Source organism: Sminthopsis crassicaudata, chromosome 6 (genome assembly GCF_048593235.1).
Source record: "Sminthopsis crassicaudata isolate SCR6 chromosome 6, ASM4859323v1, whole genome shotgun sequence".
Taxonomy (NCBI): Eukaryota; Metazoa; Chordata; class Mammalia; order Dasyuromorphia; family Dasyuridae; genus Sminthopsis; species Sminthopsis crassicaudata.
The window spans coordinates 104,150,474-104,294,652 of NC_133622.1; the positions used below are offsets into that span (position 1 = coordinate 104,150,474).

General features: G+C 34.1%; 2 protein-coding genes and 1 pseudogene across 3 annotated transcripts; 1 reads left to right on the plus strand and 2 right to left on the minus strand.

Moving 5' to 3' along the window:
* Positions 1 to 32,492: 32,492 nt before the first annotated feature.
* RWDD4 (RWD domain containing 4) lies at positions 32,493 to 46,356 on the minus strand. 2 transcript variants are annotated; one of them, XM_074272531.1, is made up of 7 exons: positions 45,922 to 46,356; positions 42,615 to 42,695; positions 39,383 to 39,492; positions 39,145 to 39,292; positions 37,806 to 37,923; positions 36,112 to 36,161; positions 32,493 to 33,393 (listed from the first exon to the last, which is right to left on the minus strand). In XM_074272531.1, the coding sequence occupies exons 1-7, from the start codon at positions 45,943 to 45,945 to the stop codon at positions 33,361 to 33,363; spliced, it is 564 nt and encodes a 187-aa protein (XP_074128632.1). In that variant the 5' UTR covers positions 45,946 to 46,356; the 3' UTR covers positions 32,493 to 33,360. The 2 variants fall into 2 exon arrangements, with proteins under 2 accessions (XP_074128632.1, XP_074128631.1); XM_074272530.1 differs by having other exon boundaries at positions 32,493 to 33,426; positions 36,072 to 36,161.
* Positions 46,357 to 46,455: 99 nt separating this feature from the next.
* TRAPPC11 (trafficking protein particle complex subunit 11) lies at positions 46,456 to 116,402 on the plus strand. The gene is made up of 30 exons (XM_074272529.1): positions 46,456 to 46,623; positions 54,943 to 55,156; positions 57,402 to 57,571; positions 58,097 to 58,167; positions 60,420 to 60,534; positions 66,442 to 66,541; positions 66,911 to 66,984; positions 70,197 to 70,293; positions 71,405 to 71,538; positions 72,194 to 72,341; positions 74,473 to 74,566; positions 75,914 to 75,993; positions 76,084 to 76,162; positions 76,280 to 76,334; positions 76,770 to 76,915; positions 77,949 to 78,010; positions 79,316 to 79,448; positions 81,425 to 81,555; positions 86,863 to 87,018; positions 87,491 to 87,678; positions 87,777 to 87,925; positions 91,421 to 91,542; positions 93,672 to 93,791; positions 96,175 to 96,240; positions 96,342 to 96,498; positions 100,059 to 100,170; positions 101,178 to 101,269; positions 103,213 to 103,346; positions 104,426 to 104,593; positions 115,379 to 116,402. The coding sequence occupies exons 2-30, from the start codon at positions 54,953 to 54,955 to the stop codon at positions 115,421 to 115,423; spliced, it is 3,402 nt and encodes a 1,133-aa protein (XP_074128630.1). The 5' UTR covers positions 46,456 to 46,623; positions 54,943 to 54,952; the 3' UTR covers positions 115,424 to 116,402.
* On the minus strand, positions 108,536 to 111,222 carry LOC141545468 (glucosamine-6-phosphate deaminase 1-like; annotated as a pseudogene).
* Positions 116,403 to 144,179: the final 27,777 nt, after the last annotated feature.

Below are 144,179 nucleotides of genomic sequence, written 5' to 3' on the forward strand. Positions count from 1 at the left end.
AGGCCCCAGAAAACAACATGGGGTCAATAAGAACCATATCATCCCTAGGTAGGTTTTCTAAAAAGACTGTCTGTTGAACTCTCCCACCTCTCTTTTAGCACCCCTTTTTTATATCTCTTGGTTCTCCTGGGGCTTCCAGTAATTTCTAGTTGTTTAAGTCCTTCTACTGACCTGTTCATACATCTCTATATAGCTGCCCTCTATGCTCCTATCTTTTAAAAAATTAATTAATTAAATTAATTTTTATAAAAATTTTACGCATAGGTAATTTTCCAGCATTGACAATTGCAAAACCTTTTGTTTCAACTTTCCCCCTCCTTCTCCCCACCCCCTCCCCCAGATGGCAGGTTGACCAATACACATTAAATATGTTAAATAAGTTAAATACAATATATGTATACATGTCCATACAGTTATTTCGCTGTACAAGAAGAATCGGACTTTGAAATAGTGTACCATTAGCCTGTGAAGGAAATAAAAAATGCAGGCGGACAAAAATAGGCAAGTCACTCAATTTCTCTAAGCCTTAGCTTCCTATCAATAAAATGGACATAATACCTAAAGTATTTACCTCTCAGAATCATTAAGAAGTTGAAAGAAATAATATAAAGTTCTGTATAAATGTCAACTATTATTATTCTTGCTAGAAGAAGCAATGAAATTCCCTCATCATTGTTTTATTTTTATTTTAAAAAGTGATATGATTCTCCAAAAATGCATGTTTGAAATTAAAGAAGAAAAGTTCACACTTTAAAGTTATGCTCTAAAATCTGAGCTTAAAAATAACAACCTCCTCCATCCATTTACAACGCACACACCCTTGTATGTACATGGTTATTTGCATGTTGTCTGCCCCATTAGAATATGAACTCCTTGAGAGTGGGGAGTGACAGACTCCAATTTTTCTATATATTAATTTAACTTCAGAGTTTTTCTGTTCTTTCATGGACTTTCCCCTAAAGAGAATCTGTAAGCTCATGTCTTTTCATCAAGCTGACACTTAAGATCTCTTTTTTCTCCCCCATTCCTCTCATGCAGGCAGCAAGCACTGAATAACCACTTTTCCACCAAAGAGAACATGATGAGCTTTGAGTTCCTGGATACATTTGTATCTTTAGTGCTTAGTACAGCATCTGACATATAAAAGTGTTTTATAGATGTTTGTTAACTGACTGATGCACATCCGTGCTTCACTTCCTCTTCCTCCTTTTCTTCCTGTTCCTGATCCTCTTCCTCCTGTTCCTGCCCCTCCGCCTGCTCCTCCTCTTCCTTCTTTTCTTCCTCCTCCTCCTCTTTTTCTTTCATGTATCTTCTTGTTCTTGTTCTTCTTGTTCTTGTTCTTGTTCTTCTTGTTCTTCTTGTTCTTGTTCTTGTTCTTCTTCTTCTTGTTCTTCTTCTTCTTGTTCTTGTTCTTGTTGTTCTTCTTCTTTCTTCTCACCTATAGTTTACTATAGTTTATAGATGGTAGAGCATTGAATTTGAACCTAAAAGCCTTAGATATTAGATGTTATTTTCTAATTGTGTGGCATAATATCATGACAGATAAAGAAAGATGCAGAATTATTGCTTCTGACCACAATAAAGATGAAAAAATTCTTCCCAAATCAGAAATTGATGAGAGATTTGGAGCCAAAAGACATAAATAAATAATATCCCTGGCTTCTGGCAGAATGACAGCATTTCCATTACAAAAGCAATTTTCTGATTCAAATTCAGATTGTTTGGGGTGGGGAGGTAGGGGGAGAGAATAGGACTCCATTTAAATCATTAAATCGACAGATTCATCATGCTGGTCTCCCCATTTAGTATACTCTTGTTGATAAAATTAGCTACATTGTTACATGCAAGTGTGAAATAATTTCAAAGCCCATATGAAAGTTTTCTATGATTTCCATTCACGATTTCATGATCTCATCAAGGTGCCTTTCCCTCCCATCATACAGATTACAATCCATTCATGCCTATCCTTTGTGACTCTTGTTCATGTCTTCCCATAAATCTGCCACGAGGGTTCAACTTATATTAAGTGGATGTCTTCAAATTTCTAGACACTATATGGATACCATTGGTAGGCCACCCAAAATTATGCATCCTTTGTTCAAACTCTGAATTGCCCATCCTTTTTTTCTAGTCCTGCATCTCTCAGATACTCTTATATGGCACCCTACCCACAATTCCTCACACCTCCATTACTCTTTGGGAGACATTCAGTGTATTTGGATTAAAGTGTCATAAATCTGGAACTAGAAGGGATCTAAGAGACTATTTAACAATTCTCTAACTTTATAAATGATAAACTGAGGCACAGAGGGATTAAATCTTGTGCCTAAGAAGTATTAGTTAAATATAGTGTTAGTTAAGTGGTGTGTTCCCAATGCTATAGGTATTAAATGACAGAGATAGGATTTGAACTCTAATCTTCTGACTTTAGAACCAGAGCTCTCCGCTACCTTCCAGTTTTCATATTTCTTTACTCACACACATATAATATCACTGGAAAAATATTGCTTTAAAATATAAGCCTTTGTTTCAGGGAGAAGCTTGGGGGTCATTAAGAGCATTACATAATTTCTATAAGTCAGTCTATACTTTTTACACTCATGTTCAACTCTGGGTCCAGCTCATTATTCATTTGTTCTGTGTGTTCAAAACATACCAGTGGTCCTCACTTTTTAAATAGGGGGCCAGTTCACTGTCCCTCAGACTGTGGGAGGGCCGGACTATAGTAAAAACAAAAGCTCACACTCTGTCTCCATCCCTCAGCCCATTTGCCATAACCTGGCGGGCCACATAAACATCCTCAGCGGGCCGCATGTGGCCTTCGGGCCCTAGTTTGAGAACCCCATAATATATACCAAGGTGTTGTGATATGGGAGCCACTTGTATCATGGCAGCTGGAGCCCTAACTCAGACCTATAGAATGGCTCTCTTCATATGAGTGGATGATGATGATACAAGGAAACTGAGAGGCAGTTGCATTCTCTGACCTCCCTCCTGGGAGGCAGTTGTGTTGTCTGACCCCTCTCTTCCCTCTTCCTATAACCAGATGTTGTAAAACTATTATTTGACTATATGTGGTGTCTGCCACTGATGTCTGTGTCCATTCTTGCACAAGCCCTATATGTATTTATGAGAAAGTGAGCCAGACTTCGGAGAGATGTTTTGTACCAATGCTTCTTTCTGTACCCTCTGAATGCATACTATTGCTAAAAAGTTGAGTTTATTAGTTCATTATCAATGGAATTCAAATATATGCGAGCCAGTGATCAAATGTACTAGAAACTCCAGCTCCTCAATATTATCTCAAAAATCATGAAGAAAGCAGTAGCAGCTGTCACTGGCAATGAGAATAGAAGGGGGAGATGGGTGGAGCTTCAGCAGGATAACAATTTCTGTTGTAGTTTAACTTCTTCAATAATTCAATAATTCAATAACCTTAAAGAAGGGAAAGGGACCTGTATGTGCAAGAATGTTTGTGGCAGCCCTCTTTGTAGTGGCCAGAAACTGGAAACTGAGTGGATGCCCATCAATTGGAGAATGGCTGAATAAATTGTGGTATATGAATTTTATGGAATATTATTGTTCTATAAGAAATGACCAGCAGGATGATTTCAGAAAGGCCTGGAGAGACTTACATGAACTGATGCTGAGTGAAATGAGCAGGACCAGGAGATGATTATATACTTCAACAACAATACTATAAGATGATCAATTCTGATGGACTTGGCCATCTTCAACAATGAGATGATCCAAATCAGTTCCAACAGAGCAGTAATGAACTGAACCAGCTACACCCAGCGAAAGAATCTGGGAGATGACTATGAACCACTACATAGAATTCCCAATCCCTCTAATTTTGTCCGCCTGCATTTCTGATTTCCTTCACAGGCTAATTGTACACTATTTCAAAGTCCAATTCTTCTTGTGCAGCAAAACAACTGTTTGGACAGACATGTATACATATATTGTATTCAACTTATATTTTAGCATATTTAACATGTATTGGTCAACCTGCCATCTGGGGGGAAGGAGAGGAAAAATTAGAACAAAAGGTGTAGCAATTGTCAATGTTATAAAATTACTCATGCATAATCTGGTAAATAACTATTAAATAAAAAAAATTAAAAAATAATAATTGTTTAAAAAAAAAAACTGGAGTTTTCATTCATCATTTTTGTCCTGTTAGCATTCTTCCAGTTGGTAGACTGTACTTTCAGAGTTCTTGCTTTTGAAAAGTAGAAGGATCTCGATTTCGGATGTTGTCATGTTTTCACAATTTTATTTTATTTTGTGTTTTGTTTTGTTTGTTTTTGAAAATAAAGCTATATAAAGCTTGTAGATTAAATAGAATAAAAGTCTAAATCTAAAAAAAAAAAAATCTGGGTTTTTTTTTTTGAGGATTTTATAGATTTTTTTTCTTAAAGTACTTACATATCTCATTTAAACCTAATGACAGAATTGTTAAGGAAGATATTATCATCAATCTCCAAATCCAGTAATGAGTCCCCAAAGCGGAAACTTTGTTAAAGATTAAGTGAGCATGCTAATAGATAAATAAGGAACTTAAGGGCTAAACCAGCAATTTCTTATAGTGAAATGGGGCAAACGCCTTCTGTTCAAGGAAAATGTTTGAAGAGCATTATCAAGGTTATGAAAAGCCAAGGATTGATTATAATTTTGGAGGATATTACTGAACTTTTCAAAACTGTGAAGGTCATATGTCCTTGTTTTTCTCTGGAAAAAGAATTGGATCCAAATGAATGGGAATTAGTAGGAAAGCAATTAGGTGAACACTACAATTGCCCTTATGACATTTTACCCTTTGGTTCCAGACTAAACTCAATTTCCAAAGATATAATTCATACCTACAATTTAATCCAAATGGCTTTAAAAAATGCTATTCTAAAGGAAGAGAAGAAGGAGCAAAATGGGGAAGTGTCAACTAAACTAGGTGAAAAGGATGAATCAGATAACAATGAAGTTAAGTACAATTCTGAGCAACAGGAGCACCTCCCATTTCCTCCCTCAATTAACCCTTCAGGGGTGGAGCAAGAAGGAGGAGGGGAAGAGGCAGAAACACAAACAGAATTGCCTGTGAAGCAGCCTAAGCCTATGACAAGATTAGAAAAAGCTTGTCCAACATGACCCAGCTAATTAATGGCAGAACCAAGATCTTCTGATTCCCAATCCAAAGCTCTTTCCATTGTATTATGATGCCCTTGTTCTCCAATTAGATATGAAAGAAAATGCCTTGTAGATAATGATATTCTTCCTACAGAAATTTTATGACTATAATTTGTTTCTATTGGCAGTCTCACAATTAGCTCCTGCAGGTTATACAAATGCATTTCTCTCTCCTAAAAGCACACCATCCCATACAAAGGAAATGTAGATACTCAGATGGCCTTGGGAGAAATCAATCTGATTACCCAGAAAGCTGATTCTGAAAATGATTTCATGCATAGTTGTTCTATAATAAAAATGAATAATGGAAATAGGACCTTTTTGGTAAGAATTTCAAAGTACATAGACTATAAAGCTAAAGAATTTTGAAATAATTTGTATATTCCATTTGATCTTTGCAACAAATTTGCCATGCAAGAAAAACAGGCACAGGGAGAATAAATGAGTTGTCCTATGATAAGAATCAAGAGGCCATTGCATCTGTTCTTAGAGGCCTGAAAAAAATTCTCTTCAATTGTACCTGTGATCACTTTTGGTGTCTAGTTACTTTTTCCTGTTGGTCTATCCCTATGATTCCCTAAATCCCAAGGCTATCATGATTGACTAACTCTACACCCAGAGATTCCAGGCCCCAAAGACTCTGATATGAAGTTCAAGTTTCAAAGACTGAGATGGAAGGGATTAAAGGAATGTAAACATTTTGAGGGCAAGATTTGTTTTTAGTTCTATTCCCATGTACTTATCCCAATGCCTGACACTTTGTAAGCACTTAATAAATGCCTGATGAATGAATAAATGATTCTTGAGTCATCTAGTCTAATCTGTACCTGAACAAGAATCCCTTCTACAATATACCAATCAGCACTTCCCAATTCTGTATTTGAAAACTTCCAGTCATAAGGAATTTATTACATTGTAAATCGGTTTATCCCAGCTTTGGATAACTATTTGGAAGTTTGCTTTTATTTTAAATTTTCTTCATTAAAATATAATTTCATTGTTGCAATGAACAAAAATCTATTTTCTCTCCTTCCCATGCTTTTGCTCCAAATTGAAAGAACATAGGAAAACAAAGTTCTTGAAATAAATGTTCACAGGCAAGTAAAACAAATTCCCACATTGGCCATATCCAAAAAAAACCCCGTCTTAATCTGCACTCTGAGTCAGGAGGTTAGTAGCATGTTTCATCACTGGTCCTCAGATTTATGGTTAGTTATTGCCTCAATCAACATTCTTAAGTTTTTCAAAGTTGTTTGTCTTTATAGTATTATTATATCAGTTGATTTGGTTCTGTTTACTTCACTCTACATCTTTACATATAATGTTTTTCTAAAAGTATCTTCTTTTTTTTTTGCTGAGGCAATTGGGATTAAGTGACTTGCCCAGGGTCATACAGCTAAGAAGTGTTAAGTGTCTGAGGCTAGATCTGAACTCAGGTGCTCCTGACTTCAAGACTGGTGCTCTATCCACTGCACCACCTAGCTGCCCCTAAAACTCATTTCTTACAGCACAAAAGTATTAAGGAACTGAAACCTCCTTCTTCATATCTTCCATTCTTCTGTAGTCCTCATAGAACAAGTTTAATTTCCTTCAAATACCTGAATATAGTGCTTATATCTTAAGTTTTTTTCTTCCCCAGCTATCCATCTCCAGTTCCTTTACAGATTCTTTCATGCTGTAATCTCTAATCCTCTGACTATGCTGATTGCTTTTCTCAGGACACACGCCAGTGTGCCAATGGCTTGTCCAAAATTTGACACCCAGAACCGAGCACAGCATTTTAGATGTATTTGTAGGTCAATGAATAATTATGATAATAATCAAAGTAAAAGAACAAAGAGGACTATTCTGTTAGGAAAGCAATTTGATGATTAAAAATAATCTTTGAAGAAAGTAGAACTAAAATATTTACATTCATCTCTATATATTTAAGTAGATAATTATCACATTTATATTCATCTGTATGTATTGATATAAATAATTATTATATTTATATAGTCAAAACATAGGAAATATACATTAGAAAAATTATTTAATTTTATTCAACTATTTTAAAATAATTTCCTACTTAGGTTCAACTCTTTTTTCCTTCATGTCAGGGAATGTATTCTTTCTCTCACTGTTCCATGACATTTCTCATTCACAGGATCAAAACAAAAACTTTCAACCCATCCTTGAGTCTCCAGATAGGAAGCAGTGTGATATGTTATGGTAGAAAAGATCAATGGAAGTCAGGAGATCTGAATTCAAATCTTGCCTCTGTTGCTTGCCATCTTTTATCTTGAATGAGTCACTTAATTTTTCTGGGCCCCAATTTCCTCATATGTATTGGGGTTGGTCGCTTCTGGTTCAGCACTATTTTAGTATTAGTTGTAAATTTCCTAAACTTCCTAGTGAAACTCATGGAAATTTCAAGCTTTCAGGAAACTTGAATATAAATTAATCAAACTTCATCATTTTATTTTATTTTTGTGTATACATATGTGTGTGCATATGTGTATTTTTTTCCAGTTATGTGTATAATAATTTTTAAACATTTGTTTTTAAAACTTTGAGTTCTAGATCTTCTTCCTCCCTCCTTCCCTTCCATCCCCTATTGGGAAGACATATGTGAAATTAAGCAAACCATTTCTCTTAAAGTCATGATATGAAAGAAAATATAGATCTTCATCTGCCCTCCAAAAAAAACCTCAAGAAAAATAAAAATTTTTAAAAGTATGCTTCAATCTGTGTTCAGATACAAGCAATTCTTTCTTTGGGATCCATCATTTTATAAGTGAGGAAATGGAGATCTTGAGAGAATTAGTACAAAGTGGGCAGCCACTGAACTTTATTTGGTTGAGGGATCAATAATACACAGAAATGGAAATAGAAAAACAATGTGTGTTTTAGCTTTGCCTCTAACAAGCCATGATATCATGGGCAAATTTCCTAAATTCTTTGGGTTTTACTTTCTTCAATTTATCTCAATGGTAAAATGAGAAGGCTGGACCATATGAGATCTAAGACTTCTAGATTTATGACTCAATAGCCCAGAGCAAGCATTCTAAGACAAATTTAGCTCAACAAGCAGCTCTTGTGGTATGAGTGTTGAACTCCAGCCTTCCTTCCATGACCAGACAGGATTGGGCTTCGACCACCACAAATCGATTGGTAGTTTTCTTATAGTCCAACATCTTTGAACGATAATGTCAGTGATTATTTTTAGATACTTATATGCTTATGGATCATCTTTAATTGCAAACAAATATCCAAGATACATAGGGAACCACACGGGGAAAAAGAAATTCTTTCTCAGAAAGAGTCAGCAAATTTACAAAGGCCCCATGGTATTGTGGAAGGGATAGAATACTGGATCTGGAATCAGGAATATCTGGGAATGAATCCTTCTTCCCACTCTTACTGGCTGTGTAACTCCTGAGCCAGTCACTTTCCTTCTCTCAGATTTGGTTTCCTTATCTGTAAAGTGAGGAGGTTAAACTTGGTGACCTTGACAACTCTTTTCCTCTAAATTGATGAATCTCTAAAGAAATGAATAATAATGTCCCAAACATGACCTTGATACTTGCCTTTCCAAACTTCAACCACAAATTGCAATGTGTTAGAGGTCTTATATTCATAGAGCTCAGGGGCCACCTTACAACTGGGGAAACTGAGTCATAGGAAGGTAATGTGATTAGTCCAAGGCCACTTGGGTAATTAGCATCAAAGGTGGGATTTCAGCTCAGATCTTCTGACTTCAGAGTCTATGCTCTTTCTACAGTCTTTGCTGCCTTCACCATTACTTGGAATAGGCCCAAATAATATTTCTTTGCTTTCAGTATCTAATATTAGACAAGATGATGAACATGGAAGAAAAAAAAGCAGCATCGGCTTGTTTTGATAGATTGCTCAAATAAAGGAATGTCAAAGGAAAACTGTCGTGTGCTTATTCTACTTGTGAATTTATGTTCAGAAATATCTGACACTGGAGAGGTGGTGGACTATTGGTACAAAGTAAGGGGTACATTGTCAGATTTATCCAATGTGTGCTTCTCTGGGTCTCTGACGCAAGAGAGGGCTCTACTGGGGTGGAAGCAAAGATTAGGGAATGAGAGCAATGCTAAAAAGGGCATGAAAATTTTCGAAATATTTATTTACCATGTCACATTTATTTACTTAATTTCTTTTTAAAAGAAACATCTGAAACTCCTGGAATTTTTCCACTAAGTTTCTTTGTCTTTCCCCTGGGAACAATTCCTGATTAGACCAGAGAAGTGAACGGTTGGTCTCTACATTCCCAGGCCCTTTCCTCACCTGTTTTGAGCTGTTTCTTGGCCAAGAGCAGCTGGAGCTGCTCCTCAAGTTCAGCAATGAGGCCATTGGCAGGAGCTCAATCATTTGTTCTTGGCATCTTGCTTGAATGCAGAGCCCTTACTGAACACAGCTCTGCCAAATGGTCCTGGGGAGACACAGAAGGGGGCTTTAGGGTAGGGGTGGGGAGTCAGGAATGAACCAGAGAAGGAAGCAAGAGCTCTAATATGATTCAACCAGCAGTTTTATCCATAGTCAATGTCATTTTAAGGATGAGGATGCTGTTTTCCTAAATGCTGCCTCACTGCTCATATTTTGGTCTGACAGCTACCTCCTCTATCACAGTATCTCCTTCCCCATGTCACCGCCTCTTCACAATTCCTTTTCTAAAAGGAGATACCAGGAATGGAGATTTTGGTTCATTTGTCATTTGGGATTTAGCGTCTTTTTAAATTCAGATAAGTAAATCTAGCCTGAACCAGTTTTCAGGGGAAGAATCTGTGGGTTGAGAGCAGAGGAAGGAAACAAGATGGGGAGTAGACCAAAGTATTCCAAATAATAAAAATTCTCATTTATATAGCATGGCAAGGCTCATATTATACTTTTCTTCACCCAATAGCTTAAGTTGGATTTTTATATTTTTAGGCCTGGATTAGTGATTTTTATAACTGTAGGGTATTCTCAGTGTGGAAAATCCCTCTGACTGTTGGATACTGGCACTTTATAATCTTACCCAGTTCCCTCAGGCATTGAGAGGTAAACAGTATTGTTCAGAGTATTTTTTTTTGGTGGGGGAGGTCAATTGGAGTTAAGTGACTTGTCCAAGGTCAGACAGCTAGTAAGTGTTGAGTGTCTGAGGCTGGATTTGAACTCAGGTCCTCTTGTCTTCAGGGTCAGCGCTCTATCCACTGCATCCTCTAGCTGCTCCTGTTCATGATCTTATAACTATTATGTGCAGAGACAGAATTTGTTCAAATCAGGTCTTTCTAATTCCAAGGGCATCTCTATTTTCTGCTGATTGAGTATGTGGTGCAAGTAATATAGTCTCCATTTTGTAGTTGTGGAAACTGTGATTCAATGAGATTAAATGATTTACCTGTTCTCCCAGGTAATAAGTTGAGGGATCAAGATTCAAACTCCTTTCCCTTTTTGAGAGGTAGTAGAAAGAGCACTGGATCTAGAACTAGAAGATTTGAATTTAAAACTCAGATCTGCTGCTTACTGTATGATTGATCATTTAACCTCTGCATCTCAGTTACTCATCTATAAAATAAGAGGATTGGAACAGAGGTCCTCAAAGACATCTGTGATGGTATAAGTCTATATTCATAGTGGGGACAAAACACTAAGAAAAAACTTTCCTAAGATGCTAATATCTGTAAATCCTTGTGCTAATTCTCATCCAATCTATATTATGATTAGAGTCCTATGTGTTTTTTTTTTTAATATAAATTCAGCAGTCCTTTTGAATGTACAGGTGAATAGGTGGTGATAAGAATTTTATTATGTGAATTCATCCCTTAGAGGAAATGATTAACTCTGGAATCCTTCTTTTTCTTTGGAAACCTTTTGGATCCCTTGGATCCCTTTCCCTTAAGTGATGATGAGTGCTTTGTGATTCAGTCCTTCTTCAATGACTCCTTGCTAAACGTATTCAGTACAATGTCTGATATATTCTGCCTCTGATTGACTACATTCACTGATAAGAACTCGACAACATTTGGCAGGGATGCAAATTTCTTTGCCTTGTTTTCTAGAATGATTGAAACTATATTACATTCTCTATTCACCTGATCACTATCCTCGGTCAGGTTCTTGTCATCACTTACCTGTAATATTGTAGTAATCTAATTGGTTTCATGCTTTCCTTCTTTGATCTGTACTTCATACAGCTGACAAAATCATTTCCTTAAAGTACAAGTCTGAAGCTAGCTTTCCATTGTTTAAAAACCTTCTGATGTTCCTTATGTCTCCAGGATAAGAGCTACTATTTAAAGAGGTTTTCATAGAATTTTACATAGATTATGTCCACACAATAACCTAATGTAGGTGCTAACATTATCCCCATTTTACAGATAATGTAACTGAAATTAAGTGACTTGCCCATGGTGACACAGGGTTATAACGAGGATCTACAGATCTTTCTCTCCAAGCCCAGCACTCAATACATTTTACAATGCTGTCTTGATAAAATACATGCTTCTTAAGTAGGCCTTTGTATTTCTTTATTATTGAACTCACATCTTTGTTCAGTGTTTTTCTGTCATGTCTGACTCTTTGTGACCCATTTGGGATTTTCTTGGCAAAAATATTGAACTGGTTCACCATTTCCTTCTCTCTCTAGCTCATTTTACAGATGAGAAAACTGAAACAAATGGAATTAAATTTAAAACTCAGATCTGCTACTTACTGTGTGATCTTGGATTGATCATTTAACCTCTCCGGTCTCAGTTTACTCACCTATGAAATGAGAGGATTGGAACAGAGGCCCTCAAAGATCATCTACGATGGTAGAGGTTTACATTCAACTTTCTTTCCATCATACCATAGTGGGGACAAACCTGAGACGCTAACATCTATAAATCAGCTTGTGTCTGAGGCTGTTTTTGAACTGAGGAAGATGAGTTGTACCACCAACCTGCCCAGCTCAAATCTATCAGATCCCTTCAGGTATTGGTCTTTTCATCTTCCTCAAATAACTTTGTGTTCCTTTTTATGTGCATATGGTGGACAAAAGTGCGTATTCCTAATTCCATATAAAATTCTTAAGGTAGGGACAAATCTACACATTGGCCATAACTAAAAATGTATAATATTTCTCATTCTGCATCTTGACTCCATCATCTCTCTGCCAAGAGGTGGGAAGCATAATTCATCAGCAATATTCTGAAGTAATAATTGGTCAATATATTTATCATAGGAAATATGCTCCTAAAGTTATTTAACTAAGCATACTCTGGTCCAAAGATACCACTGTTGGGTCTATACTCTAAAATATATCTAAATATATAAAGTATATCTAAAGCAGGGTTGGAGAAGCTTTTTTTCTGTCAAGAGTCATTTGACTATAACACCATTCAAGGGTCCTATAAAATTTTCAACTTATAGAAATCAAGTAATGGGAAGTTGTTGTACCTAGTTTTCAGCTTATCATTACCTGCAGTTGATTATGCAAATGATTTCACAGATCTTACATGAGGCCAGACATTTCTACTTCTGCTCTAAAGAGATGAAAAAAAGAGGAAAAGGACACACACACACACACACAGACACACACACACGTTATGGTATATGAAGGTGTAGGATTATTATGCTATGAGAAAGAATGAAAGGACTTGTTTCAGAGTATGGACTAATACAAAGTGAAATGAGTAGAATTAGGAAAACTATTTCTGCAGTAACTACAATAGTCCAAAGGAAAACAACTTTTGAAGCCCAGAAGAATTATGATGAATTATCCTATTCACTTCCAGATAGAAAAGAATGGAACACACACACATACACACACAGAGAAAATGGCTGGAATTTGTTTTGATTGATTCTACTTATTTTTAATGTGGGTTTACCTTTTCTTGCTTTCTCAATAGGGAGAAGGGGGAAGGAAAAGAAAGAATATCTTGAGGATAATATAATAAATTTATAACTTACAATTTAAATAAATTTAACTTACAGTTTCTTGACTCTTTTCACAGTTAAATTCATTTAGCATATTGTAGTTGATGTATATTCTTCTGGTTCTGTTTACTTTATTTCACATCAATTTATGTATCTCTAAATTCATTGCTTTTGTCATGTCTTATGGTGCTATCATATTCCATTATGTTTATAAACCATAATTTGTTCAGCCATTCCTTAGTTGATATTTACCCCTTTTGTTTCCAGTTCTTTGCTACAACAAAAATGCTGCTAAAAATAATTCTGTACATATGGGTGCTTTTATTATTTTGATCTCTTTGGGATATGCACGTAATAGTAGTTTGGGGTAAAAGGATATGCACAGCTTAGTGATTTTTGGGGGGAAGAATAGTATCCAATGTTTTCCAAAATAGTTGGATCACTTTACACTACTAATAGTGTGTCAGTGTGCATGTTCCTTCATAGCTGCTCTAGCAACCATCATTTTCCTTTGAGCTTAATATCACAGGCAAACCAGCTACTACCCTTTTTTTTTCTAGCCCCAATTTGGGAAATATGGGAAGTGATACACTTTCCTAGTTTTTCTCTTAGCCAATGCACAGGAGTAAATTTCCCTTTGTTAACACTTGTACTCCATCTTTTATCCAAGAGCTTGGAAATCTTTTAAATTGACTGGGAGAGAACAGTGAAAGGAAAAAAAAATTCTTGAAGCAAATTACCTCTGAAAGGATCGATTAGTTTTTGTTTTTATTTATCAAATCTCTTTCTGTTTATTCATTACTTGTCCAGAGGGGTAAGGCTCTGGATTCATAAGACTTACTCTTTCTCTGATATTTAATAGCTTACAAAATTATTAATAAAAATCAAAACCATAAGATTCTTTCTCATTTGGTTCAGCCTTCAAACAAGGGAAAAACCTGCTACTATGGACACAGACTCAAACCTTAATTTTTTTATTATATTTCTCTTTCCAATCACTGACTCCTTTGCAGTTCCTCTGTTTGCAAATAAAGGAACACACATATCAAAAGTAATAAAACTATTTTACCTAGCTGGTAAAAAAAAATCAAACTTCTTAAAATAAATTAAAACAGTAACTTTATAGAATAGAGTAAGCTGAAGCAGTATATGGTAGAGAGATTTGGAGTCAGGAAAATCTGGGTTCAAATCCAATGATGCTAGTTGTGATCCTGGACAAGTCATTTTATTCTGCTTCAGTTTCTTCATCTATAAAATGATGGAATTGGGCTTCATGGTTTCCAAGGATCCTTTCTGCTCTAACTCTATGATCCAGTTCATTATCTTCTGTTCTGTTCTTGGTGTCTCCAAGCTTCATACCTTTATATCCCTTTTCTCAGGTAGAAAGATGACAACCACCACTAGGTCAGATATCTCCTTAGATCTTTAGACTGTACGATTCTGGCTGAAATTAGAGACAGCTGCAGAGCCTGGGGCTCAGGCTGCACAATCTGCTGTACCTTAACATTCAGCTGTTCAGTCTCTTAATTCACATTGCTCAGTCTGCTCCTCTTCTTGGTGCTGAAGATAGCCGCAGTCCCTTCCCAAGTGGAAAGAAACAATATTGGGATACATTGCCAAAAATCCAGATTGAAGAATGTGATTTGGAATCTTGGAGTTGTTTTAATTTGTAGTTCTCTTATTATATGTAATTCAGACCATGTTTTCATACCTTGTTGCAAGTTTTCCTTCTCTCCTCTCTTTTCCGGAGTCTGATGAGTTTTTTAAAAAGTGAGAGTGTGATATAAGCCAAGATGCTCAGTAATGATTAAGAGAGATTAGTAGCCAGAAGAGAGGACTCAGAACTGCTCCTTAGTCTGGATAATTAGACTTACCCTTCCTTCCTCCACCCCACCTCTTCCCTTCCAGAAATGCTTTATTTGGCTATACTCAACTCTGAACTGATGCTAAATGAAGTAAAAGAACCATGAGAACACTATATCTTAACAACAAGATTATGTAAGGATCAACTGTGATGGGCTTGGCTCCTCTCAGCTTTTCTCAGTGATTCCAGACAGTTCCAATAGACTTCTGATGGAAAGTGCCATTTGCACGCAGAGAAAGAACTATGGAGACTGAATGTGGATTAATTAAAGCATAGTATTTTTACCTTTTTTTGTTTGTTTGCTTTTTCTTTATTGCAGATTGTGCTTCTCATTAAATGTGTCAGATTAACTTTGTAAATTTTGATTATTTATTTATTAGTAAAGCTTTTTATTTTCAAAACATATGCATAATTTTCAGCATTCACCCTTGCAAATCTTTGTGTTCCAAAAAAATTTTCCCTCTCTTTCCCTCAGACCCTCCCTTACAGGGCAAGTAATCTAATATATATTAAACATGTGCAATTCTTCTATACATATTTCCACAATCATGCTGTATAAGAAAAATCAAATCAGAAAGGAAAAATGAGAAAGAAAACAAAAAGCAAACAAACAATTAAAAAGTGAAAATATTATGTTGTGATTCACACTCAATTCCCACAGAGCTGTTTCTTCATCACAAGACCATTGGAACTGGCCTGAATCACTTTGATGTTGAAAAGAGCCACATCCATCAGAACTGATCATCACATAATCTTGCTATTGCTGTGTACAATGTTCTCCTGGTTCTACTCACTTCACTTAGTATCAGTTCATGTAAGTCTCTCCAGGCCTTTCTGAAATCATCCTGCTGATCATTTCTTATAGAACTGTATTATGATTTTAAAGAAAAGTTCGGATTCGCTCCTATAAATGACGCTCTCAAGCTCAATTAAAAAAAAAAAAAGTAAAAAGTTTTAATCAAATAAGACAAGGTACAGACAATTTAGATTTACACAAAAAAACACATAGAAATAAGAACAATTAACAATATGACATAACAGATAAAGGAAGAGATACATCACCAATTCAAGGGAACCTCAAAAACTCAAATGGCTGGGATCCCCGTTTCAGTCTCAATCAAGTTGAATTGTGTAAAGATTTTCCCAGGCGAAGCGTCCTCCCCACGGGTGAAGCTCAACTATGGCTTACAACACGGGCTTTTTATATGTTTTCAGACAAAGAAGGCTCCTGGCCAAAACTTATCTATATATTCATGTTGACTCACTCCAAACCCTTGAAGCTTGACATGTTTCCTTATCAATTGCATATGCACCCTAAGCATAAGCATGTCCAAGAATGGCTAGTTCCTGGTATCTATTGTCAAGGACATACAGAGTTTATGGAACGGTCAAGTTCCTATAATTTAGAAGCTCAGGCCTGTTAGATTTGAGTGAGCTTATGATTCTAATATGAAATCTTAATTTCTTATTCAAGACATTACTCTTCTCCTGGCTTGGAGGGATGTTTTCTTTCAAATAATTCAGCAGTTTCATAGATTTTAAACTTTTCTATGGGAACAATAAGAAAATTTAAAAAAAATCCTAAAATAGATTGTTCTATAAACCAGACTCTTTTCTGAAGGAACATGAATTATATTTTGCATGATTTTATTTTTTTCTAACTGCCTTTTAACATCTATTTACATTTTTTTGGCCATTAAATTTACTGTGCACATGCCTTCTCTTATTTGCATAGTTGCATTGAAATGATGGAAAAAACAATCTGGGGGTAAGGAGAGGTGAGTTCAAATTCAAACTCAGACATATTTAGTGTGACTCAAGACAAGTCACTTCATTTCTCAGGACCCCCAATAACTCTCCAAAGACCAGAAAATATAGGAAAGGTGTCAACCTATACTGATAAAGGAAATCTCCCTGTCAGATATGTAGCTCTTACGCACTAGCACCCTATTAGTTCAGGTTGGTTGTAAGAAAATAATGAGGCACTCACAAGCTATTGATCAGAATTTCAAATACAAGACAAAGATAGACCCTTTCTACAGAAGGAAAGATTGTTCCAATCTAGAAATGGGAATAATAAATATGTGGTCAATAGATAACATGGAACCTATATACAACGATATTTAAGGATACAGTGGCACTAATTCCATCTCTAATACTATGTGACCTGTCACATGTTTAATTTTTTAGATCCTCAATTTTCTTGTTTGTAAAATGAATATGTTGAAAAACATACTTTCTAGGATCCCTTCCAGCTCTAAAAATCTCTGATCCTTTCAAACTTTATCTAAATAACAAAGTACAGTTTAGCTTCAATGTGCCTTTCAAACAGCTTCAAGGAAAGTTATCTGTTCCTTAGTTGGGAGCAAACCCCTCTTCCTGGAGCCAGGAAGACCCAAGTTCAAATTCAGTTTTACAGCAGCCACTTAAACCTTTGTTTGTCTTAATTTCCTCAACAGGAAAATGGAATTATAACAGCAGCTACTTTATGGGTTTGTTGGGAAGATCAAATGAGATAATATTTGTAAAAAGCATTTGGTACAGTGTGTAGGCACAGGTACAGATGCTCTGTAAATAGTTCTTTCCTTCCTTTCTCTTACCTTACGCCTTTCTCCCCTCCTTCCTGGTTTTACTTTGACTTTCTCTTCCACAGTTGCAGAAAATCAATCAAATTGCTATCCCCCTATCCATAACCCAAACATATGCCCTGTATCTTCCTTGATTCTCTTAAAGTATTACAACATCATTTACTGTTTCTGAATCTGAGCAGTTTTTAATCCTGCTTAACAAATTTAAGGTCAAACCAAGTCAATCCCACTCATTTATTCCCAAATATACTGAACCTCACTCCATTTCTAAAGCTTACATCACACTCTTTCACCCTCTGAGAGTTCCTCTAAAAATGTCGCTCATGATTATTTTATAATCCAAGTTTCCACAGTGTAATCCCTCAGTGGGCACTCCAATGGCTTAGCCATTCAATTTTACTGCAATGACAATCCTTTAAGTAGCTCAGGCTCTCTCTCTTCATGGGCTCTGCTTAGGCTTCTCATCCTAGAAATAGGGGGATCAATGCTGCCTCTCTAGTACCAGAAGCACTTTTAACCTTTTCCCCTGCCTATGGTTTTATTTTTCTTCCTTTACCTTTTCAACCACTTATCTCTTACCCTCAGGTCTTTTAAAAACTGTTTCTTGGAATCATGTTGAAAGGGGACACAGAAGTCACTTAATATCCTGATCTTTTCATGTTCTTGATTTTTGACCCACCTTTACCTCACCCCCCTGGGAATCAGAGAAACTCAGAAATGGAAAAGACCTCAGAGGTCAACTAGTCTAGACTATCTCCAAATCAGCTGCCCACTTCCAACAAACTTATCTTCTTGAGCAGCCTTGGGGAAGAGTCCATCACACCTCCTGAGGCTGCCCATTCCAGCTTTGGACACCTCTAATTGTTAAGCAGAGCTTCCTTTTTTGGACCTAAATATGATTCTTAGTACTATCCACTCACTGTTCTTAATTCTAACCTCTGAAGCTAAGCAAAACAAAAATAAAACTCTACTATAGGTAAACCTTAAAAACTAAAAATCTGTCTGCTAACATGTCACCCACTTAAATTTCTTTCCTAGGTTCAAAAATTGCAGTTTTTTCTCAGATTTTCTTAGAGTCTAGTTTCAACCGTTCCTTCCCTTTTTTGAACACAATCCATCTCATCAATGTTCTTCCTAAAACCATAACACCTATGGGCAGTTAAGTGACACAGTGGATAGAGTGCCAGACCTGGAGTCATTTGGACTTGAGTTTAAATCTGGCCTCAAACACTGACTAGCTGTGTGACCCTGATTACTTCAAACGAAAAAATATAATATCCAAAATTAAACACAGTACTCAATAGGCAGTCACAGGGAAGGCTGAGAAAGTACAAACAGCGGCATTTTACATAGATTTTTAAGGTTTACAAAGAAATCTGCTTGTTGTCTGATCCTTGTAACAATCCTGCGATTGATGCTGTTTAGTATTCCCATTTTGTAGATGAGGGAACTGGTCTTGAGATAGATTAAGTGATTTGTCTGCCATGCATAGCTAGTAAGAGACTGAGCAAAATTTGAACTCAAGTCTTCCTGTCTCTATCCATTGTGCTCTCTAGCCATCTTGTTTTGGACATAGCACTTCTGATTATGCAAGTCGCTAATTTGGGAAGAGAGTTATAATCTCTGTGGACTAGTCCTTCTTGCATATTCTTTTTCACAATCACTTCAATATAGCATCACTGACCTCCGTATTTTTCTCTCTTATGTTATGAAGCTCAGTTGAGTAGACAATTGGTAGGAAGCTGACTTGGTGTGCCAAGAGCTTTTAAAAAGTCATTCTGAAAGAAATTTCACAAAGCAGGATATTGATAGAGATGTAGGTCTTCATCCTGCTCCTGAACCTTACTGCCCATTGATTAAATGCTGTCCTATTTTACAGCAATACTATACAAATAATGAACAGCTTCAAAGGAGTCATTTGTTTAGCACAGTTCTCTGTATGAAAGAAGCCACTGAATCTGAAAAGAGGGAAATTTTAATTGCAGCGTGGGATTCAGACATAAGAAACTTCAAGCAGACTATCGATCGCTTCTGTTAATGACACATACTATGAGACTTTAATTAGTCCCTTTAGGGATCAAAATAGGAGTAATGAAATGAAATATATTTTTGTTGTTGATTCAAAGAAGACAGACAACAGAAGAGGGTGTCTTACTACAAAAGCCCAGTGTAGTTTGGGATAACTCACAGAAGAAATTGAAAAAAGGTAAGCCCTGTTAGACCAAGGATTTTCAACTTAAGAGTTTGTTTTGGATTCAGAAAGTTAACCTTAACTTGCAAGGTGTTGCTCTAAAAGTGTTAGCTGAATGAAAAGCAAAGGGGGTAGATGGATTTTTATAGTAGGAAAATTATTGGCTAAATAGCAGGAATCATTAACTGACATTGAAAGCTGATAGCTTATTTTGCCTGATCTCAAATAGAAAGGGATTATCTACTCTCTATGACCTTTTGAGCAAATGAGAAGGATGGTTGTGAACAAGGTAGCTGCTCTGGAAAAAGAGTAGTTGAACCAGTTCTCCAGTACCTTCTATTTTCCAGGTAATATTTTGATAAAGATTATATAAAGTCCTTACTTGCTACCACCAATTGAAGTAGTTTTGCTAAATGTGCACCAAATAAAAATTTATGCCGAATAAGCTGTCAAGAAATGTTCTTCCTTCTTTCTTTTGTATTTGTTTTCCATCAATATATGGATGGCATATGAGTAAGTATTTGCATACTTACATATATCACATGTGAAAATATTCAGTTACTTTTTCCATATGATTTATGTGTTGTAATCCCTCTTAAGGCTACTTCCTCGATTCTCAATTGCATTGAGAGGATAGGAACACAGAGGGCATTTCAGTTGATAATTCTTCTCAGAGGTCTAATGTTAATATTAAGAGATTACAGCTCTCTGCACCAGTATACTTCCCATTAATATCATTTGGCCAGTCTTCAATTTGCTTTTTAGCAAAGGCTATTTTCTGAGGTGGCATAGTAAGAATAACTGGTTGCAGACATTCTCCCTAAAACCTGGGGATATAGAGTTCAGAAAGTACACACAGAATTCAGTGGAAGAATGGACTTAAACTCTAAATATAATGATAATGTGGCAATATGTAGAGATACAAAGTGATACTTCACTATTCTTGATTATTAGAAATCTTTTTCTCCCTTCATACTCTCAAAAAGTTTGCTTTGGATCAAGATAAGAGGACAAGGGAATTACAAACTGTGATTTGACTGGACTGAATTTTCATTTCTCAAAAATGAGATAATGACTCTGTTACCCAAGAAAGAGACTCCCTAAATATTAGCAATGAGGTAACTAGATGGAGTTGGCAGAGAGGGCCTGAAGTACTGATAAGATTATAATATTTTTTGAGACAAGCAGAGAAAGGCACTGATAGGGATCAGCTCAGGTTGGCTCAGCCTTAGAGTCCACTCCTATGGAGGTCTTGGGAAACTCCACCTAACTGTATCCAATCAGAAAGACAAATTATGATGTCAGAGCTTAAATTTCCCCTATAAATCTGTCCATGGTCTATGCCTTCTTTGCTGAATCCCTTTTGGGTTAGCCTGCCATGGTGTTTTGTCTCATGGTATCTCTCATCCCTTCCCCTATACCTCATGGTGTCTTTTCTCCTTGTTATAGCTAACTAACTCTTTTAAGGTGTTAAACTCCTCTACAGATTTAGTCTGCCAGTCAATAGCATATTCCCATCTTATGGCATATTCCCTTTCTCCTGATTAATTGTGAGTTCCACTGGACAACTTGTCTTTTCCCTTGTTAATTATTAAAAAGAAAAAAAAAAAACAACTTTCCTTGCTAATTATATATTCTCCCAAATCTATTCCATATTTACCATTCCTGGTGTCTATTTTACCTCTTTATTTTGTCTGTAATCTCTTCTCATAAATAAAGGTACTTTTCACAAAGAGAAAGGCCTTGTGAATTTGTTACATGACCAAACCCAAATTTGGGTCCCAACCTCATCATTTGATACAGGACTTCAATCTCATCATTAGTATGGACCGAACAATGACTTCCCAAGAAAACAAACAAACAAAAAAAATAACAAAACAAAATCAACAGACTCAGACAAAGCAACCATAAAAATAAACATGATAATGTCAGAGGTTAAAGAAAGAGTGGATGGATTAACAATGGACTCCAACTGCACATCATTCTATGTAAATAGGACATTGTGAGAGAACTGACCTGATTATGATTTGATAATAGAAACAGGATGGGCTTGTTTTTAGCAATTCCTGAGAATAAGCTAATTGCTTAATAAATGCTTGTTAATTGCTTGACCAGAGATTATACTTTATCTAGAAATTTTTAGCCAAGGAATATGCTCATGAAAAACAAGACATACAAGATATTTCCAGATACCAATCTAACTTTAAAACTGTTGACACAAAAAAGAAAAATCCAGACTAAAATGGAAGAAACTTTATCAGGCAATGTTCATCAGTAGGATATAAACTCTTTTTCCTCCAGATGGTCAAATATTTTAACACTCTCCAAAAAAGTCCACAAATTCTCAATCATACCAAAGAGCTTTAACAAAAATAGTGTTCATAAAATCTCTTTATTTTTTTCTTGAGCAACTGTTAGAGAAAACACTATATTTGATTCCAACAGATTTGTCATGAACCACTTAAAAAAAACATCAACCCATAACACCACAAAACTATGTGCTCCTAAAAAGGCAAATGAATAAAAGTAAAGATCATTTCTGTTACCACTTTTTAGACTAATTAATCTCTCTAATCTCATCATAAGAAAAAGACTGGAAGAATTCAGAAATTATTAGTCAGAAAACACTCTTTTTGCTAATTGGAGAGCACTAGTAATCAAGGGCAAGACTGGTCTAGAGAACAAATTCTTTTGCAAAGTATTTTTGGTGGAGGACAAAAGATTGTAATTATCTTACATATAGCAAAAAGCAGTTATAGTCAAAAAACTACAGAGCTTGGTATGATCCCCAACTAATCTAGATTAATCTGAATATATGAAAATGGAAGGAAGGCAGAAAGTAGATGTGAAAGATAAAACATTTGTGATTTATTATCATTGACAAGGATAAGCAAACATATTTGGACTTCTCTTTCTCATTACTTTGGGTTATTATATAAGTATGTAAAGATAGCACTTAAGAAGATGAAGTTAGAAAGACCATAGTTAAAGTTCATTAAATATGGAGGAAATCTATGATGGAGGCAATAGAATTTTTTAAAAGGGCAATTGGGATTAAATGATTTGCCCAGGGTCACAAACCAGTAGTATGGCCACATTTGAGCTTAAGTCCTCCTGATTCTAGGGCTGGTGCTCTATCCACTGTACCACCTAGCTGCCATAAATTGATACAATTTTAAAGATACTTAGGGATTAATTTTTTAGGAATCCTTAATTACTTAGGGGTTAATTATTATTGCAAAAAAATCTTTACTTGGGTAAAAGAGAGTAGACCTGATAATGAAAGAAAGCAACTGGGCCATCAAAATTCACATTTTGGTTCATAAAATATCTTTAAAATTTTTAAAATTATTTTTTTAACATTAAAACAATTGTGCATTTCATATTTTCTCCATCCCTTTCTCTCTCCCTAATTGACTGAACAATATATCAATTATACACATGAAACCATGCAAAAACCAAAAAACTTTAGTCATAGAACAAACAAGTTTAAAAAAATAGAGAATTTTGCACTCAGAGTTCATCAGTTCTTCCTCTTGAAGTGGATAGAATTTTTTATCATGAGTTCTTTGGAATTTTCTTAGATCATCGTATTGATCATAATAGGAGAAAAAAATTTGGGATATAATTTTTTTTAACATTAAAAATAAAGAAATAATATTCTTACAAGTTTCATGTATCATCTTTCCATAGGAATGTAAACAGTTCAACTTTATTGAGTCCCTTATGACTTCTCTTTCATGTTTACCTTTTTATAAAAGCTTCTCTTGAGTCTCATATCTGAATTTCAAATTTTCTGTCCAATTCTGGTCTTTTCATCAGGAATGTTTGAAAATCCTCTATTTCATTCACTCCCAGACACAGAAGTGAAGGAGTCTGAATGAGACCCAAGCACACTTTTTTCTAAAACTTTCTTTTTCTTCTTCTTTTGTCTTTTTATTTTCAATATGACTAATAAGTAAATATGACTATACATGTATAATCCATGTCAAATTTCTTGTTTTCTCAAGGAGGGGTAGAGAAAGGATGGAGGGAAAGAAACCAGAATTTAAAATGTTTAAAAACAAATGTTAAAAATAGTTTTTACATAAATTTGGAATAATAAATAAACTGTTTTAAAATTTCATTTCATTTAAAATTTATTTCATCAAAGATTCGTTCCCCTCCCCTCCCCCCAAATGATTATATTCAGTTTTGTGGCATGTTATCCAATGCCTAAGGAATCTTCTCCCAGAACAATGAATATCTTAAAAGTGTTATGGTATGGTATCAATTCCTTATATGCATTAGTTTTTGGAATCGAGGGCATATGATTTTTTCCTTTTGAATGGGTGTACATGAGTTAATTTGTATCAGTAATGCTATCTTCTTATCTGTAATGTGAGATCTATCTAATATATTTCTATCTATCAGTATCTAAGTGATCATCTATCTAATTCACAACTTTCTGAGGCAGCCCATTGCATTTTTGGACAGCTTGTATTGTTAGGAAATTTTTTTTGACGTCCAACCTAACATAATTTCTTTGCCACTCACTTTTCCTGGTTCTGCCTTCTGACATCAAACAGAAAAAGTCTGACCTCTCACTACAGGACAGCTTTTCAAACATTTGAAGTCAGTTATTATGGATCACCTTGGACCATGAATCTTATCTTCCCTAGGCTAACTATGCCACTTTCTTTCAATCTACACATGACATTTATTCAAGCACTTTTCACCATCCTTTGTTCTAGCTTATCCACAAATTTTTAAAATTGTGGTATCTAGAATTGAAAACAGTACTTCAGAAAGTTTTAATTAGGGCATAGGAGACTGAGACGATGATTTACCTATTCCTGGAAGCAATGTCTCTCTCACTTTTTGGTTGCATCTCATTGCTTACAATCCTCTAAACCCCCCAGATCTTCAGAACAACTTCTGACTCTTTCTGCCTATCCCACCTTATATTTGAAAAATGATTTCCTGTATTCCTGTGTAAGACTTGATATTTATTACTATTGAATTTTATCTTTTAAAATTCAGCCTAATGAATGAATGGCCTGGAGTATCAAAATCTTTTTGGACCAGACTGCCATCCATCCAGTGAGTTTTCTATCTCTTCTAATTTTGTGTTATCTGCAAATTTGGTGAGCATACCATCTTTGTCCTTATCTACGTAAAAATATTAGGTAGCACAGTTAAGTGAAGCTCCCTTAAATATTCTATTGGAATTCTCCAGCCACATTTACATCAAATTATGAACAATTATTTTTTTGTTTTTTATACAGCTTTTTATTTTCAAAATATATGCATAGATAATTTTCAACAGTCACCCTTGCAAAACCTTGTGTTCCAATTTTTTTTTCTCCCTCCCTTTCCCCTACCCCTTCCCTCAGACGGCAAGTAATCCAATATATGTTAAACATGTATAATTATTCTATACATATTTCCACAATTATCATGCTGTACAAGAAAAGTCAGATCAAAAAGGAAAAAAAATAAGAAAAAATAAAAAAGCAAGCAAGCAAACAACAAAAAAGTGAAAATACTCTGTTGTGATCCCTACTCAATCCTCACATCCTCTCTCTGGGTGCAGATGGTTTTCTCCATCACCAGTTCATTGGAACTGGCTTGAATAACTTCACTAACAACTATTCTTTGAATCCAGACATCCAACTAGTTTGGAATCTATCTAGAATATTATCATTTAATACATATTTCTATATTTTTCTGCATGAGACAGTGCATCTACCTTGTAAAGTGTTTAGCACAAATGTGTTAGAGCCTGGCATATAGTAGGTGCTATATAAATGTTTATTCTCTTCTCCCCATCATAGTGTGTGGGAAAAAATTGCTAACATGGAGTAAAATGTAACCACAGCATTCTCATCATCTACTAGTTTAGTAATCTTATAAAAAAAAAAAAAAAAGAGAAAGAAAGAAAAAGGAAAATAATGATTATTTGACATGACCTAGGTTTGAAAAAGTTTTTTTACCTCTTCCCTATTTATATTCTATTCACTAATATTCTAAATATTTTGTTCTAGAATCCTCTCAGGAATTAAAGTCAAGCTCACTAGTCTCAAGCCTCATTGGAATCACTTTGTGATTCTGTTCTCTTCCTTTTTTGATAATTGTGATGACACTGTCATTTTTCAATCTTGTAATAATAGTTCTCTCTTTTTTTATGTAGGCTTTTTTTTTCATTTGCCAACAAAGAAACAGATTTTTTTAAATGTACCCACTTAATTAGTAAATTGATAAAAGAAAGTAAATGGTTGCAATTTTTTTCTATCAATACAGGTCTAATATAAATAAAATAAAACATTGTAAATATTATTAAATGTTGTGCTCTCATTTTTCACAATCCTCAATACTCAAAATGTTCAAAGAAACTTCTCATGAAGTTTCTTAACTGTTTTGGAATCTAAATAGTTTATCTGGACCAGTTTTCATTTGAATTAATTGATGGCCAGGTACCCTCTTATAATCTCTTTGCTTATTTGGGGGTACCGATTCCTTGCTGATAATTTTTATTATGTTGCTTTCAATATAAAGGTCATTCTCTTTTGCAAAGAAAACAGGAACAAAATAACAATTAATCCACTCCATTTTTGTTATTATGCATTCCATTTTTAGAATTCAAAAATTTCATTTTTTCTGCTGTAACATGAATCTACTGTATCTTTAAATTTTCCTATAGGTCTTGTAGACTAGGTCCCAATCACTAATGCATCATCTATGATTTTTGACTATTTCTACAAAACTGGGAGAAGCATAATGGGCAGGAACATGCTTCCCTGGGGACAATTCCTAGGTTTTATGATCTGAAACCAAATATTCACACCAAATATGATGTCCAGGTCAGGAAACATTAGTTATTGTTGGAAGCAAGGGAGGTCCATCATTCTTCTCTCTAAGGAGAGGGGTACAGATGAGGATCATTAGATCACAGATTTTGAACTAGGAGGAAACTAAGAGATCATTTAGTCTAACATCTTCATTTTCTATTTTAAAAAATCTTTGGTCTCAGGAGTAGTTAGGTGGTGCAGTAGATAGATCACCAGCCCTGAAGTCAGGATGACCTGAGTTCAAATTTGTTCTCAGACACTGCCTAGCTGTGCAACCCTGGGCAAGTTACTTACCCCCAATTGCCTGGATCCTCCCCCAGGGTCAGTTCAGCAGGATGATTTCAGGCTTGCAAAGATTAAATGAACTAATGCTAAGTGAAATGAGTAAAACCAAGAGAACATGTACACAGCAACAAGATTATGTGATGATCAACTGTGATGGACTTGGCTCTTTTCAAAAATGAGGTGATTCAAGTCAATTCCAATAGACTTGAGATGGAGAGAGCCATCTGCATCCCAAAAGAGGACTGTGGAGACTGAATGTGGAGTACAACATAGTATTTTCACCTTTGTTGTTGCTTGTTTGCTTCCTTATATTTTCTTTCTCATTTTTCTCCCTTTTGATCTTTCTTATGCAGCATAAATGTGGAAATATGTTTAGAAGAAATGTACATGTTTAACCTATATTGGATTGTTTGCTGTCTAGGGGAGGGGTTTGGGAAGGAAGGAGGGAAAAATTTTGGAACACAAGATTTTGCAAGGATAAATATTGAAATATATTTTTGCATGTATTTTGAAAAATGAGAAGTTGTTATTAAAAATAAAAGAGCTATTTTTACTGTCTCTGGTTCCTAAAGGCTGGGTAATCCTTAGGCAAATCACTTAACATTTCAAGGCAATTTTCTCTGCAATTTAAGATTTCAGAGAAGGTTCTGACCTTCATTGATTAAATAAGCCCCTCATTGGAAGTTTCCTATATCAAAGGTATAAAATGAATAATCCCAGTGTTCCTTAGTGAGGTTTGAACCAGATTAAAATGTAATTTTATTTAGCAAAATAAGTAAAAATATAATATAATAAATCCAATGTGTTAGGCACCACGCTAAATCCTAGAGATACAATGAATAAAACAAAGACAGTACCTGCCTTCAAAAAGCTTACAGTCTAAAGGAGGCAACAACATACAAAAGGAAGCAGGGAAGGGGATGGAGAATAAATCACCAGAGGGTACCCAGTGTGGGGGCATTTGTTGTGAGAAGTTGAAGCCAAGGACTGCAGATGCAGAGTTGAGTGAGGTGAAAATCCAATATCTAGTCTCTATAATGGAAGGCATTGGGAGGACTGTGATTCTCCTCCTTCTAACTATGCAATCAGAAAGGAGAGGAGATTGAGAGATGTCTTATGATTCAAGACTAGAGTGAGCAGTGTGGTGGTGAATTTATCTTAGGAACTGTGGAGCTGAAATCAGGCAGTTCAGCAGATGCAAAGTGGACATAAGTAATTTTGTTATTATTCAGTTGTTTTCAATCATGTCTGACTTTTCATAATCCAGTTGGAGTTTTCTGGGCAAAGACACTGAAATGGTTTGCCATTTCCTTCTCCAATAGATATTACAATTTAAAATTAAGTCAATATTACATTTTAAAATTAAGCTAATATTCTGTCTGCAAGAATCATTATGTGTGTTTAGTGTCCCTGTTTCTATTTGCATTTGACACCACTGGTCTATATTAAAGAAGTCACAGGTCCAGAACCTATCTATTGCATATGCAAAGGAATGGGTATAACAACCACAAAGGAAAAGTGTGATAGATATGTGTGATCAATATGAGCAAAAAAAGAATTTGGGCTAATCATATAAAAACTGTTAGAAGTTGAAAGCACTGAAATAATAAGAACAGCTCTGTGTCTAAGGATATAGGATTGCCAATTATTCCTCAGGTCAACATCTTTTAGTTAATTATGTGGCTATGAAGACAGAAGTGCAGTTATAGACAATCACCTGTAAAATTCAGGTAAATACTCTCAATATGTGCACAGCTCATAATCTTAAGCAATTTACAGAACTGAAAAAGTAAGCATATGGATTCAATGCTGCTGTTTTCTAGGTTATCATTAAAAATGCCATCTTCTCTTCAAGATATTTTAAAAATCAATCCCCAAGTGCTTTAAAAATAGAATTGAATCTGAACACTGTTTTCTTCTGCACTTTGGTTAATAATGAATGGATTTCAATTCAGGAAAGAGTTGAAATAAGTAATTTCTGAGGTCTCCTTTTAATGATTTCTCTTGCTGTCTGCACACTAATCTTTGGCTCTAGTTTCCTTTTAAACTAGCTATCCTTCACTATTTGAGGATTATATATGCATTGAAGGAAAAAATGGAGCCAGTATCATAAGTCAAGTAGTTCTAGTTTTTGTCATTCATTAACATTACTCACCTAAGATAGTTTACTATCCTTTCTTTTCTTTTTTTTCTTTCTAAATGTTCCTAACATTACCTATTGTCTTTTTTTTTTTTTCCCCTATCAGAAAAGATAGAAATGAAACATCAAAGGAGAATCAGAAGAAAGCCAGAAAAGAAAGTGATATTCAGAGAGTGGTCAATGTAGCAGATGCTTCAGATTAATTCAGAAAGGTCTAAAACAGAAAAGTCCAATGGATTCGACTATCCACTATTTAGAGATGTTCCTAATGTCTCCACACAAAATGGTTTCAGTGGAATGACAGAGATAGAAGTCATCCTATAAGGGATTAAGGAATGAGTTGGCAGTAAGGAAGAGAATGTACATCACTCCTCCTAAGTGTTTGGCAGTGGATTTTCAGTGAAAATGATAAGAAAGATTCAAAGACAGCTAAATTCCTATAGGCATTTCTCAAAAAATAAATAAATAAATAAATAAAATAAAAAAATAAAGGGAGGAAATTGTGAAGAAAATAATAGATATGGAATCTATCTTGGAAATCCTGAATCAAAAGAATTAACCAATGCAGAATTACATCACTGCCAAAATTGAGCAAATAAAGAAAATACAGGCATAGAACATAATTAAATTATCCAAATATTTGGATAGGGAATAAAAATTTGGTAGGGAGTTACATGGCACAGTAGATAAGAGTTCTGGGCCTGGAGTCAGAAGATCTGAATTCAAATGTAACTAATCTCAAAACACTTACTAGCTATGTGATCCTGGGCACATCACTAAATCTTGTTTGCCTCAGTTTTCTCATTTGCGAAATGAGCTGAAGAAGGAAAAGGCAAACCACTCTAATATTTTTGTCAAGAAAAACCCAAATGGGGGCATAAAGAGTCAGACAAACTAAAGAATGACTTTTTAAAAATTGGCAGCAAAAGGGGGAAAGATTCAGTTTTGTGGAATAGCAGGTAAAATTAAGAGTTAGATTTTGTTTTTTCAGCACATGAAAAAATTGCTCCTATTTGTAAGCAAAGAATGAGCATCTAGTTGGTAAAAAAAGACTGAAAATGAAAGAAGGGGGAATTAATTGATAGAGCAAAGACCAAGAGAAAGAAGGAAAAGTGAGAACTGTTGGCATAAACAAATGGTCTAATCTTGTAAAGGAGTATTATCTCTTAAGAGAAAAAAAGAAACAAGAGATTTTGAGGTGTTGAAGGAGTTTAAGAACATCAGAATAAGAATATCAAATGTGGAGAGGGTCTTCAGGGACCGTCTAGTCTCACCCAAAAGGAACATCTCTGATAAATGATTACCAGACTTTTACTTGAGCAATTAATGAATTGGCACCAGTTAATGCAAGATCTATACTAAATTTGTATAGCTCTAATCTTACTTTGAGTAGAAATGTGGCTGTACAATTATTTATTGTTCTTAGTTTTAGTTGTACCTATTGCACCTTTGCAAAACATTAACATTTCAAGGCAATCTTCTCTGCAATCTTAAATTGTAGAAAAATATCTAAAATACTTTCACAATGACAGGGTTTCAAATATACTTATTAGTCTTCTCTCCTTTAGGTAAAATATCTTAAATTTTGTCAAATGATTATTATTCAACAGGCACATGGCAAGTACTATGCTATTTGCTGGCGGATACAAGGACAAAATTGAACTCAGCCATGCCCTTCAGTAGCTTCCACTGTATTGGGTGAGACGTGAAAATATTCACAAAATACATAAAAGATAATTTGGGGGAAGGCTCTATAGTTAAGGAGTGATATCAGGAAAATGCTTGTGTAGAAGGCAATATTTAAAGCAAAATAGGGACAAGAAATAGCTTGAAAAAAAGCACAGAAATGGGAAATGGCCCATCACTTATGAGCAATAGAAAAGCCAGTTTGGCCAGATTATAGCGTATATGAAAAGGAGCAATAAGAAGAGTAATCTTGGAAAGGCAGGCTGGAACCAGGTTGTAAGGATGTTAGATGTTGATATCTTTTAAGATTATCCTAGAGGCAACAGGGAACTGGTGTATCATGTCCTAAAAGGATGTTCTCCTGGACTTTTACCAGTCTTCAGAAACTCATTTTTCTCCAAAATCTCACCTATTCTAAACATGCTGCCCTTAGAACCTCTCTCTCCTCCTGAAGAAAGCAGAAGGTAGACATCTACTTCAGGAGGCGGGCTGAGAGCAGTCATTTAATCATTTCCTATCCAATTACATAATTTCATCATGCTCCTGTGCAGGTGGCCATTCCTCTCCACCCTTTTCAGTTTCTTTTTGTGTTGTCCTTCCGTTATTACATTCTGAGCTCCTTATAGGCAGGGACTGTCTTTTGCTCTTCTTTATAGCCAGCCTAGTGCATGGCACACAGTAGGTATCTTAATACATGTTTATGACTTGGCTACAGACCTCTCCCTGGATCAACTTGTATTCATTTGTATATAGTCCTACGTGTATCTTCTCTTCCATGTGTTAAGTTCCTTGAGAGCAGAGACCATTTCATTTTGTCTATCCCCTAAATCCAATTATTTATGTATTAGGATTAGTTGATTATGAAACCTATAGTGTGAATAGAAAGATCTAAAATACATTGCCAAAGAGTTCTTAAATTTCAAAAACCTCATTAGATGAGCATCAGCTTAAAGACTTCCCTACATTATATTATTTTTAGGTCTGTTAATCCATTTGACTTATTCTTTTAAATATTTAGTTGTTCCTCAAAAACCATTTTGGGGACAGGCCTAGGCTGACTCTGCTTTTGACTCTTTAGACTTTAATGCCATGCCCCTGCAAGAGTACTTCCCAGCCTTAGCTCCATCACAAGGCTAGGACTGTCTTTTTGCTCATATTTATATGCAGGGGTATGTAGGATGTTTTAAGGAGAACTAGCTCCTCTAGTTTGAGGACTTACTGAATGCTTTTCAAGGCTGTTCATCCGTCTTTGCATCTAGCACTCAACTCAGCTGCGGCTTTATAACACACATACAACCACCAAACCTAGTGAGTGACTCAATAGACCGTAACCAATAGGCCTCAAAAATGATGAACTGGGAGTGAGGGGCATATATCTCAATCATGTGAAGACTTCCCCTGGTGGATTGGGTGATAAGAACAGTTTGCTGAAGGATGCCTTGTGGAGGGCTTTGAACTTGATCACACATTGAAGACACCAAGGTCATCCATTACATCTCAGGTTATCTTAGTTATCCTGACTTTTGTCTTGCCACTGGACGTCCATGACTGGAAAAGAAGATGAAGCTGCTGACTTTGTACAACTCTGCCTCACTTAAATCCAAATCAGGCAAGAGTTAAGACATCACCCTGTCATATCATTGGTCCTCTTTGAAAATCAAAAATAAATATTCCTATGTCATACACTTAGCAGAGTGCCAGAACACAGAAAAGTGCTTAATGCATGCTTACTGCCTATCTGTAAAGACTAAAGTCTTTACAGTACTATAACACTTTACAACACTAAACAAAATAAACAAAAAAAAAAAATCAACAATGGCAGATAAATAGGAATTTATTAAAATCAATGTCTCCAACAATAAAAAATTAAATGACATTAAGGCATCTTTTACTCCATTACTGTGTATTCAGTAAAGATTTTTTTTTTTTAAAAATACAAGAGAGCAACATCTGTACAAAATTCTTTCCAATGCATTTGGCAGAATTATTTTTTTTTCTTAAGCTATATATTATGAAAACCTCTCATGTTTAAAGATCCCAATATATCAATATTGAGAAAAATATAATTTAGATTTATCTGTGAGAAGACAGCAGTTCGCTGGAAAAGAACAAAACAAAGTAACTACATACAGATGTGAACTACATGAAAAGATCGTGGTGGTATTGAACCACTAGCTTTCTCTGAAGCAATTTAAACATCAGTAATTCAAGGGAATGATAGATGAAGACATAAAGTGACAAGCCTATTAATACAGGTCATGCTGCCAAATAATTTCACTCTTACTGTTTACTCCACTGAGATGAAGACTTGAAATGGGTATGCTTGATAAGCAGCTTTATTCTAATTGGCTTTACATTCCCTTAAAAAAGTCATACCCTAGAATAAGACAGTATAATTAACACTGCATATATCTTCATTTACTCTTCTTGATATTTGATCACTTATAAAGCTTAACAGGCTCCTGAAAGGACACTGCACATTCTTAGTGGCATGTTTTACCTTCCTTTAAGGCAAATTTGTGAGAATAATGAAATACCAACAAATCTCTGCATGAATTTGTGATCTAATTATTTAGGAACATACAAAAACATGTCTTATAAAATGCCACTTCAATAGAAGAAAAAAAAGTTGACTTCAGTTACTGTATTAAAAGATGGTGTTTTCTTGTATCAAGTTTCTTTCATTACTCATCATCTTTAGAACCAGTTTTGCTTAACTATAAAAAGAAAAGAGAAATATTAAGTTTAAACTGTTACATTATTTCTACTTCATTTCAAATTAAAAATATTTCTAGCTAATACAATTGGTAACAAAGTTTACATATTTTGAAAGCTCTAAGTTTATTCTGTATAACTACTTCAAACATTTAAAACTACAGGGAATGTTAAGATATAACTATCAACAGAAGACATATTTCTAAATTATCTTTTTTTTTTTTTTTTTTTTTTAAAAGGCAAAATATATGTAAGCATTTTTAGGACTCACAAATAGATTCCATTATGGTACAACAGGAACCAAAATGAAAAACTGGGGAATTAGTGAAAATTTATAAATTCAGAAATGTAGGAAAAACCTATGAAAAACACAAAACACTTTAGGGAGCAGACCCTGGGTGCAAACTTCTAGGCAGAACTTCAGTGGTTATTCCTTCTTACTCTGATATCTTCACTCTTATTTTTTCATTTCCTTTGGTCAACTTGGTCTCAAATTCTACCAGTATCTTTTGAGTTTGCATTGGAAACCTTTCAGCCTACTTTCCCAGTAACATTTATACACCTTAGTCAGAAGAAAGGAAAAAGATGTAATTGGGGAGCATGGGTTACTCAATTGGGAGGGACATCAACAACATAAAAGCAATAGGACGCTAGGATGAATGGTACTGAAAGGAAGGGGTGAGGATGCTAAATACTGTACTTGGGGCAGTTAGTTGGTGTAGTGGACAGATCACCAGCACTGAAGTCAGGAGGACCCGAATTCAAATCTGGCCCCAGACACTTAATACTTCCTAGCTGTGTGATCCTGGGGGTAAGTCACTTAACCCCAAATGCCTCAAGGAAAAAAAGAAATGCCGAACTTAAAAATTTCTAAAACCCTCCTCTTTAATCTAATAACTATTGTCTAGGATTCAAGCTTTATGCTAATATAGTTCTCTCATGTTACATATTTAATTAAATGACTGCAATGCAGTTGTTGCAATAAATGAACTGTTTTTAGGAGTATTGTAAAAGTATTGTCCTAGCAAATTTCAGATCTAATGAATCTGGGAAAAAAATTTAAAGCTGACTAAAGTGTTAAAAAGAATGAATCAAAGACAACAGGTTGAAACAAAGAACTAATTAGTTTGTAATGTTTAATGTAATTGTCAGGAGGGGCACTTTCCTGGGAACTGTCTTGGTTTAAGAAACCAATTCATAAAAATTTCCATGGCTCAACCTATATTCCAAATATAATTAATAGACAAATTTAACTGTGTACAATTAAAGATGCACTATTTATCACTATAGAAATTTGAGGTCATCTAGTCAAACACCATCAACTTAACTTCTCTGATTTGTCCAAAGTTATACAATTAGTTAATGAAAGAGGAAGGATCAGAACCCTTATTTAAATGTTCAATATGCTCTGCTCTGAATAAAGGATCAAAGATTCAAGCTGAACACATGCTCAGCCAAATTGAAAACAAAATACTTTTAACATAGAGCTAAACATAAGCCCATACTATGAGCCATTCCTTGGGTTTTGTATGCATCATATAAGTTAGCCAACCAAAGGAGGAAGTTAGGGATGGGATGAGGAAGTAAAATGGGATCCATCAGCAGATCTGGAATAGGAAGTAGTTGAAGTATTGATTTTCAGATCTTGGAGTAGAGGATGGGGCTATGGTGAAGTGAGAGGCCATGACAATTTATGTGCCTGTTTGAAAAGGAGATTTCTCCCCATCCCATATCCATTCATTTAAGGGAGGACAGGAAATAGAGAGGGGCAGCTTGATAGTACAATAGACGGAGCACCATGAGTTCAAATCCAGCCTCAGACACTTACTTAGGTATATGACCTTGGATAAGATTTAATCTTTTGCTTCAGTTTTTTATCTTTAAATAAGCTGGAAAAGGAAATGGCATACTCAAGTATTTTTGCTAAGAAAACTCTAAATGGAGCCATGAAGAGTCCAACATGATTGAAATGACTCAAAACCAGGAGAATGTCAGCTTCAGGAACTCTCCATTCTGTAATCTTCCTCACCTTACTTGTCACAAATATCTCTTGGCTATCTTTTTCATTTAGAGCTGGGTGATCTCTGGTTATACTATAGCTCTCTGGTCACCCCTTTCCTAGAAGTGCCTCATACGCCAAAAAAGCACCACTTCCTCTCCAAAATTCTAATTCTATCGCTAATTAGTGGAATCTCAAGGACTTGAGAAGCATTTCTGAGTTACTTCTTCTCAAATAACTAATTATGACTATGGATAGAACAGTGGAGTGCTGGGATTGGAGACAGGAAGACTGGAATTCAAATCTAGCCTCTCATTAATTGAGTGACTGGGCAAATAACAAATTAGCTCGATCTCCTTGTCTATAAAATAAATAAGAGTACCTACTTCCTAAGGTTGTTGGTAGGATCAAGAAAAAGCATTATATGTAAAATGCTTAGAATAATGTCTGGCACATGGAAGAATTTAATAAATGCTCATTCCCTTCTTTTCTCTTTCCTCCTACTCTCCCTACACATTGCTACAAGGTTACTACCTAGGGGGAATAAAAAACCCAAGTATTTAAAAATACTCACATGCTGAATGTACACAAACATCAGACACCAGTCAAATCCAAAGGTTGTTAGGGGAGAAAGTAAAAAAAGAGATTACATAGAAGTTTCATTATGATACCAATAACTACTAAAACTAAGATAATAAAATACTTTGTATTTAAAACATACCTTAATCACATCAACCCAGTTCCAGCCTCGTGGAAGTTCACCTTTGTGATCTACAGAATCAAAAATAAATAAATAAATAAATAAATAATCATATATTAAAAAAATTCTCTTTTCTTTTTTTTAAAGTCATTTTCAAGAAGAAAAGCAAACTTTATACATCAATACTAAGAACAAAAACCACTTAGCTATACAATCACTTTTAAAGAAAAGCACTAAGTTCACTAGTAATTGAATGTTCTATTATTGGTGAATTGAACTTGATTAAGACTATTATATACTTTTCCAATGTGAAACACAGAGGCAAAATGCCCAGTGTGGGAAGAAAAAGTAATTTTATTGTTTATATTTATGACTAAAGCTGATGTTTGGGAACACTATGAACAAATACTTGAATAGTGTCCAATTCATTCAAAATTGTTTTGGTACCTGTCAGAAGACAGAACTAATTATTTTGAACTAATTTTGACTGGGACTATGAAAGTCTAGCTTATAGTTGTTTTAGAGAATTTAATATTATTCTAAGAAGTCTATGGCATCCTTTTTTTTTTTTTTTTGCCTCTTCTTAGTAGATATGAGACCGTGACACCCAAACAGCACCAAGGCATTAAAAAAACCTTCTGAAGAACCAAAGGAGTGCTTAGTCATGAGGTTCACCAATGGCTTAGCTAATAAAATGCATGGATGGATTTACAAGTGGAAACTGTTTTTAGTCACTGTTTCAACAGTTGCCAAAGAAGAAACATATGCAACATTTTACTATTACAGGGCTGGCATTACTGCTAAAGGGACATAAGAAAAATATTAAAAGAAAGGAAACTAGTGATGTTACGTAAGAATATCCATTCATTTCAGACAAAAGTTCTTATAAAACTGTTATATTCTTCAAAAGGCTAAGTTTATTATGTATAATTTTGAGAAATTAAACCTAGTACCTCACGAATGCTTGCTTTTTAAATTATTTAACACTGTTTTGTCTCACAGTAATGAGAAAACAATAATTATGAGATGACATTTAAATCTTTTAATATTTATAGAGTGCTTTTATTTTTATCTTATATGTTTTTTCACAACCAAGAAATTAAAATTATCCATTTTACAGCATGGGAAACTGAGGACTAAAGAGGGACATGATCACAAGAATAGTAAGAGTCAATATTCACATATTGGTTGTCTGATTTAAAGTCTAGTCTTTCTACTATATTAGAATTACCTTCAATTTTCTAATAACCAACCTAAAAATTCTAGTTGGCTGGATTTAACAAATTTGAAGGAGGATTCTTAAAACAGAAAGCTTTTTTTTTTTTTTAAACACTTAACAGAAATATATTATAAACATGAAGAAACAGAAATTCCCAAAGGAAAGATTGAACAAATAAAATATAGAGAGTATTTCCATACCATTTTTCTAATACAAATCATGCTAAAATTATAACTTTCCTGCTAATCTGACTTATGGTTACCCTAACATTCACTTACCTGATCTTCAAATAGCAACATTTAGTGATGAAACATTAATAGTAGCAATTAATCAAATTTATACTTGTGGCCCAAGGTCAAATCTGATTCTAAGGCTCCAAAAGTAATCTTTTGAAACAAAAATTATTAAGTATGCAGATAATCATAATGAGAGAGTCAAAAGCTTATCCATAAGATTAAAAAAAAAATCAATGGATCTAATACTTAGCAGTACAAACCTGTCTTGTCTGCAAGCTTCCGTTTCTGAGTTTTTGAAAGCTGTTCTTTTTTATCTTTTTTCTTACTTGGAGGAACAATATTAGAAGTTTCAGCTGAAATAATATTGCTTATTGATGTCTGAAAAGAATAAAAACAATTCATGAACTATATTTTATAGCTCATATTAAATAAGCTACATATTTTTAGTTCTTGAAATACTTCAATTGTCTTACTATCAAATAAATGAAAACAGGCAAGATTAAAGTTATCTTCTATTAACTAGCTGGCATCATTATACTACCAATACTTAATAAAATACTGTATTCAAAGGGTTACATATCAATCGAACTGTTATAAAAAATACCAATGACAGCAAGTTTTAAAGCACATTGAAAATAGATGACATTAATTCCAGGATAGATATTAAGAGCAATTAATTTACCACAACTTAAGAATATTTAACATGGGCTTTAAAATGCACATCATGCCACCAAGCACCTATAAATTATAATTACTTCTTCAGATCATCTCAGTTTTCCCCCTAACCAATGAAGAGGATTTTTTCCAACATTATGGTCATCAAGTCATTAAGGATATTTCGAAATCCAAAATTGTGGTACAGCCTTATACTAAGAAGGTATATAGAAAGAAGACGTTATATTCTCTGTCCTTATAACCTATTCAGAAAAATGTATATAATTAAGTGTTAAGATATGATGTAGTAGCAGTACCAAAGCTACATGCATTAAGTTCTGCCTATTTGTAACAAAAGTAGCAGTATGATTTTATAGCAAAAAATTATATCAACAATAGGGCATATCCCATACCAATAGCAGATCACAGATTTTTAAAAATTATTATTTTTATTTATTTATTTTATAATTATAATAATTTTTTTTTTTGGACAATACATATGCATGGGTAATTTTTTTTTTTTTTTTACAACATTATCCCTTATACTCACTTCTTTTCCGAATTTTCCCCCTCCCCTAGATGACAAGCAATCCCATACATGTTAAATGTGACAACAGATTTTTAAAGAAAGTAACAGTAAATTGCCTAAGTTATATTTTGTCCTATTTCTCCAAGAGAATTTAAAAAATTCTCCAAGATACATGAGAACAGTTTTCCATGCCTCAATGGAGCCAAATGAATATGAAAGGAATTAGATAATTCTGGTTATTGATATCTTGGTTTCTATATGACACTGAAGCATATGAAATTTAATGTGCTAATTAAATTTTAAAATTTATTTGCATTTTATATTTGACCTAAAGTTTTTTGCAAAATAAACTCCTGGGGCATTTAAATAAAAAGAATTAGGAAAGGTTATCATAAGGACCCCAATTATATCCTCACCACATTATTAACAGGGTGATGATTCTCCATGAACTGTTCTTTATTGTCCTTGGCATATTCAAACAATGTATATGTCATTGCAGTTCCAAGATTAACTTCAACTTCTTCCTGTAATTTAGCCAGAATACTCTGCTTTACAGCTGATGATCTAGAACATAGAACATATTTTTAAAAGAAAAGGAATTAGCAAAGTAAAAGAGAGAGACAAATGGAAACAGTAAATGAAAAAAGCACTTACATGGTATTATTGAAAAAAGCATTCATAGATATGATTGGAGCTGTTTGTGGATATGTTTCAGTCCAAGAAACTTCTATTAAGAAGGCTTTGGGATCACCATTTTCACCTATCTGAAGGAAAGCAAAATGTTAAATAGAAAAGTAGTTACATATGTTACAAAAGTCAAAGGCAATAGAAGATATAATTATAATATTTAAAATGATAAATTATTTTCAATACTAGTACCTAAACCATGAATTTAATATAGTTTTTTAAAGAACCAGGAACTCTGGATGAGCTCCAGCTCATTCTTAATCTGTAAGGACTTTGGTTGTTCTGGTCTCAGAATGCAGGAACCTTCATGTATGTGCCTTATTTCTAGAAGTACAGAGAAGCTCCTTCAAGAGGAGTCTTATGTTACCCAGGTAGTACTAGGGCTCAGCATACTGTAGAAATTTTAAAAATGTGTGTTGAAAATGTAAGAAAATTTGAATCAAAAATCCACTAATGACAGAAAAAGCTCATTTCTCTCATCATTTTCTGCCTATTGAACCATGAGATTCAATATCTAGAACCATAATATAAATATTAAGAAACTCATTCAAATTTTCATCGTCTGCATTCTTCACTAAGCTTCAGGAAAGAAAATAAAAAGTAATTACACAGTATTTTAAGGTTTACAAAACATTGTCTTCAACCACTCTGTGAATTAGATAGTGTAAATATTATCCTCATTTTTAAGATGGGGAAACTAAGGCTCTGAATAGCTAAACAACTTGCCTATGACACAAGTAGTCTGAAGCGGGAATCAAATCCAACTTTGGACTAGTGCTTTATCCATAACACTATGTGAGCAGTTAAGTGTACAAGAAGGAAAAGACAAACAAAATGGGGAATCTACAAACCCCAAAATCAAGTACTAAATAAATTAAACTTTACTCATTCCATAAAGAAAGTTAAGAATTTTCCCCAAATACTTTTTAGACTTTCATTTTCTAATTATTTAACTCTTGTTCCTCATACTTAACAAAAGAAGCAATAAAACAGTTAAATTTGGAAATTCTATGTACTAGACATAGTTTTATTTCTCTAAACCAATTAAAATAGTTCCAGAAAATATGGTATAATTATTCTAGGAAAAAAAGTATTGCACTTATTATTATAAGAAGTCAGATAAATGATATATAAAGGAAAAATAATAATTGTTAAAGATGTGTTTAATACCAATTCTATTTCAGACAAATATTATCCTATAACTTTTTACATTTATCACCTCAAAATTGAAAAATCATTTTGGGAAAATATCAACTATCCTATTAGTATATCATGGTACAATAGAAAAAAAGAGCCAGCCCAAGACAGTCTTGATTATAGCCCCAACTCTGTCACGAACTGGCTGTATAATTTTCAACAAATTACTTAGCCTCTGGTTTGTTTCTTCTTTGATAAAATCAGTTATTCATTGTTCAGCTGTGTCTGACTCTCTGTGACCCCATAGACCACAATATGCCATGTCCTTTTATCCCCTACTATCTCTTGAAATCTAAGCTCAAGTATGTTGTTAACATACTATCCATCTTATGCTCTACAGTGAACTTTTCCTTTTGCCTTCCATCTTTCCTAAAATCATAGTCTTTTTTTTTTTTTTAAATGAATTCCATCTTCTAATTAAGTGACCAAAGTATTTAAGGTTCAGCTTCACTATTTGGCCTTTCAGTGAATAACTTGAATTAATTTCTTTCAGTATTGACTGCTTTGTTCTCCTTGGTATCCAAGGGACTCAGCTTTGTTATTGATTATTTGTTGCTGAGTTTTCTTTATATTCCATTTCTCACAGTCATACGTTACTACTAAAAAAAAAAAACCCCATAGCTTTGATTGTTGTCCACATTTGCCATAACTTTCTTTCCAAGGAGCATCTTTTAATTTCATGGTTGTCTGCAGTGATCTTTGAACTCATGAATATTAATCTGACACAGTTTCTATTTCTTCTCTATTTGCCAAGAAGTGATGGGACCCAATGCCAAGATCTTAAGGTTTTTTTTTTTTCCCCCAATATTAAGCTTAAAGCCAGTTTTCTCTTTCCCCTTCATCAAGAGGTTTCTTAATTCCATTTTCTGCCATCATAGTGATACTGTCTACATACCTGAAATTGTTGATATTTTCCCCTGAAACCTTCATTCCAGCTTTGGAGTCATCTAACCTGGTATTTCACATTATATATTCCATATAAGTTAAATAACTAAGGTCACAACTTACAACCTTGTCCTATTCCTTTCCAATCTTAAACCAATTAGTTGTTCCATGTTTGATTCTGTTTTTGGCCTTCAAACAAGTTCTCCAAAAGACAAAAGGTGATCTACTAAAGAAGGAAATGGCAAACTACTCCAGTATCTTTGCCAAAAATTCCTCACGGACAATACTAAAATGATTTAAAGAGATGATACCAGAAAATGAGCTCCTCAGATCAGAAGGTGTCCAAAACATTAATGAGCAAAAGTGGAGAAAAACTACATGTAAGTACAGCACTAATGGCTGGGCTAAAACCAAAAGGAAGATTCAGCTGCAAACAAAAATGATAACAAAAGTCTGATGTTACAAAAAGCAATACTGCATAATAATCTGGAATATAAGATTTACAAACCAAGGTAAATTAGATGAAGCCAGGTAGGAGATAGAATAACCATTGGTATCTTGAGTGTTAGTGAACCTAAATATATAGCAATGAATAAATTTAATTCAGTTGATCACTACCTATACCACTGTATACAAGAATTCCTTAGAAGAATTGGAACAGTCCTTAAAGTTAATAAAAGGAGGAGAAAAAAAATAACTGGGATATAAACCCCAAAGTGAAAGTATTAAAGTATATTATATTTGATTTCAATTTCAATTACCCAATTCTAAGAATCTATTACAATTTTTTAAAGCTAACGTTGTGATTTTAAAAATCTCATTTATTGAAAGATACATAATTTACTTTATAATATGTGCTATAAATAAGTACATCAATTTAAACAAGAGAAACAAATGACTAGATTCATAAAACAAAAACCAGCATCTCAACAATATCTCCTTTTGCAAAAATCAATGAATAAAACATCTAGAAAAAGGAGAATCTGCTCTCAAGTTTACATTCTAAAAGGAAAGACAGCAGCATATCCATATGTAGGCACAGAGAAGACATATATAAAGCACAAAACTTAGAGGGGAAAGCAACAAAAAACAATCTCATTTTTGCTTTGATTCTTACCCTATATTGAAATGACACTGGACTTAATTCTCGGAAACTTTCATCACCTTCATAAATAGAACGCAATGCTTCCAGCTCCATCTAAAAGAAATAAATCAAATTATTCTGCTTCAGTAATAACCGGGAAACAGAAATTGGTATAAATTTACTACATGAAAATAATGTCTGTTAACATACTTTAAAAAATTATGAACTTACTACAAAGCACTATCTACTTGAAAACAACTATCTTTTAACACATTTTAACATTTAACAAATTTCAAGTTGACAGTTTAGGGCAAGCAGAGAAAAAACAATAGGTACAATTAAAAATTAAGTGAAGGAAATTTTAAAATATATTTAACAATTATCTAGTACTTATAACATTACTCAGGATTGCTCAATGCATTTCATGAAAATCAAAATAAAGCAATCTATTTTATGTCTTCTGAAACCTGCATTAAAAAACAAAATCAGATAATTCTTCCCTCTCAAATATTCACAAATCAGCAAGGTTTTAGTCCATTGCTATAATCTCCCTATGATGATTACCTTCTAAATATATAACTTCTAATAGTAAGTTACTTCCCAAACACCAAATTTGTTTTACATATACTTATTAATTTACACTTACAAAGAATTTTTCTCTCAAATATTTTTTTGTTATTAAAATAGTACAGGAGAAGAAAGCATTCAGCACTCTTTTCATCAATGTTTCAAAGATCATGATTTTGTAAGTATAGACACTACCTGAAGAAAACCTCTTAAGTTCCCATCTTGAAAAAAAATTATTATTCTACAGAACCTGGTGATGAACTTCCAGGACCTTAGGATGGTCCTTGAATAACACACACATAGTAAGTTACTAGGCTCATATAAGCTTTTCCAGTGAAACAGGACATACTCTGGAGCTTGCATTTCCATAGCCAAGTGTGAAAGAGCCTGGTGGAGGGTTATTAGCACTACAGCAATATTTCAACTTGTACAATGAAAAAGGATTATCTTCAAGAGATCACAAATCCATTGAAGCACCAATTATCCACTAATGCTGCATTTAATACTGGCAAGATACAGGTATGACATCTTAGTAAATTGAGTTTAACCTAGAGTCAGTGAATTTGTTTTTAAAAATATTGGATAAATGTGTTTCAATAAAACCAGTTTTATTTCTAATTTTATTGTTTTATTATATTATAAATTAAATTATTATATCATAAAATATAAAAAAAATTTTTTTATTAATTCAAATCACAAAGTATTATATAAATGACTATTATGTGCCAGACACACACGTGCTGGGGAAATATAGAAAGGCAAAAATCAGTTCCTACTGTCAAGGAACTCATAGTTTAATGGGGGAGACAACATGCAAACAATTACATACAAACAAACTGGAAAGAATAAAATTGAGATAATTACAGAGAAAAGACAGCATTGAGGGGATCAGGAAAGAATTCTTGCAAAAGGTGGGATTTTAAATTTTATGAACTAAAAAAGTCCTGAGAAGGGGTCCATAGGTTTCAAAGGTCAAAGAATGAATTAAATATTTCAGTTTTATTACAGGTTAAAGAAGCTTCTGGGAGCTGACCATCCCTTAAAACACTGTTTCTAAGGTAAAGTTCATTTCACAAAGGGAAGGAAAAAGATTTTAATAGATGTAGCACAACTAGCTCTTTGTAAAAAAGAAACTGGTGGATGAAAAGGTATTTCTAGATGTTTTGCTTTCACTTTCATCAACTTTTTAAAAGTCACAGACTGAGTGAATTCTATTTTGGAGATGGAAAAAAAAAAGGCATGACAATTCTCCCTCAAAACTGCTTATTCAAAGGATGGATATTTTAAAGAGCTCACTATTTCCTGGAGAATTAATGGATCATTTAAATAGACATGTTTTAGACTTTACAAAAATATAAGTTGTAGAAACTGCAAGTATGATTTTATTAATATAGAGAATAAATTGGTACCATCTCAAAAATTTAAGTTATCTCATCTTAGATAGGGCTTGAAATCTTCCTCCCCCCCCCAATCCCCAACAATCCCCTCAAGTCTTTTAAGAATATCACTACATAGAATTCCCAATCTCCCTATTTTTGTCCGCCTGCATTTTTGATTTCCTTCACAGGCTAATTGTACACTGTTTCAAAGTCCAATTCTTTTTGTACAGCAAATCAACTGTTTGGACATGCATACATATGTTGTATTTATTTATACTTTAACATATTTAACATGTATCGGTCAACCTGCCATCTGGGGGAGGGGGAAGGAGGGGAAAAATTAGAACAAAAGGTTTATCAATTGTCAGTGCTGTAAAATTACCCATGCATATATCTGGTAAATAAACACTATTAAAATATTAAAAAAGAATATCACAACAGAAAAATCTATATTATCAGCACTGCAACTGAAATTTCTCTAAGTGACATTTGTCCAGGCCCCTGCCTAGAACTGAAACATTTGGGTGTATCTGCAGATGCCCACTTCTCACCCACTGGATAAGGTCAAGGCAACCTTGTTGCACCAACAAGCCATTTTGGTGTCATGGTGAACCACCGAGTTTTTATTTTTCCCAAAATAAATGTAATTGATTAAAATAAATGTAATTGACTCAATTTTTAAAAACTAAAATTTAAAACTTCAAGTTTCCTTGGTATATGAGACATAGACATGTATGTGTCATATTAAGACTAGTGATCACCACATTGTTGATTTCATTCTTCGAGATCTAACTCATAGATAGGTGTAAACTACAAACATCTTCATTTTTTAAATAATGAGGAACAGTAGAAGGGGTGTGTAAGGGGTGGGGTTGGGGAGGCTGTTTATTTGCATCGATCCTTAATCCGGGCCGACTGCAAAGAAAAGCAGCAGGGTTCTGCACCCTGGATTCTCCCAGCTGGGAGGAGGCAAGGCTGGAGCCGGACTCGGCCCACCCCTTTTACAGGTCTCGGGAGCACAGATTCTGAGCAGAAAAGACCTCGAAGTCACATACAGTCCGCGGACCCAAGCCCATCCCCTCCTCATTTTCCGGGGTCCTAGAGAGGACACGGGACTTAGTCCCAGAAGCTGCCTACCCGGGTCCGCAGTGTAGGATCTCCCTACCGGGGGTGGAGATGGGGAGGGGTGTAGAAGGGTCTTCGGAACGAAGGGGGGAGGGAGAGGGCAGCTTGTAGCAGGCGCTTAGTAAAATGCCGGTTGATTTGGAAGAGCGCTGCTGGCTTCAGATGAGAAAGATATCCTTCCCCACCTCCAGGGGCATCCTCGGGGACGAGAGCTGCTCCCGGCGCTCCCCCTTTTCAGCCTCTCAATTCCCTGAAGGGCGGGATCCTACCTCCTGGTCCTCGTTGGCGCTCATCGCTCCGGCAGCGAGGGCCTCCTCCCTCCGACGGCGAGACAGGAAACTGGGGGAGGGAGGAGGCGGCCAAGGCAGGGGTCAGCACCCAGAGGCCGAAGCCCCCCTCGCCGCCACCACCTCGCCGAACCTCAATCCCGTCACCTCCTAGCCAAACCTAGCCCCGGCACACCAACACGCACGCGCACGCAGGCCCGCCGCCCTCTCCGCGTCAAGCTCCTCGCGCCTAGACCACAACGCGCGTGCATGCGTCATGCGTTCCTCGTTTTTCGCCCCGCCTTCCGGCTCGCGACGTGTGGGAGCATTGAACCAGCGGAACAGCAGTCGGGCTGAGTCGCGGGAGTGGATAATGAGAATGTTGGAGTCCTCCTCTTACCTCGCTCCTCCCCTCCCATTGGTCATTGCTAGAAGCTAAAACTGCTCCCCTTCGCCTACCACGCGCCTTAAGAACAACCGGAAGGGGCGGGAACGCAGGTGTCGGCAGAAGTCGCGGTTCCGCCCAATTCCGCGTTTGCTTCCTGGGTGCGAGGGGGCGGGAATAGTGATGCAGACTAGGCGCCGGTGCTGAGTCTAGGAGTTGAAGGGGCCACAGTGGTGGTTGCTCCACAATTGGTGACCCCGCCTCCCGCCTCTTCCTTGTCCCGTGCGTTCCGCCGCAGCAGGGACCCCCGGGACGCTGAGGTACGGGGCTGAGTCCTGGCGCGGCGATCCCCTCCCTGGCCTCCTGCTTCCAGGGGCTGGCGGGGCTGGGGCCGGGGTTCGGGCGGCCGGAATCGTGGCTAGGGCCTGGGACTGGAGAGTTCTACTACGGCCTTTCCTCAGCGAGATCGTGTTTGGGAGCTGCAGTGTTGGATGTTTGAGTTGCAGTTTAGGCTCGGCCGCTTCCGAATTGGGTGATCTTGGTTCGGGCCTTGCCCCTCTCTCTTGTCTCAGTTTCCTCACCTGTATAAGTAGGGGATTCGGCTAGATTTAGGAGTTCTTAACGTTTCTCGTGTAGTGGACCTCTTGGCAGTCAGTCAACTAGCATTTATTGGAAGAGACCTTAAAAGGTTTTGCAGGGGAAAAAACGAGTAATGTACATACTCCGCCGTGTTATGCATGTGCTATATTAACTAGCTTTGTGGTTCCCATTTATATTAGGTCACTACCACGCTTCACTTGAAATTCATGTCAAAACCGGTAATCCTCAAAGCTGTTAAATAAATGGGACAAGGACGCGAAGCTTCCTGGAAGCCTGCCTTGAGTAGTACTCATTCACTTGTCTCCCAGGGGGAAAAGATTTTGCAGCCGTAGATGATGTGTTCAGGCTTTTCTAGTCTTAACTCCTTCCCTCCCCCCTGGCACATGCAGGCTACCATTTGAAGTGTATAACTTTTACTACAGCACAAAGGAATCTTAGGATGTAAATCACAGAGACAAATGGTAAACACAGGTTCATGCTTCTCTATTTGACACAGATTAGGACATAGTCTCATTTTCTCTGTCTTAGTTTATCTGCTCCAGAGTTGTCTTTTGTTGCCTGTAGATATACCGGGATAAATCCCTCCTCTGAAGGATCTTAGTGGGGGAAGAAGGGATAGTCATGGGGAGCGTCTGGGCGTAAGTAATATGGAGACAAGCTGAGGTGAAAGCTCATCTGTCAGAGCCCAGAGTGGTTCCAAGAATAACCCCTTGTTTTTGAGACCTCCCACCAACTTACAAAGTTCTGTCAAGTTTTACCAAGCTGGAAAGTCTTTACTTGTTTATTCAGCTCAATTCAGTTTATACAATATTGGTTAGACTCTTTGTGCCACACAGTGTATTAATTAGTGACTGGATGTGATGGAAAGCTTAGGTGGGCTAGGGTACCTACCTTCTTGGTTTATAGCAGAGTTCTCAAACTTCAGCCTGTGGGCCAGATGTGGCCACTGAGTTATGGCAAATGGGCTGAGGGACGGAGACAGAGTATGAGGTTTTGTTTTTCCTATAGTCCAGCCCTCCCACAATCTGAGGGACAGTGAACTGGCTCCCTGTTTAAAAAGTTTGAGGACCACTGGATAGTCTAGTGAAGGGATTCTTTCAGCAGTATAAGTACAAAACACAAGCATCATCTTATTATCTTCCTTTTATTAGAGTATAAAACTTTTGGAGAGCAGGGACTGGTTTTTGGTATCTGTATCCCTGGTGCTTAATAAATGTTTGTTGACTGATTAATTCTTCCACAAACCTTCTCTAATTTCAGGGTTTTTTTTTTTTTTTTAGGTCTTCCAAATTCTTTGTATACTGGTGGGCTGCTCCCTTTTTCTTTCTCTATGATGAACACTCCTCATTTCTACTTATATGCTCCATATCTCATTCTGTTGTCTGTGAGGTCACTCACAATTTGTTGAAGGTTATAGTGTTATAGCATTAATTAGCAAATATTGGTACTAAAGATTTTTTTTTCCCTGTCATCTACTCAGAATTGTTTGATTATGACATGCAGTTGCCCAAATGCAATCTAGCAAGGTCACTTTTTAAATTTTTTTCTCCCCTGAGGCAATTGGGGTTAAGTGACTTGCCCAGGGTCACACAGCTAGGAAATAGTGTCTTGAGACCAGATTTGAACTGTGGTGCTCTATCCACTGCGCCATCTAACTGCCCCCACTTTTTTTTTTTTTTTTAATTCATTTTTCCAAATTATCCCCTCCCTCCCTCCACTCCCTCTCCCCAATGACAGGTAATCCCATACATTTTACATGTGTTACAATATAACCTAGATACAATATATGTGTGTAAATACCATTTTCTTGTTGCACATTAAGTATTAGCTTCCGAAGGTATAAGTAACCTGGGTAGATAGACAGTAGTGCTAACAATTTACATTCACTTCCCAGTGTTCCTTCTCTGGGTGTAGTTATTTCTGTCCATCATTGATCAACTGGAAGTGAGTTGGATCTTCTTTATGTTGAAGATTTCCACTTCCATCAGAATACATCTTCATACAGTATCATTGTTGAAGTGTATAATGATCTCCTGGTTCTGCTCATTTCACTCAGCATCAGTTGATTTAAGTCTCTCCAGGCCTCTCTGTATTCCTCCTGCTGGTCATTTCTTACAGAGCAATAATATTCCATAACCTTCATATACCACAATTTACCCAACCATTCTCCAACTGATGGACATCCATTCATTTTCCAGTTTCTAGATACAACAAAAAGAGCTGCCACAAACATTTTCTGCCCCCACTTTTTAGCAAGCTAATTGTACACAACAGCTATCAATAGCTAACATTTATAAAGTATTCTGTGTTTTGCAAAGTGCTTAGGCATAATTCAGCTAGTACATTGTCATCCTCAAATAGGATCTTCCTTTTGGACTCTGTACAGGATATACAGTACAGGAAATTGCCGAGGAAGATCACATAGACAAAAAAAAGAAAGAAGGATGGAGGGCAGAACTTTGTGCTACAGCCATCTTAGATAGGTGAGGAAAGGATAAAAAAGTTAATTGAAGAGATAGCTTTCTGGTGAAGTTGATTCTTACCTTCTTTCTCAAGCTCCTGAAGTCTTAAAAAAATTAGTAGTGATGAATATCTAGAATTGAGGATTAACAAAGAGAAGAACAAAGAGAGAGAGAAAGTATGTGTGTGTGTTTGAATATTGGGGGGGAGAATTCTAAGGTGAATTCATTATTATTGGATGATAAAGATTATAGATTTATTGCTGGAAGGACTTTAGAAATCATCTGATTCCCCCCCCCTCCCCTTTTATACTGTATAGATTAGGAAACTTAAGAAGCAGAATAATTAGTTTAGCTGAGTAAATGTAGGTAGCTATGTAAATAGAGTTGAATTTGAATCTAGTTCCAAATTTACCATTTTTTCCATTGTACATTATATCTCTCCTTGTTTATACCTCTCTTGTTGATAATCAGGACATCTTGATCTGTGACTCTTATTTATTGAGTAATTTTGACATGTTTGAGAATCATCTTATTATTAAAGGTTTTTTTTTTAAAGTCATACATTGAATCAAATGCCTTTAGAAAACAGCAAACAATAAATTGCACTTTTTAGGCATTTGTGTGACTGAAGACTTGACCTGTAATCGATAATAATTTGCCACTCTTAATTTTTTTGGAGGGAGAAAAGTAGAAGAAAAACTTGTAGTTTCATTTGTTTAGGGAATCCTCAGTAAGGAAATTCCCTCTACTTATGCACTTTTCCAGTTAAGAGAATAGTCTGAGGTCACTGATCAGTCAGGAGTCATAAACCAGTATGTATCAGAATCATTTCTTGAATCCAGGTCTTTTTTCTTCATCTAAGTCTAGTTCTTAATCCACTATGCCTTATTCTTTTCTCACATACCATCCATACAATTATAATTCTTTTTTGATATGCATATAAATCATTCTACTATTTAAAAAAAAACATGTGGAAGTTAATTGTTTCTAATGTCTTCGTGATCACTTTTTTGGATAAGAATTCTCTCTGATTTTTTCTTAATCTTGTGTTATTTTCTTTTTTTGGAGAGAGCTTAAAATGAATGGCACAAGTGCTTCCAAAATTGTTATCATCTCCAACACAGATTTCTCTGTAACATGATTTAGTCCAGCTGATTTTTTTTTAGTATTGCTTCGCATTGAGATATTGGTATTAAATCATGGAGTTGTTTTTATGAGAAAGATAAGCTTACTTTTGAACATGTTGGCCTTCAGCTATATATTGTTTATCCAAGTAGAGAGGTCTTTCAGTCATTTGAGGATATGAAACTGGAGGTCAATTATAGGTCTTAGTGATTGTAAAAGCAATTGCCAAGGAAGATCACATAGACAAAAAAAGAAAGAAGGATGGAGGGCAGAACTTTGTGGTGCATCCATCTTAGATAGGTGAGGAAAGGATAAAAAAGTTAATTGAAGAGATAGCTTTCTGGTGAAGTTGATTCTTACCTTCTTTCTCAAGATCCTGAAGTCTTAAAAAAATTAGTAGTGATGAATATCTAGAATTGAGGATTAACAAAGAGAAGAACAAAGAGAGAGAGAAAGTATATGTGTGTATGTTTGAATGGGGGGGGGAGAGAAAATTCTAAGGTGAATTCATTAGTGAATCATTAAAAGTGTTCCATCATGTTTAACATATTGGCTTACTTGCCATCTACTGGAGGAAGTAGAATTGAAAGGGAAGGGGAATTGAAAGGGTCAATGTTGAAAAACTATCCTCACATTTGTTTTAAATAAAAAGCTTCAATTAAAAAAAAAAGTGTTATGCCATGGAAAGACAAATTAAAATACACTTTGGGGAAAGACAAGTCATCATGAGAGTGAAATATTTACTGTCAGTGTCTCTCCTCAGAGCACCTGAATCATATCTGGCTGCTTCTCTTCATTCCATCTACTTAAACGCTACTTTCTGTCTCAGGGTATATAAACTTTTGGGGTCATTCTCCAATCTTTACTTGTCCTAATCACTCTATACTGTTCTAAAATATTCTTTTCCTTTCCCATAGTTTCTCTACTGTTTTCCACTGCCGCCTTGCGGCAGAGATGACTGACTATGATGGTTAGTTCTAAATTCAGTAGACCGAAAAGCTTCAAAATTACAAATAAAATTTTTAAGCAGAAAAGATGATCATAAAGCACTTTAAAATGCATAAGAAGACAACAGAAAAGTTAGAATCACAAACAAGCTAAATATTTAAAAGAAAAGCAAGTATACATACAGATTCACAGTTTCATGCATAATCTGTGTCTATAGAAATGCCCACTTTATTTTGTGTTCAGAATAAAAAAAACTTATAAAACTTATTATTATTAAAATATATTTTTTTCTGAAGTATTATCTAGCTAGTACAAGGGAATATGTTCATCAATTTATATATCTATAAAGCATCCATAGTTTTATCTAGTACAGGTGAAATATACATTAATCTGTGCATGTATAAAGCATACATGTTTTGGTCATTTCATGAAAGCAACAGAAAGTAGAACCCCCTTTTCTCCTCTATTATTAGTGGTCATGGAAGGATTTTTTGAGTCAGAAAATTTTGAAATGTGAACAATTGAGGAATTTCTTTTCGTATCATATCCTTTAAGAGCAGTTGATTATGCAGGCTTTACTGTTTGTTATTCATTTGTTTTCATTTGTGTTAGAGTGGTCATGACTGTATTTGAGGTTTTCTTGGCAAAGATACTAGAGTAGTTTGGCATTTCTTTTTTCCAGCTCATTATCAGCTCAGGAAATTGAATCAAACAGGATACCCAAAGACACACAGCTAAGTAATTTCATGAAGCTGGTTTTGAGCTCAGGAAGAGGAGTCTTCCACACCCCAGACTTGAACTTTATCCACTGTACCATCTAGCTGCCCCCAAAGCTTTACTGTACATAAAAGTATATCATGTCATGCTCCAGGAATTATACATGGTAGAGTAATTTTCTGGAGGTCGATAGGTAGGAGCAAAACTCTAGTTTCAAAGCAGGTTCTCTAAATCCAGTGTTTCTTCCACTATGTTTCTTGCAGAAAGAGCACTGTGTTGGATGGGAAGGTAGGGTGGAAATTAGAGTCAGGGAGTATCCTAGTCCAGAGTGAACTTCTATGTGCATTAAATCTATGTCAGCAAGTATATAATGGGAATCTAGGACCAAAATTATGCTATGTATAGTAATGAGGATATCTTCCTTATAGGGTTACTATTTGATCTAGGTAATAGACCTTTGCTTCTGCCTAGGAGAAAGGAAAGTCCTTCTACAGGGTCCTTTGGTGATTGGTGAGGAGTATGGTAATGATTAGGCTAAGAATGACCTTCTTTCGTGAAACTTAGTGCTTATTGTTTGGGTCCAGGTACAAGGCAGCAGGCCAGACATTTGGATGACAAACTAGATGTCCTTGAAGGGTAGCTTAGTGGAATAAAGATTCAGACTCAATTCCCTTTCTTTCCCATATGTTCTCCAAGATTGCGTCATATCACTCACAATAGTTACATTCTTAAGATGATTACATTATTGCCAAGGATAGATGGCTTGAGGATTCTTGAAAAATGTTGAGGTCCCCACTGTTAATGCAATTAATACATCATTTCCAAGGGCTACACTACATCAATATCCAACTCTATGTCACCTCATTTAGGGTTTTCTTGGCAAAAATAGTAAAGTAAAGTAGTTCACTATTTCCTTCTTCAGCTCATTTTATAGAAGAGGAAACTGAGGCAAACTGGGTTAGGTAGGTGATTTGCTCAGGATCATATTGCAAGTATGTGTGTAAGGCTGGATTTGAACTTAGGTCTTTCTGATTCTAGGCAGCCCCGATGAACTTCATTTTATTTGTTTATATCCTCTAAAGTTGTAACTCAAAAATCTTGTTTTAAAAAGTACTAGAAGTTCTGTTATTGTTTAGCATTTTCTGTTCATATAAATCACTATATTAAAAGGAACTTTGGAGTAAATCTTTTTATACTATGAATATTCACTTTCTAATATTGGTGCTTTGAATACCAATTTTTGTAATTTTTTTTTTTAAAACATGGTGCATCTGTATTTTTTTTTTTTTTCTTTTAAAGTCTATACCCAAAACCGAAGGCTTTTAAATAATTTCCTCTTCCTCCTGGTGAAACTTACATGAACTAAAGCTAAGTGAAGTGACTAGAATCCAGAGAATATTGTATATACAGCAATAAGATGATCAGTTGTGATGGATTTGGCTCTTTTCAACAATGAGGTGATTCAGGCCAATTCTAGTTGACTTTTGATGGAGAAAGAGCTATCTGCATCCAGAAAGAGGATTATGGGCACTTAATGTGGATCACAACATAGTATTTTCACTGTTGTTATTATTGTTATTTCCTTGCTTGTTTTTTTATTTCTCATTATTTTCTAGTTGAAGTAGTTCTTTAAATCTATCATTTATCATTTATTATTGATTTATATTTAAACATGATACTGTTAATGCTTGACTGAGTTAGGAATCTTAATTTTGTAGATATCTTTTATTTTTAACTCATTTTCCCTATATATCTATATCTATATAACTTTTTTGATTTAATGAGCTATCTCTTGTTGTTACAAGATTTAAAAGGGGGGGGGGACAACAGTTGAGCAAAACTAATTAATATGTTAGCTGGGTTTTGGTATTCCATACTCATAATTCCCTTCCTCTGCAAAGAAAAAAAAAAAGGAAGTATGCTTTCTTATTTCTAATCTGGTACTAAGATTTGTTACCATAATTACATTGTATTCAGTTCCTTTTTTTTTTTTTTTTTTTTTGCTCTGTTTTCATTGTTTTAGTGATTAAGTTGTTCTGGTTCTACTTCACTGTGCATCAGTTTATGTTTTCATATTTATAATTTCTTATGATATAATTTCTTTTTCCATTTTTTTATTAGCCACATTTTGTTTATCCATGCCATAGTCAATTAATATCAATCTCGTTTTTAGTTTTTTATTATAAAAAGTGCTGCTGTGACTTGTGGAATCTAAAAGACTCATCTTCATAATACCAATCATTCAGACTAGCTTTGAGACCTTAGACAAGTCTCTTAACCTTGTTTACCTTAGTTTACTCATTTGTAAAGTGAGCTGAAAAAGGAAATAACAGACCACTTCAGAAAAACCAAGGCTAAGAAAACTTTAAAGAGGGCCACAGAGACTCAGACACAACTGAAAATTACTGAAAATTATGAATATTTTTGTGTATGTCAGGCTTTTCTTCCTATCTTTGACTTTCTTTAAACATTAACCTAGTATTGGGATCTCTGGGTCAAAAGATATGAAAATTGACTTTCAGAATTGTTGAAACAATTCATAGTTGCACCTACTGTGTACTGGAATATATGTCTTTCTACCCCTAACTCCTAACCCAACACTATTTCCATTTTTTTATCATCAGAAATGAAGATCTTATTTTTTCTCTACTTTTTCCTCCTTGTGACTATAATGAAAATTAAAAAGTGGGGGATTTTCTTTAGTAATTTCTTAATGGGAAGAAATTGATTTAAGTAGAAATAAGATTTTGAACAATATAGTAAAAATAAATTTTATGCTTTTTACAGAACATTGAAGATGAGTCCCACTCGATGGGACTTTCCTGTGGAATTATGTTGCCGACCTATGGCCTTTGTTACCCTCACTGGCCTTGATGTAGTTTATAATGCTGTTCATCGTGCTGTTTGGGATGCTTTTTGTGCCAATCGAAGAGCTGATCGAGTACCAATTTCTTTCAAAGTGCTCCCAGGTGACCATGAATATCCAAAATGCAGAACCAAGGTAACAGTGTTACTGTGTGTGTGTGTGTGTGTATCCCTATCAGTGTGTGTGCATGCATGCATGTGTGGTATTACCTGTACCTGTCGCTGTCTAAACTTATTCAAAACTTTATTCACATTGGAGTATTCACTCATGTATCCTTGAAAGTTAAAATGTATTAATAGTGTAACACACTAGAAAGCAGTGGTATGACTTTATTAAGGGCATCTTGATTGTTTCATGAATTGGTGTTTTATCCTTGATTTTACTAACTAAAATGAAACAGTTGACATAAACCTAAAGACAAGGAAGTACCAATGACCATTACAATTCCCATCATCTCCACAGTGCATCATTACAGTTCGTAAAGTTTTATATTCTTCTGGCTCCAGCTCATTGTATTAATATAAAATTTTGTTGTTTGTTGCCATTTTAAAAATTATAGCTTTGAAAGATCAGCCCTGAATACAAGACTTCATTCTTAATACAATGAGTACAGAAGCTCAGTGACTTCTTGGTACAGTGGAAAGAAATCTAGACTCAGAAAACCTGGATTCTCAATTCCAATTGCATCACTTATGGTGTGACTTGAACAAAGTTATTTTGTCTTTCAGAGTCTTGGCGTCTTTTAAATATAAAATGAAAAGTTTGGAATAGATGATTTCTAAGATCAATTCTTAAAAGAATCTGTGATTCTACAAATAGTCCAGGAAACATCAGGATTTCTCTGAAATTTTACAATGTGACAGCTATTAGCCACTTTACTAATTTTCCTTTCTATTATTAATGTTGGGTGGCAGCTGTCAACATCCAAACTTCCAATGGACACTTTGCTTTATGTTCTCAGAGGGTCTGGCCCCAAGTATTATTTTTTTCATGGACTTGGAGATAGCTTATGAAAACTGTTTTCTTCTACAAGAATTGTAATTTTTTTTTTAATTAAAGCTTTTTATTTACAAAACATATGCATGGATAATTTTTCAACATTGACCCTTGCAAAGACTTCTATTCCAAATTATCCCCTCTTCCCCATCCCCTCCCTTAGATGGCAGATAGTCCAATACATGATAATACAGTTATCTTGCTGCACAAGAAAAATCAGATCAAGAAGGAAGGGAAAAAAAACTGAGAAAGAAAACAAAATGTGAGCAAATAACAACAGAGAAAGTGACAGTGCTATGTTGTGGTCCACACTCAGTTCTCATGGTCCTCTCTCTGGGTGTAAATGGCTCTCTTCATCTCCGAACAAGTGGAACTGGTTTGAATCATGTCATTGTTGAAGAGAGCCACGTCCATCAGAATTGATCATCTTATAGTCTTCTTGTTGCCATGTATACCTGGTTTGGCTTATTTCACTTAGCATTGATTTATGTAAGTCTCTCCAGGCTTCTCTGAAATCATCCTGCTGTTCATTTCTTATAGAGCAATAATATTCCATAATTTTCATATACCATAATTTATTCAGCCAATTCTCCAATTGATGGGCATCCACTCAGTTTCTGGTTGCTTGCCAGTACAAAAAGGGCTGCCACAAACATTTTTGCACATGTGGGTTCCTTTCCTTCCTTTAAGATCTCTTTGGGATATAATCCAAGTAGAAACGCTGCTGGATCAAAGGGTATGCACAGTTTGATAACTTTTTAAGTTCCAAATTGTTCTCTAGAATGGTTGGATCTATTCACAGTTCCACCAACAATGTATCAGTGTCCCAGTTTTCCCACATCCTCTCCAACACAGAATTGTATTATTAAGAGTTGGGTGGGGATTGTATATTGCTATACTCCTGCAATTTAGTCGTTGCTTAAAGTTTTCAACTGAATTCCTGAAGAAGATCTTTGGAATTCTGATTGAAATCTAGTAAATTTTCTTTTCGTTAGGTTGAAATCAGTCTTGGCATTAAACTGGCCGCTATTCTGCCTTCATATTAAAGCACTGTTTTCCATTTTGCTTGACCCTTAGATGTTGTAAAGACCATCAGTTCATTTCTTATTACAAAGGAAATACAGGGTATTTCAAAAATCTTAGTACAGTTTTTATCTTGAATAGTTTAATTTACACCAATACTTTTGGGAAACTCAATATATCTGCTTTTACTAAAATCTGCTTTTAAATTCTCTTCCAATGGAGGCAATAAATATCAAGATACAGATTTCTAAGGCATGGAAGTTCCTTGAGATAGTTTTTACCCATGATTCTTTATTTCTTTTCTCTCAAATCAAGTAACAACTTTGTAAATTTATCTCTTAACTTGTATTAATATTTGCAGAGGACATCCTACGAGTGGTACATTCCAAAAGGGATCTTAAAGACTGGTTGGATGAACAAACATCTGAATCTGGTTCCTGCACTTGTGGTTGTGTTCTATGAATTGGACTGGGATGAACCTCAATGGAAAGAAAAGCAGTCTGAATGTGCTACTAGAGTGGAAATAGTAAGGTATGGTATTTTTAGTTTGCATATTTTAGGAGCTTGTAAATATCCTATAACTGTAAAGAAAGTACTAGTTATTTAGAACCCTTAATGCCAAACAGTAATCCCTGTTGGGAGGGTTAAATTCCAAAGAAAGAGGTGTTTCACCACTGGAGGTGATAAATATTTTCCCACAGTAGAAGATGTGAAAAAAATCTAGAGATAACATTAGTCTACATTTCTTTTATTAACACTTAAAATTTTAGTTGGTTTGAACAATGAACTTTGAGACATCAAAGTGGATTTTTTTGGTGTAAAGAATTTAAATTTTTTATATCTTTATGAGTTATCTTTAATTGCAAACTATTGATGTTGCTGGTAAGAATGAAAATTATCAGGACTCATATCTTTGTTTTGGGTGAATGAGAGGATCTCCCCTGATTTTTTTTAATCAGTTGAATGTTAAAGCTTATGACATTTTAACTAAAAAATAAAGCATTTATACATTAAACTAAAATATTTCCCCTTAAAATATTCTTTTTCATAATGCAGGCAAAGTTTACAAGGCAGAAATACAAAAGTTGCTGTGGTACTCATTCAAAAGAAAACCCCTTTACCTCCAGGTATGAAAAGATTAATCAAACTATATATATATACATATATATATATATATAATTCTTTTCATTTGACTTTCATAATCCTTTTTTACTCTCCCAGAAATTTTTATTATAATTTTTTTGGTTGGTGTCTAAATGAGATTTGTAACATGAACTTGTGGAACAATTGTTTCTTTTATGTTTTAAAAATGGTACATTGTAGACTCCTAAGAGTTGGAAGGAACCACAGAGACCATTGATTCTAATCCAAACAGGATTCTTCTTTCCAAGATCTTTTTAAAATGATTACTGAAAACCTCCAAGAAGAGGAAGCCAAGTCACAATCTCCAGAAGCAACTCATTACACTTTTCAATAACCCTAATGGTTAGGAACTTCTTCCTTAAATCAAGGTTAAGTCTATATCTTTGCAACTTCAACCTGTTGCTCTGCTCTCTTTCTCTCTCTTTCTTTTTTCTTTTTAAATTTGTTTATTCATTGGCACACATTTGATATGAACAGACAATTTTCAGATTAAAAAATCAAAGCCATCTAGAAAAATGAAAAAATGCTGTAGATCTGTATTGATTAGAGAAATACAAATGAAAACAATTCTGAAAAACTAACTCATGCCTCTCAAATTGGCTAAGATAACAAGAAAAGATAATGATAAATGTTGGAGGGATATAGGAAAACTAGAGCATTGATGCATTGGTGGAGTTGTGAAACTGATCTGGCTATTCTGGAAAACAATTTGGAACTATGCCCAAAAGGCTATAAAACTGCATACAGTTGACCTAGCAGTGTTATTTACTGGGTCTGTGTCCCAAAGAGATCATAAAACAGAGAAGTGTTAGTGCAAAAATGTTTGTATTAATGTAGTTTTTGTAGTGGCAAGAAATTGGAAATTGAGTGGATGCTCATCCATTGAGGAATGGGTGAATAAGTTATGGTAAATAAATGTAATGGAATATTATTGTTCTTTATGAAATATAAATAAGCTTATTTTAGAAAAGTCTGGAAAGACTTGGATAAACTGATTCTGGGTGAAGTGAGCAGAACCAGGAGAACATTGTATACACTAATAGCAAGATTATGTGATCAACTTTGGTGGACTTAAGTTCTTCTTAGCGGATCCAAGTGACTTGGTATGGAAAATGCCATCTGAATCCAGAGAGAACTATGAAGACTGAATGAGGGTTGAAGCATAGTATTTTCACCTTTTTTTTTGTTTGCTTTTTTTTTCCTTGTGGTTTTTCCCTTTTGTTCTTTTTCTTCTTTTACAACATGACTAATTTGGGAATATGTTTAAAACAATTTTACATGGATAACCTATATCATATTGCTTGCTGTCTTGGGAATTGGAGAGGGAAATAAAGGAGAATGAAAAAAATTTAGGACTCAGAATCTTATAAATATGAATGTTAGAAACTATCTTTACATGTAATTGGAAAAATAAAATACAATTAAACTTAAAAATAAATAAATAAATACTACTCTTTCATTTTATACTTATGAAGTTGAAACATGTTTTAGTTCAGATCAGTAATTAAAATGCTACATAACAGAGGACCAGAAACAAATCTCTGATGTACACAATTCAGACCTCTCAGATGACATTGTCTTTCAGTTAGTTATAAATTTGTCTTGACTACTGTTGTCTAAAACTTATCTTTCCATCTTGTTGGCATAAAAGATTTGCTTATTTTGCTGAAATGTAGTGCTACATCTACAGTGTTCTTTAGCTAGGTATACCATTAATGGAGTATAGATCTTCAAGTCAGGAAGACTTGAGTTCGAATTCTACCTCATACTTCCCCTAACTGGGTAACTCCGGGCAAGTTCTTTCTTCCATGAACTCTTTTTCTTCAGTGAAAAGTGAAGTTTCTAATCACAAACTCTATGACTGCACGATCACATGCTCTCAAGGTTCTTATTCCTATTTTCCAAAAATTTCTGTCGGTTTAGAATCAAATTGAGAACAGAAGTTTTCTTTAATGAAATTATCAATAATGCAGAAGTTGTGTTAGGCAAACAGAGAGAATTCTTAGAAATGTTTGGATAAACAAAGCCCATCATTACTATATGATGCCTTTGTCAGGATTCCTGAACTCTGTGTTTAATTCTTTGTCCTTTAATATCTTATCGTATCTCCAGAATAGTTACTATTGACTAGGTTAGTTATCTTGATTATAATTATGGCTTTTAGGGAGAGAATTATTTTGTGGTCTTATTCTCTTTTTTTTCCTCTCTTGTTTTCTTTGTGGTGGGCATGTAATAGGAGAAGACGTGATTGCTTCAGAAAGGGCAGCTGCTTTGTGTAATGCCTGTGAACTTTCAGGAAAATCTCTGTTTGTCCTGCCACATACTGATCATCTTGTGGGTTATATTATAAGGTAGGTGATAAAATTAAAAAAGAGTTGTGTGTTCATGTAGAAAAATGATATGCAAAGTAGTTAATAATTTTATATTTTTGATAGCTTATTCCATTATTAAAATGTAGATTGAGTCAAATGATAATTTCTCCTACAGTATTATCTCATATTTTTATATCATCTTAGAAGATATTTTTTCTAGTCCAATTCTGTGAGGTGAGTAGTACAGTTATGGTCTCCTTTTATAGACTTTGGAAGCTGCACCTCAGAAAGAGCAAGTAGCTTGACTAGGGTCCGAAGGATCAGAAATGTTTGATCTAGCAGGTGCCCAGGTACCTAGAACCTTAGGTCAGCCCTCTCTTACCTATGCCTTTCCCACTAACTATCCTCCTTAATGGGCTAATCTTTGCTCTGCTAAATTAACTTTTCAGATCTAAATTTTGAACAACTTAGTATTTTGTTGCTCTCTGTCTTTCTCCCTTCTCTGTGTCTGTCTGTCTGTCTCTTCCCCCTCCCTTTGTCTCTGAACCCCACTAAACTTTGTACTCTTTTGATTTAATTTTTTTTTCTTCAATACCTGTTGCTAGTGTGTTAGATATTGTGAGAGATCCAAGGGAAATTACATTAATCTCTTCCCTCAAATAGCTTCAGGTTATTAGGAAGAGAAAATTAATGAAGGTAAAATAGGTAAAAAACAATAAAAGACAGAGTCAGTTAAGTGACTCAATGAATAATGAAGATGTATTTTATTTAAATGCTGAAGTGATCACTGTGCGCTGGAAAAAATTTCTCAACATCATAGAACCCAAGCATGTGCTTAAATGGTTTTTGAATTTAAACAATATCTAAAATAACTGCAATCTGGAAGACCTACCTTAAAATTGGTAGATTTGGTTATAAGTTTAGGAAAAATCCTAGAAAGGTAAAACTGGAAAGAGCTTTATAGAGTTGATTCTCTTTCCTCAGTCACAATTTCTTTGTTTTAAAATCAGGAGAGAGGAGCAGCTAGGTAGTGCTAGGATAGAGCACCAGCCCTGAAGTTCCGAGTTCAAATGTGGTCTCAGACACTTAACACTTCCTGTTAAGCTGTCTATATACTTCAGGCTGTGTGACCCTGAGCAAGTCACTTAATTCCAATTGCCTCAGCAAACCAAAAAAAAAATCAGGAGAGAAAGTCTGAAGATGAGCCACTTTTTCTATGATGCTACTACAAGATTTTTAAATAATAAAAACCAAGGAAAATCTGTATGCTTAAAAAACTAATTTGAACTAAGTTATAAGTAAAATAACTGATATTTGAACTTAAATATTGTAAAAATAATTAGTTAACTACAGAGAATTGTTTTGTCCTTTTTGTGTGTTTTTAGTTCTTGCTTGCTCTTGGACAAGTTTCATTTGCAAAGTCACAAATATGCTTAGGAGACTACATGTGGAGTGATAGTCTCATATCACATTTTCTCATGTCTGTATTTTTATGTCTTTTGGAGTTTAATTTTGATTATAGCATAGAGAAGTGGTATTAAACTCAAATAGAAACAGAAGCCTGCAGGTTACATATTGACTTACAAAACTATAATGTCATAATGGACATAATGTTGTATTTTTCTTTTATTAAATGTTTCTCAATCTGGGCCTGCTATAAGTTTGAAACCTTTGGAATAGGGAGTTTAATATCCCTTTCTAATTTCACTTTAAATGTTCAAATCATGTAGTTTGATTTTTGATGGTCGCTGTAGTTCTCTGAAGAACAAGGAAAATGTTATATGTCTTTTTGTGAGGGATTGAAGTGAAGAAGGTATTCAGGATAGGAAGAGAAATTAGAATATTTTATTTCTTTCCCCTCCCCGCCATTCTCTTTCTTTTTTTTTTTTTTTTTTAATTTTTTTTTTTTTATTATATATATATATATATATTTTATAATATTATCCCTTGTATTCATTTTTCCAGTTTACCCCCCCTCCCTCTATTCCCTCCCCCCGACGACAGGCAATACCATACATTTTACATGTGTTACAATATAGTCTAGGTACAATACATGTGTGCGAATATCACTTTCTTTTTGCACAATAAACATTAGAATCCGAAGGTACATGCAACCTGGGCAGACAGATATTAGTGCTAACAATTTTCATTCCCCTCCCAGTGTTTCTTCTCTGGGTGCAGCTACCTCTGTCCATCATTGATCAACTGGAAGTGAGTTGGATCTTCTTTATGTTGAAGATTTCCACTTCCATCAGAATACATCCTCATACAGCATTGTTGTTGAAGTGTACAGTGATCTTCTGGTTCTGCTCATTTCACTCAGCATCAGTTGATTTAAGTCTCTCCAGGCCTCTCTGTATTCCTCCTGCTGGTCATTTCTTACCGAGCAATAATATTCCATAACCTTCATATACCACAATTTACCCAACCATTCTCCAACTGATGGACATCCATTCATCCTCCAGTTTCTAGCTACAACAAAAAGAGCTGCCACAAACATTTTGGCACATATATGTCTCTTTCCGCTCTTTAGTATTTCTTTGGGATATAATCCCAGTAGTAGCGCTGCTGGGTCAAAGGGTATGCACAGTTTGATAACTTTTTGGGCATAATTCCAGATTGCTCTCCAGAATGGCTGGATTCTTTCACAGCTCCACCAGCAATGTATTAGTGTCCCAGTTTTCCCACATCCCCTCCAACATTTGTCATTATTTGTTCCTGTCATCTTAGCCAATCTGACAGGTGTGTAGTGGTATCTCAGAGTGGTCTTAATTTGCATTTCTCTGATCAGTAGTGATTTGGAACACTCTTTCATGTGAGTGGATATAGTTTCAATTTCTTCCTCTGAGAATTGTCTGTTCATATCCTTTGACCATTTATCAATTGGAGAATGGTTCGGTTTCTTATAAATTTGGGTCAGTTCTCTATATATTTTGGAAATGAGACCTTTGTCAGAACCTTTGTTTTTAAAAATATTTTCCCAATTTGTTACTTCCCTTCTAATCTTGTTTGCATTAGTATTATTTGTACAGAAACTTTTTAGTTTGATGTAATCAAAATCTTCTATTTTATGATCAATAATGATCTCTAGTTCTCCTCTGGTCATAAATTCCTTCCTCCTCCACAAGTCTGAGAGGTAGATTATCCTCTGTTCCTCTAATCTATTTATTATCTCCCTCTTTATGCCTAAATCATGGACCCATTTTGATCTTATCTTGGTATATGGTGTTAAGTGTGGATCCATATCTAATTTCTGCCATACTAATTTCCAGTTTTCCCAACAGTTTTTTCCGAATAATGAATTTTTATCCCTAATGTTGGGATCTTTGGGTTTGTCAAAGATTAGATTGCTATAGATGTACCCTTTTTTGTCCTTTGTATCTAATCTGTTCCACTGATCTACCGGTCTATTTCGTAGCCAATACCAAATGGTTTTGGTGACTGCTGCTATATAATATAGCTTTAGATCAGGTACACTTAGACCACCTTCCTCTGAGTTTTTTTTCATTAGTTCCCTTGCAATTCTTGACCTTTTATTCTTCCATATGAATTTTGTTGTTATTTTTTCTAGGTCATTAAAATAGTTTCTTGGGAGTCTGATTGGTATAGCACTAAATAAATAGATTAGTTTGGGGAGTATTGTCATCTTTATTATATTCGCTCGGCCTATCCAAGAGCACTGAATGTCTTTCCAATTATTTAAATCTGATTTTATTTTTGTGGCAAGTGTTTTATAATTTTTCTCATATAATTCCTGACTTTTCTTTGGTAGATGGATTCCCAAATATTTTATACTCTCAACATTTGTTTGGAATGGAATTTCTCTTTGTATCTCTTGCTGTCGCATTTTGTTAGTGATATATAAAAATGCCGAGGATTTATGTGGATTTATTTTGTATCCTGCCACTTTGCTGAAATTTTGAATTATTTCTAGTAGCTTTTTAGCAGAGTCTTTGGGGTTCTCTAAGTATACCATCATGTCATCTGCAAAAAGTGATAGTTTGATTTCCTCATTTCCTACTCTAATTCCTTGAATCTCTTTCTCGGCTCTTATTGCCGAGGCTAGCGTTTCTAGTACTATATTGAATAGTAATGGTGATAGTGGGCAACCTTGTTTCACTCCTGATCTTACTGGGAAAGGTTGCAGTTTATTTCTATTGCATATTATGCTTACTGACGGTGCCATTCTCTTTCTTAACTTTTTTATATGTCTTAGACTCCTTTCATAGTCTAAGTCCATGACTCTTTCTCAGAATTTTTTTTTAATGTACAAAATAAAATATGCGGGATTATAAAGATAGCTTATTATGTTGAAATGTAATTTTCAAAAAGTATATATTTTAAAAAAGAAATTCACGGATTCCAAGTTAAGAACCTGTAGAAAATGAGCAGGGAAAATAATGAAAGTAGCAAGATTCCTATGCTGCTATTATTTCTGCTTTCCTTACTTTTCTTCCTTTGGCTAATGTTTTAGTTACTGTAATAATTTTCTTTTTGCTTAGTCCAAGATGCTTTCCTTGGCTATTCATAGTTTCTTACATTTGTACTTAAACTAGAGCCTCTGATGCTCAGTATAAAGTCCTCTAAAAATAATGCAACTATGGTTTGGGAATATACAGGTTCTGGAACTAGAAACTGTAAGCTATGATATCCATAGACTTCCTCAAGCTATCAGGATTTGAGTCACAATTTATATTTTTGAACCCTCACATTCAGAAAAAAGTAAGGCTTTTACCATATCTATAGATATGACTATCTATATTTGTATCTACTTATCTCTTTATATATAAACATATAGAAAAATAATAGTTTAATTTGCCTAAAAACAAAAGTACAGGAATAAGTATTTTACCTCTAGAGATAAAGAATACTTTGAGTATTTAAACTAAGCTTTTTAGGAACTTCATGAGATGTTTTAGACTTGCTCATGGGTTCTGTACCCTGAAACTGTCCAGATTGGATTTAGGATTTTAAAAATTTGTTCTAAATAATTTATGCAGAGTGAGGCTTCTAGGAACCCCATGAGATAAAGTGCTCTATTCAAACATTATTGTGCCCTATTTACTTTTTATAAAAACAGATTATATAAATATATTGTTTGAAAAAATGTAATTGGAAAGTTTTTTTAATCTTTGATCATCTGTTTGAACATTAATATTTCATCAGTATATATAGTTTAAAATAAAAACAATCTTCAGAATGATTTTTAAATAATTTCTACATATCCTTTTGTATTTTCTTTATTTTGGTGGGGGATTAAAACATCCCCCATCAAAACTCTTTGAAAAGAGATTCAAAATATTTTTTCCTCATTCTAGAGATAAATTTTTACTTTGTGGATATTTACAAATTTCATTTAGTTCTTTCTCATTCAGTGTTCATCTAGATGAAGTATTGCAGTGGTAATTGCAGAGATAATTGTTTTACCCCATTTATATATATATTTGGGGTCCATTTTTAGGTTGTTCAGTTTACCAGTTCTTACTACATTATTAAATTTACTGAAGTAATTAAAAAGTACTAGCTGTCTATATCCTTCAGCTTTTCCAGATACTTACCTTTCATGTTATAATGGTATAATAATAGCCTAAATTGTGAACTACATTTTTACTTTGTTGTTTAAAAATTATATTATTAAATTGTGGAAAAATGATATACCCTGATATTAAAGTCAGGCTTCATACATAAAATGCTTTTGAAAGTATTATTAGTGGGACACCTAAGTGATAGAACATCAGCCCTGAAGTCAGGAGGACCTGAGTTCAAATCTGGTCTCAGACCAGATTTAACATTTCCTATCTGTGTGACCCTAGGCAAGTCATTTAACCCCAATTGCCTCAACCAAAAAAAAAAAAAAAAAAAAAAAAAATATATATATATATATATATATATATATATATATAATTAGTTTGACATGATTTCAGTATTAAAACATTTCTTTTGCAGATTAGAAAATGCTTTTTATGAACATGCACAAACTTACTACTATACTGAGATCCGAAGGGTAAAATCTCATAAAGAATTTTTGAACAAAACAACGCACCAGGTACGTATTCCTTTTTTTTCTAATAGAAAAATATTTTAGTCATTTTAGAGTAAAATTTTCAACTTTATTTTTATGAAGAGATTATCTTAAAATGTACTTTAAAAATCTTGACTTTTTAATAGTTTAAAATAGTTTATTTTCAAATGCAGCCAAAAGATTAATTAAAAATCTGTGGTTCTATGAGCCTTAAATTTAGTATGTAGAGGTAGACTGTAAATTTTTCTCAGCTTTGTTTTGGTTTACTCAATTAGCCCTTCCTTATATTTCTGTGTTGCATTTTAAGTTCCCTTTATAGATATTTAATATAGTAATTTTCTACTTATTGTAGGATTGTATGTAGTGGAAATAATTCATTTGTATATTTCCCAGCTTTTATTTGTCAGACATCAATTCAAAATTGCTTTCTTCAGTGAACTTAAACAAGATACACAGAATGCTCTGAAGTAAGTCTGTTACTGTTACTGTTTTCCTTTTTCTTAGCAATTTGAAATATTCTGTGTGTCTACCAGATTGTATTTTTAAAATGTATAATCTATTTCTGCTTAACATTTTCTGAGTTTGTCCTAAAGAATTATATTCTTTTTTTGATCTTTTTAATATCTTATTTCTAACTTGGAATAAATTTATAGTAGTTTATTTAATCTGAATGATTTATTTGCATTTTAATTTATATTTATAAACATTGAAATTTTTTTTCAAGTTCAAAGGAATTTTTATATTGTATAATTACAGACATTTTTTTCCCCCTTCATGTTTCTTAATAATATTTTCATTTGAACTGTGAATAAAACTGATTTTTGAACTAAATAAGTATGCAGTTAATTGACTGGTATTATTTTAAAACTACATCACCAGGTGAACTTTGTTTTAGATGACTCTACATTTTCTTAGATGATTGTTTAGAATTTCCATGAGATTTCCTATTTCATGGACAAAAATGGTAGTAGGGGAACATTCTTATACTTTTACATTATATACTCTTTGCAAAGCAACTTCATAGTGTATCATTCAGCTTTTAGTCTCTTTAAATGGTTTAATATTAAAAGTGGAGAGGGGAAATTGTTCTGTGATAACGGTTTCAACAGCAGTAATTCCTGGCAACTCACATTTAGCTTCCTGTGTATTTCTGTAGCTATTAGAAGAGTTTTTGAACAGGATATAAACCTTGCTGAAAGTAAGTAATAAAGTACTCAACTGCAAAGAATTTAATTTGATACAGTTCCCATCTTTTCACCTGCACTTGCCATGCCTTTGAAAATAGAGAATTTAACATAGCTGACAATGGCATCTTGCAGGGAATCAATAATGCAGAATAAAAGAAGTTTTTTACAAAAATGAAAGGGAGGAGAGAGGCCAGAGGTAAGTACTGAAGAATAGAAAAATAAAGGAGCAAAATGGGAGCCTCCTTATTTGATTATTGACAAAACAGAACTGTTTATTTCAACCTTTTTTTTTTAGTATAGATCTGTGATTTTGTCAGTATGGCATACTCCTGATGGGAAATAATCCTTTATTAATGCAAACCAGTACCTTTTCTACAATTTATAGTTTTAGGAAATTCCCTTGGCATAGACAATTTAAGTGGCTTTTTCAGCCAAGTATCAAACTGGAAATTAGGACTTCCTTGCTCAGAGGCAGGCTTTTGTTGTACTGCCTCCCAAATTCAAAATATGGTGAAAGTCAGACCATATTCTTTGAATTTAACATAAAAGACTGTTACAAAATAATTAGTTCATAAATTTGGTGTGACTGTTTTCTTCTAAAATCTTTGTCACAAAAGGGATTTTGTAAAAAGAAAAAAATCAAAATCCTTCCTTAAATCTTTGTTTCTTTCTTCAAGGATCCTAGGAATAAATTATTTTGGATAGGGAAATGAATAAGAAAAAATTAATTTATTTCTATGAAAAAGACTCTTCTGAGATTTAAAAAAATTATATTTATGTTACAGTTAAGTTTGAACTGTAAGAGGTAGATAGCCAATATGCTAGGCCTCAACAGCATAAACTTTTATTGGTGCTTCTACTTATATTCATTGTTTTTTCCCTTTTTGTTTGCCTCTTCCCTTTGTTCTTTTGTACATACACTTTATGTCTGTCCTTGTTATTCATCTCCTTAGGGGCAAAGCTCTTGAACCCTAATATATCTTGATTTCAACCTAGGTATAATTTTTGTATATACATGTACCATTATGTTTTGTTTAAAATTTTCAAATTGTAAGATATTCTATTTCCTTTCCTACCTCTCCTCTAGAAAAAAAACAAAAAAAAACCAAAAACCACATATACACACACACAAAACGCTTCTTTTTTATTTTAATATTTTATTTTTTAAATTATATGTAAAAACAATTTTTAAGCTTCCTTTTTTAATAAATAATTTTGAGTTCTAGATTCTCTCATACTCTCTTCTCTCCTTCATTAAGAAGGCAAATAGTTTGATAAAGGTTATATATGTATAGTCATGTAAAGCATATTTCTACATTAGCCATATTGTGAAAGAAAATATAGACAAAAGAAAAAGGAAAAAAGGGTTTTTTTAAATCCAATATGCTTCAATCTGTATTCAGATTTTGTCTGTTCTTTCTCTAGAGATGGATACCATTTTTCATCATAGGTCTTTCAGAATTGTCTTGGATCTTTGCATAAAAGAATCCATTTCTTGAGTTGAATTTCAGATGAAAATGCTATCATTCTCAATTGATGAATTTTGTAGGTCTGTGCAAAGAATAGCTTTCCAAAAAGGGAACTGTTTTTCTAATCTTATGATATTTCTGTTAAACCTAAATTAAGCAAATGAGATTGATATTTTGGGGTTGGCTAGGGTTCCCATTTTTCTGCCTTTCTTAGAGATAATCAAACTGTATTCGGAGGCAAGATTTCCTCATTTCATTTGTATAGAAAAATTATCCCTTTCCTCCTGCCCCCAAATAACTTTATCCTAGCATTAAAGGCAACAATAATAGTGTTTTGACACTCTTTCACATTAGAATTTAGTGAATTGAGAGGATGAGATATCAGGAGAGTTTTTCTACTCTCTTCCTCTTTCTTGTGTATCTAGCTGCAAAAGGTCCTATTCACATTGTCCATAAAACTTATTTTTCTGTCTTAATCACTATCTTTTTATTTTCTTAAATTATGGAGAGGTAGAGTCAGAGCTTTATAGGCTAGAAGACCTTGATTCAGGTCCTTCTTGTGATTGTATTGCAGGATAGCTGTGAGACCGTGGTCAAGTCTGTTGTAAAGGCAACTCTTGGAGTTGGAGAATATGCATTTTTTATCTATATCCATAGAGGGAGTTTTCACATCCTGGGAATTCCTTATTTAATTAAAATCATAATTACAGACAAAACCAATTTATTTTCCATGAAGTTATTTTTAAAGAAGGCTAGAGGAAAACTGGATATATGTATTGTTGTGTTCTTTAAAGGATGCAAGGTAATTTTTCTCTTTCCTCTATTATGAAAATAATTTAAAAAGAGGTACTTGTTTGAGGAAATTAGAGATGAACATTATACAGTAAATGAATTTTTGTTCTAGAGAAACCTTCAGGAAAAATTATCTATTGTTTGTATTTTTCCTTAGAAATTTATTCCTAATAGTTGTTTGTGTTCTATGTGATGTATCTTTTACAATTAACTCCCAAATGTTGTTTTTAGGAACTACAGGACTGCCTACAATCTTGTACATGAATTGAGAGCCCATGAAACAAATATGCTGGAAATTAAAACAATGGCAGGATTTATAAACTACAAGGTAACAATTCTATTTTAACCACCAAGGGGATTTTTTCCCTTCCTTTTCATTTAAAAAAAAAAAAAAAAAAACTATGAGGATAGTAACTATTCTGCAATTGTATTTTTTTAAAATTCTCAGGTCAGATTCACTTTCTGCTTCTGAGATCCTGGCATTTTATTATCATCTCACCTCAAGTAGACACTCTTATTCAAGGAAACTTAATTATGAATTCTTGGTTTCGTCTTTTCACATGCCCTTTTTTTACCTTTGCCCAATTCCTCAGAGAGTTGATGTTGGAGAGGCAGAAGTAAGAGGAAAGTTTTTAAACTGTTTACTTTCTAGAGTAGTAAAATTTAAAAATTTTTGAGATATATTGTTTTTATTATTATTGGGGGGGATTAAATTTTTTTTTTTTTTTTTCAATTCTGAACTTGACACTTTTATTCAGAATTGTTATTGTTTTACAGTTATCCCTAGCCACATAGATTTTTTTAGCCCTCCTTCTAGAAAAGTCTGAAGTATTATGGAATGAAATGATAAAATATTTGGTATTATGAGATACTAGGCATAATTTTTTTTTTTTTTTGCATTTCTGAGTTTCTAAACTTTTTCTATGTCATCTGGAGCTTCCACAAAACTCCCCTCCCCCCAACTCCTATTTAATTTCTTATGCCAATTGGCAGTATTTTGAAATCATGATAGGCAAGTCATGATATGGAAGAGATAACTATATTTAAAATTTTTATTTAGAATTGTTAACTTCCTGGAAGTTCTAGAGATTTAATTTTTAGGCTTTTGACTTTTCTAGTATATTTTGCAGATTTTTGAGTTATCATATATATATTTAGTACTTCTATTTTTATCTATTTTGAAAAGCTTGGATCTCTTTTGAAAATTATTTTTGATTTTGTCCTGTATTGTTATTTTATTTTTTAATCCATAGATAACAACTAACTCTAGTACTTTCATGTAACTGGATAGATAAACAGATGAAGCATAATCCTCTTTTAAAGGTTCTTAAGGCTGTATTTTGATTTTTCATTTAGCTTTTCTTACAGTAGGATTATAATGGATGTGTGCCTTACGGTGCCCCACTTCTTGATCCATAGGTGATTTTTGTGTTTTATAGATCTGCAGGTTATGTTTCCAGCACAACACTCCATTGGATGCAATTGCTCAGTTCCGAAAGCACATAGATTTGTGTAAGAAAAAAATTGGAAGTGCGGAGTTGGCTTTTGAGCATGCAGCTTGGATGTCTAAACAGTATGTTTTTAGTGTTAAAATTAATAGGACATCTTACATTGAATTGCATTTAATCCCAGATTACACTAGGTTTTGTTTGGTATTAATACAAAAGTTTTTAATTGGTCAACATGTAATTATAGTTACTCTAGCAGTTGATAGTATATCATGTTAGCTGTTCTGATACCTTTTCTTTGTCTTCTGGGCAAATAAAACACTTGTCAAAAGCATAGAGGCCTCTCTGTATTACATTGAAATCTACTTTTAGTATGAGGATTCAAATGCAGCTGTCTAAAATGTATTTATGTTTAATAGAGTTTTTTGTAAGATATTACAGACATTAAATTAAAGAGTATGATTTCATTACAATCTGCCAAAAATGTATAGAAAGCTCTATGCTGTTTAAGTGGATAATTGGTGAACATATTTTTTACTCTTTAATTTATTTAAAGTTCTATTTAATGTTTCTTTAAAAATTTTTTTTCAATAGTATTTAATTTTCCAAATGTATGTAAAGATAGTTTTCAACATTCATTTTTGTAAAACTTAGTGTTCCAATTTTTTCTTCCTTCCTTTCTTTCTTTCCCCCTTCCCAAACAGCAGTAATCCGATATAGATAAATATCTTTTAAACATATTTCCATAAATAATTTTGTTTCAATTCTATTTCTTTGAAGGTTCCAAGCCTTTGGAGATTTGTTTGATGAAGCTATCAAATTAGGTTTGACAGCTATTCAAACTCAGAATCCTGGTTTTTATTATCAGCAAGCAGCATATTATTCTCAGGAACGGAAACAGCTTTCAAAAGCACTTTGTAGCCATGAGGTAATTCATTGATTTAAATTTTAAAAGAATAAATTTTTCATTCAATTAACCATGTAGCTGTGACTAGTGGATAATGGTGGTGATATTTTTCCTCTAGCCTGTAAAATTGACAGTTTGCAGCATGTATCTTTTCAAGAATTATGATTCTTGTTTTCTGCTTTAGTATGATAGCTAATATTTATTTAGCATATATTTTACAAAAGTGATTATATAAGGTACATTATGGTTAGTATCTTCATTTTACAGATGTGGAAACTGAGGATCAGAGCGATTTAATCACTTGTCCACTGTTAGAAAGTTAGGCAGGTTTTGAACCTTCTTCTTCTGACTCTAAATTCAATATTCCTCTTCATCATAGCAGCTCCACCTGTTTTACTAAACCAATGAGTTAGAAGTTTGATGTCACTTTTTAATGGAAAGCATGTTTAAATTCCAGTTGAGCATTCTTGTAGACAAAACTTTTCTTAGGCAAAAGTAACAATTTACCTCCCCCAGCAAAGGAGAAAAAAATCATTATTTCAGTTCCAACTTCATTGCACAGCTTAAATTTATCTTTTTCCTCTGAACACAATGAGCAAGAATGGTGTGTAGGATATCAGAAAGAGATTGAAAGAAGGATATTATTGGAAATACTTATGATATCCTTTTGGCTCTTGTCTCCCTTAGAATTTTCTCTATGAGAAAACAAGATGCTTTTACAGTTCTACAACTTCTTGAGTTTGACAGTATGTTTTGCATTCAAATTTAAAGAGGCCATTTGGAAATTGAACTCCCTTTTATAAGCAAATTAAAAATAAGAAGGTAGTGAGTGTCTGATATGTTTGCAAGTATTTTCATTATGTCATCCATAAAATGTTGTCATGTATACATCAAAAAGTCTGTAGTTTCATTTAAAAACTGTCTGGAAGAAAACATTTTGAATACCTTTATGTTTCAGAATTCAAAAGATTACTACTTAAAAATCAAAAAAGTTATCTGACTTTGTCATTAACAGTAAAAAAATTCTTTGCATTCTTCATATGTGGTGTTTTAGTCAGTCAAGCATTTTAAATTTTTCATTGTGATATATTAAAACTTGAAATCAAGTTTAGACATGGTTTACAGATTATTGAAATTAGGATTTATTGTACAATGAAGAATTAGAAACAAGCTTTGACAACAAGCATTTATTAAGTACTTTTGTCTTGTATAAGGTAAATTTCCTTTTGATTTCTTCTGTAGGACTATTCCTATTTTCCTAAAGAACAAGCATTTTTTACAGGAAATATAAAAAGCAAAATTTTTAATATATCTTTATTTAAATTACCAGATAAATAGTAAAATAATGGAAGTAAATGAAATTACATGGTGATATTGTTACATTACAAATGGAAGCTTTATCGAGTTTACTTTCCATGATGCTCCAATAAAGTTCTATTTTTTCTCTTTGTGTCCTACATTTGATTCTTGAGGGCTATCTTACCACATTCCAGGATTGTTATGGCATCTTATGGAAAACCAGAAAGACATAACAGATGATTAATTGTGGGTTATTTGTCTGGGGACCAAACTAGCTACGTTCAGGAAAGGCTCATGAATAGAAAGTAAGCTGCTTGGTGATAAATTTTTTTAGCCTCAGAAACTCATGAACTGTTGCACTTTTTCAGCAAGTACTCATCTAATGAAATCATAAATCTTTCATCTAATTTTCACGAAGCTATTATTCTGATCCTATAGAAAATATGGACAGCTAGGGCACAGTGGATAGAGTGCAAGGTCTAGAGTCAGGAAGACATATGTTCAAATCCAGTCTCAGAAAATAACTTTATAACAGGGTTAAATTTCCTCATTTGTAAAATGTTCTGGAAAAGAAAATGACAAACCACTCTAGTATTTGGCCCAGAAAACTCCCAAAGGGGTTTATGAAAAGTCCAACAGAAGAACAAAATAGAAAATATATAATAAATTTATAAATCTGGTCCAGAACTTATTTTTAAAATATACCTAGATTTTTTGAATGTAAATTTAGGGTATATATTTCTAGAATTTTTTTCAAAATAACCTTATAATGAATATATATGAAGGAAAAAGAAGGAATTTGTAACAAAACGACATCACTCTATTCTTAAGACTTTATTTAATGAATTTACAGAACTCTGTGATGTATCCCAATCCTGATCCCTTAGAGACACAAACAGGCACACTTGACTTTTATGGACAGAGAGCATGGAGACAAGGAATTCTAAGTAAGTCCTTTTTATTTTTTTGCTGCATTGGGATTGGGGGGGAGCAGGCATGGTTTGTTATATTTATCCTTTCTTTTTGAAGAATGCCTTTATAATAAGCCTTTATTTTAGTGTAAATATCCAGCTGCCTCTATCCTATTTTTCTGGTTCTTCTTTACTCCAGTTCTTTGCAAATTTCACCAAAAAAAACCAAAAAACAAACCAAAAAAACCAACAGTCTTCCTCATCTCAAACTGAGACTAGTAATAAATCAACAAATTAGAAAGTTTCTGGCCCCTCTAGAATACAACAAATGCTGCTAAGGTCAGTGGCTGACTAGTTGTAAATGCAGCATGGCTGTAGGAAATGGTTTGTATTCAGAAGTCCGTTTGCCTTGAGGAGACTTCCCTTCTCCTTCTCCCCTTCTACTCTCCCTTTTCTCCATACACACACACACACACACACACAGAGGCCAAATGAGGCTTTTTTTTCTTTCAATGGCTTATAAATATGTATGAAATAAAGCTTATTGTTGTCTTTTAAACTATAAGCAATGTGTTATCTTTCCTTATTTTTATAAGGTAAAATTCCTGCCACACTTTTCCTATTGGTTGTCAATGGGTGTGTGTGTGTGTACATATATATATATATATTATGAAGGAAAAATTTGTTTTGTCTCTGGGTTTTTTTAAAAGAAAACTTTTTTTTTTATGGATTTAACTTTTTATTGCAATTGTTAGGCTATCTTTTTAAGATTTTATGTATCATGAGAATCCATTTGTAATCATATAACTCAAGTTTTTTTTTTTTTTTTTTTGTAATTCACTAAAAATTAGGCTTGGTGTATCACTGTTATTTTCTGCAATGTTTTGACTAGATTTTTAAGTTTTCTGCTTTGGAAATCCACTTTGACAATAATAAATCAATTCATACTGAAATTTTAATTTACTAATTTACTAACTCATTAAAATATGATTCAACTACAGATGATAGAAATAACTTCTCTTTACAAGTTATAGAAATCATGAAGATCATGTTTGTCATCTTTGTAATGATTAATATCTTATTTGTCAAGGAATTATTACTTGAAGAAGCTCTGCAGAGAAGTAAATTATGTAAACACTGAGATTAATAGTAGTTCTTAATTATCTTTCAGCTGTATTAATTTCAAAGATGAAAGCACATTGAATCCAAAATTTTCTTTTCAGAACAAAGATCTTAAAGTAACAGCTATTTCTTAAGAATCTTACAAGAAAGAATGCTTATGCCATTATGGAGGATTTAGGGATTTTGTTCATATTACCCTTGTGAAGAATTTGTTTAGTGTGTTATAGTGAAATATATTGTTTTAAAATTTGTTTTGTTCAGGTTTTGATCTTTCTGATCCTGAAAAAGAAAAAGCGGGAATTCTTGCTCTTCAGCTGAAGGAAAGGAATGTCAGCCACTCGGTGAGGGTTCTTCTCTAAACACTCATGTTCCTCAAGGTCAGCATTAAGTGGTTTTCTAACAGTATCCCCCTACTTGATTCTCTCTGATAGGAAATAATAATAACTCTTCTAAGTAATGCTGTTGCACAATTTAAAAAATATAAGTGTCCAAGAATGAAGAGTCATCTCAGTAAGTATCAATTGCCCTCTTTAGTTATATATGACTTGAAATAGATTTTAAGCATCATATTAAAAGTTAGATAGATTTTATTTTTGCTTCTGATATTTTAGTTCTTTATTTTTATAGTGGTTCAGATGGGAGAAGAATATTACTTTGCCAAGGACTATAGTAAAGCTTTGAAGTAAGTATGATTATTACTAATTTTCAATATCCTTATATTAACACAAATTGTCTCATCATGAAATCACTGTAGTATTTTTTTATAGGCAAATTCATTGTATATTTATTATTAAAAGTAGCTACTATTCCCCTATAACTTGCGACTCATTTTGAGTGGGATTATTCTAAGAGCTATTTACTGGCCTAATCTTTTGCTAGCAATCTGAATAAAGTTTTGCTTAGTAATTAGACATAGATTATTGTGATTTCATGTGAAAAATCTTATTTGAATAGCTTACTAGGTTTTTGATGTTTATATGTAAACTGAAAAGAAAGCCCTTGAATTGTCTTATAAAAACTCTTTATATATATATTTTAGCCTTAACTAAAATTAATGAAATTAATTAGGCAAAAAGGCATGCATCTAATATTTTGGTTGCTTTTCATCTCATTTTAGATTATTGGATTATGTGATGTGTGATTACCGGAGTGAAGGATGGTGGACTCTACTCACATCTATTTTGACCACAGCTCTGAAATGTTCCTACCTCATGGCACAACTAAAAGATTACATTACCTATTCTCTTGAGCTCCTAGGAAGAGGTATCTTATTAAGGAAAAATGTGATTGTGATTCTATAGAAGAACTAGAATGAAAAAATTTTAAAAAGCATTTAACACCTACTTTGTGTCAGGTACAATGCTATGTGCTATGAATACAAATGTACAGTGAGCTTCCTTTCGTATAGTTGAAGGAGATAACATATATGCAGGAGTTTTAATGGTAATAATAGAGCTATTTGGGAGTTTTAGTCTAAAGAGTCAGAGAGCATAAGAGTAGAGTCACAGGGCAAGTTATTATCACATTCTTTCTAAAAGCATTGGTAGCAGTGATTTGATTACTATTTTAAGGGCAAAGGGTAGAAATCTAGAAAGCTGAGAAGCTTGATGTGGTAGGGCAATAAATATTGAGATGCTTCAGGGTTTTCTGAGTACTGGATGGGATATGAATTGTGTTCTGGGGTCTGATTTTCAATAATGGATTAGATGAATTTACACTGGCTTACTTATTCATCATTTAGGACAGCTTAGTTCCAAGGGTTTAATTCTAAAATTGATTGCAATCAATGGTTCTAAGGAGTTGGGGCATAGTCTGAGGAGGGAGGTTAAGTGTATAGGATGGCTCCTCCAGGCATGGTGGAAGGGAGCATTAGCAGAGCAGGTAACAGGATCTCCGAAGGGTTCCCAAAGCAGTTTGGATGTACATAAGAATGTCATTCTTTAGCACATGCGCGCATTCACACACACACACACCCGTGATTTTTCTTAGTTCAATATTTGTATTGAGCCATTATGAAGCCTTATTTTTAACACCATGCTCTGTGTTCTTGAAGGGATTTTTTTCTTTATGTCAATTCAAGCATCTTTGATTTTGTGGGTGTGGGAATTCATCTTTAACTTAATCATTTATAATGTTGTATAGGGCTTAGAAAGATTAAATCACTTGGCCTACATTTTTAGAAGTGTGTCAGTTTTTAGCAGTCTGTTCACTATAGCACGTGTATCTCCTGTTTTTTAAAAATGAGAAAACTTCAATCATTACAGCCCTTTTTTTTTTTTATCCTCTTTCATATTAGCTTCTACCCTAAAAGATGACCAGAAATCTCGAATAGAAAAGAACCTAATGAATGTTTTAATGGTAAGATCTTATTTTCTTCTTCCCCAAATCTACCTTTCTATTAAACATCCCTATTTTTGTTGAAATTAATACTATCTTTCCAGGCTCCCAGGTTTACAGTTTTAATATTGTCACTTTGCATTTTGCATTTTCCTTCACTTACATATCCAGTCAATTTTCAAATTCTCTCAGGATTTCCTAACACAAGATGAGACTAATGGACAATGGACTTATGGACATTTATAAATTCTCAATTTATGATTATTTGATCATGTTATTTGTTACATACTTCTAGCATGTATTATGTTACTATGTATATATGTAATCTATGTAATTATGTGTAATGCCTCCCATATTGATGGATTTATGTTTCAAGGTCATGATCACTCTATGTTCTAAATCAAAAGAAAGGGGGAGATGTTAGGTTCTTACTAAGTGCTAAGTCGATACTTGACAATTCTCTAGTTCCAGACTTTAATGGGAGTTTTTACTTGTGAATTCCTGGGGAAGAGCTTGCATGCTTAGGAGGAGCAAGTTCATTGGTTGAAGTAATTTTTCCCAGAAGCCCTTGCATTATCCCATGCCCTTCCACATTATCCTACTTCCTTCCACAATTTCCCTCACATCTGTCCCCTTCTCATATCTCCTAAATCACCTCCGTGCAATCTTTCATCACCTCTTGTTTAAATTATTGCAGTGGCTTCCTAATTATTCTATTTTACCTCTCCTCATATTAATCCATCCTCCATTCAGAAGTCAAAGTGACTTTCCTTAAACATTCTGTGTGTCTCTTTCCTATTCAGTAATTTCTTTTGTCCCTGGTAGCACTTCTGAGCTCAAATATAAGCTGTCTTCTAACCTGACCCCAACCTATCTTTCTGTACTCTTCAATTGCTCTATCTAAACTGCTCAAACACTCCATATCCCATCTACATACCCTTATTCCAGCTTGTTTCCTATATCTAGAATGTAATCTTTCTTCATCTATTCCTTAATAGAATTTCTCATTTCCTTTGAGACTTAGTTCAAGCACCACTTTCTGCTCAAAACTCTTCCTGATCACTTCCAGTTCCAGTTGTTCCCAAATTACCTTGTATTTACTCTATGAACACATATACTTATAAAATATCTCCATTAATACATGTAAACTTTAGAGATGAAGAATTTTTATGGTTGCACCCCACTATTGTACATTCCTGTCACATAGGCAGAGCTTAATAAATAGTTAATGATTGCTGAAAAATTGGACATCTCTCTTTTTTTTTTCTCCCAGTTTTCCTTCTTCCTTTTAAATTGAATGAATTGTGTGATTTTATATTGGTATAGAATGAAAATCCTGATCCAGAACCTGATTGTGACATATCAGCTGTGAAAACTGCTCAAAAACTATGGGCTGATCGTGTTTCCTTAGCAGGCAGCAATATTTTCACAATAGGTGTCCAGGACTTTGTACCATTTGGTAAGTAATGAATGATTATATTTATAGAAACAACTTCTGTAAAATTAGGGGATTCAGAAAGTAAAATTTAAGTGTGTAGTTGTGGTATATTTCATAGTCAGTTTCATATTTCTTTCTGTTTCCCCCTTATTCTCCAAAAGAGTGGCAGACTGAGAATCTGGCTGCTTCATTGATTATTTAAAATATGGTCTTTTTTAAACCCTTTGTAGTACCACTATTACTAAACATGATTACACTATGTGACATATCACAGCTTTGACACAGAGAAATTTTTGTGTTTTACTATCCAGAAATCTTTGTATAGTTTGGGAGGTTTCACTTTATTCATTCTAAATAACCTTACATACATTTTTTATATGTTTCTTTGAATTCTTCATATTCATTATCCTTTATGGTCCAGCAATATTTTGTTGCATTCATTTGTTCTAATTAGTTCAGCCACAACTCAGTATTTTGTTTCCAGCTTTCTGATATTGGAGATGATGTTTCTATGAACATTTTTTGCCTTTGTGGATCTTTTCTAGCCAGTAAACTCAGTGGGATATAATCCCAAGTGTTGAGATTCCTGGATCAGAGGATATAAATAATAAAAACAATAATATAACTTTTCCCACATAATTTCAAATTGTTTTCTAGAGACTTGAACCAACTCAAAATATAACTAGCAGTAGATTTTCTTGTCTGTCTTTCTACAGCCTCTCCATTAATGAGCTTTCTCATATTTTAGCAACTTTGTTAGCTTGATATATATGAAGTGATACTACTGAGTTACTTTAATTTATATTTTTCTTGTTAATTGTGATTTTAAACTTTTTTTGTGTGTAGTGTTATTTTTTTTTTTTCTTCTGAGATAATTGCGGTTAAGTGGCTTGCCCAGGGTCATACAACTAGGAAGTATTAAGTGCCTGAGGCTAGATTTGAACTCAGGTCCCCCTGATTTCTGGGCTGGTGCTCTATCTCTATCCACTGCACCACCTAGCTGCCCCAATTTTAAATTTTTTAATAGGATTATGGATAGCTTATGTTTCTTTTGAAAACTTTATTTCTATTCCTTGAACATTTATCTATTGGGGCTTTAAAAACTTTTGAGATTTTCATCAATTCCTTATAGATTTTGGATTGTCATACTTATATAAAAATTATATTTAATCAAAAAAGTTTCCCCCCCCCCCAGCTATATTTTCCTTTTGATTACAGTTGCATTGAATGTGTGTGTATGTGCAAAAGCTGTTTTAATTTTTTTTTTAAATTTGGAGTCATCTCACATCTTTTCTTATATGCTTTCAAATTCTTCCATCTATGGGTATTGAATAATCCAGTAATATTGGAGGACATATTTCTATTCTCTCTTGATTTTTTTTTTTTTAAACCAGTGTTTTGTTTTATGTTTAGGCCATTATCCATTTGAAATTTCAAGCATAAAATGAATTGGGAGGGACCTAGAAATCATTTACTTCTTGTAAAATAGAGGTCTCTTTTCCAAGTAATTTGCATTCTTCAATTATTTATTAAATACTAGCCAGCTGTATATGTTTGTTTTTAGGATTTCGTTATCTAGTTTTCTACTGATCTACTTTTCTATTTTTTTATTTAGTACTAGTTAATTTTTATAATGACTACTTCTTGTAGTACAGCATAGTCTAACTTTCCTAACTACTTCTTTTCATTGTATTTCTTGACAATTTTGACTTTTTTTTCCTTCCAAATGAGTTTTGTTATTTTGTCTAAAACTATTTTTAAAAAAATCTCTTTCTTCATTTATAATGAAATATAACACTGGATCTTCATTTTCATAAAGTTTTGTTTTTATATGTCTCTGAAATGCAATTGTATTTGTTGAGATTGAAATGTTTTAAATGTAAAAAAATGTGTAATACAAATGCAACTCTCTTAAAGAAAAAAAGTGAATATAGAATTGTTGTGTGGCAGTATGTGACTACTCTCTCTCTCTCTCCCTTTTTATTTTAAATTTCTAGTACAGTGCAAAGCCAGATTTCTAGCCCCAAGCTTTCATGTGGATGTGCCTGTTCAATTTGATATTTATTTGAAAGCTGATTGTCCACATCCCATCAGGTTTTCCAAGCTCTGTGTTAGCTTTAATAATCAGGTAATACATTTTTCATTTGTTTATTCACTTGGTTAAGTGAGAAGTATCTTAATTTAATGAGGATTCCTTTAAACTAGCATATTTAATATATTTCAGTTGTTCGTGAATTTGTAGTGACAAAAGAATTTCTCTGTGTTCAGCCTTAAAATGACTTATGGTACAAATCTTGTTTATAAGCTGGTTAACTGCCTTTACATTTTGATTTTCAATAAGAAACCTGACCATAATTTTTATTTTCATGCCAGTTTTCTGAAATCTAAATATTTTATATAGTATACATCATTATAAGAATAGTGTTAATGTTGTAAAACCTTTTTTTTTTTTGCTATTTTAATTACTAATTTCAGTAAATTTAAAATGAATACTCAGAACAAATTCATCTATACGTCTTAAAACTTCAAGCTTAAACTTGCTAAAATCTGTGGTTTAAAATTATTTAAAATTTAAGTTGTAGCTCATTTATTTAGATCAGGAAATACTTTATTTCCTAAAACTTGCCTGATCCTTTTAATCAAATATTCATTGAGTATACGTGGTCCTATACAAGACTTTGCAGAATATATAGAAGAGTAATGTGATATCTTCTCAACTATATTGTTAAACAATTTAAATACAAAGACCAAAATTAACATGCATGACAATTAATGAACAATATAGGTTACTAAATACTACATTGTTTGATAGAATCATTTTTAGACTTAGAAAGGACTTTTTTCAAGTCCCTCCTGTTACAGTTAAAGAAATTGAAGCCCAGAGAAGTTACATGCCTCATAAGGGATAGAGTAAAAATATTAACTCATGTTAAAGTCATGCTTTAAAAGTTGGAAGGCATTTTCTCATAATAGTCCTATCAGAGAGATAGCATAATTATTTTAATCTTATACTTGAAGAGATTGAGAGCCATAGCAGTTAAATAATTTGCCTATGGTCATATATAGCAAATAAATATTCAAACCATATTTAAAATCTGCTATTTTGACTATTAGAATAAGTATTCTTTTTATATGGATTCCTAGTGAAGTAGGGCTTTGAAAAATGGGTGGGATTTAGGTATACTGAGAGAGAGAAAGTGAGCTGTGATGCTAAAAAACAAAAGGAAATATAAAAATATAAGAAATATTAACCTTGATTTTTAACATACCCTGTAGTAAAAAGAAATTTTAAAAGCTTAACCTACATAAAGCTGTCACTACAGTCAGGAAGCCAAAGAATTGTCTAGAAAGCACCTTAACCAGCATCCTTGCCAGATAAAGAAAAATGATAGCCAAAGGCAATACCATTTTAGAATACCAGCTCATTTGTACAATTTGCAGTTGTGCAAAGGATCATGCAGAAGTTTATGAGAATTCTTTTTCAACAAAATAGCAAGCGCAATGGAAATGAAAATAAGCCCCCAAAAGGTTGACATGATACCCAATTAAGTTCTTTTATTTCGTGAGCATTCAGAGATGAAACTGACAGAGCAATTCTATGCAGAATGGAACCGATATAGGATAGACTTGGATGATCTCTACAATCCCTTTCAGTTCTAAGACTCTTATTCCATTTATCTCTCTCACCAATGACAATAGAACCATCATATTTTGACTTGTACACTGTAGGTATAGTGAGGGGAATTGAAATGGTGCTTAAAAAGACAGTCAGAAAGAGTGGCTAGATCAGGTGAGTTTACTCCAAGCAAGTCCATACTGGATATATGTAGTTACCATAAGTGTTTTCCACTGTCATGGAGTTTGCCACTGCCTTGAATGAAAAAGCAGCTTTCTTTTAAATTGCTTTTCCAGTAGGTAATTTGTGAAAAACTTTTGATAGAATTAAGTCCTAGAACATCATAGGGCTTCCCGAGTGAGATGTATAATGACCTGAAGAGATCCTGCCTAATATTTATTATAGTAAAAACTACATAGATGAAAAGTGTTCACATTTTTACATGCAGCTGTACAGCTAAACTGCTGGGTTATTTACTCATGTGTGAAACATATTATGAGTTGATCTTACATTTAAATAGGAGAGAAAGAGCTGGCTAGATTGTATTTGGGAAATCATAATACTTTAAACAATTTCAAGTTGTTCCTTGGCACCAAAATCTATATTTAAAAATATTAAAATGCTGAGGGCATGTTTTCCAAAAATCTAATAGACAGGCAATGAAAAAGGTAATGGAAAAATGTTTGGTGGGTACTAATAGATACCAACATATTTCTAGCAGTGACCATGTCAGAAGGAATCTAAAGGATACTATCCAGAAAATTGCTAATTGCAAAAGGAGATAGATCAGTCATGTGAAAGCAAAAGCTAGCAACAGAGAGCTGTTGTAGGCTTTTTATTAACCCAAAGTGAAAAAGTTCTTTTCAATCTAAAGATTTTTCTCCTTGGTAAAAAAAACAAAAAAGAATTATAAATCTGTCTTCAATCCACCATCTTTTAGTACTGATTTCAAGCAATAATTTTATCTCTTCTTTGATTTTCTACTTCTTCCCAACATCACTTTATTTTTTTGTTTGTTTTAGATACCTTTTTTTAAATTAAAAAATGTTATTATTATGTAATTATTTTTTTTTTTTTGGCTGAGGCAATTGGAGTTAAGTGACTTGTCCAGGGTCACACAGCTGGTCTGAGATCAGATTTGAACTCGGGTTCTCCTGACTTCAGGGCTGGTACTCTTAACCATTACGCCATCTAGCTGCCCCTATTTTTTATTTTTTAAATAACTTTTTATATTTCAAAATACATGCAAAGACAGTTTTCAGCGTTTACCTTTGCAAAATCTCGTGTTCTGAATTTTTTTCCCTCTAATCCCCTTCCATAGACAGCAGACAATCCAATATATGTTAAACATCTGCAATTTTTCTAAACATATTTTCATATACATCATGCTGGACAAGAAAAAGAAAAAAAAAAAAAAGAAAAAGGTAAAAGAAAAAAAAAACAACCACATGCGGGCAACAACAAAATGAAAATAATTATGTTGTGATCCACATTCAGTCTCCATAGTTCTCTCTCTGGATGTGGATGGCTCTTTCTATCAGAAATCTGTTAGAATTGCCTTGAATCACTTCTTCCTATATAACGTTAAAGAATCCATTTGTTGTCATTATTCATTGATCAACAAATATTAAGTGCTCATAAGTTATCTGAATCTGTGGTATGCAAAGATCAGTCTTGGCTTTTAAGGAGATTACATTCTGTTAAAAGAGACAAAATGTAACACGCATAAATACATTCAAAATGCATACAAGGTACTTTTGAGAAACAAAGCACCAAGAGTAACCAGGGGAGATTGGGAAAATAGAGATGTTTTGGAGAAACTTTATTTTGGCTGTGTTGGATTTTAAAACTCAGCTAGTTTGGGGCTTTAAATGATCATGACATTTTTATAGGACTTTGTTACCTATTTGTATATATCCTATTACCTATTCTTGTTCCCTATCTTTGTATGTGCTAACATTTTTTTCTTTGTATTCTGTGTTATTTTTTCCTATTTCTCTTTTTTTTAAAGAATTATTTAGCTTTTTCAGAATTTTTATTTTGAGAATCTTTGATTCCCCCTTGAATTGACTTTCCCTGGAGAATCTTTGGCTATAACATCTAGGCTCATAATCATAAGCATTGAAATAAATGAAGTTAGATGAATTTTCAAAGGGTAAGAACTTAGGAACATAAAATCAAATATTAAGCTGGGAAAATACCCATACTAAGGAGTGAAAAAAAGAAGAGGACTCATTACAGAAATATTAGAAGAATCAGGCAATATTGTGCACTTTAGGACAGATTTCAGGTGATTTTATTTAACAGCATCAAATAAATAGAGAATTCATGCAGAGTGAATTGATGATGTTGCAAAGATATTGGCATTTCTACCCTCTTTTTCCGTATTTGTGGCAGTTCGTCCACTTTTATAAGTTCAGAATTTGGACAGTATCCAATAAGGACCTCTTCCTAACTTGTTACTTCAATTTCCAGAGTGGAGGGTATTGAAATGGACACCTCTCCTCTGACAGGAAACAGAACTTCTGATGGAGAAAAGCTGACTTTTCTCATACAAATCTGGCCAGCTTCTCAAAAAAGGGGGCGGGAGGGTAGGGGTGGGGTGGGGAGGATTAGAATTGAAACACATTAAAAAGAAGATTGGGATGTTTTTGTCAGGTAAAAAGGATGTAAGGGCTAATTATCATTGACATGTCCATGAGGAACTGTGTTCTAGCAAACTCTTTTAATTCCTCTCCATTTGTTGAGGTTTACTGATACATAGAAAAGCAGCTAGAAGCTGCTAAGTGGCACAGGAAATGAGGTTTTGGATCTGAATTCAGGATGACCTAAGGTAAAATCCAGCCTTACTGGCTGTTTGACCTTGGGCAAATTCTTGAACCCCGACTGGCATTTTCCTCATCTGTAAAATGAGGATAATAATAAATAGCACCCACCTCTCAGGATCATTGTGAGGGTAAAGTGAGATATATAAAATACTTACAATCTTAAAATACTTGTAATCTTAAAAGCACTAACTATATTAATGCTATAGCCATTATATATATAGCCATTGCTATAATATTGATCTCAATCTTGAAATATGTCTTTTATGTCAGTAAGTTGTCAATATTCCCTAGAGTAGAAGCCACTTCTGTGCTTGAGTTAAGACATCAGACTATTATTTCATAGTTAGTGATTTCTGTGTTTGACCTATCAATAGTAGACAATTCCTTATCAAATAAAAACCAGAAATTGTCCTTTGTGATAAACATCCCTACATAAGTGTGCAGAGCACATCCAGTTAATCTAATTTGATTTTAGTAATTTGGGGCAAATTTAAGGATCAAAAGTTAACATGGCTTGTTTAAAGCCACATAGTTAGAACTGGGAATTAAAACTAGTATGTCTGACTCACAAACCAGAGCTTTTTTAGTTGTATTAAAACTGCTTCTTTTGACTTAAAGGGAGAAGCAATATGCTTTCATGCATTTTCTTATTTCAGTCCTCTGTACTATAAAGAGAAAGTGGCACTTAAGAATAAGGACAAATTTATTAACATATGTTGTTGACAAAACAGTAGTACCCTAAAATATATTTTTTTGATCTTGGTATTAATTAAGGAATTTTATAGAATGTAATATGTTCTTTTTTGAGTATCTGCAACTCAGTTGGGAAGGATTATCTTTAATTCTCTCTAATTTATTAATCATAATTGTCAGTATTTAACATTTTATAATGTTTGTAAGGTTGAAATGTTGTAACGTTAATATCATTAAAGACACCTGTATTGTTCTAAATTTAACAGTGATTTGAGATTAAAATTTATCCCTTATACAGGAATATAACCAGTTTTGTGTGATAGAAGATACACAGCAAATGGGTGATGTTTTGGAAAATTCAGTCCAGGGAACCATGTGTCTAGTTCCTGGTAAAACAAGGAAGTTTACCTTTAAATTTGTTGCAAAAACTGAAGATGTGGGAAAGAAGATTGAGGTTAGTTACTGAATTTGAAAATCTTTACATAAAGGAAGGTATGTCATGATTAAATTGATAATTCTACATTTTTGTATGTGAACATTCCTTTGCATATTACATATAAAAAGAATCATATTAACTTTCTTAGTTTTAAGATTCTGAATGACTAACTACATTTATCCCAAATGTTTTTACATTGCTACCTCTAGAGTTTTGTTCAAATTACTTTAATAATAAAACTTATGCTTATTAGTTGAATTTAAGTAGCATTCTTCAGAAGTCAGAATACTATTAGTTCTGGGAAATGCTGAGTTTGCTTCCCTTATCTCATATACACAATGTGAATTTAATTAATCTTTTAATCAATAAAAGATTTGTGACTTTAGAGGTTTAAGGGCAATGTGGCCATCAGAATGAACCATAACGGTGATTGGGGCTGGAAGCTGTCGAATGTGTGAACTGGAGTTTTTTAGAGAATTCTTTGTTTTAGATTTCTTCAGTAGATCTAATCCTGGGCAATGAAATTGGAAGATGTGTGGTTTTAAGTTGGCAGGGAGGAGGAGGAGATGCTGCTTCCTCCCAAGAAGCACTGCAGGCTGCCCGTTCTTTCAAAAGACGGCCTAAGTTACCAGATAATGAAGTTCATTGGGACAGCATAATAATTCAAGCAAATACCATGTAAGTCTTCCTTGCTAGTCAGAGTTAAGATATGATATTTTGTTTTAAGAAAACTCTTTTTAAAAAATCAGTTATATATTTGTATTTTCTTTTCAAAGGATCATTTCCAGAGTTCCAAATATTTCTGTTCATCTCCAGCATGAGCCCCCTGCCCTGACTAATGAGATGTATTGTTTAACTGTCACCATTCAATCACAAGAGAAGACCCCAATCAGAGATGTGAAACTCACTGCTGGTTTGAAACCAGGTATATATTTTTTATTTATCTGAAAAGAAATATAGAGGAAACAGAACTAAAAATTGCAATGCTTGAAGAATTTGTAGATCAGAATTGGAGGAATAGACGAGGTTTCTACAATTTTTTCTCCTATACATATTTCCACATTTATCATGCTGCACAAGAAAAATAGGATCAAAAAGGAAAAAGAAAAGAAACAAGCAAACAACTATAAAAAAAGGTGAAATACTATGTAACCATGAAGAAATTACTAAAGCAACTGTTAGAATCATTGAGGACTGCTCAGCACAAGAAAGAAAGATTAGAATGGGATTTATTGAAAATTTTTCCCTCAGAAGAGTATTTGATTCTGCAAAATTGAACATGATCTAGGAGGTAGAAAATGAGCTTTTAAAATAATTAATTTCTAAGCATTTACTTTGAAAAAGCTTCTAGTTTGAAAAAGGACTGGGTATGATGGTGCTTACCTGGAATCCTGTAATGTGGGGAATGTGAACCTGATCATACATTTTACTCAGGCGTTCTGAGCTTCAGGCAAGACTAGAACCAATTTAGTGTTCACATAATATCCATCTATTAGTACTAATATGACATGCCTTTTGAGAGTAGAAAACCACCAAGTTGACCAAGAAGAGCATTGCTTTATTTGGCCTCATAACTTGGTTTAAAGATTTGCAGGTAATTGATATTTAGGAAAGTAATGCAAGCATGAGCTTTATTTCCATGCAGTGTAGCAAGCAGACAAAACCAAAAGCATGCACACATACACACACATACACGCGATAACATAGTCAGATTTGGTCACATGGGACTAGAGTCACTCAAATGAAAGGAGATGTATACAATAGCAAAATTTTGATGGGAGAAACATCTGCTCTTGAGTTAGGGAAATTTTATACCTTAATAATGGGCCAGGTTGAAAGTAGATAATGTAACAGATAACTAATCCCAATCATGGGAGGGGAAATTCTTAATTAGACCCTGGATGTGGTAGGGAAATATTCTTAATCACTTATTGATACTAGACTCAGGTTGGAAATTTTCCTATCTGGAATTAGAAATTGGTTGAGGGTCCAACTCTATAATCAGATATCTCAAAAATGGGTATTGGCACATAGTCTTTGGAATCAGCCATGAGCCACATATAGTTAGGAGTAATGATTCTTCGTGTTAGAAATATGTTCAGATTGAGTCAGGACAGTGGCCATTAGGACCACTTAGCTTAAAGTAACTCCACTTTAGAGTTCTGTAACTTGTATTACTACATCAAACAATATCAGAATTATTACAAGCAGATTGGAAAAAAAAGAAAACAGGTCAAAGCTTTAATGCTGATCATTATGATCAGATCAATGTATGGTTGCTATACTTCTAGCCTAGACCTGGGATTCCGAAAGTAAAGGGCAGAAAAGAAAATAAGAAAAGGCCAGGACTGCTCAATCTTTGAAATATAAATGTAGCATATAAGATAAATTAAGAAAGCTAAAACAAAAAACTATGCTAAGAAAAATTAGATGATAATGTATTGTTCACATATTGTTATCCCTTGGTTGTTTTATGATGTCTAAGAGTAAATTAAAGAATTCAGAGAAACTCTGGACCTGCATTCCTGAAAGAAACACATTAAAGGGAAAATAAATGTTTTTATCATATATCTCTGATAAGGTCTTGTCAACCAAGATACACACACATAAAGAAAATCAAAAGCCATTCCTCAGTACATAAAGAGTCAGAGGGCATAAATGAAGGAATGCTCTAAAACAGTAATAATAAGAGAAATTCAAATCAAAGCAATCCTGAGGTTTTACCTTACACCTAGCAAATTGGCAAAGATGAGAATAATCAAAGTTGGAGGAATGGTGAAAATATAGGCACACTAATGCATTGTTAGTGGAGCTATGAAACATTTATATTGGAAAACAATATGAAATTAAGCAAAGAAAGTAGCAAAAATGTTGATATCCTTTGATCCAGCAATTCCACTTCTAGGCATATGCCCCAAAACAGTTACAGCAGGACTTATCTAATACTAGATTTAAAAAAAAAAAAAAAAATAGAAGAGTAGGTAAGTATTGCTGTTGCCATACACAGTGTTCTTCTGGTTCTGCTCATTTCACTTGGCTTCAGTAGCTCATATAAATTTTCCCAGGTTTTTTCTGAAAGAATCCTGCCTGTCATTTCTTAAAGCACAATAGTATTTAAAAAAAAAAAAAAAAAAGCACAATAGTATTCTATCATGATCACGTACCACACCTTGCTCTGCCGTTCCCCAATTGATGGGTATCCTCTCAATTTCTTTTGCTCGATAAAAAGTTGCTATAATTATTTTTGTACATATAGGTCCTTTTCATTTTTCATCTCTTTGAGGACAGACGCAGGTTTAGTTCTGTATCTTATATATAGCAATAAACTGCAAATAGAAAAAAAATCTAATAAAAACATGTACCCATAAAAAAAATCAGAAAATAGAAGGTTATGCCTATAACTATGATGAAAATTCATAAAAATTCACAGTATAGACAGTATAATAAAATGCAAGATAAACTTTTGTATCAAATTACACTTTTGCATAAATAAAATCAATGCAGAAGATTTCTGCTAAAAATTTCATTTTCAAAATCTAGGGGGTTGACAACATTCTGTAAGATTGAATCATGTATCAATAGATGAATATTCAGAGAATATCCAAAGAAGTATAAGAATCAACCGAAAAAAATGTTCCAAAATCACTAATAATTAAGGACAGATAAAACAATGCAAGTTTCACTTTATGTTCATCAGGATTAGAAAGATGCTTATGAAGGCTCTGTGGGAAGACAAGCAAGCTCAGTTTTACTAGAAAATACTTGAAAATTATGTAAGAAAATACCTTGTATAAGAAAATAAGAATCATGTTGTTCATATCTTTTAACCCAAATGAATATAATCTTGTACAGGAATATTCAGTGTTATTGTAATAAAATATTGGGAAGAATATATTCTATGATTGAGAAATGGTATTACAAATTATGGGTAGGGGAAGAAAAGAATGAAGAATATTAAAAAGTCATTGAAACATAAACAGACTTGTATGAAGAGATTTAGAGTGAAGAAATCAGAGGCAAAATAATATGCAGTGATTACAATGATTTAAATAAATGGAGAGGCAACAGAATTCTAGTTATATGTAATAATCAATGTTAATAGCATATTGTTCGTGTTAAGGGACATCTTTTTCCTTTTGACAATTGATAAACCGACTTGTAGAGTAATGTACTTTATTAAATTACTTGTTGGAAAGCATTAGCTATATCAAAACAATAGATTTTTTTAAAAAGAAAAAGTTCAGTTGAAGTATCATGATAATAAGTCCTTGATTAACAATTAATGGTATTATAATATTATAATAATTATAATGGTATAATTAATGGTATTTAATGTTCTTTACATGATATTATTATTTCTACATTATTGTGACAATGTGACTAATTCATTTTATTTTTGTAATATTGCTTATGCTTTCAGGACAAGATGCTAATCTTACTCAGAAAACTCATGTGACTCTTCATGGCACAGAAATGTGTGATGATTCCTATCCTGCTTTACTTCCTGATATTCCCATTGGAGATTTGCAGCCAGGGGAACAGGTAAACTTCTGGATTAAATATGATTAGAAAAAAATAACTATTAGCTTGAGAAGTAGCATGATATAATAAAAGTAATATATTTGGGATTAGAAGATAAGTTAAAATTCTGCTTCAGGCTTATGCTAGCAATATGGTTATTATTAGGCCTCTCAGAAGCTCTTTTTTTTCTTATTAACTAAGCAGGATGATATCTGGAGAACCTACTTCAGATTTCTTATGAAGATCAAGTGAAATAATTCATAAAAAGTATTTTTGAAAGCTTATTACTATACATAAATGTTAAGCTTGTTACTCTATATTAATGTTATTATATTACTATATATAAATATTAACTATCACCAGTGATTACTGAAATAACAGAATAACAAACCTACTTAGCTTAAACTTAGCTTCATACACAATTTTTTTCAAGTCCTGAAGTTCTCATCTCTTTAGACTAGAAGTTAGAATTTCCAAGTCATGTTACTATAATAAACTAAAGGACTAAACATTTTCTTCAGACTCCACTAATTAAAAAAAAACAAAAACAACAAACCTATCTCAAAAAGAAGAATTATCTTCTAGTAATAGAACAGTTTTAATTGAATTCACAAAAGAAGCAAAAAACCTTAAAAGTAAAAACAGTCATGAATTTGTACTACATAATGTTAATCCTTAACCTGTTCATTCAGTACCTTCATAATTTTATAGGGTTGTACAGATCAATATGTAGACTTTGGGATTCACACATAGATTCTCCTTCCTTGGTCAGAGATTATGCCAGCAAATCCAGTCTTCACTTGGCCCCCATGCCATGTAATAGGCAGCAGACATTAATTATCCAGTCTTTTGAGAAGAATTGGACTTTCTTTTCATTTTATTAGGGAAAGCCAAAGCTACAAAGACTCTGCTCAAAATAGTTATTTTTCCTTCCCCAAAAACTGCAGAAAGTAGCAAATGCTGATTCTGCTCACCCAGAGAGAGGAAAATACAGGTAGAACTAAGGCAGGGACCAGCATGCCATACAACAAGCCTGAACAAAAAAGAGTAGAAATCCAGTTGGTGCCCATTCTACACCCTGCTGGCTGCTTAGAGCAAGGAACAAACTGATGTATGGTGAAGCTTAAGATTTTGCAGTTCAGCACACAAGATATACCCAGCAGCAAAAGGAGAAAAATCAAAGTGTCAGGAGACTTTTTTTTTTTTTTTGAACAAAGCTAAAACCAAAGATTTCAAGAGGAAGAAAGTTAAATTAAAAACCTAAAGCAGAAGTAAATAAATCAGCATTGTGCTAATTTAAGAAGGATGACTATTAAAACATCAAAAAAATTACTGACTTCTTTAAATATTACAAAAGAATTTGAACTGATGTCTGCTAGCACATGCTTGTGTAATCTCAAGATAACATGAAAAAAGAAAATGTTCCAAATTGTCTCAATTGCACAATATAGATAATTAGCAGAGTAAAAAATTTAAATCCACAGAAGTGAATTTCCCTCTAGAAGTAAAATAGAACAATAAATTGATAATACAAGTATATTGCAGTGAAGGACAGTCTGAAAAAATAGAAGAAAAAGGCAATAACACTAAAAGAATACATGATCAATATTACAAGTAAAATTCTGTCTCGGTGGACAAAATACATATGGGCAGTTTATCATAAGTCTTCCAAAAGAACCTGATAAATTTAAAAAAAAAAAAAAACTGCTCCAAACTTATGAATTTAGAAAATAAAGCACCATTTGATAGAAGTCATGTCCCATTCAGTGAAAAAAACCTTTTGTCTCAAGCTTCAAGTTACATGGTGGTTAATTTGAATAAATCACTTGAAATTCTGCAGGTGACCAGAAGAACACATCTTTGATGTGTGGTGTAGGCAAGACAGATCGCCTCTTGTTGTATCTCCAGTGCTTAATACATAGTAGCCACTTAATAAATGTTTGTTGATTGATTGATAAAGAGTCTTGGGTTTAAATTCTGACTTTTAAGATTGATCTGTTTTGTGATCTTGGGCAAGGCACTTGGACAAAACAAATCCATGGGCCTTAGTTTTGTCATCTATAAATTAGAGATAATAATTTGCTGCCTGAACGTTGTAAAACTAGTATTACATAAGTATGAATTATTATTTTTATCCTGCCTTCTTATAGCTGGAAAAAACATTATACATTCGTTGTGGAACTGTGGGTTCAAGAATGTTTCTTGTGTATATTTCTTACTTGATCAACACAACTGTTGAAGAAAAAGAAATTGTTTGCAAATGTCACAAGGTAATGCTTTTTTCTTCTGTTTTTGCTTTTAGGTTAATTTATTGAACTAGAATGAAGCTTTAGCATTTTCTTAGCAGGCTTCTTTGCAATGATGAACTACTTTTTAGCTTACTAAATGTGATAACCTCAAAATTCATAGTACATTTATGAAAGAACATCAAGGATTAGTAATTTTTTACTTTACTTTTACCAACAGAAATCATAGCCCATCCACACTTTAGAAGATTAATTTTAGGTTATCTCACAATCAGAAGTAGTTTTATCCAGGGTCACACTTGTAAGTAACTAGGTGATGCAGTAGGTAGAATACCATTCTGGAAAGAACTGTTTTCAAATTTGATCTCAGATAATTAATAGCTGTGTAAATATAAAAATCACTCAGTCCCTCTTTCCCTTAGATTTCTCATTTATAAAATGAGGATAATAATAGCCTGTATCTCCCAGGATTTGGGGGATGAAAAAATGGAAAGATATTTGTAAAGGACTTTGAAAACATTAAAAGTGCTTGATAAATATTAGTTATTATTGAATGTCAGAATTTGTACCCCGATCTTCATAAATTCAGGTTTATTATTTAATCCTATATATTAAGATAGAACATACGTCAGCAGTAGGCCCAAATAAGAGATTTCTTAGACTAGGCCAATGAAAAAGTAGCTAGGACCATTTTAGGTGAATGCTATGGTTTAGCTACAGAAAGCAGAGAAAACAAAAACCCACAAATTCTCATATCATGTGATTTTTTTTTGGTCTCTTTGCATTCCTAGCCCTCCGTAGGATAAAACCAGCAGTGGCATTAGGAGAGAAAGGACTTTTAGGATATTCTGTAAAAGTAATGCAATTGAAATTCCTTGTCCTAACACCCTTTGACCAAGAGAGAAACATTCATTGATTTTTTTCATTGATAATTAAGCACTCATGAAGCCCTTATATTTTTTGACTTCTCAAAACCATAGATGATGCTACTCTAGTACCTCTTAATAGGGATGGAGGTAAGAGAGGAGGGATCCAGTTTATGGGCCAAATACCATCTAATTGTGGATTTTTCTGGGATTGCCCAGGGTGCCAATTCTTTGTGTCTGGGGACTTGGCAGGACCTTGGCATTTTGTTGTGGGGGTTACCTAGTTAGACCTACTTTCTATTAGTTTGACATGATGATATAGTTTGTCCTATTTAGGTAATCAAATGTTCATGCATTTACTGTGCTTCCTAGGATCACAGGAAAATGGTTTTGAAGTTGGAACAAGGGCCAAGGAGGCCAGGGTTCCCTCTTATTTTACAAATAAAGAAACTGAAGTTAGGGAAGAGAACTATTTTGCCTAAAGTCCCCTAGGTAGGTAGTAAGTGTGAGCAGCTGAATTTGAACACTATGTCTCTTACCTTCAGAGCCAGCCCTTTTCCCATGATGCCACATCTCTTCTTTTTCAAACATTTTGAAATGCCATAACTAATATTATTTGAAACATGTATGCAGTCATTTTTTTAGTTGTGCCTGATTTTTTGTGACTCCATTTGACAAAGATACTTGGAGTGGTTTGCTTTTTCTTTCTCTACTTCATTTTACAGATGAGGAAATTGAGGCTTGCCTAGATAAGAGATTTGCTTGGGGTCACACAGCTAGTGAATGTCTGAAATTGGATTTGAATTCAGAAAGAGAAGTCTTTTAGATTCCAGGCTTGACATTTTATCTATTGTAGTGCCTAGCTGCTATGTATGTTGTAACACAAAAGTGTCTTTAGGGCTTTATGCAGTAAATTGTTAGAATGTTTTGAATCAGCATATAGTAGAGGGAGGAACCTGAGACTGAGTCAAAAAAGTGTTCTGCCACTTAACAACTTAATTGATTTTGAACCCTAGACGTTCTTGAGCTTCAATTGTCTAGTCTGTAAAATAGGAGTGATTAATACCTACCCTCACTTTCTTCTAGGATTGTTGTGAGCATCCAGGGAAAGTGAAAGTGTTTCATCCATTGTAAAGCGTTACACAACATAAACTTTGTCATTAGATTGTCATTACATAGATTTTTTTTTTGAAAAATTTTATTGTCTTTCATTCTTATCCTTTTCATCTATTCTTATACCCATTTCACTTTTTATTGTAAGACAGAAAAGTATTTCAGCAAAGCCAACTGACACAGTGACCACTGTTCATAACATACACTGGTGTTCCATATTCCATAATTTAAAAAAAAAGATATTTCTTTGGAAGGAATATGAAAGGAGACGCATCACTTGATCTTTATAGATTCTTCTGTTATGTAGAATGGGAATATCATTGATCAGAAATAGAATCTAAATTATATTTTCATACAAGATTTATTTTACTCCTTGCTGTTAAGTTTTGGAAAAGGAAATTAAATATGCTTTCTAAATTATCTTCCAGGATGAAACTGTAACAATTGAAACAGTCTTTCCATTTGATGTTGCTATTAAATTTGTCTCTACAAAGGTATGTGCATTTAAACTTGCTGTAGATAATTTAGGAATACAAAATTTATAAGAATAAAATTATTCTTCACAATCCTAATTGAATTCTCTCTGTTATGGCAGTTTGAGCACTTAGAAAGGGTCTATGCAGACATACCCTTTCTTTTGATGACAGACATTTTAAGTGCCTCACCTTGGGCTCTCACCCTTGTATCTAGCCAGTTACAGCTTGCTTCTTCCATGACTCCAGTGGATGATCTGCAATCGCATGTGGAGAAAGGTGAGAATTCAAATAAATATAAATATTAAGATTAGACATTTGAAAATAACACTTTGTTGTACGTAGAAATTTTTGATAAATTACAAAAGTTTAGGTTAAAGTTCATGAGAACAAATTCACAATTCAAACAGCATCAGTAATTTATCAAATTGTTCCTTGCTCTATTTATTTATATAATTATGTGTTTTTTGAGGGTGGCAAAATAAAAAACCTAAGAAACCTATTTAAAGCATATAAGCAAAACCAGTTCCCTTGTTTAAAACACTAAGATATTCAGAATGTATGAAAATTAGAATTATTGGTAGGGCTTTAAATGCTTCAATGTTGATTATAATAAAAGCTTTCTGATTTGATTTGATGTATTTACTTTCACATTTAGGATACATGTAAACCATTTCCCTTTATTTCCCAAATACATTTTTATTTATTTCATTAAATGTTTCCTAATCACATTTTTAAAAAATAATTCATTTTTAAAAATTTGGGATTTCAAATTTTTTCCTTCCCTCTCATACCCCATTGAGAAGGCAAGTAATATAATACCAGTTATTCCTATGAAGTCATACAAAGCATATTTCCATATTAGCCACCTTGCAAAAGAAAATATACCCAACACTGGGAAATGAGTGTAAACTGTTATTTTTACCTTCTGAATCCAATTCTTCCTGTGCAACAAGAAATTCGGTTCTACACACATATATTGTATCTAGAATATATTGTAATATATTTAACATGTATAAGACTGCCTGCCATCTGGGGGAGGGGGTTGGGGGAGGAAGGGAAAAAAATCTGAACAGAAGTAAGTGCAAGGGATAATGTTGTAAAAAATTACCCATGCATATGTACTGTCAAAAAAAAAAAGTTATAATTATAAAATAAAATAAAAATTAAATTAAAAAAAAAAAGAAAATATACCCAAGAAATCCCAAGAAAAATAAAGTAAAAATAAAAGTGTATTTCAATTTGTACTCAGTTTATGAGCTTTTTCTGAAGATGGGTAGCATCATGAGTCCCTTGGAATTGTCTTGAATTATTGTTTTGATCAGAAAAGCGAAATCTTTTGCAGTTAAGATCCTTACAGTATTGGTTATTACATATTTTGTTCTCCTGGTTCTGCTTTCTTTAGTTAGCATCAGTTTTTTGTCTTCTAGATTTTTCTAAAAACTCCCATTTATCATTTCTTATAACACAATAGCATTCCATTACAATTATATAGTATATCTTGTTCAACTATTCCCCAATTTATGGGCATCCAAGTCTTTTCCACTACAAAAAGAGCTGCTGTATTTTTGTACACATAAATCGTTTTCCTTTTTCCTTGATCCATATAAGATACAGATCTAGTAGTAGTGCTACTGAGTCAAAAGATATGCAGAATTTTATCACACTTTAAGCTTAGCACCAAATTGTTCTCCAAAATGGTTGGACTGGTTCACAATTCCACCAACAGTGTCATTAGAGTCCTTTTTATACTTCCTCTCTGGTATTTGTAATTTTCTTTTCTGTCATGCTACCCTGATAGCTATGGGGCAATATCTCAAAAGTTGTATTAATTTTCATTTCTCTAATCAATAGTGATTTAGAACATTTTTTCATGTGTCTAGAGATAGCTTTGATTTCTTCTTCTGAAAATTACCTGTTCATATATTTTGAAACCAGTTCCTTTTTAAATAATCCCCTTTTGCCCTCTGAAGGAAATTCTGCTACTTAATTTCTTCCTTAGATTTAGTACTTATATCATATTATTTTTTTTAATTGGTGCTTTTTGTTTTTTAAATCAATCATTTCCATATATGCCTTTCTAATAAAACCTGCCATATAACAAAGAAAGATAGTGAACGAAAACTAACAAAGTGCTCCCAACAATGTATGTTCCATTATTCTCCCATTGTCTCCCATCACTCTACATAGAGGGAAGTTTTACATCTTCTGTGGAACTAGGATTGATCATTACAATTCATTTAAATCTATTTATCTATTTTTTTTAACATGGTTTATTCGGTCTTTCCCCAGTCAATGGAAAACTGACTGGTTACATTTTTATTTTGCTATCAGAACAAATAATGATATAATTATTCTTGTAGGCAACTAGATGGTACAATGATAGATCTTGAACCTGGAGACTGGAAAACCTGAGTTCAGATACCACCTCAGACACACACTTGCTATGTGACTCTGGGCAAGTCACTTACTTTTTTGTCCCACTTTCCTCATCTGTAAAATAGGAATAATAATAGCACCTACCTCTTGAGCTTATTATGGGGCATAAAAGAAATAAATGTTTGTAAAATATTTTGCAATCATTAAAGAGATACATAAATGCTGGCTATTGTTATCATCATCATTATTTTTGTTATTGTAGTAGTACACATGGATGTCTTTGGGGTTTGTGCTCAGTTAAGGGTAGAATAGTTTATTAATATTTCTTGCTTAATTTCAAATAGTTTACCAGAATTTTGTCAGACAGTTTCACTGTGTCATTGGCAGTGTCTCATCATATCTATCTTTCTACATTCTTTCTGGCATTGACTGTTTTCTATTTTTCATCATCTTTATTTCTTTTAGGAGTATGAGGTGAAACTTCTGAATTGTTTAGTTTGCATTATTCTTGTTAATGATAAGGAACATATTTATGTAGTTGTTGGTAACTTGCCTTTCTTTTGGAAACTGCCTCTTCATAACTTGACCATTTATTTTTAGGGTGATAGCTCATTCTCAGATATTTATATCAATTCATTATTTAACTTAAGATATCAGACCTTTATCAGAAAAAATACTTGGTACAAGGATTTTTCCTCACTACATAATTTTTGTTCATGTTCTAAATTTGTTTATATAAAATTTCCAAAAAAAATTATTTGTTGTCCAGAAATTTTAGATTTAATTACTTCTACCCTATATTGTTCATCTTCCCCTTATCATAATTGTAAAAGGAATCTCTTTCCATCATTCCATTCCAATTTTTATATGATATTTTTTATGCCTATTTCTACCTGTTAACTGTATATATCTCTACTTGGAACTTATAAATAATTTTGTTTGTTTTTGTTCATACCTTTTAGTAATGTCTGACACTTTGTGGGTTTTCTTGACAGAAATACTGTAATGTTTTGCCATTTCATTTTCCAGCTCATTTGACAGATGAGGAAACTGAGGTGAAGAGGGTTCAGTGACTTGTCCAGGATCACACAGCTAGTGTCTAAGGCCATTTTTAATTCAGGAAGATGAATCTTTTTGACTCCAGGCTTGGTGCTCTTCTTCACCTAACTGTCAAGCATAATGGCACCGTTTATGTGGTGATTTAATGTTTACAGAGTGCTTTTCATTATTTGATTAGTGTATACAATAGCCCTTCAAAGTGAGTAGTTATTATTCACATTTTACAGATGGAGAAACTGAAAGTCTAACATTCTATCCACTGTGCCATCTAATGCCTCTTCAGAGTATGCTATTGTAATATTAGAATGGTCCCTAACTTTTCTTGCCATTCTGGACTAAAACTTTTAAATGGAATTCTGCCAATGCCATTTCAAAGTAATTTTTAAAAATCTTTCTGATAGTTGTCTTACAGACTGGTGAGAGTGCTAGCGAATGTTTCTGTCTTCAGTGCCCATCAGTTGGTAATGTCGAAGGTGGAGTACCTACTGGACATTATATTATCTCCTGGAAGAGGTAAATCTTACCTTTTCTTCTACCTCACTGAATTTCTTAAGTATTTTATTATTCACCATTTTTACTAACCATATGGGATCCTGTGATACATTGAGTTGAAATTTAACAAAATAAAATACCTGTAAAACATTCTTTCAAAGATGTGGAAACATATTTTATATTTCTTCCCCTTTCATCACTCCTTTCCCTTCCCCACAAAGCTCCCCTCTCCTCCTAACTTTATATATACACAATTTCATTTGTCATCATGAGGGAAAAAAACTAGTGCTAACTTGACTACTTTTCACTTTTAATTTAAAATATCCTTTGTGTTGAATTATAGTTTCATTGTTTGGCTTGACCTATATACTAATAATAGAAATAAATTCAAAATAACATTTAGTAGTGTGGTTTGACTTTGGTATATCATTTATTCTAGTTTCTGCTACGTTTATATGCATATTCTTTGATGAAGATATAACATTTTTTTTTCTTATATCATAATGTCAGGTTTTTAATTTGTAAGTCAGGGAAAAGATGCAGTATGTTTCATTGTAATACGTCGTTCTTTGAAATGATAGTTTGAGAATCAGTAACATTAGAGTTATTTTGGACTTTTTAGAAATTGCAAAGGATTATTGCTATACCAAGCTCAAGACACAAACCTGTTTGGTGGGCCTTTACTCTTGGAAACATATTATCTCCAAAATATTTTGACAATAATTAAGCATAACATTTTACTAATCTAAGATTACTTTTTTTTTCTTTAATGGAATGTTAAACTTTCATGGAACAAAGTTTTTGTTCCATGCCCTGAATAGATAGAGCACCAGTCCTGAAGTGAGGAGGATCTGAATTCAAATCTGGTCCCAGACTATTAATACTTCCTAGTTTTTTTTTTTCTATGAAATCAGTTAAAGAGGAGGGGTAATATAAATGGTTTCTGATTTGCTCTTTTGTTTTATTACATTGTATATGAATTGTGAATTAAATTTACAAAATGCTTTTTTTTCACTTCTTTTTGTCAGGACTTCAGCCTTAGAAAATGTTCCTGTCATCAATACTGTCATTACTCTGCCACATGTGATTGTAGAAAGTATCCCACTCCATGTGAATACAGGTAACAGGAACATGAATTTCACTTGGATGAAAAAGATTATAATTATTACTACATGTAGGTGCAGATGTAACTTTTAAGAACACCAAAATCTTGCTTACAAGTTCTTAATCATTTTTCTAAAAGAGTCAGAGTGACATAGTAGATTAGAGAGCCAATCTTTGACATTCTAATCATATGATATAGACAAGTTACTTAACCTCTTTGAGCCCCAAACTTAGCTCTTTAAGCCATAAGTTTGAGTGGGTTATATTGATTTATGTTGGGAATTTGCTTAAACCAGTGAAATCAGATCTGAACTTCACTCTTTCCAGAATGTCAGTAAACACTCATAATTCAATAAAAAAAAAATTTTTTTTGGTGCTATTACTTTCCTTTTTCTCTCTATAACTGCTGTAGAGAAAAGTTTTTCTGATGGTTTTTATAACTGTCAACAAGGATTTAATTATTAGGCACTGCTAAATGTTGGGTTACAAAGACAAAAGTGAAGTACTCTGGCTTCAAATGGCTTACTTTTTAAAGAGAGAGACAATGTGTACACAAATAAGTATTTATAGAATTTACAAAATAGTTATGACAGTTTGGAAAGGAATGGCCTGTGATGTTTTCCAAATAATTCATTTAGGGGACAGCCACGATGACAAACAGTAGCCAGGAAATAGCATGAGCTTTCCCCATCACCCTCAGAAACAATGCTAAGTCGAACCTCTAAACAGATTCTGAAATGACAGAACCTATAAAAAGACAGAGTAAAACAATTTTCTAGTTTAAGATAACTTAGGAGGATTTTAGGAAAGGTCAATCTTGATAGTGTAGTCTGGCATAGGCATGATATAGGGAATCTAGCAGGATACTCTTAGCAGGCCAGCTGTGAGACCTCTAGTTCCATTGCAGAAGGTAAATTGTGAACGCTTAAGCCCCTGGTACAACAGGGTTAACTAAACCAGGCCAACTCAGGACAGGGAGAAGCTGGCACCTCCAAACCCATGGAAAGTCAGTGTCAGGACCCCTGTCTCCCTGCAAAAGGATAGTCTTTCCTATGCCTTAGGAGTAGAGCTCAACTTTTTAAAATGAGCAGAAAAAACCCCCAAAACAAAAAAGCCTTGACCATAGCAAGCAAACTCAGAGAAGACAGTAATGGCAAAATGCCTATCTGTAAAGAATCAAAGAGGAATATGAGTTGGTCTCATGCTCAGAAGATTCTGTTGGAAGAGCTCAAAAAGGATTCTATAAATCAAATAAGTGAAGTAGAAGAAAAATTAAGAAAAGAAATGAGGGTTATGCAGAAGAATTATGAAAAAAGTCAATAGCTTAGAAAAGGAAGTATAAAGTTTGAAGAAAACAATTCCTTAAATAATAGATTTGGTGAAATGGGGGGAAAAATACACTGGAGAAAACAACTCCTTTAAAAGTAGAATTGGCCAAGTGGAAAAGGAGATAAAAAAAAACTAACTGAAGAAAATAATTCATTAAAAACTGCAGTTGGAGAAGTGAAAACTAATAACTCAATGAGACATCAAGAATCAAATAAAATCAACAAAATGAAAAAATAGAACAAACGTACTTATTGGATAAACAACTGATCTGAAAAATAGATCCAAGAGAAAGAGTGTTTAAGAATTACTGAACTTACTGAAAGTCACGATCAAAAAAAGCATGGACAACATGTTTCAGTAAATCATAAAGGGAAGAGCAAAACAGTCACTGAAAAAATCCACCAATCACTTCTTGAAAGAAACTCTAAAATGAAAATTCCAAGGAATATTGTAGCTAAATTCCAGAATTATCGAGAAGAAAATACAGCAAACAGCCAGAAAGAAACAATCTCTTAAGATAACAATGACATTTATTTGTTAATAGGAGAGAAGGGTTAGTGGGTATTCATGGGGTAAATTAGGAGCTAATTTTTCTAGCAAAAAATTGAACCTTATTTTTCTTCTCTAAAGATCTGCCATCCTTCGGTCGTGTTAGAGAATCATTACCTGTCAAGTATCATCTACAGAATAAGACCAGCTTAGTTCAAGATGTAGAAATTTCTGTGGAACCCAGTGATGCTTTCATGTTCTCAGGTCTTAAACAGGTACAGTATTTTGGTTTTCCTTTGTAAAACCTCTAAGTAGTTTGTAATAAAGTATTTGTATACTTATATAAATGTACTAATAGGCTGTGTTCTTCATGTTATTTTATTAAAATTGTGTTCATTTGTTTTTTGAAAGTATTAAAATCTGCATGTTTACATAAATTAAGAAATACAACTTTTAGAAATACAACAGACTTTCAATTGAGACAGAACACATGATTATCAAGTTCAGACTTGTATCAACATTATGCTTCCCACAGCACATATACACTGACAGAATTATAGATCTTTTGAAACATTAAACAAATACATACCAAAATATATACTTATACATAGCTTGACATCATGAATTCTCTTTTACATATATATGCCTACATAAATTATCTCCAAATGTGATGTATGGTTGTGAAATTCAGTGTATAACTGTGAGCCCAACATAGAGAAAATTATGTGGAGTCTTGTATTCTAGGTCTTCAGATAACTACCTTATAAATCTGGTTTTTGGTTTTTTTGGACAAGGTAGTTGAGGAGTAAAATGACTTGGAGACACAGGTAGAAAATGACAAGTATCTGAGGCTGGATTTTAATTTGGTCTGACTCCAGAGCTGGTACTCTATCCATTGCATCACTTAGCTGCCCCCTTTTAGATTTTTACTTTGGAACAATCCAATTCATCCACCAATTTTTATTTATAGTGACAAAATATATGCTTTATACTGTCTTCAGATTAGGGCAATAGATGTGAAATCACAGAGTTGCCACAATTAAATAAAACAGATACAGTCCACAGTTATTATTTGTACCAATTAAGAAGAGAACAAGGGTTTTCCATATTCCTTTTTGAATAATTCGGAACACCTCAGCCTTAGATTTGTTTTCCTAAAATTAGCAAAACACATGCATAATAATTTAGTACTCTTTCCCTAAACCCAATATTATTCTTATTTATTCCTATTGTTTTAGGATTTAGGATCTAAATGATTTATCAAGTATAGATAAATGAACATCAACTGAATATGTACATGACAAAAGCATGTGCATTTCTGGTTATCTTTACTTAACTACTTTTTATCGTTTAGATTCGGTTACGTATCCTACCTGGCACAGAGCAAGAAATGTTGTACAACTTTTACCCTTTGATGGCTGGATACCAGCAGCTGCCGTCACTCAACATCAGCTTGCTCCGTTTCCCTAATTTCACAAATCAACTACTCAGACGTTTTATACCTACTTACATTTTTGTAAAGGTATGAAGATAATAGAAATTTCTTTTTTATTTTGTTGTCTTTTCATTTCTCAACAATTATGCTGCCAAAACAAAGTTCAACTGGAATTAGATTAATTATTAATTTTCATCAATTTTATTTTTATAGCAGAATGCTATAATGATTTCTAAACTGCCAACTCTGTGCTGAGAGAGCACTGCTAAGTAGACATGGGGATATAATGTTAAGATTATGTTAGAACAGCATCCCTACCCTAAATTCATTTACATTTTAATAGAGGAAATATGATGTACATGGATAATAGCATGACAGTATTAAATGAAAGAGTAGAGAGTTACATAACAAAATTTGAAAGCAGAGGCTTAGTGAATTACAAGTTAAATATGAGTCAGTGATATGAAATGAAAACCAAGAAACTTAATGCAGTCTTGGGCTGTATTAAGAGAGTTATAATTTTCAGGACCTCCAAAGGTGGTAGTACCAGAGTATTCTACCAATGTTCAGACCACATCTAGAGTATTTAATTCATTTTGGGGCTCGAGGTTTTAGGAAGGACAATAGTGACCAAGAGAGTGCCCAAAGGAGAATTTCCAGATTATTAAAGCTCAAAGTTAAGCTACATAACAATCCATTGAAGAAACTAAGAATATTTCACCTAGAAAAAAGAAGACTAGAATGGAGAAGAGGTGGACTATTCAAGTAGTTGAAGTTGTGAAAGAAAGACTTGTTCTACTTGGACCTAGAGAGCACAATTAGGAATATTGAGTAGAAGTTGCAAATAATCAGATTTAGGCTAAATAAAAATTTCTAATAATTAAAGCTGTCCAGGACACAACAAATGAGTTGTCTGGTGAGATAGTGGATTCATCTTTAGCTAAGGTTTTTTAGCAAAGCCAAAATGACCTCTTAAGTATATTTTAGATGGTATTCTTTTCCACTTGTGGATTTGACTCAGTGATCACAGTGGTCTCTACAATTCTGCTAAATTGGGAATTCTGCTGAACCTGAGAAAATGTTAGGTAGTATCTGAGGGAGAATGTCATTATTTATGGAAGGATAAAGGAACGTTCAAATGGAAAAGGTGATCATTTTAACTGGGTTTTAAACGAGTGAGTAGAATTCAGTAGGCAGATTAAGACTATCAGCTATTAAGAAATTGTGTAGCAGACATGGATGCAGGAGAATGCAGTGCATGTTGAGGTAGAGCAGATAATAGTCATTCTAGCAGGTATATAAAATGCATTGTTAGCAGTACTAGGAGAGACAGACTTCCAAAATGTCTTGGGCCTTCCATGCAATGTATTCATGTCTACAGGTCTTGGGGTGGGGAGGCACTGAAAACTTATAAACAGAGGAGTAACAGAATCAAACCTGTGCATAAGAAGTTATTTTGGAAGTGATGTGGGGGTTGAAAAAAAAATGGTATATTGGCTGTTGCCATGAATCAAGCCTGCTCAAGCCTGCTCTAGATAGAAGCAGCCAGGAGAAAGTAAAAGAGCAGGTATGAGAAGTAATGCAAAAGTTACTTTAATAGGATTTGGTAATTGGTTGGTTTTGAGAAATGAAGAAGAGAGAAGAGTGAAAGAAAATCAGATCACAAACATGATAGCTAGGTGAATATTAACACACAAAATAATAAAGTCTCAAAGAAGGGGCAGGCAGAAAGTAAAAAGAGCTACTTTTGAACACGTGAATTGCATATGTGCTCATGAGACATTCAGGTAGAGATATCTTATAGACTGAAATATCGGTCTCAGCTCAGGTGGCAGCAATAGGGGTATGAAATGGAAATCACAAAGCAGCAGTGGTTGAGAGTGTGCAAATGAATGAGATTGTGAAGGGAGCATGTGCAAAGAATTAAGAGAAGGCAGTATGGAAATTTGGAATTATGAGAGAAAGCATAAAAAATATTAGAACCAAGTATTAGTATTGTTTCAGAAGTTGAGGGAAAGAAAGTGTACACAGTATAATGGAATAGTCATTGGTGTCAGACATTAGTGTCTTAAGAACAGTTCCAGTAATAGCAGAAGGATAAGTAGAAACCAGATTTCAGAAAGTTGAATTATGAGTAGTGAGAAAATGAAAGCATTATTTGAGGACAGATTTTTATTTATTATTTTTATTTTTTTTAGTAACTTCAGTAGTAAAGGAAAGAAAAGAGATATTCTGTGGAATAGAAGAATCAAGGGAAGAATTGGCATGGGTCAGAGATTTTGAACATATTTGTAGATAGAAGGAAAGAAACCATTAATGAAGGGGACTTGTTGATATATGAAGGAGAAAAAGGGGGCAAAATGGAGTCAAAACACAGGTAATAGCATTAACTTTAATAAGTATCAGTGGTAATTCATCTGTAACTAGAGGAAAGCAGAAAAGTAAGTAATGATGTTTACAAGGTAGGAGAAGTGGAGAAAGAAACTGGTGCTTATGCCACTGGCTTTTAGTCTTGTCAGTGGAAGAGGAAAACTTTATGTGCTGTTAGGGTGAGAAATGAAGATGGTGTTATGAAGATACTGTCAAAAGGAGAAAAGCAAAGGCTTGGAACAGTGATTCTCAAAATAAGAAGATAGTGAGGATCAAAAAGGATTATTGAGCAGCAACAAGAAGCCTGGTGAGATTGGACATCAGAAATTTATTTTGGGTAAAAATGAGCTGTTGTATTCCATATCTGAGTATTTTCCACATCTAGAGTGGAGAAAATGGATGAAAGATCAGGATTTGTGGCCAAAAAAAGATGGAAGGTCAGACAAACATGGAATCCTAGTAGCTAGTGGAATATCAAATTAAGCTAGCTGTAGGATTCGACTGCCTTGAAAAACATATGAAGTCTGTGTGAGGGATAGGGAATCGGAGAAAAGAAATGACTATGATCTCAAAAAATATAATCCTACTTTGATCGTTAAACAGTCAATTTTTATGTAGTGCTGAAATATATATTTTTTTCCTTTAGCATTATAAAACTTTTCCTTTAAAAAAAATAGAATTATTATCTAAATTCAATACCAAAATGTCTTTTTAAAATAGCTATAAAATCCCATCATACTGTATTTGGACCTTTTTTTTTAAATCCTAACCCTAAACCCATGTTAGATGTAGATAGCTCATTTAAAATTCATATGCTTATATTCTGCTATTATCAAATCTTAGCAATATAAGACAGAGTAGTCCCATTCAAAATCACTTTGGTAACTTGATAATAAAGGTTTAAGAAATGCCATATTTGGCTACATATTGATCTATCCAGCCTAGTATTCTTTCTCTGATAAGAGCATCCTAATTAGACCTCTGTACCTTTCATGAAATCACCTTCAAGAGATTGGAGCAGATCCCATATTTCCCTAACTTTCGTTTATGTTACATTACAGATATTTATGTTAATTCACTTTGACCCTTATTTGTATTTCTAGCCAGTACCAGCTTATTAGAATAATAAACATATTACTTTCCCTTTAAAATTGTACTTCCTAATCTTAAGAGTTCAAAGGGACCTTGAAAACAAGGCATAAAAAAATACAGGCAGTCAGTAGCAAAGCTGAGATTAAAACCTAAGCCTTTTGACTTTAAATCCATGCACTTTCCTCAGCTGTTACCTCTTCCTTACCCCAGATTGAGAGAATTTGAAAGAAGAGTTGTAATTAGCCTTCATGCTGATAAAGGAAGACCAGAGTTTCCACTCTGTCTTCCTACTCTTGTCATCTCTTAAAGATTCCTACTTCCACCTTAAGAAACATTGCCTTAATTCATTAAGTAAAAGGTGAAAATGAATCTTGTGTCCATAGACACATACTAGAGTTAACCAAATTTGGAAACATGTCTTTATGCTCCATTTCTTAACCCTTAATTTATCATGTCATAAATGGCATTTCTCACTCCACATAGTAATTTCAGTCTTCTGGCTTACTTAAGGGGAAAAAAAAAAAAAAAAGAAGCCAGCTTTTCCTGAGTGGAAGGTATTTAACTTTTTTTTTTTTTTTTTAAATTTTATAATTATAAATTTTTTTGACAGTATATATGCATGAGTAATTTTTTTTATAACATTATCCCTTGTATTCATTTTTCCAAATTTTCCCCTCCTTCCCTCTACTCCCTTCCCTAGATGACAGGCAATCCCATACATTTTACATGTGTTACAGTATAACCTAGGTACAATATATGTGTGTAAATCCAATTTTCTTCTTGCACGTTAAGTATTGGATTCCGAAGGTATAAGTAACCTGGGTAGATAGACAGTAGTGCTAACAATTTACATTCACTTCCCAGTGTTCCTTTTCTGGGTGTAGTTGTTTCTGTCCATCATTGATCAACTGGAAGTGAGTTGGATCTTCTTTATGTTGAAGATTTCCACTTCCATCAGAATACATCTTCATACAGCATTGTTGTTGAAGTGTATAGTGATCTTCTGGTTCTGCTCATTTCACTCAGCATCAGTTCATGTAAGTCTCTCCAAACCTTTCTGAATTCATCCTGCTGGTCATTTCTTCCAGAGCAATAATATTCCATAGCCTTCTTATACCATAATTTACCCAACCATTCTCCAATTGATGGACATCCATTCATCTTCCAGTTTCTGGCCACTACGAAAAGAGCTGCCACAAACATTTTGGCACATACAGGTCCCTTTCTCCTCTTTAGTATTTCTTTGGGATATAAGCCCAGTAGTAGCACTGTTGGATCAAAGGGTATGCACAGTTTGATAACTTTTTGGGCATAGTTCCAAATTGCTCTCCAGAATGGCCGGATTCTTTCACAACTCCACCAACAATGTATTAGTGTCCCAGTTTTCCCACATCCTCTCCAACATTCATCATTATTTGTTCCTGTCGTCTTAGCCAATCTGACAGGTGTGTAGTGGTATCTCAGAGTTGTCTTAATTTGCATTTCTCTGATCAGTAGTGATTTGGAACACTCTTTCATTATCTGAGAATTGTCTGTTCATATCCTTTGACCATATATCAATTGGAGAATGGTTTGATTTCTTATAAATTAGGATCAATTCTCTATATATTTTGGAAATAGACCTTTATCAGAACCTTTAACTATAAAAATATTTTCCCAATTTGTTACTTCCCTTCTAATCTTGTCTGAATTAGTATTGTTTGTACAGAAACTTTTTAGTTTGATCTAATCAAAATCTTCTATTTTGTGATCAATAATGATCTCTAGTTCTCCTCTGGTCATAAATTCCTTCCTTCTCCACAGGTCTGATAGGTAGACTATTCTCTGTTCCTCTAATCTATTTATGATCTCATTCTTTATGCCTAAATCATGGACCCATTTTGATCTTATCTTGGTATATGGTGTTAAGTGGAATCACCTCATTGTTGAAGAGAGTCAAGTCCATTCAGTTGATTATCACATAGTGCTGCTGTCACTATGTACAATGTTCTCTTGGTTCTGCTCAATTTCCCTTAGCATCAAAGTGAAGAAGACTTTTCTGAAATCAGTCTGTTCATCAATTCTTATAGAACAGTTATATTCCTTTACATGTAAATACCATGATGTATTCAGCCATTCCCCAACTGATAGGCATCAATTTCCAATTCCTTGCCACTACTGAATGGGTTGCTACAAACATTTTGGCATATGTGGATCCTTTTCCCTCTTTTTATGGTATCCTTGGGCTACAGACCCAGTAGAGACACTGCTGGATCAAAGGGTTGATATTTTAACTAGAAATGGACAAATTTTACTAGGCAGACTTTAGTGTATGATTTCTTGGAAGACTGGTTTTTTCTCTGTTTCTTTTTCTTCCATACTGTGCAGTGGTTCCACTAGCTTGTTATGAACATCCATCAATCCTTTGAAATACTTGACAGTTTTCACTTTAAGCTCCAGTGTGGCATCTTCATCACATACAAATACTGTACGAGGGTGCTTCTGGAGGGAAGACACAGTCCACATGTGATTTATCCCCTTCTCAATGGCCATGTACAATGCAAGTGCCTTCTGGGCCCCGGTAATAAGGACAATGACCTCCTTGGCATCCATGATTGTGGCTACACCGACAGTCAGAACCAGTGGGGGAACTTTTGAAAAGTCTCCTTTAAAGAGCTTGGCATTGGCTAGGATGGTATCCATGGTGAGAGTCTTTACTCAAGTTCTAGACTCCAGACTTGAGCCAGGCTCATTGTCCATGCAAGCCAACACCTCCAACAAATAGCTCAATTACTCCAGTTGCCTTGATCTTCTCTTCAAAAGCATTGCACTCTGTCTCTAGATGAGCTGCATTTCCATCCAGAAGATGGGTGTTTTCAGGGCAAAAGTCAGTGTGCTTTTGAAGAGTTTATTCCACATGAAGGAGTGGAGGCTCTCAGGGTGATCACGTGGGAGACCCACGTACTCATCCATGTTAAATGTCTTCACATATTTAAAAGATAGATCCCCATTCTTATAATACTCAACCAATTTATTATAGACTTCAATAATGGTGCTCCCCAGTAGGAAGTCCAAGAGTAAAATATCTTTCTGGCCCTAGTCGAAACAGGATGATTCGGTTTCTGATGTACTTGACAGCCCATTCACTGACCTAGGAGTGATTGTCTAGGATGATGAGTTTCATTATGCCTTGTCCCTTTCCACCCTGCCCCCCCAAGTTCCTGTGGTGCTAGAGATGGTGCCTATATAACTCCTTTGGAGCTAGAGTCATTCCCGCCCCCTTTAAATTCCCTATTACTATCTAGGGATACCACTATTCTTCCAGTCATCCAGACTTACAATCTTGGTGTCATCATCTCCCTGCTGCTCCTTCATTTTCTGTATCTAATAAGTCCTGTCAATTCTCCGTGACATCACTTTCTTTGTCTCCCCTGTCACTGCCAAATACTCTGAAGGCTGTCATCACCTCACACCTGGATGTTGTGGTAACCTTGTGGCTGGGTCTGCCTGCCTCAAGTCTTACCCCACTTCGGTCCATCCTTTGCTCAATAATTATCAAACTGATCTTCCTAAGGTGCTGGTCTGTTCATGTCCCTTAGTAAACTCCAGGAGCTCTTTATTATTTTCAGGATCACACATGAAATCCATATATAAAATTTCTTGTTTAAAACCATTCATAACTTAGCCCCCTCCCCTACCTTTCCAATTTTCTTAAGATATATACCCCCAGGCAGTGCTGTGTTCCCTTGATACTGGCCTCCTTTCTGTTCCATGCACGGAATATTCTATCTTGTCACTCCCAAGTGTGTTCAGTGGTTATCTCCTGTGTTTGAAATATTTTTTCTCTTCATCTTTGTCTCCTGACTCCCTTCTCTTCAGGTCCTAGAGAAAATGCCATCTTCTAAAAGGAACCTTTCTTGATCCCCCCTAAATACTAGTACTTCCCTTCTGTGATTATGTCCCATTTATCCTTTCTGTAGCTTGTTTGTAAATAGTTGCATCTTGTCTCAATAGAGTGTTGTTGGGTACCAGTTTTTTTTACCTTTCTTAATATGGTTCCTGGCATTTTATAGGCATTTAATACTTATTGAATGTGACTTTTTAAAACCAGGTTGTTTTGTTTTATTGTAGTAAGTTTATTTTTTAATACATATTGCTTTATGAATTGTGTTAGGAGAGGAAAATCAGAGCAAAAGGAAAAACCATGGGAAAGATTAAAAAAAAACAAACAAAACAAAACAGAAAAACAAAGTGAAGATAGCATGTTGATTTACATTCAATCTCCATAGTTTTTTTTTTGTTGTTGTTTGTTTGTTTGTCTGTCTGTTTGTTTGTTTTTTCTGGATGCAGATGGCATTTTCTGTCCAAAGTCTGTTGGAATTATTTTGGTTCACTAAACCTCTGAGAAGAACTAAGCCTTTCATAATTGATCATACATTCTTGCTATTATTGTATACTGGCTCTAGTTATTTCACTTAGTATCATTTCATGTAAATCTTTCCAGCTTTTAATAATCAGCTTGTTTATAATTTTTTATAAAACAATAATAATCCAATACCTTTACATATTACAACTTGTTCAGCCATTTCCCAATTGATGGACATCCATTCCTTTTCCAATTTTTTGTTACCACAAAAAGAGCTGCTACAAACATTTTTGCATCTTTGCCCCTCCTTTATGATTTTCTTGGGATACAGACCCAGTAATGGCTCTGCTGGGTCAAAATGCACAGTTTTAGAGCCCTTTGGACATAGTTCCATATTGTGCTCCAGAACGGTTGGATCATTTCATGATTGCACCAACAATGCATTAGTGTGCGAGTGTTCTCACATCCTCACCAAAACTTATTATTATCTTTTCCTGTCATCTTAGTCAAACTGAGAGGTATGAGATGGTACCTTAAAGTTGTTTTAATTTGCATTTCTCTAATCAATAGTGGTGTAGAATATTTTTTCATATAGCTATAAATATCTTTAATTTCATCATCTCAAAATTCATATCTTTTGACCATTTATCAATTGGGGAATGGCTTGTATTATAAATTTGACATAGTTCTTTTTTTTTTTTTTTTTTTTTTTTTGCTGAGGCAGTTGGGGTTAAATGACTTGCCTAGGGTCACACAGCTAAGAAGTGTTAAGTGTCTGAGGCCAGATTTGAACTCAGGCTCCCCTGACTTCAGGGCTGGTGTTCTATTCACTGTGCCACTTAGCTGTCCCTACATAGTTCTTTATATATTTTAGAAATGAGACCTTTATCAGAAATATTGGCTGAAAAGATTCTTTCTCAGTTTTGTACTTCCTTTTTAGTCTTATTTCTGTTGATTTTTGTTTGTGCAAAAACTTTTCAATTTAATATAATCAAAGTTGTCCATTTTCATTGTAATGCTCTTGTTGGTTTTCCTGAGGTCTTGGGACCAGCCTTCATTTCAGCAAAGTAATCACCACAAGAATAGCCGGGTGTTAAAAGTCCAAATCTTTATAGTCTCTTTGCCTGGGACCCAGTTAGCTTTCTTGAGGTTCTTCAGGAGTCTTGGTTTTAGTAGAGAAGCTAAGGAGGAGAGCCTTGCCACTATGGTGGTGTGAGATGGGATGAATTGATCTGTCTGGCTGAGTTTGTCCCAGCTTATATGCTCTAATATAATTACATTATCATAGGTATCAATCTTGTAGAAGTGTATTAAGTATAGAACAGCTAGGTGGAGCAGTGGATAGAGCACTAGCCCTGAAGTCAGGAAGACCTGAATTCAAATGTGACCTTACACATTTAACGCTTCCTAGCTGTGTGACCCTGGGCAAGTCACTTAACCCCAAAGAAAGAAAAAAAGGGAAAAACAAAAGAACTATATTAAGTACTAAATACATGTACTGAACTAGAGAACTATTAATCACCATGCTAAAGTATATAACCATTGTCTTTTATCAATTCCACCGAGTTAGCACCTTGTAAGAATCCTTGTTTTAAGTACAGAGTTCTGGCCCATAACATTTCACAATGTTCTCTGGTTTTTTTGGTCATAAATTCATCCCTTATTTTTTTATTTTTTTGCTGAGTCAATTGAGGTTAAGTGACTTGCCCAGGGCACACAGCTAGAAAGTATTAAGTGTCTGAGGCCAGATTTGAACTCAGGTCCTCCTGACTTCAGGGCTAGCACCCTATCCACTGCACTACCTAGCTGCCCCAAATTCATCCCTTCTTCAAAGATCTGATACATAAATTTTCCCTTGTTCTCCTAATTTGTTTATGATATCATCCTTTATGCCCAAATCATGTATTCATTTTTGTAAAGTACAGTAATACTTAACTCTGGGCAGTCAGTTCATTTGTGCATGCCCTAGTGTAACTCTGTAATCTTTACATTGCCAGTCTCTCTTAATTCCCAGGGCATTAGAGAATCCTCTGGCCACTGACCTTTGTAGTATCAACTAACTTTAACTTGACTCACCTCTTCTGAGGCCTTCAAAGGTCTGTGGTTACAATGTCTTGAATCATGGTTTAATAATTGATAGTGCACTCAAGAACAGCCATGTGCAAACTTAAAGTCTTTATTATACTTGCTCACATAATGCCCTGATCTGTTAACTCCCAAGTGAACACCTGGTCTTCAAGAGATCCACCTGCTCACTATCAAGCTCCTTACCTCTTTTGGCTATCCATCCACTTGGTTCAGCTACCCCAGGATAAAAAGAGCAACCTCCAGCTACAGGGGGCTTAAGAAAGGTCTGTGAGGTCACACGCAAAGACAATCAGAGAGGGAGCCGTTTCCTGTTAGGAAGCTATTGAGATAGCCCCATCCATGGGGTAGTCTCTGGCCACAGAAATTACTTCCTGGCAGCTCAATAACCTCCTGTTTGCTTGGGCTGACTCATTGTTAAAAGACCCTATTTTGACCTTATTTTGATACGGGGTGTGAGACGTAGGTCTATGTCAAGTTTCTGACATATTATTTTCCAGTTTTCCCATCAATTTTTGTAAATAGAGTTCTTATTCCAGAAGCTGGAGTTTGGGGGTTTATTAAATACTAGATTGCTATAGGCCTTGATTATTGTGTTGTGTATATCTACTCTATTCCATTGATCTACCACTATTTCTTAGCAAGTACCAAAAGGTTTTAATGACTACTACTTTATAATATAGTTTTAGATTTGGTATTACTAAGTCTTTTTTTTTTTTTTTATTAATTCTCTTGATATACTTGACCTTTTGTTCTTCCAGATGAATTTTGTTATTATTTTTTCTAGTGTCATAAAATAATATTTGGCAGTTTGATTAGTGTGACACTAAACAGGTAGACAAATTTAGGCAGATTGTCATCTTTTTATTACATTAGCTCAGCCTAGCCATGAACAATTGATATTTTCCCAGTTGTTTAGATCTGATTTTATTTGTGTGAGAAGTTAAAACCAGGTTGTTGTTTGTTTTTTTTCCTTAAAGCCCCAGGGTCGGCAAGTGGATGATACTTCAATTGTTGCTGCATAGTATCCAGATCTGAGATGCTCGGAGAGAAGATCCTGCACAGATTGGTTAAAAAGGCTTTTTTTTTTTTTCCCCCATTTACAACTATTGTTTGGTCAGACAAAAAAAATTGAATTTACAAAAAAATTTAATGACTGATGTCTTCAAAGAAACTTGGTTTAAAATATATGTTTTTTAAATTTCCTTTCATCTATTGTCACTAATATTTGAAATTTCAATGTTTTATGAGGAAATGAGAATACTATTATTCTTGAAATACTAAATGTTTTTAAAATATTATTTAATATGTATGTAGGATGTCTGTGGATAGAAACACATGAACTGTGTTTATTAATGGATTATATTCAAACATTTTGGCAGTGATAGTTGTAAAGCCTTACAAATGTCTTTATGCCCTTAATAGCACTTACTAAACACAAAATTAATCTGCCCTGTTGGATTTAGTCAGCACATCAGATTATACAGCAACACAATAACCCAAATTGGTTACAAAGAAATTTACAGAAAGGTTGAGGACAAATTAATTTCTCCAAAGAATTCTCTCCATCTTTTTTTTTTTTTTTTCCCCCTACCCTTGAAGTCTGCAGTTTAGATTTTACAATATTTGGTCATTAATACATGAAATATTTGAGAAAAGAATGTTTCTACTTCCTATTATATTATCAAATTCTTAATTAAATTTCATGTTTTAGAGCAGCATGAGATACAAGCATAATTTCTCAACATAAAGGTGATAAAACATCTATGTTTGGTCTGTGTTCGCCTACTTCGCAGTGATGTGTAGTTTCAGAAGATCTATTTAGAACAATACTATATATCATGTATATACAAATTGTTAAGGTGTTTTTCACCTTTAAACTTTCTATATATTAAATTAAAACCTAATTTTGATTTCTTGGAAATGTATTATTTAAAGTATAAGAAGAATGTAATGAAGAGAATAAATAATGTAAATAAATAAACTATGAAAGATACTTATGTATACATTGCACTATTAATTTGAACTGAATTAATGAGCTCAAGTTGCAGAAAAGAAATTTGGTAAAGGCCTTTCTTCATGTGATATTATACAAATAATGCTAGACTGTGACAAGACTTGTCACTAATTTTCTACTTTACTACTAATTAGTGATATAAACCTGGGTAAGATAGATGCATCACTTCTATGAGTTTTAGTTTCCTCATATGTAATAAGGTTGGACTAAATGAAATAAATAGCTCTTTCAGTTCTAATCATATCATTGTTTTAAAAGCCCAGCAATATGCCCAGTGAGGGACAAAGAGCTTTTGTATAGCTAAATATAAAACATAAATTTAAAAACTGACATGTTAACATGCTTTACATAAAACCATCTTTTATTTCCTCATGATGGTATGGGAAGTACTCTGTGTTCTGAAGAACTATTCCAAAATACTGTATGTTTAAAGGATTCACCTTCTAATCTCTTCTGAAAAATCCACTTGTATACAGACCTGAATATGCTATTTGTTAGTTTTTCAAATACCATTTTTTAAAAAAAGCTCAGTAATTACACTTACAAGTTCTCTCAGGACCCTTAGATTCAATCTAGTAGCTAGCAACTTAAATTCAATGGGTCCTACACAATTGGAAAAGTTTTAAGAACTGACCCAGTGATAGAACACAGTTCTGTCTTCTGAACACAAGAATCTATGTAGGTAAGTCCCTGCTTAAATGTGGGTCACAGCCCTTCAGCACAGTTAAGATGGTTTTCCTAAATTTTGTGTCCAGGAATCTGATGACCTGGAAATAAATATTTTTGGCCACATCTCTAGTACGTGGGTTGTAATATCACTTGATTCTGATTTGCACTAGTGAATGGATTTAGAATACTTATTGAATGACAGGTCCATGTTCTGCCATTGTGCTAGTTCTTGAAGTATTGAAAGAAAAGAGTTGGAACTTCAAATGCCAAGGTTGGCAGAATAAGGCAAGGAACCCTATGAATCTCTCCTAAATTTCCCTCCAAAAAACTAGAAAACCACCTCAGAATTGATCATGAAGTAGGGAAGTAGCTTATCAATCTGGCAAGAAAGGTCTATCTCCCTAGGATGGGAAGAGAACTAGATTCAAAAACAATTGCAGCAGCCAGCCTCACATCACAGGGGCCTATAGCAAGGCTCCAAACCTGGGGCAATCCACCAGTGAATCCCCACCCTCCTAACTAGCAACCTCTTAAACAAATGAGTAGTCTGCAATTTAGCAAGATCCTATCCGCAGCAAAAGCAACCAACTAGGCCTTGACTTCATTGCTGACCAATAGTGGGATAATTAATGGTGATGTAAAACTTTTAAGTAAAATACTAGCAAAGAGATTACAGCAATTTATCATAAGGATCTGTGACCAGGTGGTATTTATACTAAGAATGCTGAATAGTTCAATATTAGGAAAACTATCAACATAATTGACCATATTAGTAACAAACCCATCAGAAATCATGTGATTATCTCAATAGATATACGTAGATAGTGTGTGTGTGCCTATATTCTTCCAATGTTACAACTTTTTTGTCTTTGCTTTAGTATTTCTTATTGTATTATAGAACTTTTAAGTTCTATTTTTTAGTGTGCCCATTTGTTGAGCAAGGTTTTGTTTCCTCTAATAAGTTTATGTTTTTACTAAGTTTTTCATTCCTTAGGATAAAGAGAAGTTTATTCTTTTTCATCAGCTTCCAGCTTTTTGTGGAAGGACTTGTGACAAATACTCTTTTCTGGACTTCCACTAGTAGAAGTATTAACATATTGCAGAAGTATTATATCCTCTTAACTCATAGAATTTCTTCATTATATTAGGATTTTTTTGGTAATTGCTTTTTTTTTTTTTTTTTTAGTCTTTACATTAGAGATGGCCAACAGAAATCTCCCTTCTTGCTGTTTCTTCTGAATTTTTATTTTTCTATATTGTTGAAATTGTCACACCAATTCTTATTGTTTAGGGTGAAATAGGAGTATCATTAATAGATATTTGGAGTTTTCACTCTGTCCAGAGAAGAGTAGCTAGCATGGCTAGTTATTTATTAATTTCGGAGCCCTTCTTCTTCCATGTAGTCCTGGGAAGATCAAGTGGCTTCTAGTCCTTACCTTTCAGTGCATTTCCAAGCAAACTCTAAACCCTTCCCCATTCTAGGAAGTCCCAGATAAAGCAGTTATTGAGCTTGGTAAAATTCACTTCCTGGGCTATTATCCTTGGAGATTATGCATCTCCAAAGGGAACAGGAGTCTAGTTGGAGAAAAGTGGCATCCAAGCCTTTCTATTCAGAGCAATCCTGGTAGAAATGGTAGAAGATAGAGAGATCTTCATCTTTAGCCAATGCCCTTAATGGAGCCAGTGGTCATTGAGATTGATAGCATAGTTTACACATAATTCCACATATTAATGTGGAATTCATACACACACATGTAAACACAATAAATGTCTATTGTGTATCAGACAACTTTTGAGGATACAAAAAGGAGCAAAAGAGCTCATGAGTGTGTGTATCTTGAAGCGATATTTAAAGATAAAACAAAGTTCAGACATTTCCTTTGATACTTCAAGGACTTCTCCCCTTGAGTCTTTGGAGAAATAACCTTAATTTATCTCAATTTCCATATAACATTGGTTTAGAAGAAGCACCAAGTCTGTATCCAAAAGCACTATTTGTAGAATGAGTCCTTGCTTTCACTTATGCCTGTATTGGAAGCCTCAAAGATCATTCCCAAAGGTCATTTCTTGCTCTTCTGGACTGTGATGTTTTACTATCTCAGTAACTTAGTCTCTGGAATTCCAGAATTCCCTCTGCTCTTTCCAATTTGAAAGGTTAGAGACTTTATCCTTTTCACCTAGAATGGAAAAGAATAAATTTAGAGGCAAAAGGCAAAGGTCAGTTTCTTTAGAGCCATATAGTCTCTCCACTTATAGTATGGTCTTCCACGATTCCATGGATACATGATTCACACAACCAGGAGCCAAGCAGCCTAAAGAAATGAGTGAAGACTCCACATGTAATATTAATATCATCCTTCTGTGGGTTCCAAAATATGTGTCCTGGGATAGGAGCCACATGAAAATCTTTAAATTTACCAATTGGTATGAAAACCCATCCTCATGAAAGTAGTGAAATCTATTATTTGTTTATACTTGGAACCTTTTAAAGGTCACAATATAAATGCCTACATATGAGAACAGAGAAATGCATATTACTTCTGCTATATAGAACAAAAATTTAAGGAGACATTGTCAGAGAGGATAATTTCATCCAAGACCATAATTGCTTATTAAGCAGTCCTTCATTGACAAAAATTGTGACATTCCATAATGTAAATTGTATGCTTTTGAAAATAATTTCTCATGTATTTTTGCTCCTTAATCATACGAAAGATTTCAGGAAGAACTTGCAAGCTTATTCACTTCTCATTTACAAAGCAACTTTGTCCCTACAGTAAATGAGTGCATGTATATCGCAAAAAATTTCAGACACCACGTCTTGTGATTTCTTCTCATCTCTTAATGTTGTAATTGTTTCAGTAATTGTCTCCACCAGGATTTTTCTCTTGATGATACTATATGGTGGCAAATCATGGAACACAGTGATCTTAAGAGAATTGCAATTGCATATGATCCAAAGCTTAAAGAAAAGATAAGATGATATGTGTCATGATAAAACCTATCACTAATGATGAGTGACACTCAAGAAATGGTTAAAAATAAAGCATCACAGAAATGTGTTACCAGAAAAGGAAATAGGATTGCATGTAGCAAGAGGAAGCGTGACAGATGAATAATCCCAGGGTTGTGTTGGTATGCAACTGAAAGAGTTTGATAAAGGCAGAACATCCTCTATGGAAGATTTATGGAAAGAAAAGAATGCTAGTAATACTTAATGTGCAACAAGAAAATGGTATTTACACACATGTATTGTATCTAGGTTATATTGTAACACATGTAAAATGTATGGGATTGCCTGTCATCGGGGGGAGGGAGTGGAGGGAGGGAGGGGATAATTTGGAAAAATGAATACAAGGGATAATATTATAAAAAATAAATAAATAAAAATTTAAAAATTAAAAAAAAAAAAAAAGAATGCTAGTAGAGAGGACCCATATCACTAAGTACTTAAGTATGGAAGTATAAGTTTCTCACCCAATTGATCAAGATCTACTTTAAATAAATGCTTCTTTGATTGGAAAATGAATAATTTTCTGACTAAAGCAATTGTATGTATTCTGTGGATCATATTTTGTCCTCAGGTCCATTAAGGTTTTCAAGTAGATAACACAAGAATTTTTAATCCCATTTAAAAAATGAGGAAACTGAAGGTTGGAGAAGTGGGCTGGTTTACCCAAGCCTCCAACATAGGCCCTCTAGCTTTAAATACAATACTCTTTCTGTGGTATCAAGTTACTATTGCAAAGCAAACATCAAACACCTTTTCCTTGTCCGTCTTCCCCCTCTTCCCCCCTAGCTGCAGAATACAAGCAAAAAAAGAGCAGACTAATCATACTGGTAGGTACCATAAAACAAGCAAGTTAAAAGGATTCAAAATTATCTTGGTGGTCTGAAAAGTTTTCCTCAAACCAAAAACATGACATTTAACAGTGACAAGTATAAAGTCCTGTAGGTAGGTCAAAAGTATCAATTAAGTTCAATGTGGAAAAGACTTGCCCATTCATGTAAAAAAGTTCAAAATCTGTCAATGATGGGACTCACTTTCTAGAAAAGCTAATGGATTAGATTGCAAACAGATCTAGGGTGATAGTCATTCCACCTAGCAGAATTATTGATTGTCATTATTATTTTTAAAAAACTATAGCATTGAATCTGTTCAGCTCATTGAGTCTATTTTTTGCTTCCTGATGTTTTTATGTCACATCACATCTATCTAGATCATCACATCAAATTATTTAGGGAAAACATTGACAATGTTAGAGAGTATTCAGAAGACAGTGACCAAGATGGTATACAATTATTCAACTAGGTCACATATTCAGCTTGGAAAAATGAAGACTAAGATGATACTCTGGAGCTAGTTCATGTAAAAGAAATAAACACATGATAATGCATTGTGTAGAAAGAAAGCCAGATAGATAGATAAATAAAATTTAATAAATTTGTAGTTTAAATAATAAAACCAATGATACTAATTAGTATTCTTGTATTAGATATTCAATTAAGGAAAATTCCATTCACCAGAACTTTTTATACCTACTACATACACTATGATATGGATGCCCATGAATGATGAGGATCTCAAGGCATGGCAAGATTACTTTTTAAAATTATTTAATATTTTATTTTTTCCCAATTACATGTAAAAATAATTTTAAAAACTTGTTTCTAAAAACTTTCAGTTTCAAATTTTCTCCCTCCTTCCCTTCCCTTCCCCTTTATTGAGAAGACAAGCAATTTGACATAGGTTACACATGTGCAGTCATGGAAAAAACTATTTGTATAGTACTCATGTTGTGGAAGAAAACACAAACCAAACCAAAATCAAACCTACCAAGAAAAATAAAGGAAATAAAAACCAAGAATGCTTTTATTTGCATTCAGACTCCATCAGTTCTTTCTCTGAAGATGAATAGCATTTTTCACCAAAAGTCCTTAGGACTTGTCTTCGATCTTTGTATTGTTGACTTAAGTCATTTGCAACTGATTTTTGTATAATCTTGCTATTTCTGTGTATACTATTCTGGTTTGGCTCACTTCACTTTATATCAGTTCACCTAAGTCTTTCCAAGTTCTTATGAAAGCATCTTCCTTATCATTTTACAATAATTTTCCATCACAATCGTTTATCACAACTTGCTCAACCATTTCCTAGTTGATGAATGTTTCCTCAATTTCCCATTCTTTGCCATCACAAAAAAGAGCTGCAATAAATATATTTGTACAAATAGGTCCTTTTTCTTTTTTTTTTTCTTTTTCTTTTTTTTTTTAATCTCTTTTGGGATGCAGATCTAGTAGTGATATGGCTGGGTCAAAAGGTATGCATGGCTTAATAAATAACCCTTTGGGCGTGGCTCCAAATTGTACTCCAGAATGGTTGAATCAATTCACAACTCCAATAATGCATTAGTGTTTCTATTTTCCCATATCCATTTCAACATTTGTCACTTTCCTTTTTCTAGTTTTTTTTTTTTAGTTGTGTGCCCAATTCATTAATCTCCTCTTTCACTATTTTATTCATGTAACTATTTAAACATACAGAATTTTCCCTAAGAACTGCTTTAACTGCATTCCATAGGTTTTAGTATGTTGTCTCATTATTGTCATTCTCTTGATGAAATTATTGATTGTTTCTATAAGTTGTTGTTTAACTCACTATTTTCTTTTTATTCAAGCTTTTTATTTACAAAACATATGCATGGGTAATTTTTCAGCATTGAGCCTTGCAAAGCCTTCTGTTTCAAATTATCCCCTCCTTCCTCCAGCACCCTCCCCTAGATGGCAGGTAGTCCAATATATGTTAAGTATATTAAAATATATGCTAAATCCAATATATGAACATATATTTATACAGTTGTCTTGCTGCACAAGAAAAATCGAATCAAGAAGGAAAAAAAAAACTGAGAAAGAAAACAAAATGCAAGCAAACAACAACAGAAAGAGTGAGAATGCTATGTTGTGGTCCACACTCAGTTCCCACAGTCCTGTCTCTGGGTGTAGATGACTTTCTATACCCGAGTGAATATATTATTCCCTTTTTGAGCCAAAACTGATGAGATTAAGCTTCAGACAATGCTCATCGCCCTCCCTTCTTTCTCTCTATTGTAACTGATTCCTTGTGTCTCTTCACATGATTGTGATAGAATTTATTCCATTTTGCCCCCCCTTTACAATCTTTTTTCTACTCTTTAATGTCTTTTTCTTTGATATCCTCAAATCAGAGTCAATTCATACCCACATCCTCTGTCCATATATGTCCCTTCTAAATGTCCCAACCAAAAAAATTACAATTTTTGAGAATTACAAGTATCATTTTCCCATTTAGGGATATAAACACCTTAACCTTTAAATAATGGTGTGTGTGTGTGGGGGGGGTTTCTTATTTACCTTTCTATGTTTCTCTTGAGTCCTGTGCTTGAAAATCAAACTTTCTGTTTCATTCTGGATTTTATAGTACAAATGATTGAAAATTCATTATTTAATTGAATATCTCTCTGGGTAGTTGGTTCTTGGTTGTAATTCCAGATCTTTTGCTTCCTGGAATACGATATTCCAGGCTCTCTGATCTTTTATTGTTGAAGCTGTAAGATCCTGGATAATCCTGACTGTTGCTCCTTGATACTTGAATTTTTTCTGGCAGTTTGTGGTATTTTTTTCCCTTGAGATTATATTTCTTTGCAACAATGTTTCTTGGGGTTTTCATTGTGAGATCTTTTTCTGGAGGTGATCAATGAATTCTTTCAATGATTCTTTTGCCCTCTGGTTCCTTTAACTAGCTAAATAGTTTCAGAGCAGTTTTCTTTGGTGATCTCTTGAAGAAAGCTATCCAGACTCTTTTTTTTCCCCCTTTGGTCATGGCCTTCAGGTAGACCAATAATTTCTGAATTGTCTGTCCTGGATCTGTTACCCTCTGATTCTTCATTCAAAGGGCAGTTTTGATATTTTTTTATCCGTTCCTAGTTTTGTTAAATTTATTTAGTATTTTATTTTTCCCTAATTACATATAAAAACAATCTTTAACATTAATTTTTAAAACCTTGACTTAAAACTCTTTTTTTCCTCTTTCTCCACTCTCCATTCCCTGACACCTCTTCCCCCCTCCCCCCCAGCTCTCATTGAGAAAGTTCGCAATTTGATACAGGTTATATGTGTGTAGTCATGCAAAACATATCCTTAATAGTCATGTTGCAAAGGAAAACATACACTAAAAAATTAATAATATTCCATTACATTTATATGTCATAACTTATTTAGCCATTTCCCAATTGATGAGCATTCACTCAATTTCCAGTTCCTTGCCACCACAAAAAAGCTGCTACAAATTTAGCAAAACATTTTCCCCCATTTTTTTTCCAAATACATGCAAAAATAGTTTTCAACATTCACCTTTGCAAAATCTTGTGTTCCAAATTTTTCTCTTTCCTTCCCACCCTCCCCAAGACAGCAAGAAATCCAATATAGTTTAAACATGCAATTCCTCTAAACATATTTCCAAATTCATCATGCTGTGCAAGAAAAATAAGATCAAAAGGAAAACAAACCACTAACAAAATTGAAATTATAATGCTTTGATCAACGTTCAGTCTCCATAATTCTCTCTGAATGAAGATGGTTGTTTCTATCCCAAGTCTATTGAAATTACCTTGAATTACTCATTGTTGAAAAGAACCAAATTGTAGTTTCCTTCAAAAACCACAGGAAATCAAGCATCTGAACAAAAGATGACAAAATGAAACCACTCTTCAGCTAAAAATAGAAAGAAGAAAAACATACACTAAAAAGGAAAAAAAAAAGGAAAATAAAGAAAGTATAAAATATATATATATATATTTCCATTTGTATTAAGATTACCACCAGTTCTTTCTCTGGGTATGGATAACATTTTTTCTTGGTAATTTTTTTTTTAAAGATGATGTCTACCCTCTCTTTTGGATCATGGCTTTCAGGTTTCAGGCAGAGTAATAATTCTTAAATAATTTCTCCCAGATCTATTTTCCAGGTCAGTTATTTTTCCAATAAGATATTTCACATTGTTTTGTTTTTTTTTAAGTCTTTGGTTTTATTGCTTCTTAATGTTTTATGGAGTCACTAGTATCCATTCATCCAGTTCTAATTTTTAAATAATTATTTTCTTAATTGAAATTTTTGTATCCCTTTTTCAATGTGGCCAATTCTACTTTTTTTTAAGGATTTTTTTTCTTCAGTGAATTTTTGTATTTTTTTTCCATTTACCCAATTCTGCTTTTTAAGTTCTTCTCTTAAGTGAATTTTTGTATATAGTTTACCATTTGGCCTATTCTGTTTTTTAATTGTTGTTTTCTTTGGCATTTTTGTGTGTTTCCTTTATTAAGCTATTGACTTTTTTTTCATGATTTTCTTTCATCATTATCATTTCTTTTTCCAATTTTTCCTCTACCTGTCTTATTTTGTTTTAAAAAAAATTTTTTTGAGCTCTTCCAGGACATGAAGCCAATTTACATTTTTTCTTTGAGGTTTTGGATATAGCATTTTTGATTCTGTTGTCTTCTGGCTTTATGTTTTTATCTTCCCTTTCACCATTGTATCTTTCTATGGTCAAGGTGTTTTTTGTTGCTTGGTCATTCTTCCAGCCTATTTCTTGACTTTTAACTTTATTATTGGACTCTGCTCCTGAGGTGCCAAGGGTACTGTCCCAAACGCCAAGGTTTTTGTGCAGCCTTTTTCAGTGCTAGTTCTTCCAAGATGGTGTGATCTAAGGAGTGGTGTGTTTACTATTCCCCTAGCTTGTTTTCTGGCCTATGAGTGATCATAAGCACCCTTTTTAACCCTGTGACCAGGGTCCCTGCTCCCCTATGATTATTAGTTCTGGTATGCTACAGACTGTGACTCAGGAGTGCAACATCAGTTCCAAGTATGGGTTATGCAGTGGAATTCTGTACTCAGTAATAGCAAAGGAAGTTCTATAATGTTCTGACCAATTATCCAGCTCCCTGTTTATGTTCTGAGAACTTTGAAAGCTTCTTTGATTCAGTTGCCCCTAAGGCCTGCTTCTGGTTTCCTGTGGTATGCACAGCCTACATTGGAAAGCACTCCAATTTCACTCCAGTTCAATTGATTTTTCCTATTGACCTATGTTGTCTTGCACTGGAAAATTGTTTTATCCTGTACTTTTGGGTATTCTGTCACTCCAGAATTTGTCACTTTATACATCATTATTTGGAGGAGGATTTAGGAGACTTCAGATGAGTCTTTGGCTTTTCTCTGCTGTCTTGGCTCAACCCATGAATTGACTTTTGAGTGATTGCATTAAGAATCAATGTTTTGGGTTCTATTTCTTTAAAATTGATGATCCATATTGTTATGCTATAAGAAATTTGAAAAAGATACTGTTTCTGAGAAACTTGGAAAGACTATGAAAAACTTAAGAACTCTGATGAATGCCTTGACCATCCACAGTTCCAGAGGAATGGTGATAAAGCCTACTACCCAATTCATAACAGAGAGGTGATGGACACAAGTGCAGAATAAGGCATGCATTTTGGGGACATAGCCAATGGGCATGACTATTTGTTTTTCTGAATTGCATATTTGTTACAAGATATGGTTTGGTTGTGTTATTTCCCTAAAAAGGGAAGGAACATGAGAAGAAGAAAAAATTGATTTTTTGTTAATTGCAAAAAACTAAAATTAAAAAAAAAATTGATGTTCCTTTTTTGGATATATATGGTACTTTTGATTTTTTGTTAATTGCAAAAAACTAAAATTAAAAAAAAAATTGATGTTCCTTTTTTGGATATATATGGTTATATTTAAATAAATATTTTCTTGATTCTTTTAAAAAATATTTATTACTTCCCAGTGATTTTCTACCCCCCAAAACACACACATACACACATACACCTTCCATTATAACTCAAAAAAAGTATAGTTAAAATACATGAATAGATTGACTGTATTTTTGTATGCCTCATTCCATACCTGTAAACCACTACTACCTTTCTGCCTAGAGAAGAAAACTATATTTTACAGTCAGCTTCACTGCACTGATCAGAGTTTCTATGCCTTTTTTAAATATGGTTATTGTGAAAATTGTACTGTTGGCTCTCATAAGGCATTGATCAGAGTTCTTAAGTCTTCCCAAGTTTTATCTTTAAAATATTATTGTGATTGCATAAATCACTCTGAGACTAATCATTTCACTCTGTAGTAGTTCATAAAGTTTTCCCAGGTTTCTCAGAAACCATCTCTTTTTAAAATTTCTTGTAGGAACAAAACTAATGCAGACAAGATTAGAAGGGAAGCAATTAACTGGAAAAACATTTTTTACATTCAAAGCTTCTGCTAAAGGGCTGATTTCTAAAATATTTAGAGAATCGACTCAAATTTCTAAGAATTCAAGCTATTCTCCAATTGATAAATAGTCAAAAGATATGAACAATTTTCAGATGAAGAAATTGAAACTATTTCTAGTGTAGTTTAGTGCTCTAAATCACTATTGATCAGAGAAATGCAAATTAAGACAACTCTGAGATGCCACTACACACCTGTCAGATTGGCTAAAATGACAGGAAAAGATAAGGCTGAATGTTGGAGGGGATGGGGGAAAACTGGGATATTGTTGGTATAACGGATCCAGCCATTCTGGAGAGCAATTTGGAACTAGACCCAAAAAGTTATCAAATTGTGCATACCCTTTGATCCAGCAGTGCTACTACTGGGTTTACATCCCAAAGAGATCTTAAAGGAGGGAAAGGGACCCATATGTGCAAGAATGTTTATAGAAGCCCTTTTTGTAGTGGCCAGAAACTGAAAAAACTGAGTGGATGCCCATCAATTGAAGAATGGCTGAATAAATTGTGATATATGAATATTATGGAATATTATTGTTCTGTAAGAAATGACCAACAGGATGATTTCAGAAAGGCCTGGAGAGACTTACATGAACTGATGCTGAATGAAATGAGCAGAACCAGGAGATCATTATACATGGAAACAAGAAGACTATACAATGATCAATTCTGATGGATGTAGCTGTCTTCAACAATGAGATGATTCAAATCAGTTCCAGTTGTTCAGTGATGAAGAGAGCCATCTACATCCAGAGAGAGGACCATGGAAACTCAGTGTGGACATCACATTCTCACTTTTTTTTGTTGTTGTTGCTTGCTTGCATTTTATTTTGCTTTTTTTTTAAACTGGTTTGATTTGATTTTTCTTGTGCAGCATAATAATTGTATAAATATGCATGCATACATTAGATTTAACATATATTTCTAACCATGTTTAACATATATTGGACTACTTGACATCTAGGGTAGGGCATGGGGGAAGGGAGGGGAAATTAGAACACAAGGTTTTTCAAGGGCTAATGTTAAAGAATTGTCCACACATATGTTTTGAAAAATAAAAAGCTTTAATAAAAAATAAAGACAAAAAATAATAAAATTTCTTGTAGCATATGGTGCATTAACCTACTATTATATTGAAATACTTAAATTCGTTCAAAAAATCTTGATTATTTGAAGCATCCATTTCCTCTCTGATCAATCAGAAATATACTTCCTTAGGCACTTTCATTCCTTGTCTGAAAGTGCTTTAGAATTTCAAGTATTACTTGCTTCTCTTTCATTGGCACAAAAATGAAGATATAGAAAGATTTTTAGCAACTAGGAGACGTGACATATCCACCCCAGCCTCTTTGCACTAATAATACTGTTTTTAATTCCACAGGATATTGTTAAGTTGCTGACTCCAACTTATGGGAACATCATACAATTTTCAAAGTAGCCAGACAGGCTGGGTGACTTGTGGACAATGAGTCTTTTGTGTTCTCGTAGGCACTTTCAGTCTTGTCAAAGTTCCCTTGGACTTAGCTGACAAAAGTGTATAAACACTTGAATGTTGAGTAGTCCCTTCTAGATTCACAATTCACTTGCTCAACATCTTTCCTCTGAAGATGACCATTTAGGAATGCTCTGGCAGTTGAAAATTAAGGAAAAGATAAAGCTAGCTTGCCACATGCATTACTTACTTAGAAGCTTTTGTTTTCCCTTATTTCATGTAAGTTTCCAGGTAGAGGCCTGTGGGCTGTTTGGTGGGTTAGCCTGTTTGTTTTGGGTATAGGGGAAAAATACCAAGCCAGTTTTGTTTTTTGGGAGGTTTTTTGTTTTCTGTTTTTTTCCAAAAAAAAGCAAACAAACCTGCAATTATCATGCACCTTTGGCTCTGAAATGTCAATTATGCTATTGTTTTATTCTGCCTTTGGGGGAAGAAAGGCTCTCTCTAACTTGGCTAACAGTCAGAAAGGGGCAGTTTTGATTGATAGGTGCTTCTACCTTTGAAGTTGCCCTTTGTTTGAACAAACACATAAATGTTTTACCCAAAGTTACATGACTAGTAAAATGATGGAACTGAGTCTAAAATAAAATATAGATGTATAATGACCTTCCTCACAGTGACCAGACCACTTGAATAGTGCAAGAACTATGCTCATTTTACAGATGAAGAAACAGGGAAAATTATGTGAGTTCCAAGTCACACAACTAGAAAATAGAGTCCAGATGAGAACCCTGGCCTTCTTTCCGACTTCATGTTCAATGTGTTTTCCACACATTGCTCTGTCTTCTAACGCATGGCACAATATTGTTTATTAAGGATTTTGCAAAGCCAGTTGGTGAGGTGTTTTAATTTAACCTTCAGAAAGACAGCCAGAGGTCAGAGCAAAAACAAGATTTGTCCCTAACCCGCTATTGAGTCAGGCTCTGGTGTTCTCTGAGAGATTCTTTTGTTTTTTATCTAGCTTGCTGCCTGCCTATGGAAAGCTCCTTGGTCTCCTTTCCACATGAGATGTGTACTAGCAAGAACTTATTTTCCTGGAGAGATGCTTTTTTAAAAAAATCCATTTTCAATTCTAGTTATCTAAAATACACAGTGATTAGAGGCTAGATCTGGAGGACATGATTGGGAAGATCAGAAAAAACATGAGTTCAAATTCTGAGCATCCTCAGATGCTCAGTAGCTGGAAGACAATAGACAAGTCATTTAACCTGTTTAAACTTTGTCCTTAAGTAGGGAGAATAGCACTTTATAGGACTGTTGTGAAAATAAAATGAGGTAATACGGGTGTTTCAAAACACGTAAGTCTTAGTGCAATAAGCCCAAAACTCTGTCTTAGTGCAGGAGCCTAAATATAGTAACACTATATCTAGAAAATATTTAGCAAAGTCCCTAATCCATGATAAATCTTTTTTTTTCCATCTATTATATTTATTCATTATTCATTAGTGAATCTCCTACTGCTTTCTGGACATCACCTATATGTACTGGTCACCTTAAAAACAAGTCTGAAACTAATCTCCTCATCTCCTCCAAACCAGCTTCTACTTTGAATTTCCTGTCAATATCATGTCAAAACCTACATTCCTCTAGAAGGAGGACCTATTTAGGTCAAACCCTAAAAATTAATCATCCCACCCCAAATCCTATAAGTAAGTTCTGTCAATTCTCCATTTATGACATCTTTATCTAGCATCTTCTCTTACCCCCCCCCTTTTTTTTTTAGGCAATCAGGGTTAAATGACATGCTCAGGGTCACACAGCTAGTTTCTGAAACTCTATTTGAACTCAGGTTCTCCTAACTCCAAAGCCTTTATCCACTGTGTTATTTAGCTGCCCTCTTATTTCTTGCTTTCTGCTTTCATTGTCACTACCTAATTCAAATCCATCCTATACTCCTGGAAAAAGAGAAAGATCTTTAGATTGGAAATCTGGAAACCCAGAATGTTATCTTTTTCTCTCTGCTCACTTAATGTTTCAGTCTCCTCATCTGCTATATGAAAAGGTTGAATCAAATTATCTCTAAGACCCCCTTTAAATATGAAATTCTATGATTTAATTTCCTTTTCCAGTAGTCTCCTGATTAATCTATCTGCCTCTCATCTTTCCTCCATCTTCTTTTAATTCATTTTTGCATATTACTTAACAGGGGAATCTTTCTAAGGCATCACTTTGCACACATCCTGCTCAAAATTATTATATATATTAATATATTTATTTATTATATGTATTTTATATTTCCAGGGAAATCAAGACCAAAACTTCTTTTAGGGCTCAGCTCAAGTTCCACCCTCTCCAATCTATTTGACTTCACTGGATCTCAGTTTTCTCATCTGTAAAAAGAAGAGGTTGGACTAAATAATTGTCAAGCTATTTGATAGATTATATGCTCATTGAAGGTAGGGATGCTTTCATTTTTGTTCTTGTATCCCTAGCTCCTAGCACAGTATAGGGAACATAATAAACATTTAATAAACACCTATTGGTAATTCTTATCCTAAAATTATTTGATTCTATGGAATGTCAAGTCTAGAAGTTTATTAGTAGGTAATAGAGGTATTTCCTATTAATTTTGGCAGGAAATCTGGGTTTCCTGACTTGTGTCTTAGGGTCAGATTTGAACTCAAGCCCTCCTGATTCCAGGGTGGGTACTCTATCCACTGTACCACCTAGCTCCCCTGAAGGCATTTACTTGTTAAGTAAAAAGGGATATATGATCAAAACAATTTCTTTCTCTGTCTCCCCCTTTCTTATCCTTTCTTTAAAAACAAAAAACAAAATACTGAATTTATTAAAACTTAGAGATATCAAAAAGTTATCAAAATGTGCATACTCTTCGACCCAGCAGTGCTACTACTGGGCTTATATCCCAAGGAAATACTAAAGAAGGGAAAGGCACCTGTATGTGCCAAAATGTTTGTGGCAGCCCTTTTCATAGTGGCTAGAAGCTGGAAGATGAATAGATGTCCATCAATTGCAGAATTGTTGGGTAAATTATGGTATATGAATGTTATGGAATATTGTTGTTCTGTAAGAAATGACCAACTGGAAGAATACAGAGAGGCTTGGAGAGACTTACATCAACTGATGCTGAGTGAAACTAGCAGAACCAGGAGGTCATTATACACTTCAACAATGATACTGTATGAGGATGTATTCTGATGGAAGTGGATATCTTCAACATAGAGAAGAGCTAATCCAATTCCAATTGATCAATGATGGACAGAATCAGCTACATCCAGAAAAGGAACACTGGGAAATGAGTGTAAACTGTGAGCACTGTTTTGTTTTGTTTTGTTTTTCTTCGCAGATTATTTTTAGCTTCCAAATACAACAACAACAACAACAACAACAACAACAACAAAAAAAAAAAAAAAAAAAAACCAAAGAAAAAAGAAAAAAAACTTAGAGATATAAAATGACTGTAATTGAGATTTACAAATTTATGACCAATCCTCACTGCCTACACTGCAGTATATATGGAAGTGTTCATTTTATTTTATTTTTTTAGTTCAAAATTAAAAAAAAAAATTAAGATCATTTCCAGCTGGGAGATAATTGGTTCTGAATTACCATGGGCTTTTTAGACATATCTATCTGTAAGTTATTCCAAACCCAACATGTAAAAAGAAAACTCATTATTTTTCTTTGAAAACTCTCCTTTCTTCTAAATTTTTCAGTCACTGTGGGGTACTTCTACTTTTTGAACATTAGCTCCAAACTAGCTTTCACTTTAGCCATAATCACAACCTTTTCCTAAGCAAAAACTTGGATACTCCTCCCTAAGTCCTATGATAAGTGGAGTTTTCATTTTATCTTGTCCAGAACCAAGCTTCTCCTCACTTCCTGGCTATCTGCTCCAAATCATGCCATGGACAAATGGAGTTTTCCTCCTCTTCCCTCAGCTCCTCTGATATATTGTCTTTCCCTCTTTGAGGGCAGCCAATGCCTTACATGCTTATATTTGGATCCTTAGAATTTAATCAAGTGACTGTCACTTAATAAGCACTTTTAAAAATTCTGTCTGTCTGTCTCTTTCTCTGTCTTCCTCTCTCTAAATCTCTCTTTCTGTCTCTCCATGCCCCTTGCTAATTATCTGTCTTCCTTTAAAAAATACCATTCTTTTCTTTTTTCTCTAACTTATTCTCTCTCTCTTATCTTTTACATTTAGAATTAAAAGCTCTCCTTTAACATTTGTCCATTTCCCACCCCTCAGTCATTCAGTCATTAAAAAAAAAAAAATGCTTCTGTCACTGTGTAAGATCTAGATACTTTTGGAAGGAACATTTAATCCTTGGAGAGTCTCAAGTCTCTCCCCCTCCCCCCAAATTAAAGTTTTAAGGCACTTGAGAAACTCCAACACATATGGCTACAGCTGTTTTCCTCATTTCAACGCAATGTAAATATGAAATCTACAGTTCCATATGGCAGTGTTTCTCTGGAAGAAGAATAATTACTTTTCTGAGTATGAGAATGAAAACTAGTGTAATTTAGGTAGTACCAAAGACCCAAGCTCTCCTTAAAACAAACCTTTTTTTCTTCCCTCAAGAATCAAACATCGCCTTATGCATCATTGCCAGGGTTCAGAGTCATTTGTAATCTATCTTCTGGGGGCTCTTTTAGTAAGTAGAGGGTCATGATACAGAACATGTTGGGAACTTTTTCAAAGACCCTTTCCAGACTTCTTTATCGGTCATGAAAATGAGCATTGTTAAGACCTGAGCTCACAAGAGAAGCCTTTAATGAGTCCAGAGAGTGGTCCCAAATAAACATAAAAGAAACTTTTTCTCCTTAATGTTATTAGGTCTTAATTTGAGTTCCTTTATTTTTTTTTAGATACTGTTTCTTGAAAATTGTATTTGTGAATGATCTCTGTATTGTTTGAATTCAGGGACTATTTGTTTCTTCATATAGTGATGTCATAAGGGACGATAGAAGGAAGCCATGAGTTGTAAGGTTTTTAAGTCAGAGAATCTGGAATGGACTTTTGAATCTGCCATTTAATATATTTGTAACCTACAACAAGTCACTTAGCTCCCATAAGCCTCAGACTCCTCTCTTTAATGGATATCCCATATCATTTATAAGAAGCCATGTTCAATTATCAGAGCATGAAATCAATCATGGAGTGAAGCGTTGATGAACTTCCCCAAAGATATGCTGAGCTTTTTCTGGTAAGGTCTTGGTATGGAAAGTCAGTAACCTATTCTTTCACTTTCTCAGTTGTCAACTGTCATTCTATCTCAGCTTCTTTGTCTTTGCTCTAGGTCAAACTTGGAGAGTGATGTCAAAGATCCTCTTCCAAAGGAATGTAGTCATTAAAGGTCTCAGGCACTTAGGCCATGTTAATGTAGTTCCATGAACATTCTTTGGGAATGACAGTCCCTGCTGCAAGGGCATGTTTCCAAAATTCCTTATCGGTTTTGTATTTCAATTCATAAAGAGGGGGTAGATAGTCTCTGAAAGTCTCTTTCAGGTCTATGATCCTGCTTTTATATAGTGCTTTTAATACATTTTCCTTGTTTTTGGAGCAGTTTGAATAGAATACTTCATTATGAAAGATGAGCAATCAATTGCCTATTTGGGAATTTGCCCCAGGATAATGAGATTAAACGTAGCCTTTCTCTTGATCTTGGCTTCCTGGCATATTTTGCAAATGGGAAAAAGTCAATGATTATTAACAATTGTCATCTGCTTTTCATTCTCAGAAGATAGTGCCCTAGACTGAACCATTCAGTGATCTACAGAAGCATTTGGTTTTATGCATCCCAGTGTGATTCTCTGACAGTAAATTCTCTATTCACAACATATTTATCTAGTATCTTTCTCTTGCTTTCTCTTCCCAGTCATAAACTGATCTATATTTATCCCCTTACTTCTGGAAAGCAGAAAGATCACTAGACTAAAGATCAGGCACTAAGAGGAAGCCCTTTTTTCTGCTCACTTTACTTGTCTCAGTTTACTGAGTTTCAGCTTTTCATTCTGGTATTAAGTATTATTTTAGAAGATTAGAATGGTCACTATGTAACTGGGCAAGCAGATATGGTACAGAGCAGATGACTGAATTGATTTTTTTGTAAGGTAGGGTGAGAAACCTGTCATCTAGTGTTGAAATCAGGAAGATCTGAGTTGAAGTACTGATTTTATCATTTTTAAGAAAGTCACTTAACCGCTTATCCTTAGCATCTCTACAAATCTCCAGATTATCTGTATTGGTTTGGGGAAGTTTCCATGCTGAGGAACTCACAGATTCAGAGCAAAGTAAAATCATAATCAGTTGGAACTCAATTTTCCAGCTTAAAATATTTTGGAAGGACTTCAGGAAAGGTCTGCCTCAATTGGGCCAGGGGGAACATGGCCCCGTCCAGACGTAATGCAGAAGACCCAGCACAGGGAATCTAAAAGGAGCTCTTAGCCAAAATATAGCAGTATTGGCTTCTCTGTCCTGGTTCTAAAAGCCAGTGGATTAGCAGATCAGCTGTAAGACCACCAATGCAACTATAGAAGGCAAATAGTGAGTCTTGGAACCTCAGGTGGGACCCAGTACAGTGGGGAAGCCTATAGCACCACTAGCCCCAGCATAGACAGTGAGAAGCTCCTGTTACCCTGCAGAGGAAGCTCAGGACAATCTCCCTTGTATCATAAGAAAAGACCTAAACTTTTAAAAATGAGCAAAAAAGAAAGTTCTGATTACAGCTACTTATGGAGACAAGGAAGATCAGTACACAAACCCAGAAGACAGCAAAAGCAATGCCTTTAGGTAAAGCCTCAAAAGGGGAGATGAACTGGTCTGCAGCTTAAGATGTTCTCTTGGAAGAGTTCAAAAAAAATCTTAAAAGAGAGGTAAATATTATTTAAAAAAAAGAAAATCATCTGGGGGGAAATGTACACAGGACACACATTTTTAATTGTAATTTTCATTAAGATTTTATCCATTATTTTTGTAAGTACAGCCAATCACCAAAACAATAAAGGGAACCTCGGTTTATATTATATGTCGACTTATGCAATGTAAATGCTTTCACTGAAAAGAAAAGTCAAAATGAGTTTATTCATAGCCCTGTGGCTTTTACCATTATATCAGAGAAATGCTTCATTCTTTATACTTGAGAACCAAATACTTGATCCAGGTCATCATATATGATAAGAGCCAGATAAATACTTAATAATTGATGTTCTATGAAAATTGTCTGAAGAAACCAGGAATGTGTATTCTGGAAAAGAGAGATCAGGAGCATCAATCAGTTAACTAATCAGCAATTTTTAATCATCTACTACATTCTGAACTCTATGCTAGTTACTATAAATAGGAAGATTAAAATGAAGCAGTCCTTGATTTCAAGGAGCTTATGTGGTGAATTAATTAACTAATTGATGATAAGAACGCATGTAAGAGTTCACTATGTGATGATCACTGCACTGAGTGCTAGGGAATAGGGCAAACAATCCAAAGAAAAAAGTTCAACTGCAAGAGGGAGAGAAAGGGAGAGAAATTTACATCTGTACATTTTTTTTTTAATTGACAAGGCCCAGAGGTCTCTGATTGCATGAGTAATTGAAATGACAGTCTGGGGCATATAGGATGACCTACTGATCCTCCATCTCATCAGAAGGAAAATGAGTCTTCAAGCATCTTGAGTAAGGTAAGAACTCAAGATGAGAGAACTCTCCTAGTGGCTACTCCACATGGGATGTTGTCTTCTTGTATTTGAAGACTTGAGATATGAAAAAGGGATTAGACTTAATTCTCTTTGATCCTAGGGGGAAAAACCTAGGCGGAAGTAGAAGAGAGCAGAGTAAGGTTTAATGCAAGAAAGTTCTTCCTATTTTACTAAAACTATCCAAAAATAGAATTCATTGCTTTGGGAAGAAAGGAATTTCCTTTAATTAGAGTCTGAATGAACAATTGTTAGGCATGTTGTTTAGGAACAAGCTCACAATTGTGGATAGAGCATAGGTTGTATGTATAGCTCACCCACATCTCAAAGCCCCATTGATCCTGTGAGCCTGGTATGTATCCAATCCATGCTCTTATTCAGTCATTTTTCAGGCCCATCTGACCCTTCAGTTTTTTTGGCAAAGATATTGATGGTTTGTCATTTCCTTTTCCAGGTCATATTCTATGCACAACTAAATACAAATTGGACTCAGAAGTACCTCGGGTCCCCTTCTAATTGAAAGATTCTGTGATTCTGTTCACAAATACACCTTTAAATTTGCTAAAAATACTTAAGCTGGGGACTTCTAGTACCAGTAATTCAGATGAAAACTAAGGATGGTAGTGAATGTAGCCTCTACTGAAATACTTCATGAATGGGTGGAGATGACTCTGAGTTCTCAAAAGCTAGATAAGCAGAGAATAAACTCAGACAGGACTTATGAAACAGACCCAGAGATACATTGTGTGTTTGCTGTCTTGAGGACAGGTCTAGTTAAATGTAGAAATATTCTTGTCCAGGATAGGTCACCAGGTGATAAACATTTGGGCCTCAACAATTCACAAAGATCATCTACTATTGTTTGGAAAAAGTGAACCTCTGCCTATAAAAGGAGTTCCCACATTCAAGAGATCATGAATCTTAAAAGTCTTGCAATAATCAATTTGATAACTCTTAAGTATTTGGCTTATTCAGTTTGATTCATGGAGATGATGTATTGCTATATATTAATTATAAATTACAAAATAATTTATAAAATAACTTTAAAAGTCACCAAATTTAATGAATCTAATAAGTTAAATTAGATAATAAATAAATTTATTGAAATAAAATATAATTTATACAAATAAATCATGAAAATAATTATAAATGAATTATAGAGATTGTAAGGTCAGGAATTCAAAGTTCAGGAATATGATGATGAAAGACTGAACTAATAGAGAAGGGTGTGACTATGAGAGTTATTGTGAAGGAAGAATGATCAAGATGGGAACCAGAATAAGTATAGTAGGAGGAAGAAAAAAGATGTCTTCCTTCAAAGTCATAAGCTTTATTTTTTTTTCATATGAAACTTCTATTATAAGTTTTATGTCACTGACATGGTCAGTTTCAGGTTCATCTCATAATCTCCATAATGCCTAAGTTTTTTATATCAATTTTATATAAATTTTTTTGATAAAGTACCCTGATTGAGAAATATGATTTTACTTTAAAAAATTTTTTGGAACTTAAAAAACCCCACTTAATTTGAAAATGATCTCATCTCCTTTTGGGGGATGGTATTACTACATGATCAGGGGAATTCCAGTGAAGAAACTTCCCCTCCCAAAGCAGGTTGACTATTTAGCCAGCTTTCCACTTGGAGAGTTGCCTGGGGTGTAAATTTATTTAGGATCACACAAACAATATATGTTGGAGGAGAGATCTGAACCCAGGTCTTCCTGACTCCAACTCTCTATATACTATTTATTCCACACATCCCATCATTGATCATTTAGGAAGCATCAATAAGAGATTAATAACTGGTTTTTCATCTATTGACTCATTATTTAATTAGAGGATGGTTCCCAGAATCTAGAGTATTGTGATGGATTCTAAGATCCACATTATAGCAAGGATTTTGAGAATTCTGGATGGTTAGTTGTTGGGGATATTGTTGGACAGATTTCTGCTTCAGATCAAGGTTAGATGAAATGACCCTCTGAGATGCTCTCCTAACTCTGTGATTCTACAACACCTGCTTTCCTCTTGATTTGCCATTTTTTCTGTCTATAGAGGCCATAGACCTACCTATGTATAGGCCTATGTTATAAACTCATTGAAATGAACAGACTTAAAATTCAGTATAAAAGACCAGCAATCACCATCAATCCTGGGACAACAATCTACAATTTTTTAAAGACATTTTACACTCCTTTATCAAGCAAGTTTAAAAATTCATAGAATCTTTGGCTACAAGATGATATGTTCAGTTGATCTAACCATTCTGAAGAGCAATTTGGAACTGAGCCCAAAGAACTATAAAACTGTGCATATTGTTTGATCTAGCAGTGTTTCTACTGGATCTATATCCCAAAGAGAGCACAAAAAAGGGAAAAAAGATCCACATATGCAAAAATGTAGCTACTCTTTTTATAAAGGCAAGGGACTGGAAATTGAGTATATGCCCATCAAAATAAAATACTATGAGAAAAAAAAAAAGATACATTCAGATACATAGTTAACCAGGGGTTAAACTTACAGATGGTTCTCAAAGCAGAACACAGAGAAGAGGCTGGTGAATTCTAAAGCAATATTCAATCCCCAAGAACTTACATTTTAATATAGACTTTCTCAAGAATTCTTAACCTGGAGTCACTTTAAAAATATATTTTAATAACCATATTTCTAGACAATAAGTGTCCTTGGTAATCCTTTTTATTTTTTAAAATTTAAAAACCTTATTACAAGAAAGAGTTAGTAGGCTTTATAAAACTTTATAAAAAAAGGAATTCTCCTCCCCTTCTCTTGCACACGCACACACACACGCACATTAAGAATTCAAAATCTCTATCTATGGAAGAATTATCTTATTTCTTGTAAAACTTGCAAAGAACTTCAAAGAGGATGACAATAAGAGTGATGAAGAAATCGGATTTGTTTCTCTTACAAATATGGAACTGGAATGACATTTGCCACTGGATTTTGAAAGAGCTGAGACCTGTGATATTATGCTGTTAATTTTTACAGATGATTTACTTTTCAGATCTTAGTAGATTTGGTAGAATGAAAGATTTGTTCTTCATGCATTTTTATCTGAAGCAAGATACCTCTTCCCATATAAACATTGTTTTTCAACTTGGAAATGTCCATCTCTACTGGGTCAGTGTTACAACAGAATGTTTCCAAGAACTGCTTCCAACCTGCCAACAATGGAGATAAATGTAACTTGGAAATACTGAGAAATCCCACTATAGGAACCTGAGATAGAATGAGAAGAATTGGCAGACTTACTCTGGTAACTTAGAATGAGTCTGGAAACTCAAAAGACAATGATAGGTTATGATATTTTAAAAGGAAGAATATGAGCGAAGTAGGGTGCAAAATCTGGAATGGAGGTACTATTGTAGACAGCCCTCATGGGCAGGGACTGAAGATCCCAGAACATCTGGATATTAGGTATTTAGGGAAGGCCTTGGGCTTGTTGTATCTGAAGAGCAGGCCCAGATCCCACAATGATTCAAGCCAGTTAAGCTTCTGAGTCATTTGCTATCTACCAAAAAACTTTGCACCAGCTTGTCTCTCCTGTGTTCATGATTCCCATCTTTTCCTTCTATTTTTATTTACATTTCAAAACGATCTGAACTTCTAAACACTTTTGCCTCTTCCCTCTTTCCCACAGGGAAGGATGAGAGAAGCCATACATAGCAAGTAAATCCTAGAAGCTCTGAACAGAAATGAAATCGAGCCATGATGAACTTTTAGAACCAGATACTGAAGGAGTGGGTGCCTGACTGTAATCCTCACTCAAAACTCAAGGGTGATCAGACTAGCAATCTGAGCAATGAGTAAAGGCATGGGTGTGTTGGCCTTTGACTTCAGGTCTCAGTGACAAGACCAGACCACCCACTCATTCCCCCCAGACTGAAGACCTTCAAAGGCATCTTAATGCTCAGAAATCTACCTTTGTCCGCCACCAGAGTGGATTCAGCAGATTAAATTCTCTATTTTGCTGTGGCAATTGTGTATAGAATGACTTAACAGATCTCTCTGTATGTATGCACCAGAGGATTTCAGCTAGGCAGGGGGCTTACTCAGAAGAGAGCCTGGGTTCTTATTTGTACTGTTTTTACAACTGGGGAGGCCGAGGAGATGAGTCAGGAACTGAAAAGCAGAAGCTACTGTCCCTAGTGTCACTTTCTCCCTTTGAGGATGTAGGCAATAGATTAGAAACAGAAGCCCCAAACCTCCAGCTAATTAATGCACCTAAACTGGTCCTAACATTGGGTCTGATTGGCTTGACGAGAGAGAACTAAAGAGAACTTTGCATAGCAGGCAACTTTGTAGGAAAGGTCCATGGCTGTTAATTACTCTCAGGCTAATAAGTGTAAAGCCCTCTTCATCTTGACCATGGTTGTTAGCCAGAAGACCCTTAGGATTCAGAAGCCTGAGCTTGTTTTAGAGCAGTGTGATATCAGCAATTGAGTAAGTATGAAGTGGATGTACAAGGTGAGGAAGCAAGCATGAAGAAAGAAATCATTCTGCTCTAGATTCTGGGAGTTAATTTAATGTTGAAAGAGAATGATATGGAAGGGAAGGGAAGGGAAGGGAAGGGAAGGGAAGGGAAGAGAAGGGAAGAGAAGGGAAGAGAAGGGAAAGGAAGGGAAAAGAAAGGAAAGGAAGGGAAAGGAAGGGAAAGGAAGGCAAGGGAAGGGAAAGGAAGGCAAGGGAAGATGGTAAGATTTTTGGCACAGTGAAGATACCCAGAAGACAATGCTCATTTGTTCTGGATCCTTTTAGCAATCCCATGTATCATCATTTAACTGATTAAGCCAATAGAAGTTAAGTAAATTATTCAAGACAAGTAGTGAGGACATGTCAAAGCTGTATTCTAGGGTGTGTGAAAGACAGATCCTAAGGGCTCCAAGAGCTATTAAATTCTCAGTGTAAGCATTTATAACCTTGGAAATCAGCCACTGCTACAAACCAGGGCTTGATTTATTGTTTCGTTGACTGCCTATTCTTAGAAAATGATGGAGAAAATATTAATAATAAAGATTAAACTTTAAAATGTGTCAAACCTCCAGATAGCCCCAAGGGAGATGGTTGTTAAATGTTTAGCACCCGCCCTGAGGTCCAGCCCTCTGACTTCAAATCTAGAGTTCTCTCTTACACCATTACATACCACAGCAGCATAAAGTAACAAATCACTTACCATAATCATGTAAATATGGTTGTCATCAATGTAATGTCCAATCATGATAAGCCTGATGAAGTGTGTCTCCCACTTTTGAATTAAGAAGTGGTGGACTGCAGGTATGATATGAGGCATAAGTTTTCAGATGTGATCAATAAATGTGTTTAGTTTTTGTTTTTGCTTGAGTGTAATTATTTGTCATAGGAAAGGATTCTGCCATGGAAGTGAAGGGGGAGAGGAAGTTCTTTATTGAGAAACTACAACAGTGTTTTTAAAAAAGGGGGGGGGGTGGAGTATCAATAAAACATGTACAAAGAAAAAGATTATCAAATGCTTTCTTTCCTGATGGGAAGAACTTTGGGATCATGAGAACTCTTGAGTACCTAGGACTAGATCAGAGGTGTACAGATAAATGTTTAACAACTGTCTGCCCCTACTCCCAAGGCACATAATTTGAAATTTAATTTTTTATTATTATTATAGCTTTTTATTTACAAGACATATGCATGGGTAATTTTTCAACAATGACCCTTTGCAAAACCTTCTGTTCCAATTTTTCCCCTTCTTCCCCCCCCCCACTCCCCCAGATGGCAGGTAGTCTAATACATGTTAAATATGTTAAAGTATATATTAAATCCCATATATGTATACGTATTTATACAGTTATCTTGCTGCATAAGGAAAATCAGATCTAAAAAGAAAGAAAAAAACCTGAGAAAGAAAACAAAAATGCAAGCAAACAATAACAGAAAGAATAGAACTGCTGTGTTGTGGTCCACACTCATTTCCCATAGTTCTCTCTCTGGGCATAGCTGATTCTCTTCTTTACTGAACAATTGGAACTGGTATGAATCACCTCATTGTTAAAGAGAGCCATCAGAGTTGATCATCTTATAATCTTGTTGTTGTTGTGTATAATGATCTCCTGGTTCTGCTCATTTAACTTAGTATCAATTCATGTAATTCTTTCCAGGCCTCTATGTATTCATCCTGCTGGTCATTTCTTATAGAACAATAATATTCCATAACATTTATATACCATAACTTACTCAGCCATTCTCCAAATGATGGTCATCCATTCAGTTTCCAGTTTCTGGCCTCTACAAAGAGGGCTGCCACAAACATTTTTGCACATATAGGTCACTTTCCCTCCTTTAAGATCTCTTTGGGATGTAAGCCCAGTAGTAGCACTGCTGGTCAAAAGATATGCACAGTTTGATAATTTTTTGAGCATAGTTCCAAATTATTCTCCACAATGGCTGGATTCATTCCTAATTCCACCAACAATGCATCAGTGTCCCAGTTTTCCCACATCCCCTCCAACATTCATCATTATCTTTTATCAGTCATCTTAGCCAATCTGACAGATGTGTAGTGGTATCTTAGAGTTGTCTTAATTTGCATGAAATTTAATTTGTATAGTTAATTCTTTTAAAAGTCTAGACAATCAATAAAACAATAAATAAAATCATGATTTGTAGCATTTGTTGATTTCTAAAGTATAAATGCTCCTCTGATATTAAGAATCAGACCTCTCTCCCCAAATTGTTCGTGCTGGCTTCAGCTTATCTTTGAACTCAATGAAGGAAGCAGATGCTGAAGAGAAGGAAGAAGTGGAAAGGATAGTAGGATTTGGGGAAAAAAAGAAGCAGTGACTACAGGAAATGGTGAGACAGATTCAGAGGTCCAGTGCCATTCAGGCATCTCTAAGACATTTTGAAATTTAATGGATTGTGTATAAAATATCATTACAATTCATAGTCTAAACAGCCGGCATTGGATGATTCAGGGCCTGAAGTGTTCTTTTGTACCAAAAAGATAAATTAGCTCATTTCAATTCACTTTGTTGATATGTAAAAACTTTAATGATAAGGAGTTCAGGCCTCTTCCACTTCAGAGCTTCCCAGATTCAAATCCATTAACCTCTGCCCCTCAAGCTCTCCTACCTGTCTGCCAGAGTTCTAACAAAGGTGAAGTCAAAAGTTTAACTTGAGACAAGAAGTTAAGCTAACTACTTAAATATCAGTCTTCTAAGTCAGCACTTAAAAAACTGGCCACATTACATTCTATAAAGTTTATGTGTATTTTTCAGATCTGGAGCCCTGACAGAAATGTGCAACAGGACCTGTTTCCTCATTTGTAAAATGGGTGAGGGGAGGGGAGGAGAGATTATTATTCCTACAAATTCCTACAAATAAATTCCTACAAACCATTTGAAATAGTCCCATTTAGAGGCTATTTCAAATATTGAAATAGGCTAGTTCCAATGATCTTGGAATGAAGAGAGATATCTATACCCAGAGAGGGTGTGGGAACTGAATGTGAATCACAACATAGCATTTTCACTCTTTGTTGTTGTTTGCTTGCATTTTATTTTCTTTATCATTTTTTCTTTTTTGATTTGATTTTTCTTGTGCAGCAAGGAGTTGTATAAATATGTATGC

Coding starts and splice junctions, on each gene's coding strand:
- RWDD4 (XM_074272530.1), bottom strand. CDS start 45,945: ATGAGCGCCAACGAGGACCAGGAG. Junction 42,696..45,921: donor GCGCCAACGAGGACCAGGAG/GTAGGATCCCGC, acceptor TATTTCTTTTAG/ATGGAGCTGGAAGCATTGCG. Junction 36,162..37,805: donor GAAGCTTGCAGACAAGACAG/GTTTGTACTGCT, acceptor TTGATTCTGTAG/ATCACAAAGGTGAACTTCCA.
- TRAPPC11 (XM_074272529.1), top strand. CDS start 54,953: ATGAGTCCCACTCGATGGGACTTTCCTGTGGAATTATGTTGCCGACCT. Junction 57,572..58,096: donor ACTAGAGTGGAAATAGTAAG/GTATGGTATTTT, acceptor TTCATAATGCAG/GCAAAGTTTACAAGGCAGAA. Junction 101,270..103,212: donor CCCACTCCATGTGAATACAG/GTAACAGGAACA, acceptor TCTTCTCTAAAG/ATCTGCCATCCTTCGGTCGT.